The following is a 131,405-nucleotide window of genomic DNA, read 5'->3' as shown; positions in this document are numbered from 1 at the left end:
CTGTTTTCTAGGTCAGTGGTTTTTCCAACGAGACATTTCACATTGTCTTCCATTTCTTCATTCCTTTGGTTCTGTTTTATAATATCCTGATTTCTCATAAAGCCACTAGTTTCCACTTGCTCCAATCTCATTTTTAAGGTAGTATTTTCTTCAGTGGTCTTTTAGACCTCCTTTTCCAGCTGACTAATTCTGCCTTTCAAAGCATTCTTCTCCTCATTGGCTTTTTGGAGCTCTTCTGCCATTTGAGTTAGTCTATTTTTTAAGGTGTTATTTTCTTTAGTATTTTTTGGGTCTCCTTTAGCAAGTCATTGGCTTGTTTTTCATGGTTTTCTCACATCACTCTGATTTCTCTTCCCAATTTTTCCTCTACTTCTCTAACTTGCTTTTCCAAATCCTTTTTGAGCTCTTCCATGGCCTGAGACCAGTTCATGTTTTTCTTGGAGGCTTTTGATGTAGGCTCTTTAACTCTGTTGACTTCTTCTAGCTGTATGTTTTGGTCTTCTCTGTCACCAAAGAAAGATTCCAAAGTCTGAGTCTGAATCTGAGAGTGTTTTTGCTGCCTGGTCATGTTCCCAGCCACCTACTTGACCCTTGAGTTCTTTGTCGGGGTATGACTGTTTGTAGAGTAGAGAGTAGTTTGTTCCAAGCTTGAGGGGTTGCGCTGTTGTTTTCAGAGCTATTTCTACACAGCAAGCTCTGCCATACCAGCGCTACTCCTTCCCCAAGAACAGCCTACCCAGACCATGACTCAGATCTTAAGCAGGCTCTACACTCCTGCTCTGATCCGCCACTTAATTCCTCTCGCTAGGTGGGCCTGGGGCCAGAAGCAACTACAGCTGTAGTTCTGTAGCTACACCACCTCCTCTGCCCCTGGGGTGGTGGCTGAACCTAGACCTCCCTTCACTCTGTCCCCACAGTTTTTCCTACTAACCTTCTCTGTTGTCTTTGGTGTTGTGGGTAGAAGTCTGGTAACTGCCACAGCTCACTGATTCAGGGCACCAGGGCCTGTTCTGCCCAGCTCCCAGTCTGGTTCATCTGGGCGGGGCCCATGCTGGACTCTGCTCTGCTTCCAGTTCTGTGCAACAGACCCTACCCAGTGACCATCCAAGCCCTGCTTCACTCTGCTATTCCGTGGGTTCTGCAGTCCTAGAATTTGTTCAGAGCCATTTTTTATCGGTGTTTGGAGCGTCCTGGGGGAGAGCCCTAAGCAAGTCCCTGCTTTCCAGCTGCCATCTTGGCTCTCCCCAGAATATGTCATAGTTTCTAATGTGAAAAGAAAACAAAGTTCAGCCTTCTCTATTTTTTCATTAACTAGATAAAGTTGTGGAATAAACTTTTTTTCTAATTTCTTTTTCTTAATTTTTTGCAAGTCTTAATATTATTACGTACTTTTATATAACATAAGCTCAAGTGGGTATAATACTATTATATTACATAATACTATTTATATAAAACTAATTGAAAGTCTATATTTAGCCATAGGATATCAATTATATCATTTGCACGCACTCCTGCCAAGAAAGTTCCCCTTTGCTAGGGGAGCATTGTACTTAATCCTTTCATTTAGAACAAGGCAATATTTCAGTAGTCCTTCACCTGCATTTTGAGGGGTGGTCTTTTAAGCACCCTACTACATTGTTGGTTGATTGGTTTCCTTTGAGTTTTTTTTGTAATTCCATTTTAGTTCTAAGAGGAAAGCGTTGTGAGTTTTGGTAATAATGATTTGTTGTTCAGTTTTGTCAGACTCTTTGTGACCCCATCTGGGGTTTTCTTTGGCCAAGATTGCTGTTTCCTTCTCCAGCTTCATTTTATAGATGAAGGAACTGAAGCAAACAGGGTTAAGTGACTTGCACACAGTCACACAGTTAGGAAATGTCTGAGGCTGGATTTGAACTCAGGAAGACTCATCTTCCTGACTCCAGGACTGGCACTCTGCCAAAAATGATGACAGTATTTATACAGGGCATTGAAATTTACAAAGACCCTTTTGGATATACTATCTCACTTGTTTCTCAGAACAACCCTGGAAAGTAGCTATCTTTCATTATTCCTATTTTGCAAATTAGAAAACAGGCTGAGAAGCTTAAGTGGTTTGCCCAGGGTCACACAGATAGGAAATGAGGTATGGTAGGCTTTGAACTCTGGTCATCCTGACTCCAAGTTCAGCTCCTCATCCCCTGTGGCACCAAAAGGACATGTATATTTTGGGTGTGCACACAAATCTGTTAGTTGCCCAATTCATAACAAAGAGAGAATTAGAGTTGAGATTTGAAGGAAAAGATCTGATTCTATTCAAATTTGTACTTTATCAAAAAATAGCTATCAAACCCAACTCACAGACCTTGTGGAGGGGCTGGAAGTTATTTTCCTATGAGTATTGAAGTAATTTTGCTAATAATGACCAGAAAGGCAAAAGCCAAAAATGGTATTGGTGGGAGTACGGAAGAGGAAGTCCTGGAAAATTTCTGAGGGCTTGGAACACCCAGTGCAAATAAGAAAGTATTTACTTAAGTAACTCCTCAATACATTTGAAAAGGATTCTAGACTTACAAAACTGGTTTAACCCAGCTTCATTCTACAGACCTTTTAACCTTAAAAGAACATGAAAACTGGAAATAGTCGTCTATGGAAAAGTGTTTGTGGAACCAAACCGCTGGATTGAATCCAATGCCCTTCCTGTTTCTTAAAAAGCTGGGCCTTAATAAAGTGAAAAAAGAAGAATCAATACTGGAAGGAAAACTTTGTTCTGAAATGGTAAGAGACTTTTTGGAAATTTGTTTCAAAGCCTGGCAAACACTTTTTAATTACAAATAATTAAAATGATCTATTTTGGGTGAGAATCTAGCCCCTACCCATAGCTGTAAAAGGTAGTCTGATCTAGTTCTATTCTGATTATTTTATAGTATGACCTTTAATATTGAGGTGAAGGGTCAATTTTGAGTCTATTGTGGTATATGGTATAAGATGTTGCTCTAGAATTATGGTTCTCAAACTGTGGTTTTTGGATCCTTAAGGGTCCCAGAAATCCTTTCAAGGGGTTTGAGAGGTCAAAACTATTTTAAGAATTTGTGGGTCTTGCTAGCTAGCCATTGCATGCAGAACACAAACAGATAGGTACACTGCAATTTATTTATCCAGTCAGGAGTGTGACATAGCCCATCAGTAAATAATGGGTATATGTGTCTCACAGTTCTCCAGATGACAGACATACATAAATATATACATATACATATATATGTAATATATATATATGTAATATATATATATATATGTCTATAGGTGTATGTGCATATACCTGTGTGATGAGGTTTAGACTGTGGGAACCCCCTTGAACCCCAACCTGAATCTTCCCACTTGATGTGGCTGTTCATATGCAAATAGTCTAGCCTAGCTTAGCCTAGCCCTCCATTGTCTGGCTACCTCTGGATTGCCTTCTGGCTGTTTCCCACCATTGATCCTGATCAAAATATCTATACTCTAGCTCTCTTATTGTCTGTCATCTCCAGGTAGCCTTCAGCTATTTCCCATCCTGGAGTCTGACCTCTAGTCACCCTAGTCTCATCAAGATCCTTCTTGGACTCCTCCTCAAGACCCTCCTAAACCCCTCCTCTAGTCACCCCAGACTACTGGACCACCTCTCAATCTCTCCAAAAATCTTTGTGTGTATAAGTCTCATCTTGCCTCCTTAAAGGCACACAGTTTCAATCTAGCTCAGTAGATTGAATCTGGCCTGCCTGTGAAAATAAGTGCTACAAATGGTGAGATTTCTTAAGACAGCCCAATATGGCAAATCCTTAATAAACTTTGTTTTTCCTTGGTTGAGAAGGTTTGAGTTGAATTCATTAGGCAGGACCCAGCTTGCCAGTATTTTGGAGTCTCGAGCACCCCTCAACCCCAAACCTCATCGTGTGTGTGTGTGTGTGTGTGTGTGTGTGTGTGTGTGTGTAGTTGACCTGAAAGGTGGTTAAAGGAAGCAAACAGGCTAGATGATATATATATATATTTTTATATTATTTATTCCTTTAAAGCTAGCAGAATGCATGCATGTATGGAGCAAGATGAAATTTGACTGAACAAAAGAATGAGAAGGCTTAAATACATTTTTGAACAGTCCCAACTCAGCATGTCTGTGCCACTCAAATTTATGATCTCCATGTATGTTTAATCATAGTATGAGAAAGGAATTTTCTTACTTGAATAGGTGGTAAATACAATGAGAGTTGACAAAGTGTCAATTGAAATTACAATCTAGGACATTTGTATTTTCTTTACCATTAACATACCATAAGATAGTGTATGTCCATAAAATATTAAGATAAGAAAAAGTTCCATTATTTAAGTAAGTGCCTCAGGTTAAGGGTCTCATCCTTAATGGCCATGGACAAAGGAAAGAATGCTCTTAAGTCAGCCCCAGTTTTCACAGAGTCCATCTCTTTTAGCCCATTCCTTTGCTAGGGAGGAATAAAATGGATCCTCCCACCCTGGGACATTCATCTCTTCCTCTGAAGTTCTTCTGCTTCTAAATAGAGATCCTATACCCAGTGATCCCATCCACCTCGTCGCCAGATATATCATTAAGGCAGAATTCATGATTTCAAAGATAACCATGGGTTAATATGCCTGAATGGTCCAGAATCACAGGATATAAGGAATTCTCTAAGTAGAAGGCAGAGGAGTTAAAGTATTTATTGAAACTCAAAAGTAGCAGATCCATGGACCAGTGTCCCCAATTCGACATCCTGGCAAGAACCTTCCAAAACCAGTATGCCCATCTCACAATAGTGACCAGAAGGCCACAGAAAAACATTATGGCAGCAAACCAAGTCATACCAGTGCTCCCCCCCAATGCCAGGGCCCTCCAGCAAGAAGACCACCCACTGGCCTCAAGATCCTGCTCAGCACTCTCTGGTCTCCACGAGGGTCAGTCCTGCTTTTTTGTAGTACCTGCTGTCATCGCCCCTGCTTCTGCCACAATCTCCAAGCCATGTTCCAGCTAGTTGACTGCTTCCTCTCTCCTTCAGCTCTTAACTGCTCTTACCAACTGCCTCTTAGCTCTGCTCCAACCTTTCAGCAAGCTCCTCCCACCACAGGCTTCATGTCATCATGTGGACCAGAACTCAGGCACCTACCATTGGCTCCAGTCCTAGCCACTTCGCCCAGGACCCTGAGAGCCCCACCCCCAAATCCACTCACTGATTGCCTTTACAGACATGATGCCTCCCTCGAGAGGTTGTATGCAATAAATTCACTTTGCTTCTCCTAATGATGTCTCTCCTATTATTTGAATTTTCCATCCCATACAACAGGGTCACAAAGAGTCAGATGTCACTACAACAACATTATTCACCTGTTAAAATACTCTTCCCTTTTCTAACCGCATCTGTGTGCAGATAGATTTTCTGCATCTACTTCAAAGAAAGCAATATATTAGAACAGATTGAAAGCAGAAACAGGTAATAAGACTCCAGTTGTTCTCTATTAAGCCAAAAATTAAAGATTTGCAAAAATATGCAAAATAATCCCATACTTCTCACTTATTTTAGAAAAGTTACTTTTTATTAAAATGTTAACATGTGATGAGTTCTATCTTAGATGGATTAATAAACATTGAGATTTTATCCATTTTAATTTCTTATGTAGGTAAACATCTATTGACATATAAACAAAAGTTCTTAATCACTTTAGAGTATTATTGAAAATTATGTTGATTCAGTGACCCATTGTTCCAACCTCTATTTGTCAGATATTCATCATGTAGCCAAGTCACCTCCCCCCCTTCTATATGCTTTGTACCCCTACCTTTGAATTGTCACATTCTTGCTAACCTTGGGAAGGATCTGAGGTGTTAGGGCTGACTTTGACTTATCTGAATTGTCTTAGTTACCTTTAAAAGCTGTCCCTACCTTGAAGCCATTGCCATCAGTGGTCAGCCCACCAACATGAGGCTACCTCAATGTGCTTAAAATAAACTCCTTTTAATTATCTTTGTCCTGAGTTTTGGCTCTTTAATCAGAATGAAGGCCCAAATGAACAATCAGCGGAAAGGGATCCTCAAAATGAAAACTTTGAGTACTTCTGGCTTAGATAGAAGATAAATGTCAAAATACTTGCGCATTTATATATTTATTGTACTAGTCTGTAAGCTCCATGATGGCAAGAATCAGTGTATTCATCCTGTTTTTTTTCTCTAGCACTTACACTGGCACTGAATACATGTTTAATGAGCTGTTGTTTGCTTGGGGATGATAATAAATCAATCAAATTTCAAGAAAAAGAAGTATACGAGGGAGACAGATCCAATTGTGTTCCAGTTAAGAGAATACTTGTGGCTCCACCTGACTTGGAACTTCATCTGTATCTCTTGCCATCGATCTTTGCAAAGGTTTCCCCCTTTGCCTGGAAGCTACTACCTCCTTACTCTGATTCACCTTCCCCCAAGGCTTATCTCCTGTACCATCTCCTATGGTACTGTTGTGGTCTGTGTATCCAGGTTTTTAGGCGTTTAGGGGGTGCTCGGGATCCCAAAATACCAATGCACTGGGTCCTGCCAAATGAATTCAATCCAAGCTTCCTTACAGCCAAAGAAAAACAAAGTTTATTAAAGATTCGCCATACTGGATAGACTCTAAAGAGTCTGAGCACTTGTGAGGCTTGTATTGACCAGCAGGACAGATTGAATCTGAAGTAGACTGAATCTCAGCATCTTCATGGAGGCAAGATGGATCTTAAAAACAGAAAGACTATGGGAGGGATCTAGGAGTGGTTCTGGGGCTATGGGAGGAGCGGTTAAGGGATGGTCTTGAAGAGGAGTCTAAGGCCAATCTTGATGGCACTGGGGTAAGTAGAGGTCAGACTCCAGGAATGGGATTAAGGTGGGAAATAGCTGAAGGCTACCTGGAGATGACCTACAATTGTAGGGCTAGGCTAGTTTAAGGGTAGGGATTTGGGTATAGATACTTTGATAGGATCAAGGGTGGGAAGTAGCCAGACAATGGAGGGCTAGGCCAAGTCAAAGTAACAAGAGATTTGGGCCTAGTGATAATAGAAGGCTTATGGCCTCAGGCAAATGCTTCATCAAGTGGGAAGATTTAAGGAATTCAAGGGGGCTCCCAGAGCCTATACCCCATCATTTGGATACTAGGAACCCTGAAATGCAAGGGTACAGGTCTGCCTCAAAAGAATTTGAACACTCAAGACTTCATTCGGTCCAAGTAACGAGTTTATTGTAACGCCAATATAAGTGGGAGCCAGACCGCTAGTGAGTCTGCGCTATTTGTGGCACCAATACAGACCAGACTCTTAAGAAATCTGCACGTTTCATGAGGATAAGATGGATATTTTTATACAGAAAGACTGTGGGAAGATCTGGATGGGATCTAGGAGTGGCGAGTAGCCTGGGGTGGTTCAGAAGTAACAGAGAAAGGGGTGGCTGGGGTGGGCCAGATGCCTTGAGCAGAGGCATCAGTGATCTGGGCTACTAAAATGTATGGGAAATGTTCAAAGATATGGTGTTTTCTGTTTAGGGGTTCAGATCCCACCCCTACCCATATCTCCTTAGTATTTGCTTTCTCATCTTCCTCAGATCTCTGTCTCTGTCCCTCTTGTATTCTCACCTTAAGGTCAGGAAATGTTTTCAGTTTTGTCTTTGTACCCCAGCACCTAGTACAGTGCCTTGAACTATAGGCACTTAATAAGTGCTTATTAGATTGGATTGAACTGGGTAAAGAAATGGCCAAACCAAGAGATGTTATTGTGAGAACCAGTAATGACTATGTTATTCAAAGGATTTCCTTTGTTAGGAGAAGCAATGAAATCTCTTCATTTCCATGTGAACTGCAACTGACCAGCAATAAAGGTGGGCCTACTGCTGCCAAAGCAGAAACATAATAATGGACTTCATAATACTCAAAATTTTATTGGTGTGATTTGGGCAGATGGGGGACTGGCCAATGAGCCCAGTCCTTATAAGCATGTGAGACAAGCTCAACTGATGTCATCCTCATATGGAAGAGGTGAGGATGCTTATTTCTAGAAAGGCACGATGACATGGAGTCCACGTGCTCTATTCCTCAATTTCGAGCACACGTATTCCGATTCCCTTCTGGCCATGATGTGATGCATAGACAGATTGGCTGTGTAACCAGAACTGGGATTATTCAAAAGATACTTACCAGACAAAGTGAGGGTGGTCCTCTGAATGTGTTCCCACGAAAAGGCAGAAAAGGGTGAAAGACCTCAGTGGGGAGAGAAGCCTCAGTCCTTTAGCTTCCCAAAAGGACCACTGCAACATGGTCTGTTGAGTGCATGGCACAGCGTTTGCTTCTATCTCTGTTGTGTCTATTCGTTGTTTTTAGATGAAGGAGATTGGAGATGCTATGACCTTGTAATTTTTCAAAGGTTGGGAGAGATGGAGCCACCAAAATCATAGAAGCTGGAGCTTTTGCTAGGACTTGCTGGAAGCCAGAAGGTGATAAAAGTTCTGAGCATGCTGTTTGACCCAGCCCAACAACAGAAGAGATTCAAACTTGGCTATCCATTAGCCATTGCTGTTTTTGGAAATGAAGCTGGTGAGGTCATTACTATCTAGAAACCACACTAAGTCGGAGTCTGCTCTCCTCTGGGACTGAGGTGGTATAGCAGAGTATGCTTCCAAGGATTGGGAGGTGGGGAAAATATTTATATTTCTTGCTGTATCTTCTTGGTAAAAGCTAATTGACGTTAACTGGTCCAATGGAAGTGAGGCACTAATCACTTGTTGACTAACAGTAGGAGGAATGTATCAGAATGGGGGTTCAAGCCAACAGCATCAGAGAAGAATGACCTCCTCCTTCTCCTCCTCCCACATATACATTTCTTCAAGGTTACCCTTAGAATAAATCAGAGTATCACTACATTGGCCAATTCCAAATTGTTCATAGTGTCACTCCCTGGGAAACTCTGGGACCTCTACCCTGTTCTGACTACTCATTCCCTGTCCCCAAAGTAAACTCCTAGGAATCTCTGCTATGGACACTAATTTTTAACCACTCCTGTTCCTGGACAGAGATAGCTCCAAGGACACTTCTGCAACCACTCCCTTCCTACAGTCTGGCTATTCTGATAACCCTACAAGTGATCCCAGCTTGGGGAATGGTCAGCAGCCTGCCTCTGTTGGCTAGAAGTGGTTTAAACCAATTTTGTGGTTCTTCTAAGAAAGTGCTAACATGCTGCAATAAATAACTTGGGAACAACTGTTCCATGTATCTTCCTAGCCACCTTCCCTCCCCCACTTCTGAGTGTATATAACCTGCATTTATAACTCCCTTCACTGAACTTCCTGTCTGAGTAAGACGTGGCTGCATTATTCGGCGTTGCAATTCTTTGACCCTGAATAATGCCTTCCTTGCTTTCACATGCTTCCATCCTGTGCCCCAAAGGCTTCTAACCACACTCTTGCCACACTCTTGCTAACACGTGGGGTGACTTCCTGGATCACTCCTGTACTTTGAACCTTAATGAGCCCATAGTACATTGAGTAACTTGTTCTAGTTTTTTGTTTTTTTTTTTTTGGAGTGGGGAAGGCAGGGCAGTTGGGGTTAAGTGACTTGCCCGAGGGCACACAGCTAGTAAGTGGTCAAGTGTCTGAGGCTGGATTTGAACTCAGGTCCTCCTGACTCCAGGGCCAGTGCTCTACTCACTGCACCACTTAGCTGCCCCAAGTAACTTGTTCTAACGCTCCCTCTGGAGTTCAGTTTCTTTTTCTCCCATCATCATTTTTCTCTTGAGAGGCAGAATGCCATACTGCAGGCCATACTAGCTTTGGAGCTTATGTAAATCCTGCTTCTAAAATAGACTAGCTGTGTGACCCTGGGCAAGTCATTGAATCTCTATTTGGTTCCATTTCCTCACATGTAAAATGAGGATAATAACAGTACCTACCTCCCAAGGCTGTTAGGAGGATCAAGCGAGATATCTGTAAAAAGCCTTTAGCACAGGTGCTGGTACATAACAGGTATTTAATATTTATTCTTTACTCCTATCACTTTGTCTCAAGGCTCACTGCTCCTCCTATCTCCAGACCAGTCTCCTCATTTCCCTAGTCTCCCTCTCTTCTTCCTCCATTTTGACCACCAGGGTAGAGGTCTTTTGTAGCCTGCAGTCACCAGTTTAAACTGCGCTTAACTTTCACATTTTTCATACAACTTCCCTTTCCTTTAACCAGTCTGACCCCTCCGTGCATCTCAGCAGCATGGTGGTGGTGTTATTTGTCCTTTGTTTTCAAAGGGGCCCAATGACATCATGGGGTGATGTCTTGACTTGTGGGGGACTGGATTTAAGTGAGGCAAAGATGGACAAAGTCATCAGCCTCACTCTCTCTTCCAGAGTTATCTTAGTCCAGTGGCAAGACAAAAGTCAAGACGACCAGCGATGGCCTGGGATGCAATGGAAGACTTTGGTGTCTTCTATGTTTCACCAAGCTCTAAGCACTCAAACTGAGACTTATTAAAAATTAGCTTGAAAAGGCCAAGGTCTCCCACTGCTTCCTGGGCCATCTCCAGTTGTCCTGATCTACATCTGGCTACTGGACCCAGACAGCTCCAGGACAGAATGTGAGGCTGGAGACTTTGCACAGCCCTCCCTCACTTAAATTCAATTCACTTGCAAGTCATAGCATCATCTTCCTGATGTCATAGTCCTCTTTGAGAAGCAAAGGACAAACCACAAATACTCCACAACACCTATTTCAGTTGCCTTCATCCACTCATTCCACTGGGGGAAGTCTTTGCATGCTTCGGGTAGACACTCCCCTAACTCACCAAGGGGTTGAGGCCCATCAGTTACCCTCAACCTTAGTTGCTGAGATGGTTTACTGGGGTATGGCCACTGGGCATATTACAGCTTCTTGGAGCCACAGGTGAGAGTTGGATGACAGATGGACACCAAAGGTGGATGAGAAGTCCTGAAAAGGGCTTGGAGGGCCCTTACACCAAAGGTGCTAGTCCTCCCTAAGTACCCATACCCTCCAGGAGCATGGTACCTTTTCCTGCTCTTACCATAGGGGAAAGTTCAGGGGATGAAGATCTGGGCCTGGAGAGTTTTCAGTGATGATCTTAACTTCCAGTTTATTTACAAGTTGCCCATAATTGTGCCGACAGAAGATAGTCCAGAGACACGGCTTCTCACCTGTTTTCTGCTGTGACATGGTTTAGCAGCAGTTTTGAAAGTATAAACAAAGGAATCGATCAGGCCACCAAAGCCTGATTAGCTAATCTTGACTAAGTTCTGAATTGTGAACTCCTTGTTCATTTACCTTAACAGTGTGTTGACACTCCGTTGTTTTTCTTAGATATGAACATGGGAAACAGGCTAGTATATACCATCCCCAGAGGTCATCACTTACTTATTTCATGCTTAGAATGTTCTGTCCTACAGATAAGGAGACTCTCCTAGTAAACAAACAAAGTTTGGCAGACTTCCTAAAGCTTAATATTCAGTTTAGGGTACTTGGCCTATATGTCAAGCCAACAGTTCAACTAAATTCAGTTAAGTATGTGCTCTCATCATGCAAGATCTGAAGAGGCAGAGGTGAGGAGAGAGAACATTCCAGGATGATGTCAAACAGATATGAAATAAACATAAGCAGAGATGAGGTAGCTCTTCACTGAGGGAATGGATTTTCGGGGGTGCTGTGGGAGGCTTGAGAAGAGAGAGGAGGTTTAGAACAGTCGGTGGGGTGGATGCTATAGAGAATCATCGAGAGAGGAGAAGAACACCCTGCTGTTATGAGGTTCTAGTTGAGGTTAGATAACATAAATTCGTAGTGGATACAATCAGCATGGTTTCAGGACTGGTTTGCCAAGGAGTTGAGCTTGGGAAGGGAGGAGAGACCAGCCAGATAGGAGTAATGGCCTGGTAAAGGACTGAAGATTAGAGAAACTAGTATCTGTGGGGACAACAAAGAATAGGATTATGGGTCAAAAAACATAAGGAAAGATGGAATAATAAAAAATTACAATCAGTTAAAGGAATTCTGACATTCATGAACAAGGAATATTTGTGGGTGGTAGCAAGATAAAGGGCATATACCTCTCTGTGTGCGGTTGAGCTAAAGTGGAGGAATAGGTCAAGGGAACTGAGTGGATTGAAGAACTGGGAAGTTAGAATACTTGAAGGAACCTCAACATGTAAGGTGACATTCCCTAGTATGAGAGCAGACGACTGACACCTGAAGATAGCAGAGTGAGCAGAAATGCTCAGTTCTCCTGCAAATACTCCAGGAAAGATTAAAAAGTGCACCACACTAAGAAATGATTAAGAAATTTAAGGAGAAAATATAGGAAGTATTTGGCCAGCCAAAGTTGAGGGGGGTGGGGTGGGGGGAAGAGGCAAAAGCCTACCAGCACTAGGAAAGGAATCCAGTGCAGTGGACACAGCAGCCTCACGGCTGGAGCAAAGGGGGCAGTTTCTAGTCAGGAATTCCTGGATCCAAAAACTGTGTCGCTCTGACCCCTTACTGGGGCTGAGGAGAGGTTACTGAGTGATGGTGGTAGAGGGAGATACTGGAAGAAGCAGGGAGTAAGGAGTAGTGAGTAGGAGGATGAGAAGGAAAGTGTAGACAGTGTTGGGAAGGGCTGACAGGGAAGTGGTGTTGTCACGAGGGAGCCAGGTCTCAGTGAATGCCAGATATTGAAAGAATGAGAAAAGATAAGTTTTAAGATGAAAGGAAGTTTGTTGACTATGCCACAAGCATTACAGTGGGCATGAGAGAAGGGTCAAGCAGAGATGAGATGATGGTAGAGCCATCAAAGAAAGGAAGAAGGAAGGTGTGGAATCAAAAGAACAAGAAGAGGTGGTTTTAGTCAGAAGGGCCACCTTTCATTAGATCCTGGAACAAAGAAGGAGTTGCCAAGTTCATGTGAGGCTACTGGTCACAAACATAGGCTTATAATGTTAAAACAAAAATATTGTAAACAAAGAATAGGCAGCTTCTTCCAGCAAATGCTAAAAAGTAAACTAAATTCCTAAATCTTCTCCTAGATCTTTAAGAACCCCAAACTACCTCTCTTAACAGATCATTTTGCCTCCTTATACTAAAAAAAAATTCCCATATATTATGAATTCTCTCCTCTCTTGTTATCCCATATATTGTGAATTTTCTCCTCTCTTCTATTCCGTATCTCAAAACCTCTTTACTCCTCAACTTTCTTCCTTTTAGAGGATGAAGTATGTGGTCCACTCTCCTGTTTGGGACACCATTCTCAACTGGTTCTCCTTCTTTCTATCTGATGGTGCTTTCTCTGCCTCCTTTGCTGGATCCTCTTCCAGATAATTCCAACTGTAAGTGTCCCACTGGGTTCTGTCTTGGGCCCTTTTCTCTTCTCTCTCTGCTACTGCACTTAGTGATCTCATCAGCTCCTATGAATTTAATTACCATCTCTATGTTGATTCTCAAATCTACCTATCCTGCCCCAAACTTTCATGCTCATTCAGTTGCGTTTGCCTCTTCATGACCCCATGGATCACACGGTTCATGAGACTTTCTTTTTTCTTTTTTTTTAAATATTTTAAATTTTTTTCATTTATTTAGTTTTCAGCATTGATTTTCACAAGAGTTTGAATTACAAATTTTCTCCCCATTTCTACCCTCCCCCCCACTCCAAGATGGCATATATTCTGGTTGCCCCGTTCCCCAGTCAGCCCTCCCTTCTGTCACCCCACTCCCCTCCTATCCCCTTTTCCCTTCCTCTCTTGTAGGGCAAGATAAATTTCTACATCCCATTGCCTGTGTATCTTATTTTTTAGTTACATGCAAAAACTTTTTTTTTTGTTTTTGAACATCTGTTTTTAAAACTTTGAGTTCCAAATTCTCTCCCCTCTTCCCTTCCCACTCACCCTCCCTAAGAAGTCAAGCAATTCAACATGGGCCACATGTGTATCATTATGCATAACCCTTCCACAATACTCATGTTGTGAAAGACTAACTATATTTTGCTTCTTCCTAACCTATCCCCCTTTATTGAATTTTCTCCCTTGACCCTGTCCCTTTTCGAAAGTGTTTGTTTTTGATTACCTCCACCCCCATCTGCCCTCCCTTCTATCATCCCCCCTTTTTTTATCTTCTTCCTCCTTCTTTCCTGTGGGGCAAGATACCCAATTGAGTATGTGTGGTATTCCCTCCTCAGGTCAAATCTGATGAGAGCAAGATTCACCCATTCCCCCTCACTTGCCTTCTCTTCTCTTCCTACAGAACTGCTTTTTCTTGCCACTTTTATGCGAGATAATTTACCCCATTCTATCTCTCCCTATCTCCCTCTCTCAATATATTCCTCACCCTGTGCCCTCTCTCTCTGTGTATATATATATATATATATATATATATATATGCACATACATGTATACATACATACACACTCACATATACACATATATACATACACACACACACACACACATATATGCATATTCCCTTCAGCTACCCTAATACTGAGGTCTCATGAATCATACACATCATCTTTCCATGTAGGAATGTAAACCAAACAGTTTAACTTTAGTAAGTCCCTTGCAATTTCTTTTTCTTGTTCTTTTTCTTGATTACCTTTTCATGCTTCTCTTGATTCTTGTGTTTGAAAGTCAAATTTTCTATTCAGCTCTGGTCTTTTCATTGAGAAAGCTTGAAAGTCCTCTATTTTACTGAAAGTCCATATTTTGCCTTGGAGTATGATACTCAGTTTTTCTGGGTTGGTGATTCTTGGTTTTAATCCTAGCTCCACTGACCTCCGGAATATCGTATTCCAAGCCTTTCGATATCTTAATGTAGAAGCTGCTAGATCTTGGATTATTCTGATTGTGTTTCCACAATACTCAAATGGTTTCTTTCTGGCTGCTTGCAGTATTTTCTCCTTGACCTGGGAGCTCTGGAATTTGGCGACAATATTCCTAGGAGATTTTTTGGGGGGATCTATTTGAGGAGGCGATCGGTGGATTCTTTCAATTTCTATTTTGCCCTGTGGCTGTAGAATATAAGGGCAGTTCTCCTTGATAATTTCTTGAAAGATGATATCTAGGCTCTTTTTTTGATCATGGCTTTCAGGTAGTCCAATAATTTTTAAATTATCTCTCCTGGATCTATTTTCCAGGTCAGTGGTTTTTCCAATGAGATATTTCACATTGTCTTCCATTTTTTCACTCCTTTGGTTCTGTTTTATAATATCTTGATTTCTCATCAAGTCACTAGCTTCCACTTGCTCCAATCTCATTTTTAAGGTAGTATTTTCTTCAGTGGTCTTTTAGACCTCCTTTTCCATTTGGCTAATTCTGCCTTTCAAGGCATTCTTCTCCTCATTGGCTTTTTGGAGCTCTTTTGCCATTTGAGTTGGTCTATTTTTTAAGGTGTTGTTTTCTTCAGTATATTTTTCAGTATTTTTGTGGGTCTCCTTTAGCAAGTCCTTGACTTGTTTTTCATGGTTTTCTCGCATCCTTCTCATTTCTCTTCCCAATTTTTCCTCTACTTCTCTAACTTGCTTTTCCAAATCCTTTTTGAGCTCTTCCATGGCCTGAGACCAGTTCATGTTTTTCTTGGAGGCTTTTGTTGTAGGCTCTTTGACTTTGTTGACTTCTTCTGGCTGTATGTTTTGTCTTCTTTGTCACTAAACAAAGATTCCAGAGTCTGAAACTGAATCTGGGTGTGTTTTCGCTGCCTGGCCACGTTCCCAGCCAACTTACTTGACCCTTGAGTTTTTCAGCGGGGTATGACTACTTGTAGAGCAAAGAGTTCTATGTTCCAAGCTTGGGGGGATGTGCCAGCTCTGCCACACCAGCACTCCTCCTTCCCCAAGAACCCCCAACCCAGACTGGACTTAGATCTTCAGCAGGCTCTTCACTCCTGCTCTGATCTACCACTTAATCCCTCCCACCAGGTGCGCCTGGGGCCAGAAGCAACTGCAGCTGTACTTCTGTAGCTGCCCCACCTCTGCTGCCCCTGGGGCAGTGACCCAACCTCGAACTCCCTCTTTCACTCTGTCCCCAGCAGCTTTTCCCACTAACCTTCTCTGTTGTCTTTGGTGTTTGTGGGTTGAGAAGTCTGTCAACTGTTGCAGCTCACTGATTCAGGGCGCTAGGGCCCACTCCGCCTGGCTCCTGGTCTGGTTGGTCCACGCGGCTCACGCTGGGCTCTGCTCCGCTCCGCTCCACTCTGCTCCCAGCTCCGTACGTGAAAGACCTTACCCAGAGACTAACCAGGCTGTCCTGGGCTGGAGCCCTGCTTCCCTCTGCTATTTTGTGGGTTCTGCAGTTCTAGAATTGGTTCAGAGCCATCTTTTATAGGTTTTTGGAGGGACTTGGCGGGGAGCTCATGCTGGTCCCTCCTTTCCAGCCACCATCTTCATGAGACTTTCTTCGTAAAGATACTGGACTGGTTTGCCACTTCTTCTTCAGTGGATTTTAGGCAAATGGAGGTTAAGTGACTTGCCCAGGGTCACACAGCTAGTAAGTGTCTGAGGCGTAATTTGAACTCAGGCCTTTCTGACTCCAGGCCCAACACTATCCACTGAACCACCTAGCTTACTCTCTGCTGACCTCCAAGCTTGCATCTCCAGCTGCCTTTCAGATATCTCAACTAGTAGACAGTCTAGTAGATAGCTTTAAACATGTCCAAAAAGTCACTCATTATCTTTTTCCCTTAACCTTCCTTCCCCTTTACTATTACTGCAGAGGGCAATGCTATCCTTCCAGTCTTCCAGGCACATTAGCAAGGAGTCATCCTCTATTCACTCTCTCACACTCCATATCCAATCTATTGCCAAGGCTTAACAATTTCACCTTTGCAACCTCTCTCAAATACACCCCCTCCTCTCCTCTGACACTTCCACCCCTCTATATAATAGGTCCTTATCGCCTCATTCCTGGATTACTGCTATAGCCTGAAAGCGGTTCTTCCCACCTCAAGTCTCTCCCCAATCCAATCCATCCTTCAGTCAACCACCAAAGTGGTTTTCCTAAAGCTCAGGTCCAACCATATCTCCTCCCTACTCAATAAACTTCAGTGGCCCCCTAACATCTTAAGGATAAAATGAAAAGAACCCCTCCCGGCATTCAAAGTCCTTCATAATCTAGTTCCTTCCTACCTTTCCAGTGTTCTTACACCTTACTCCCTGCCCTGTGCTTTTTGACCCAGTGACACCAGCCTCCTTGCTGTTCCATCCTTTGCTTCTCAGCATTTTCTCTGGTTGTCTCTAATGCCTGGAATGCTCTTCTTCAACTCTACTAACTTCCCTGGCTTCCTTTAAACTTCCTTCCCAACTAAAATCTCTTCCTCTAGAAGAAGCCTTTCCCAACCCCTCTTAATTCTAGTGACTTCTCTGTTATTTCCTATTTATCTTTTATAGGGCTTATTTGTAGATATTTGCTCACTGTTTTCCCCATTAGATTGTGAGCTCCTTGAGGGCATGAATTGTCTTTTTCCTCTTTTTTTTAACCTTAGCACTTTGCACAGTGCCTAGAACACAGTAGGTGTTTAATGTTTGATTCACTGATTCTCTGCCCAGGTTAACTCCTCTACTTGTACCCTTGATCCCAATTCCCATCTCCTCCAAGAACTTGCCCTATCAATTACTCTTTCTCTCATCTCAAATATCTCCCTATACGCTAGTTTCCTTCCACTTAAATATCTCCCTTTTGGTTACCACCTTCCCACAATCAGGTTCATGCTTCTCCCACCCTTAAAAATCCTGTACTTGACCGTGCCATCTCCTTGAGCTACCACCCAATGTTTCTTTTCTCTTCCACAAACTCTAGTTTCCTCTACTGCCTCACCACTTTCTCACTCCTCACCCCTTCTAATCTGGTCTTCTGACTTCTCCTCTCTGAGTGTACTGATTGTCTCAACTGCTAAGTCTGAGGACTTTAACATTTCTGCAACTTTGGACTAGTAGGTCCCTTCTCCATACTCTCTCCTCTCTTGGTTTCCATGACACCACTGGTTCTCTTCCTATATGTCTGACCACCAATTCTCAGTCTCCTTTCCCCCAAGGCTATACTCTCCCTTTTCTCCCTATAGGTTCTTCCTCTCTCATTATTCTCTCTTCATGATCTTATAACCTTTGTGGCTTAAATGATCACCTCAATGCAGATGAATCCCAAAGGTACACACCAGGGGTGGGGAACCTGTGGCCTTGAGGTCACATGTGACCCTCTAGGTCCTCAAATGCAGCCCTCTGACTGAATCAAAATTTCACAGAACAAATCGGATTTGTTCCCCACCCCTGGTATAACACACACACACACACACACACACACACACACACACGGATACACACACACACACATATATATACACAAATATATTATACACACACCTCTAATCTTTCTTCTGAATAACACTCCCGTATCTCCCACTACCTGCAGGACAGTGGAGAGGACTGGATTTAGTTGGATGATCTGGGTTCAAATTCTTCCTGTGATACTCAGGACCTGTATGATCTTAGACAAGTCCCTTAATTTTTCCGTTTTCAATGTCTTCACCTGTAAGATGAGGGAGATGACTTGGGTGCTCTTTAAGGTGCCTTCTAGCTACAAATCTATGACCCTACTAATGCTTCTAACTCAGCATGTTCCAAACCCAACTCACCATCTTCCCAGCTGGATGCACCTTTCCATCCAAACTTCCCTCCTTCTATTGAGATCACCATCTTTCCAGTCTCCCTGATTAGTAATTCTCAAGTCATCTTCCCTTTCTCTTCCTCCTTGTCCCTCTATATCCAAATGATTGCCAAATGCGATCAGTTCCAACTTTCATACCCATCCTCTTCTACTCACAGTTACTATCTAAGTTTAAGTCCTCATTTCCTCACACCTCTATTGCAATAGTCTGCCTGCCCCCCACATAGCAGCCAATAATTTACCAAAACTAAGCAGAGTTATGACAGTGGAAGGGGTTTTTTTTGGGGGGGGTGTCCTGGAAATATGATATTGTAGGTATAAAGAACTCCCTGTAAGAAAGCTTCCCTCTACCAATGTAGATCAGCAATTGTTCCACAACTTAGCATCTATGATAGTAGCTTTGGGCACTGGGCTGTTATGTGGATTTGCCATTCACGTGGCCAGTGTGTGTCAGATATGGATCAGAATTTAGATCTTCAAGGTCTACTCTTTCCACTACAGCATGCAGCTTCTCTCACCATGTCATTTCTCTGCTCCAAAATATTTGGTTGTTCTCTATTGCCTCTAGGATAAAATATAGACTGCTCTAACCTGACACTGACACACCACAGTCTTCCTCCAACCTACTTCCCACGCACCAGCCAAACTGCACCACTAGCTAGCCTCCCAACTTGATATCTCATCTCTCATTTCTTTGCTTTAATGCAAACTGTTCCTTACAGCTAGAATGCACTCTGCTCATTTCTACCTCCTTGTACTTTTTTTTTTCAAAGCACAACATAAGTATAACTTCCTTATTAGTCCTTTTTCCTTCTTGGAATTTTCCCAAGGGCAAAGTCTGATCTTTCCTTTACAACTTTCATTATCCACTTGGTATTATATTTCTTCCATTCTAACCCTTCCAGGTATAAAGACCACGCTTCTACAATGCTAAATTCTGTGCTTTGCTTTCTAAGAAAAATTACCTTAGCCCTGACTCTGGGGAGAAGTTTGTATTTGCTCATGTCTGGTTTTGCAACAACAGCAAAAATAAAAACAGAAAAACAAAAAGCCCAACAACTGTGTTAGTTATTGTGGTACTCAGAGGGAATATCACAATTTCACATCTGGATTCCTTTGATACCACCACCTTCTCTCACTTTGTCTGCTGCTGTTCAGCATACATAGATGCTTCAGGGGGCACAACTAAACTTTACTATGAGGAGTTTTTGAGTTATAAGAACTATCATATTTGACAAGTACAAGTACACTTCATGCTATTAATTTTGTTTTGCACTGACTTAAAGCACTAAAGAATTACTCCCAGGCATTCCTAGCCAGCCCTCTTTTTTGAACCAATTCAGCTCAGTTCTACACAATTAAACACCTCCCCAAACAAGACACCCAGTAGGTACTTTATTAGATACAAAGATAAAACACAATGTTTAAAAGAGAACTAAGTAACCTTCAGACCTATTATCTGATAGGCATCACCAGAAAGCCAGGTGGGTCCAATAAATATACAAAGAGGTGATGAGACACCAGAGTAAATGGTTATCATATTCACTATATAGAGAATGAGATGGGGAGCAATGTGGTCTGAACTATGATGCAAACAAGGATCAATGAAGGGCTGTCCCATGTTTACCACTTGTATCTAAAATAAATGTCAGAACAACTTTGAAAGACTTAGAGCTCTGATCAATGAAATGACCCACAGGGATTCCCATGGTCTCATGACAGAATGGGCTGTCCACCTCCTGACAGAGAAATGAAATTCAGACTGAGGCACTTTTTAAAAATATGACCAATGGGGAATTTGTTTTTCTTGATATACAAGTTTATAACAAGTTTTTTTTGTTTTTTTTTTTACTTGGGGAAAGGAGGATAGAATGGAGAGAAAGCAGATTTTCATTAACTGAAAAATTTAAAAATAAAATAAAGGTCAGCAGCACAAAAACACAGTTCATCTCAACCTGTAAACAACCAAGGTAAAATAACAGAGTATAGCAAATTAAATTTGTTTTTTTAAAAAAGTTTATTTGTTACAAAATGTTAAATACTAAAGCTAAAAACATATAAATCCAAGCCAGGCTATATTAAAAGACAAACATACCCTTCTGTTTGTGAAATTATTAAAAGTTTAAATTCAATGCATGCCTTAATGAAATAAAAATAACTCTTTTAAAACATTTTAACCTAATATACTATGAGTTCAGTGTGTATGTATTTAGCTACAACTGAAATGTTAAATCTGACCCGGAAGGTAAAACTACTGCATTCTTCAAACATCTTCCAATTCCAATACAAAGTCACCCTGCTGGTTAGGATCAAGTATCTTATGCTGATGTATTCAGATGCTGTTACTAAAAATTCTGTATTTCAAGTCTAATCTCCTCACTGTATGGACACAACGTAGTTAGGAGTGCACAAAGAATTAAACAGAATAGGTCTGGACCAGAAAGAAAAGACCTCAGTCTTACTGTATACAGTATTATCTTCTCTAATTAAAATGGTTGTTAAATATATCCTAAGAGAAGCAGAGATTAGCTCAAAGCACCTATTTAACTAGATAATTCTGTCATACACACAAACACATGCATACATGTACACAAGCACACAAGCTAGAACTTACTTTGAATAACCCTCATTTCCTCCAAGATACTTTACAGGCATTTTCAAATACATTTTCTTGTGCTTTATTCCCAACCTTTTAAGAACTTCCAAAATTTTCATCTGAAACAGTCCCAAAGGGATTTGAAGCTTATATGCAGACTAATTAAAAACTGAATTGGTTACTGATATCACATCTGCATTTCTGAATCATAGCCAAATAAGGTGATGGTAAAGTATTTGCATAACAAAACCCATGCTCAACACCAACAATCCACTTCCAAGTCCAACTTTCTGCTTTGGATCAAATACTAATTACCCAGATGTTTCTGTTCAATTTAAATAGTAAGATTTTCCAACAACAATTTTATTTTGTCTGTTAACCTACATACACAATTTTTATTTTCTTAAGTTTAAAGTCATTGACTTAGAATTTAAAATGATGACATTTCTATGATGGAGAAGAAAATGCTTATGAAGAATGAAATGCTGTTCTTACCTAAAAAGAATTATAATCTACATTTCTAAATAAATCCTTGCAAAACCTAATTTATCAATGGCTGATTAACTTGCAGGATTTCAATGAAAAAATGACCCCAAAAGGTGTCCCCCATCATTTCCCCAGGCATTGCCCAGCTGAGATCAAGTTTCTGGCTAGATGTCTGCTGGGAGACTGTACATCCTGTGCATCCGAGGGATGGATTTTTGCCATTTTGCTAAATTTTATACTCAAACTTTCCTTGACAGGGGTTCAAAGGTCTCTTCTTGATTTGTAGACAAAGAAGCTAAAAGAAAGATTGTAGGAGATAGAAAAGAAATGTGCCCACCAATATAAAGCAATCTGGATCCTTTCAAACTTGTGGGCTTTATCAATATACTTCCATTATTACATTTAATATAGAAGTGAAACAGTACATCTTCCTTCCTTCCTACCACTAGTTTCAGTGGATATGGGTCCCAAGTCTTCCCTGTAACTTGCATCCCTTTCTTGGAACTATTTGGTTTTTCTGCATACTCTTGTGAAAAGGTCTTAACAATACTCTTCACATAGTCATTTAAAGTCAGCCACACAATGTTGCTTAGGTTCTTTTTAAAGAAAGATGCTAGTCACCAGAGCCCTGGTGCTGAGCTACAGATAGATAAGGGCCCAGTCATATCTCAAACTCAGAAGATTATTTACAATTTTAAAAAATCCCTTGAGTGTTTATTAGTGAAAACGTTAGGAAGTACCTTTGCCTGTAAATGTCTTTACCTTTACCTTTACCTTCCCAGTATTAGTTGTTTTGATCAACATCACACATGTGGCCATATATCATATGGTCATTTGCACACACAAGAAAATGAAATTGTAAAACTTTGACAGGTCACTGTACTCCCATACTTACCTGCCAAAGGTGGGCGTGGACTGCTCTGGCAGAGCAGGACCCTGGAAGGTGGCACCTTACCAAAAGTCAAGTAATTCTCCTATCATGCAAACTTCCCTCCAGCATGCCCCCTTCCTTTCCTTTAATATCACTGGAATGATTCTTCTGACAAAGAGAATATTTGAGCAAAAGATAGTGCTACATTCCCTGCTCCATCAGGAATCTAGTTGGAAGCACCAGAGGCCCAAAGAATTGGTGAAGGGGTTAGAGAAAAGTTGGGTAGATGAGAAGAAAAACCTAGAAGGAGATCCCTTCAAGATGGCTCACTTGACACAAATGTGAATACAAGTGGCATTTCACTTTCAAAATCTTAGGTATATGTTTACACCACTGGGGCAGCTCTTAAGGCAGCCCCACATCTGGAAGGTGGCAGAGGTTGATGAAATTTACCATTATAGAAATAGCCACAAAGAGTTTTTCGGTGTCCCCTATTTTAACATGACCACTAGAAATAATGGAATTTATGTTTACTAATACTATGCCATTGGTTTTACAAAAACTAAATTAATTTAAACATTTCTTACCAGAAGTTCACAATATTATGGAAGCAACAGAGCATTTTAAAAGAAGGGGCTGCACAGCAGCTTTCTAGGCTGAGATAAAACCTTATTCTAGCCTACAGTGTATCTGGATCCCTTTTAAGACCCCAGGAGTAGTTATCTCAAAGAGAACTAACAAGCACACACTGTACCATATGGTTGTTTGTTGAACATATGAGTATCAGTTTCAGTCCTCACTAGAATTTTACTGGTGCCCACAGATCTTCCAGTCTTCACAATCAAACAGAAATACAATCTTCGAGTTACATTACTATGCAACGACATTTCCGGGAGTGAACATACTTCCTGTATTCTGCAAGTTGCTTCAAATATATGTTGGATGGCCATCTGTGCATCTCAACAAAACTGCGTTCCTCTGCTAAAATTTTTTGGGGAGGAAAAAGTATTAGATATAAAATATTTTAACAAAAAAATATAATGTAACCAAAGGTTCTAAAAGTTCATTTCAAACATGTTTTAAATATTATTCCTTCAAGTCTGCCTTAGTTTGTACAAGTTCTAAGTCTACTGAAATCTCTTTTTAGTGCTGCTAACAGGCCTAGGATAAATAACAACAACTCTGCCACGCAATGCTTTTCAGTTTACAAAACTTTTTTTTACAGCAAGTCTATGAGTTATGCAGTGTCAATATTATTGTACCATTTTATAAGTGGAGAAATCATGAGGCTCTAAGACATTAAATGGCTTGGCCAGTACTACACAGGCCATAAGCGGTACAGCCAAGACTCAAACCCAGCTCTTTGGATTGCAAGTCAAGCCCTCTAGCACATAAACATATTATATAATAAATACTCTGGCCATAAAGAATTCCCTTCTTGGAAACTACCTTCCAGATATAAAGAAGAAGGAATGGAGAAATTCTAGAACACCATGGAGATAATATAAAGTGGGAATGAAAAACTTGTTCCTTGGCTAACTTTGCACCAAATAACTTTCACACTAACAAGAAACTTCAAAAGTAAGAAATAAAATAGTGCTTGCTATGGGAATTTAATCTTGGCTTTGGTTCTTTCTGCTCTTCTGTGGGCTTTTGGTGAAATTTAAGGTTGCTAGCCAGCCCTTAGGAAGAGAAGAAAAGGGGAGATAATGGTAGATGGGCCTCTCACTACAGAAAAGCCACTTGGTAAGGGCTAGGGAAGCAGGAAGCAGGAAGAAGGAAGAGGGGAAAAGGCAAATGGTAAAATACAAAAGCCATTTGGGCAGAGCATAAAGACAGTTCAACAATGTAATTATAGTCCAAGTGAATTACCAAGGAGTGCTGAGGGCTTCTTGTATGTAATTATATTTCAAAGGACAATACTTTACCCTCAAGAATTGAATCTGTGTAAGTTTCTATCAGAAATGGAGATCCAGGGAGAGTTTTAAAAGACTTTACTTTCTCTTACCTAACCTACTAAAACTGAAAATCCGGGTAAGAGAAGACTGTCTTCATTTGGCCCCACAAATTCACCACGAGTTGAAACCTATTTAGTAGCAGCAAGTAAGATAAAGGAAGGAGGGAGTATACAAAAACAATCTGGGCAAGACCCAACAGCAGTTACACCCTCCACAAGGACCACCTCTGCAAAGCCCCAGTGACCAGACCAAAAAGGAGTAGGTGACCAGGCTGAACTTAAGAGAGTTAGTTCACAGGCAACTTTCTGGGACATTTCCTCACCCTCCACACCCACTTCCTGTGTGGGACTTGGCAGAGCTAGGATTTACAATTGAGGTCTCTTGATTTCTAGAACCCTTTATACTAAAGGCAAATAAATGGTAGGGGACAAGGAAGTCAACAAGCACTTATTAAGTGCCTGCTACGTGCTGAGCAGTGTGCTAAGGAAGAAGTAAAGAAACTGGTGGAAAAATGTCAGAGAAAAGAACATAGAAGAGGGAACAAAAGGGAGGGGAGAGAGTAAATGGACTGCACTTCAGCTGTACATTTAGAATTCTACTTAATCAGAATTTTAAAAGATGAATTTCATAAGCTCAAAGCTGTAGTGCCTTAGGGATCCAGAGGCCATCTAATCCAAGCCCCTCTTTGCCTCATTTATGGGCAGTTAGGTGGCTCTGCCAGTGGCTAGAGCGCTGGAGACAGGAAGGCCTGAGTTAACACCACCTCAGACACTCACTTCTTGGAGGACTCTGGGCAGGCTACCTAACCTCTGTTTGCCCAAGTTTCCTCATCTGCAAAAAATGGGCATGATAACAATAGCACCTATCTCTTGGGCTTGTTGTATGAATCAAATGAGTTATTTGTAAAGCACTCGGCAAACCTAAAAGGGCCATTCGAATTCTAATCATTATTTGACATGACGAAAGTAAGGCCTAGGAAAATGTGGTAATGTGCCCAAAGCCACACAGTCAAAAAGCAGAAAGAATGTGAACTCTGGCTCCAGAGCCAGTGCTCTTTCCACCACGCCAGACCGTTTGAGGGGCAAAGATGAGGGGAGAGAAATGAAAATGGGGGCAGGTGGATGACAGGAGAAGGGGAAATTCAGGTAGGCTCAAGGGGCCTTGGAGAGAGGACATGGAAAGGTACCTGAGCCAAACCTTTTCTGCTTTTCAATTTGCCCCTGATAATTAAAACCAAACGCTGCCATTTCTTAAAACAAAGCTATGCAGAGGCGATCCCAAGGACCTGTGATGAAGGACTTCACCATAGTCTAGGTTCCAATATGACTAATAGGTAAGAATTAATACTGACTTAGGTTTAAGGGGGGGGGGATTCAATCCCTAGGTGCATACCTGGCTTAGAGGTACAGAGCAACAACCAAACTCAAGGTCATTGTACATGTGCACCAGGGGTGGAGCTCAACTTTTGTGTTTCAAATCTTGAAGCAACAGGAAAGGATCATAGCATCTTCAGAGTTATAACAGATCTTAGCCATCACCTAAGGCCAACCTCCCATACATAGTAGTCCCTGAGGGGTCATTCAACTTCTGCTTTAAGATACAAAACTCAAAAATTTATGCTGAAAATCATTCTTCATGTCACTATTCCACAAAGCATATATTCTATGCCCAAACTTCTCTGTTCCAGCAAGGAGTACTTCTTCAGTTCAAGGAGGTTTCTTTTAGAAAGGTCAAAGTTTAATTTGCAACTTACGACCTTAAGTATGCATAATTTAGGGGCTTAAAGTTTCATTCATAACAAATATTTAAATTTACACCGCTAATTTCCAAAATGAGTTAATTTTTACACCAACATTCCATCCAAATTTATGATGAGCATATATAAATTGCTTTAAGGTTTGGAAGGAACTTCGCATATTTTCTCATTTGAGCCCCACAACTCTGTGGAGTGCTCTTATTATCCCCATTTTACAGATGGAGAAACTGAGAGAGATTAAGTGACTTGCTCAGGGTCATACAGCTATCAAGTGTCTGAGGCAGGATTCCACTCGAACTCAGGACTTCCTGACTCCAAGTCCAGAGCTGTATCCCATACTTGCACTTTCAAGAGATAACTTGGTAATCTGCAGATACATATAAATTGTAGATACATACTAACTACTTGCTCCTTTTTCCTTATCTAGATCACAATAGAAATTAGAGAGTTACGTAAGCTAAAAATCAAGCTATTTACCCAGAAGCCAAATCCAACACAATTTTCCTCTGCTTGGGCACCGATAACAATACAGTAAATACGACAACAGTAAGGACTTTCATGTGTGATAGATGATTAGCTAGACCCCTATTTTATTCCAATCAGTATGAATCAGTGTGATATGATTTCACAGGGGCAGTGAGTCTAAGTTCTGTATATTAGGTCCCAGAGCTATGACCTACTAATTATAAAGCTCTCTTGCCTAACCACAGGAATGCTGATGACCCAACCCAGTGTGGACGGGATGTCCTAATGTGATATGGAAAGTCCCCTAACTTATTTTTGTGCCTCTGGACCACCCTCTCTTGCCCAACATGAACAGGGGACCGTCTTATGACCGCTTCGTAAGAGGAGATGACCACTGCCTTGCCCATCCTGTGACCACCCATGCTGATGTATCATTTCTGGCCTTCCTGGAGGATCAAAAGCAGGGTCTACCAACCAATGAGATCGCATATTTTACCATGCCTCTTTTGCAAGTTTGGGTATTAAACCTCATAAAAGTAAGGCCCTGGGGAAAGGAGGCATCTCAGATTGTAAGGCAGATCTGAAGTCCGCTTCGTTAGAAGGGGCCACAGACCCTTTAATAAAATGCTACTGGCTTGGAGCTCTGCTTCAGTGGGGTTTTTTTTGGTTTTTTGGGTTTTTTTTGCAGAATGGACAATTTTGGACCCCACACATTTCACTGGGGTAGGAATGTTCATCAATAATCCATGGTCTTAGAAGAGAAGGCCACAAATTCAGAGGTAAGAGAGATTCTAAAGGCCATCTAGACCATATCCCTTCATTTTACAGATAGGAAAACAGATGGTCAGAGAGATCTGTCCAAGGTAAGTAACAGAGGCGGCCAAGCTGGGATTTGAATCTGGACCCTTGCTCCAAAGGCTCTTTCTTCTGTACCGTGACCCCTACCTGAAAGGTTATATGACTTCCCCTTGATCATAGAACTAGTAAGTGCCAGTGGTCAGGTCTGAATCTGGGTCTTCTTGATTTATGTACTTTATTTTTATTTATGTTGGAGATGCATCAATTACTGAAAGTGTTAAAAAATATTTTTTAACAAGCTGTGTTTTTCACATGCCCCAAGAAAATAACACTATTTTGCATCTGTTTATTTTCCTTACTCCTGTTTTTCACATTGATTCAGTGATTCCCTATTCTCTAGGATCTCTTTCTTGCCAACCTCCTTGCTGTCTTAGAGAAACTTCTGCCCTAGGTACCCCCTGCACCTCCACCTCCTGATCTGAGGAGGCCAATTTGTATCCTTAGAAGTTAGAACAGTACTTGGCACATAGTAAGTATGCCATACGTAGTTTTTTTTCATACATTAAATTCACTAATTCCTAATAACCTGTCTTGTTTCTGTGAGAAACATGGTCTAAGTCAAAGGTGTCAAATGCCCAGCCTGTTGGCCCAGACCAGATTAAAGTTGAGAAATGTTTAACAAAATAAATAAAAATACAACACAACATAGATAAATGTTAATTTGCAGTTTTCTAATGTACTGCCCATAAGTATGTTTCTATTTGAGTTTGACACCACTGGTCTAATAACAGATCTATGAGAATTGTGTTTTCAATTAAGCCTGAAGGAGGTCTATTTTGTGTCCCCTCCAAGACAGCTGAAATCATAAAAGTATCTTGGGCTGGCCCTAAGGTGATTTCATTTGTAAGGCATGTGGAGTACAGTGGTAAGAGCATGTGACAGGGAAACAGAACACCTAGGTTCAAATCATAGCTCACATAGCTATAGGAGAATGGGGCAATCACATCACTGCTCTGTGATGACTCAGTTTCCTCATTTGTAAAAGGATAAGGTTGGAGTAGATGTCCCTCCAGTCTTAAATCCTATGGTCTGGGTTCAAATTCCAGCCTGGTCATTGACATGTTTACGGATATGTATGTGCATGGACCCCAAGGCCACCATTAAATAAGATCCTGGTGTAGAACTCAGGGAGGACAGTGATGGAGGGCCACCTATAGGCATATGGGTCATCAGATCCCATATTGCTCAGCGCCTCCTCTTCTGCTATATTTGGTCATGCTTCTTACTAGGGACATATTCATACTCATACATTTATATATATTCAAATATATTAATATATCAGCCACTATTGTCTTAGAGCTTTGCTAGTGAGCAGTTTTACAGTCACCAAGGAAATTCTTGGCTGAGGGCTCAGGGTGAACAAAAGAATGACTGATTCAACATAAAAATTCATAGAGCAAAGAGAGAGACTCTATCCGGGCTCTTTCTTGGCAAATGAGTTAGCATCTTTGGTTGGGGAGGTTGGGACAAGCTGAAGTTGGCATGGGAGTTTGGGCCTAGGCCATTTCCCCTTCCTAATGGTTTTTTAAATTTTTTTCGCCAGGCTGCTTTGAAAGGAAAAAAAAAATAGTTTTTCAGAGTAGAGGAGCTGAGAGAAGGAGAAATTCAATCTATGCAAGGACAAATAGGGAGATGATCTGACCCGCCACCATGACCATCATTAGCCTAGCACCAGGAGCAAACTGCAGCTTTAGCCCTTTAATAAATAATTTAAGTACTATATAAAGGGATCAATTTTTCCTTCTGAATATTTTGAACAGAGGATTATAAGGCAGCCAGGTGGTGCAGTGGATAGAGCGTCAGGCCTCAAGTCAGGAAGACCTGAGTTCAAATCTCGCTTCAGACACTTACTAGCTACGTGACCCTGGGCAAGTCACTTAACCCTGTTTGCCTCAGTTTCCTCATCTGTAAAATGAGCTGGAGAAGGAAATGGTAAACCACTCCAGTTATCTTTGCCCAGAAGACCCCAAATGGAGTCACAAAGGGTCAGACACGACTAATTGACCCAACAACAACAATAAGTGGAGGACTGAAGTGGGATTTACACGTGGATGTGGCTTTTCTTTTTTTGGCAGAGTTATTGAATATTATCTACATGTCAAGCTTTATTGTTCTCACCACAAGGACTGACAATGTGTGTTGGCAAGAAGAATATTCCACGGCTTTGAGAACGAATATTCTGTGACTTGGCAACTGTGTGGAATAAATAAAGACAGGAGACCCCCGTGTGTGAGCATAGCAAATAGACTGGATGATGAGAATCATATTACTGTTTGACTGTATTTTTCAACTGACTCTTTCAATTCTGCGTCACATGCTCTTTCCACTGAGCTCCACCTGCTGTACAAATAAAATCACCTTAGGGCCAGCCCATGATACTTTTATGATTTCAGTCATCTTGGAGGGGACACAAAACAGAACTATCTGTGCCACATCCCACTTTCTCATGAATAGTGTTGAAACACATCTGTCTGCACTTAAACCCGTATCTCACAGAAACAAAACATGTTATTATAAATTAGTGAACTGAATGAGCGAAAAAGCATTTACTGCACACTTACTTTGTGCCAAGTATTATGCTAATCACTGAGGATATAAACTGGCAGCCTCAGATCAGGAGGGGGAGGGGAGCCAGGGCAGAAGTTTCTCCAAGGCAGTAGGGAGGTTGGCAAGGAAGAGACTGGAGAGTAGGGAGTCAATGAATCAGTGTGGAAAAATAGGAGTAAGGAAACACACACACACACACACACACACACACACAAAATAGTGTCATTTTCTTGGGGTAAGTTCTAAAAATACAGCATTTACAATGAATATTCAATGTTTTCAGTGCTCAATGTTGTTTTTTCAAAATAATGTTTTGCAAAAAAGGAAACACAGGATTATGGAAAATGAAAAATAAAAGTTAAGTAGAAGGAGCTCATGGTAGCATAACTACAGCGATCCTTTCATACCTTTAAACAAACATTAAAATCTCAATTAGCAAAACCTCATTAAGGGAAATGGAATTTGAGTTTTCTCCTTTCTTCTGAGAAAAGACAAAATTGTTCCTAATTTCCTATGATGAGGGTACAAACCCTCTTACAGAGTTAGGGAAAACGCAAATATTCTGTGTTTGTATTTGGTCAAATTATAAGACAGCATATGAATAAAATTATAAAAGGGAAGAATTCCTCAAAGGTAGAGGCAGCTAGGTAACACACTGGATAGAATCCAGGGCTTGGAAAACCTGAGTTCAAATCCAGCCTCTGACACTTCCTAGCTATTTGTCCTGGGGTGAGTCACTTAACTTCAGCTTGCCTCAGTTTCCCCAAAGGGGGATAATAATAGTGCCTGCCTTACAGGTTTGTTGTGAGGATCAAATGAGATAATATTTGTAAAGTGCTTCGAGCAGTGCCTGGCTCATAGTAAGCCCTGTATTATTACTGCACCTTCCAGAGATTGCAAAACCCTATGTAAATCATCTGTGTAATGTCTTTATTTCTATTTTACAAATGAAGGATTGAAGACACCAAGGGATCCATGGTGGCCCGGTCAGTGGAGCGCAAGCTAAAATAAGGGTGCTCTCTATCCTGCTTAAGTGCTTTCTCTATTTGCCTCCCGAAGACAGGCCACTTCCTTTTCACTCAGAACAGCCAATGGAAGCACTCCTTACCTTGGCGGGGGATGGGGGCAGGTTATATTTAAGTAGTCTTTTTTTTTTCCTGCTCAGAAAAGATTTTCAATAAACATTTACTGATTTGATTAAAAAACATTTTCTTTTCTCAAGAAAATAATACATTGTGTTGAGAATTAATAACCACTTAACACACATTAAACACCCGCCATGTTGCAGGGTGTTAGGGATAAAAATACCCCCCTCCCCCCAATGAAATAAGCACTACTCTCCAGAAACATACATTCTATTGGCAGAGACAACATGTGTTCATATGAGAACATAGCAAAAAAAATAACAAAATGAGTACAAGGTAGTTAAATAAAAACTAAGGAAGAAAGTGCTAGAAGGCTTCATGTAGAAGGTGGTGCTTGAGCTGTGTCTTGAAGAAAGGCAGAGCATGTAGGGCTGAGGGGAGAAGGGGGTGCATTCCAAGCATGGAGGATGGCCAGGGCAAAGGGATGGGCACAGGAAATGGAAGGCCGGTTGGTGGCTAGACTCTAGAGTTCAGGAAGGAGAGTAATATATAACGAGGCTGTGTAAAGGTAGGTTGAGGTTAGGTTGCAAAGATTTTAAAAGCCAAGCAGAGTTTATATTTTATCCTAGGGAGCTACTGGAGTTTACTGAGTGGTTGTGAGCCAGTCAGATCTGAGCTTTAGCAGCTGTGTGGGGAATGGACCGGGAGGGGGGCAGAACTGAGGCAGGAAGACCAATGAGAAGAAGACCATGGCAACCGTCTTAAAGTCAGGGTGGTGAGAGCCTCCACTAAGGTGTGAGTGGACATGAGGAGTTGGTTTCCAGAGATGTCATTCGGGTAGGCAGGGCAAGATTTGGCAGCTGATTAGGTATGTGGGGTGATGGAGGGTGTAAGAGCCAAAGTTACGAATCTGAAGGACTAGCAGACTGGTGGTGCTTTCTATAGCAACAGAGAGCTTTGGGAGAGGTGTAGGTGTGGACAGAAAGATAGTGAGTGTTGAGTCATATGACCTATATATGTAAGAACAAGAACTAATATATATGAATGGTCCACTCTGATAGTTATTCTATTTGCTTTCTGGGTTGTTCAGTCATTTCAGTCATGTCCAGTCTTTGTGACCCCATTTGAAGTTTTCTTGGCAAAGCTACTGAAGTGATTTGCCATTCCTTCTGCCGCTCATTTTACAGATGAGGAAACCGAGGCAAACAGGGTTAAGTGACTTGCCCAGAGTCATACAGCTAGTAAATGTCTGAGGCTGAATTTGAACTCAGGTCTTCTGACTCTAGCCCCTCCCAGGCACTCTATCCACTGAGCCACCTAGCTTCCCTAGGCAGTTACCTATTTTTATTTTTTATACTCAAACTCATGCTTTGTTTTGTTTTGATAGATCTCACGTACATAATTTTTGCTCTATACATCTTACAACAGCTTTTGGCTCAAAGCGGTAAAAGTCTAATATATTTTTTTCTAAACTATTTGCTTTCTATTTAATCACTTAAGTCTCTGCTTTTACACACACACACACACACACACACACACACACACACACGTATGTGTATATGTTTACCTCATAAGAATTTTTCAGCATAGCCCAAAATCCAAATTTTCTTTTTCCTGAGAATATGTCAAAACCAGTGAGGTGATAAAAACACACACACACAAAACAAGATATCTCTACCCTAAGGGGAAACATTTCTCCTTCCTCTTCACAAAAAAAGGCTAAGATATTTTAATGAAATCACAATGGAAAATGCTACCTGTCTCAAATGCTTTGAGGATGTTTGAAGCCTGTTTACCTAGCACAGGTTGAACTGTTTACCTCAATGCAACATGTTTAATCCACATTATAAAAGGAATTTTCACTGTTACTCTCACAAGAACAATCGCAAATTTCGGATAATTACACCTCAAATCTGAGTACCATGATTCTGTTACAAACTTTTCTTTTTAAAACAGGAATTGGCAAACTACCTGAAAGATCCTGAAAATCTGGCTTTTGGCTGAAGATGAGGTAGTTAGTGGCAATAAAATGAAGGAGCCAGGTTGAAAGGCAATCAGAGTTGTGAAACTGCAAGAAAAAAGGGAATTAGAACAACACTGTATGAGATGATCACCAATGTTATTAGGATGAGGGAAAGACACAGGAGAAAATAATGCTGTGTCCTACAAACAAATTAAACATGACTCAGGACATGGCATTCTGGATGAGCAGTCAAAGCGTGTTAGGAATCAGATTCAACTCAGTCTTAACATAGATGATGCTTTCATGAGTCCATGCGTCAACCAACAGAAAACAGAACTGCCATAACAGCAAGTGTTGTTGCTGTTGGTTTTTTTCTGAAGCGCTCCCTACATTAATACCAAAACAATAACATCGCATGGACACAGGGTCTTCAGCACCGTTAGCAGGAAGCGACAGATCCTGAAGTCAAAAAACTATTTCTACAAAATAGATAAAATAATTCTTTACAAATGGAAATATATACACCACTCTTCTGCATTCTAATATGAGAATCTGGATGTTGTCTCCAAGGACATTCAAGCAGACTTAAATTAAAAGTTGTAAATGTCAAAAACCAAAAGGGAATATGAAAAACTAAGAAATATAAAAAAAAAGTTTCTTTGAATAAAAAATACTCTGCTTACAACTTATCTGTTCTATAGCCTACATTTATAAAATCCAATGCCTTATGAAACAATAAAAATATTCTGCCTCATTTCCTGCTAGGATTTTTTTTTAAATTGACAATGATATGACTATTATGGAAGTGTTTTGTATAACAACACATGTATAGCCTATGTTGAATTGCTTGCCTTCTCAATGAGGGTGGTAGGGGAGGGAAGAAAGGAGAGAATTTGGAACTCGAAGTTTAAAAAAAATGTTAAAAATTATTTTTACATACAACTGGGAAATAAGACATACAGGTGATGGGATATAGAAATCTATCTTAGCCTACATGAAAGTAAGGGGGAAGGAGATGGGGGGGTGATAGAAGGGAGGGCAGATTGGGGAAAGGGGTAATCAGAATGCATGCCATCTTGGGGTGGGGGGAGGGGAGAGATGGGGAGAAAATTTGTAACTCAAAATCTTGTGGAAATGAATGTTGAAAACTAAAAATAAATAAATTAATCTAAAAAATAATTGACAATGATAGATGGTTTAGGCTAGTAGAGTATCAGCAAAATGGAGGCAAAAGCAGGGTAGCAAGAGATGATAATAACAAAATACCTTTTTTTTTCACGGCAAGCAAACAAAAGCAAAGAAGACATACACAACTAGAATGCGGCAGCTGTGGCAAGAGCTTAAAAAGGCAACTGCAGGTAGAGCTCTGGGATGAGACTCACAAACATTCCCTGTGACAGCAGGGTGTTGTAGCAGCTTACTTAGGCCTTTAATTTAAACCTTTGAGCCTAAGTCCAGGGAAATTATCAGGCATACCAACACCTGTTCAGCAGAGACAAAAGTGTCCAGAGGAAAGTGAAAAAAAAAAAAAAACCAACCCTGGAGGAACCTGGAGACAAGTACAGGATTCCTACGAAAAATTAAAGAAGAATATGAAAATAGAGAACCAGGGAGTGAGGAAGCAATGTGGTCATGTCTCTGGAACAGCCACAAAATATCACAGGGAGGAATTAGCTACAGGCTTTGATTTTGAGAAATGTCACACCAACACACCTGCTCCTAAGTTAGAAGTGTGTTCTGTGATTTGAAAGTAGATTTCCAGAACAAACTCAATTCAAATGGGTTCTGACTGGAGGGAAGACAACAGCACTTGGGATAACATGACAGAAATCATCATGGTGCTGCCAACATAGTGACCTCAACAGTCTTTTCTTTCCCAATTCATCCTAATCAATCAAATCAATTCAGAACACAACAGTCTATTGGAGGACAGGAATTATTCTTTACATATTCCAGGATCATAGGCACTCAATAAATAATAAATTGTCAATGCCAAAGCGTGAGACTAAATTAGGTCTTAAGATCTCAAATCTTGAAGGAAAACTCAAAAGACCTTTTGGAAAAAAAAAGGTATAATTTGGAAGTACCTTAATATCAAATAATGGTCACATTTCCTTCTTTGTTTTTGTCTTATGTAGCATCATAAAATGTTAAGAGTTTGTTTAATGTCCTCATTCCACATTTTATCCCAAGTCACTTATTAAATTTATGTGACAATTTATGACAAGTAGAATCTGGCGAAACAGAAAGAGTTCATGACCCCTATTCTAATGAACCCAAAGAACATGGCCAATCAACAATAGCATTAACTGCTTATGTGAAGGACAGAACACCTAGCCTAAGACTTGACTGGTAAGTAAGCAAAATGAAGGACAGTGCTGAGGGGTCACATATACAGAATCAACATAGCTTCAAACTTTCTATTCTGTGAAAATATTATTAAGACCTATGTGCCAAAGAAGAGATCAGCATTGCAATCTACTAGAAAAGATTCTACTTTGTAAGGAATACTTAATCTCTAGAAAGAGGATATACAAATGGAGATGTTTTTAATGCATGAGTGTATAAGCTAGACATAACAAAGCAAAAACACAATGACCACAAAACAATATTGCAATAAAAGTTACTTCCAAAGTTACACCAAATATTAGCCTCACCTTTACCAAGGCTGATTATAATTACCTTCCTAGAGAAAAGAAGTTATCAACAAAATAAAAGGATTGTGATTATCTGTATACTCAACTGACAAGTTAGAAAAACACGGGTGATTATTAAATTACCTTAGCTTTTTTAAGGAGGCCCACAACACTGAGGCTTGTCGTCGCCAATTCCCTACTGGGCATACTCTGTAGTTGCGTAATGATGTAAAGCTCACAGATGTGCTGAAGTCGAGATACTTGGTACATCTCAGCACAAATCAAGAGAGACATAGCTTGCAGAATGCTGGCTGAAAAAAAAGAGGGGAAAATCAGAAAAAAGAAACCAATAATATATATGTGCTTTTTAAAAACGTAAAAGTATTTATTTTTTCCAATTATAGGTAAAACAATTTTCAACATTCAATTTTTTGAAAGATCTTGAGTTCTAAAATTTTCTCCCTCCCTCCCCAAGATGGCAAGCAATCTGATACAGGTTATACATGTGCAATCACTTACATGAGCTTTTCAAAATCGTGCTGACCAAATCATAAAGTCAGAAATTGGGAAGAACCTTCTCAAATCCCTTTCCCTACCTTTAGGCAAGAGCAAGCTTAAAATAAAGGGGAGAATCTGTTTTTAAAGATATCCTGAGAAGATCCCTTCTCTGCTCGTCCTAACCTCCTGCAAGGTTATTTTAATACAGCTTCTTGTCAAATAACTCTTCCTGCTAACTGATCTCAGCCCCTTACTGTATGGAAACCTTTTTTGTCCTCAGCTGAAATGGAAACATTATGGTCACCATTCTGTGGGTACGAGGTCTTCTTACGTTGAAAATGATCAACAATTCATACATCAGCATCTTCTTTTCCTGAATTTTCTCTCCAGTTTTTTTTAATAAATTATTTTTTGTTTTAAACTTTAAAAATCCTCATAGGATTTTCCAGTTTTCTAGTCATCTTTGTGGTTCTCATCTTAATCCTCATTTAAGTTCTTCACATTCCTCTAACTATGTGGGCTACGACATAAGTGGCAAGAGTACGCTGAAAAGCATCTGACTAATGTGGAGCATAATGGGAAAATCATTTCAGGCACTGCATGCAATATTTGTAATGTCTGCATCCCAGCATTAAGCATGACTTGGTTATTTTCTCTGACTCATAGCTTTTCCCCGCCCTACTGGTAAAAAAATGTTGGTATTTGTATATGGCTTTAAAATTTGTAAGGCATTTTGCAAACATTACCTCATTTGAGTCTCACAGCACTCGAAATAGGTATTATTGTGCAAGGTCACATAACTAGCAAGTGTCACAGGTGGGATCTGAACTCATATCTTCCTGAATTCAGGTCCAGTACTCTACCGACTACGCCACATTGGTCGCTCCATGGACTTGTACCAATCTTTAGTGAGCTTCATTCTGTTGTTTTTTTTTTTTCTGACAATTTCTGTCACTTGCTAGCTGAGGCTTAGTTACCGAGAAATCAAACTTCTCTATCACTTCAAATATCTGAACAAGTCTTAAGTCTAAAGATTTGAATGGCCCTGCCCAAAATAACAAGATAGACTGAAACATGTAGGATGGCAAATGTAGGTGTGCCATAGATCATCCGTTGGTAAATAATGCCTTTGCTTTTCATCCACTTAAGCTCATGTGATCAAAGATCTAGAGTGGGAGGGGCCATGGGGCCAGCTAGTTCCACCTTTCATTTCGCAGATGAGGAAAATAGGGCCCACAGGAATTAAGTAGCAGAGTCTGGTTTAAACTCAGCTTTTCTGGCTCCAATTTTGGCCTACTTTCTCCTCTTTGTTAGTAGAGACACATAAACAAAAGAAACTTGATTAACTGACCCTTACTTAACTAGCTCCTTAATTAACTGATCCAATAATAATAACCTGTAAGACAGGAAATTATGATTTTACAAGTTCTAAAACTTTCCACTAGATGGACTCATTACATGAATTTCAAATGGGAAGTAAGCTTATTTTTCTATTTCAGTGAATTACAATTCCAAAGGAAGGAAAAGATAGTTCAAAAATATAATAAAAAAGAAGTAAATCCCAAAAAGGCATTCTGACTGATAAATGGCATGCTGCTGCTCTCATTAATGGGCACCTCATGTTCTACCTAGCACATGTCACAACAGGCTTGTCAATTGGGCTCTGGCTTTATGCCTATACTGCCATGTCCCTCGGGATTGGGGGAGGGGGCCTCACAACATCCCCAGGGCACAAGTCTGGGCCAGAGGGACCAGAACTAGAGACGCCTCCAATCTGTTGCCAACTCGTGGTTTTGGATCCTAGCCCAGGAATGTCCTGGAGAGATCAGGACTAGGAAATTCTAGCACTCCCCTGGGCATCCTGAATGACTCTGGAAGTATCTTATGAAGATTGAGTTTAAACTTGGCCTTTCAGGACCAATTTCTCCTTAGAACAATACAGAAGCCCAAGGGAACAGAAGGTGTTGGGTAGGACAGAATAATTTCAGATCTTTTAGGGATCTTCCTATAAAAAATCAGCCCTAAATCAGAGGTTCTCTTTCCCCTCACTCTGGATAGCTGAAGCTTCCCCAAGATCAGTACCTACAAATCTGGAGGAGTCATAAACTTCCACAAGCCAGTCTCAGATCCTGAGGCCTTGGCCACTCCATCTCCACAGTGATTTTAAAGCTTCATAGGGGTTTTAAATCCTCCCCAGAGGGGATGCCCAGTTATTGGTCTTCCAACTCAGACCATGCAAAGTGATTACACAAATTCGATATAGCCCAAAACTTCTTACAGTTGTACAGAAACTTCTGTAAATTCAACTTCTGACACACCTTGAAAGAAAATGAATTTTATTGAAAATGAATTTTTGATCAAAATAGGTGCAAAGGAGAAAAGTAAGTAAAATCATGATCCAGCAATCCATAGACTGTAGACTCCATGAAGGCAGGGATTGTTAATCCTTTATCTTGAGATCCTGAGTGCCTAATACTATACCGGGGATACATAGAAGATGCTTAGTAAAACTTGCTAGACTGACCTAAATTGAACATCAGCATTGCTTACCTGGGCAGCAGGAATCTGTATATAGGTACTCTAGAAAGGAAAGAAAAGTCTCTTTGGAAACACCATAAACTGGAACCAGCACACTATTGGCTTCAAGGTAATTGCCATTAAACATAGCAGCCATCACCTTACAACGAGCCACCAGGACAGCTCTGTGGGCTGGCACAGTAGATCCTAAGAAATTCAGAGAACAGGGTTTATAGTCAGACAAGTAAAGTATAAATTAAATCTTAAGATGGCCTGTCAGTAGACCAATATGTATTCTAGATCAAGTATCTCATTCAGCAGTTTGGGCTTGTTCTTAGAAGATGATTTTATGAGTCATGTCCAATATAATTCATAAGGACTTTCTCATATTTCCTTCAGTTGGCAAATAAATTAAACTTTAGACTGCACTTTGAATACAATAATTTGTAAGTCAGCTAACTGCTTAATACTTAATTTATAAATGCCGAGAAATAGAAACACTAAACTTACATATGATATTTGACATTATTTCAACATTTAGAAAACGGGCCTTCCTAATTAACCTGAACTGACAATAATAACCAACCAACCACCAACACCACGTACCTCCCCAGGAAATGATATTACTCATGCCTGGTTCTTCCACCCACATATTCCCAGCTAAATTTGGCTAATCTGAAGAAGTACTGGTGAGTGGCAATGAGAAAAGGGTGAAAGATGAAAAAAGATGAAAGATACGTCTAGTCTCTGACATAGGCCATAAATGGGCCAGCAGCTTTTCCTGTGGCACCCATGGTTAATAGTCTTGACCCCACTGATAAAGTTCAGGGTTGTCACCGAGGGCAGTTGGTGGCACAATGGATAGAGTCCTGGTCCTGGAGTTAGGAAGACCTGAGTTCAAATTCAACTTCAAATGCTGACTGGCTATTTGACCCATCCCTTAATGTCTATTTGTCTCAGTGTCTTCAACTGTGAAATAAGAATAGCAGCACCCTCCACCCCAGGGGTTTTTTAAGGATCAAATGAGATATCTGTAAAGTGCTTAGCACAGTGCGGGACACGTAGTAGGTGATATGTAAAAGCTTACTCCTTCCCTTCTCCTTTTGGGGGGTCAGCGCTCCAGAAGGGCTGCCATTTTCTCAGTTTGTTTGTTATCTGATGCACTATGGCTACTCTTGGGGAGAAACGGCTGCTTTAAAAACTCAGCCCCTTTACACTTTGAAAGATGACAGCCCAGTCCCACCCTGAGCCCATTTAAAATACAGGGTATTCCAATGGGCATCATATTGCCTGCCTTCTCAACAGGTAAGAGAGTGGCTCCTGGGAGGAAGAGAACTCAAACTCAAAATAAAAAAAATGAATGTTAAAAAAATAAACAATTTTAAAATAAAGTAAAATGAAGTAAATAAGCTTTAGCAGCTTAAACCTGCACTGAGACTTTTGGAATATCCCATATAAAAGGATCTGAGAAACTAATAAAGCCTTGTCATCTCTCTGTAGGAGCCACCTGTAAGCTACAAAGTCAGGAAAAGCAAAGGGCACCAGCCTCCAGGCTCCAGAACTGGGATGGAGGGTGGGAAATGTTCACTGCTCCTTCCATTACAGGAAATGAAGAACCAAGCTATCAACCTTGAGGATGACGGGAAAGCCAGTGCTGGGCTGGGGAAAAGAGCTACCAATAATGTCTCCAGCATCAAAGAGATGAAAGAACTCCACTAGCTGCTCCTAGTGCAGAATATTTACGTACACTGTACTCTTTCCTGTGCAAATGTCTGAGGCAGCATTCATGGCATAATGGGTAGAGTACCATACTTAAGTCAGGAAGACTGGGTTCAAATCCTGCCTTTGACACTTACTGCCTATATGACCCTGGGCAAGTCACTAAAACTCTCTATACCCTAGATTCCTTATTTGTAAAATGGGATTAATAATAGCAAGGATCAAATGAGATAATTTATGTACACCACTCTGCAAATTTAAAGCACTTTCTAAATATGACTCAACGTCATCATCGACATCGACATCATCACCACCACCACCACATTTTCCTAGAGAGCTTTGAATAACAACTTCATGCCCAGGTCAAGCAGTACAAATAGGCCAGGGGAACTATGTATGAAACACATCTTCAGATGCTGTCAGGGAGGCTGCCACACCGTGGATAGGGCAGTTTGGAGCACAGAACACCTGGGGTATGACCATGAGTGGAGACATCTGGTAGCTCTCCATTTTAATAAATTATCCTAGCTGCCAAAGAGCTACAAGTGCTCTCAGTCTCTTCTAAATTTTGGTATCCTGGGACAAATGCCCGGTCACCCAGTCTCGTTATAGTTCTACACTCTCAGGCCTAAAAGGGAGCCCCAGCTCCACCTCCATGGTTATCTTTTCAGCAAGTATAACTGTCCAGAAACTACCAGCCACCAGATGAATATGCAAGTTCTATACGAGCTCTTAAACTTTAAATATGAACTCTTTCTCAGGGTAAGTCTTAATCCCTGTTGTGATTTAATCATCATACCCGTACCCAATTAGCACTATTCTTCCCTTTCTTTTCCTTACCCTCTTTAGGACTGTGCGGCTGAGTTCAAGTAAGTTCTACCATAACATAAGGAAAGAGTTTTTCTAGAAAAGCATGCTTGTTGTCTCAGTTTGCATGTCTGTATCATCTGTACACAGAGATCAACAGTGTGGTCAAACATAAAATGGCATTAGATACACAATCTTAGGACTTAAGGATTTAACTGGAATGCAGCCAAAAAAAATTAAATATATCCTTCTAAACAAATCCAAAGGCCTACTGTTGTGGTATAAATAGTAAGAGTCCTATTGCACAAAGATATGGAGTGGGGCTGTGGGTGAGCTGGGAATTCAGTAAGCTACCAGAGAAGGTTTAAACAGAGCTTTCAAGATTAACTGTTTTTACCAAGGCTTTTAAAAGTAGCAACAACACTTCAATAACCCAAACCATTAATTTTATTGAGAAATGAGTTTTGAAACAATTATCCTTCTATCTTTGAAAAGTGAAACCCTGGGTGAAGGAAGGGCCTGGTAGTATTGTTTGAAAATAAAATGGGATCAAAAAATTTGGAGTTTTTTTTAAATGTCTATAAAAGTAATTCTTTCTCAGCCAAGATTAGACACCATGCCTCAACTCCCAATGCAATGAATAATTTTCCCACTACACCACATGGTCTTCTTTCCACCGGGTCTCTCCCGACATGGTGGGTGGCTGAGGCTGCCAGCTCCTACAAGTGAGAGAAAAATCAAGCTGCTGGTTCCTGCTCTCACCTCAGTTACTAGCTTCAAGATGCTACAACGGAAAGAGGACTGAACTAGAGGAGATCTAGGTGTGCGTGTGTGCACCTCACTAATTAGCTGTCTAACCCCTGCAGCCTTCAGTGTCTTCATTAATAAAATCAGCAAAGGAGATTCAGTAACTCCAAGATCCTACAGACAGGAATAAAACCAGGATTTGTTTTCTACCTAATGCAAGGTCACCTGAGTGCACTTCAAATGGTAGGTTCATAGATTTAGAGGCAGAAGCAACCTCAGAAGTATGATGTATGAAAAGTTCAAGAGACATAATTTCTGGGTAAATAATCATTGTATTAATTATGCCTAGCAAATTATTAATGAGAATGGTCATTTGGCTGCCTCTCGCAAACCAAAAAATGGATCATAGCAGTCCCTTTCAAAAGGAGACCTCTACTGTTATTTATGGAGAAAAGAGAAGCCATCCATCAAAAGTTCCTTCTTCTTTCCAATTCTACATCTTCGACCCTCAATCATCTTTCATTCCCCTTTGCTCCAGATTCAGGGAATGAAGAGAATTTTCTCCTTGCAAAGCCCCTCCTTCTTGTGATTTTGAGGCCATCCCTTTCCACTTATCTTCTCTGGGGGCTTTCCCTCGGAATCATTTAATTCTGTTTTTTTTACCTTCAATCTACCTTTTGGCTCTTCCTCTGATGACTACAATCATTCCCAGATCTCCTCTATCTTGAAAAACAAACAAACAAAAAACCTTAAGCTGACTTGGCTGTCTCTGGAACATCGTCAAACAACCCTGAAAGATTTAAGAACTCTGATCAAAACCAACCAACCATGATTCCACAGGATGATGGAACATGTCACCCACCTCTTGACAGAGTAGTGATGGCCTCAGGATGCAGTCTGAGACATCTGTAATATTTTTGGACAGGCAATATACAAAGATTAGTTTTGAGTGACTGTACATGTTTGTTATAAGGGTTTTATTTTCATTCCCCCCCCCCAAGGTGGGGGAAAGAAAGTAGGAGGGAGAAAAAAGTTCTGTTAATTGGGAGAAAAAGATGTATCATCCTCTTTACCACCTAGATTTCAAAGCCAAGCTCCTAGAAACGTTAAACTAATTGCCTCCATTTCCTCAATTTTCATTCATTTCTCAGACTCTTACATTCTGGCTTCCTACTCCAGCACTTGACTAAAACTTATTTCTTTGAGGTTATCCATGATGTCTTACTTGCTAAATCAAAATGGCCTTTTCACAAGTCCTTTTTCTTCTTCATTCTGTAGTGTTTAATATTGCTAATTGTTCCCTCCTGCAGAATACTTTCTTTCCCCTGGACTTAATGAGAGTGCTCTCTCAGGAAGAAAAAATGACAAAATTCACCTGAAGGAAGTAAAGCTCAAGAAGCTAAAGAGAGTGGATGAAAAACAAGTGGAAAGGAGGAGGACCTAATAGTATCAGATCTCCACCTATACTACACAGATAAATGATAAAATGATATCAAGAGGCAGTTTTCAGAGAAAGAAATCCAAACTATCAATAACTATATGAAAAACGCTGTAAACCACTAGGAATTAGAGAAATGCAAACTAAAACAACTATGAGGTTCCACTTCACACATCTCAGATTGGCAAAGTTGACAAAAAAAAGGAAAATGACGAATGCTAGAAGCAAAGCAGGGGGACAGGTATATTACTACATTGCTGGTAGGGTTGTGAACTGGTTCATTAATAGGGAACAATGTACAAAAAGCTATTACACTATTCATGCCCTTTGACCCAACAATACCATTGCTATGTCTGTACTAGAAGACAAAAAAGGAAAGGACCTACATGTACAAAAATACTTATATCTGTTCTTTTTGTGGTCACAAATAACTGGAAAATGTGAGGAAACCATCAATTGGAGAATGGCTAAAACAATTATAACATATGAATGTGATGGAATTTGTTGTTGTTGTTTAGTCACTTCTGACTCTTTGTGACCCCATTTGGGGTTTTCTTGGCCAAGATGCTGGTGTGGTTTGCCATTTCCTTCTCCAGTTCATTTTACAGATGAGGAAACTGAGGCAAACAGGATCAAGTAACTTGCCAGGGGTCACATAGCTAGTAAGTGCCACACAGCATAATAAGTAACATATAAATACCTCGGAAAGGTAGATTAGAACCCGATTGTGAAAGGCTTTAAATGACAAAGAGAAGAGTTTGGCAATAGGGAGCTACTGGCACTTCACAGGTCATATCTGAACTCAGCAAGAGGAGTCTTCTTGTCTCCAGGCCAAGCCAAGTACTCTGTCCATTCTGCCACCTACCTGCCCAACCTAGCACACAGTCGGGGCTTACTAATTTACAGAATCAAACTGAACTGAATATTATGTTTTAGCTTCATGCATAGTGTTGCACTTTAAGGCTTCTTAAGCAAGACTTAAAAATAAGGATACATAAGATACTTGCCCACCAGGACTTTTCCTAACTTAATCCCTTCCCTCTTCAAAATGTTTTAACCTCACAATAATGACTTACATAATTTGTGGAGAGGAGAAAAGATGAAATTATATTCAAATTAATTAATTTCAGAAAATAGCATAAATGTACACATCAGGACAATAAGAGGAAAAAAGCTTTTAGAAAAAAAGGACCCTTATTCTTCACTAACTGCAAAATAAACAGATCACTACCAGAGAGAAGTCTGTTCATAGCACAAGCTGCATTATTACATTATTTTCTGGAATATAAACTTTCTAAAAATAACATGGAAAAGTTTTGCTCTCATTACATGGATATGTATTGAATATAACTGATAATTTAAGGAAAAATCTTGAATAAACACAAGATACTGACTTAATCCCCAGAACAGCATTTGCATTGATTGTTGTAGCTATAAGTAAGACTATTCCCCCTCCCCCACTACACACACACACACACACACACACACACACACACACACACACACACACACACACACCCTCTCAAAGCTCTGAGTGCTTAAATATCATCAAGCCCCTGGGTTATCAGGATGAGACAAGCTAGAGATTCAGTCTTCATATTTATAATAAACTGTAAGTTATTCATTGTACAGGAGAGGTCTTTGTAAATTATTTAGTCATTGATAATCAGAGTAATTCCCATTAAACACCAAATCAATGCCTTACATTTAGGGAGAGCCAACTAAAAGCTTCTCTGAGGAAGGGGCTGCTAGAAGTTAGTGGTCCATTTCTTGTTTCTCTGAGGAGTTATTACTTCAATGATGTTCTTACTGAATTATTTTTTCTTTTTTTTTAATTACTGAATTATTTTTGGTATCATTGGCCCATGTTATATAGAGTGGTTACAGCAGCTTGGCAAGCTGCATTCTGGAAAGTTACCAAATCTCTCTTTATCTTGGCAAATGACAAAGCTTAAAGGTAAAATTAAAGTCTCTAGAGAGTGGTTCCCAGAATTAAAGTCTTATATTAATTACAATATATGCACTTTTACAAAAAATTTACATTGTGGTCTTTCAATCTTCATAAAAACACATTTGATCTGATCAGAATTTCAAAACTGAACTTAGGCATATAGTAATGAATACTTTTAACCTTTTTAACTGAATTTATCTGTTTTCTCAGTCTTTCAATTTAATTTTAATGATTATATTTCAATTCATGCAAAGTTTCAAAGATACACACACACGCATAATAGACTAAAGAGTTACAGTTGTAAAAATTTATTAGATAAAGGAGGTGTTACTCTTCCATAGGAATAAGAAAAAACGCTTTATTGTGTGGTGGTTGTTAGCATACAAATAATCTAGTCATGGATGTTTACTTTCAAGGAAAAAGAAAAGAGTTGATTAAAAATAAGCATCAAAGTGAAGTAAGTGAAATTTCAAATGGGAAAAAAAATTTTAATAAACAAATGAACAAGAAAAGCCATATAATAAAACCTGAACTCAGTATCTTTTCCCTCAAACTTGCTCCTCTTCCAAACTTCTCTACTAATGCTGAGGGCACACCTCCTCCTAGTCATCCAGGTTCACAACCTTGGAGTCTTCTACTACTCCTCCCTCTCCCTCACCCCATAAAGCCAAGCAGTTGCTAAGTGTCAGTGACTTCTACCTCTACATCTCCCATATCTGTCCCCTTCTCTCCACTCACATGGTGACCGTCTAGTTCAGTGTCTTATCATCTCTTCAGGACTATTGCAAATAGCTTCTTAATTTGTCTCTCTATCTATAATCACTCCCCTCCCCCATTCATCCTCTGCACAGCTTCCAAAGTGATATTCTTAAAGCACAGACCCAATCAGATTACTCACTCAGTTGTCTAATTAATGAATACTTAAAAACTTGATATATAGTAGGCATTTGGGAATATTAAGACAAAATGAGAGTGTTCCTACCTCAAGGAGCTTGAATTCTATCAGGAAAGAAAATATGTACACATATAAATGTACAAAATTGATATACACATATTCAAAGATGGAGTGCATTTTCTGCTTAATTAACTTGAATGACTCAACATGACCTACAGAATCAAATACAAACTCTTTTGTTCAGCATTTAAAGTCCTTCACAATCTAGCTCCAGCCATATTATACATTACTGTGCTTCAAACATTCTACAGTATATCAAATAGCCCTTTTTGCTGCTTCCTACATGTGACACTCCACCTCCAATCTCTAAAACTTTGCTTGGAATGGTGCCCCAGGCTTGGAATTCACTCTTTTCACTTTTGTCTCTAAGAATCCTCAGTTATTGTTGCCAGTTGTTTCAGTTGTGTCCAACTCTTTATCACCCCATTTAGGGTCTTCTTGGTGCAGATACTGGAGTGCTTACCACTTCCTTCTCCAGCTCATTTTACTGATGAAGAAACTGAGGCAAACAGAATTAAGTGACTGGCCCAGGGTCGTATAGCTAGTAAGTGTCTGGGGCCAGATTTGAACTCAGGTCTTCCTAATTCCAGACCTGGCACTCTTATCTGCTGTGCTCCCTAGCTGCCCTGAGAATCCTTAGTTTCCTTCAAAGGTCAGATCAAAAGCCATTTCCCACATGAGGCCTTTTCTGATCCCCAGCCCCTCCAGCTGCTAATGTCTCTCCCATTGCTCCCAAATAACTTTTATTTATTTCACATACATTTGTAAATGTTGTCTCCACCAAGAAGTGGTAAAGCTCCTTGAGGGCAAGGATTTTTTAAAAAATTTTTTGTCTTTGTATACCTAGCATCTCTCACAGTATCTGGCACATGGTGAGTGCTTAACAAATGTTTATTGATTGGTGAAACAGAGCAAACAAATCCTACTTGATTCCTAAGTTTTAAGAAAAGTGGTAGTAAGGAAAGTATTATTTGCTTTTATTATTTTAGTAAAATACATGTTTTCCTGCAAGACTTTGTCACCTTTGATCATTATCATTCTTCTCCCCTAAAAATGTCTAAAGCTATAAATGAGGAACAAGAAATAAAAACACTCATTTAGACAGCTGGAAAACATACTGTACCTTGGATTTTGAAGATAACATCAGCAAGCATGGGTGTATTAAAGAAAAACCTGAGAGACGTATTATAAAGCCATAGGGGTCTTTTGGCCTGATAGGATCTGCAATTCTTCAGGCAATTCACCTATAAGGCATTAAAAAAAAAGACACAAGAAAAATAATGTTGAACAATAGGCTTGATTATTTTGAACCAGATGCATAATCACTATAAACAGTCCATTCCTCTTAAGAGCAGAGCCTTTCAGAACCGGACAGGAATTAGGATTATCTGATCCCAGTGTTTTACAAACTGAGCTGCAAGGAGTCCTTAAACAACCCAAGTCTATTTTTAAAAAACCAAACAAACCATACATTTGTTAAAAGCCATAACAAATGGTAATTTTCAAGGATATTACAACAAGGGATTAGTTCTACCATGTGGAAAAGTTTGAGAACTACTAATTTAATTCATCTTCCCCATCTAAGAACCCATGTCATGATTTAGTATAATTTTTACGGTAATTACAGCATCAACAAAGATAATATTATAAACCTACATATGTCAATGAGCCAACACTGCAAAACTCAATAAGCTTAGCAGTGACCTATGTCAGAGGAACCAAGTTGCTTAATCTTGAAATTAATTTATTGTAGTAATATGCCTGTTTCTCAATTTTCAAGGCAAGCTAATACTGGCTTATCTCACAAGAATAACTAATAAAATATGTCTCAAAAAGTACTCTAAAAATGTGAATTCTTATTTAAAGAGCAGTCACTGAATCTACAACTTATCAAGAAAAGATTAAAACAATGTGATCTTGAGATCTTCCTTTCCCCATCACAGCACCCCCTACTACTGCTGCTTTTCAATGCAAAACTTTTCTTTTCAGTGGCATAACCATTAGAGGTTTTTGAATATCATGCAGTCGCAAACTAAAAAAAATTATCTATTTTACATATGTGTGCGTATACACACATATATTTCCTTAGCAAGTGTAATAATTAACAATCAAGTAATAATAGTTCACATTCATATAATTCCTTCATGTGTACAAAGTGCTTTTTCACAGTAATCCTATAAGGTGGGGAGGGCAAATATTGTTTTCCTCATTTTACAGATGAAGAGCTAATATGAATAGGCTATCTCCCCAAAGAGGAAACATAAGCACCAAATAAACACTTGGGGAGAAGTTCAACCAAAGAATTAAAATAATGCAAATTAAAAAAACTATAAAGTATCAACTTACTCTAATAAAATTAGCAAAAACAAATGAAACAATAAAGATCCAAACACGCAAAGCTGAGTAAAAACAAGGACAGGCATATGATGCCAGTGGCCATGCAAACTAACATAATCTTCATGGAAAGCAGCAACATAGTGAGATACAACTGGAGATCTAGAGCAATGCAACTGACCATCCCTTTTGACCTATTACTTCCACTAGTGGGAATACAGCCCAAGGAAATAATTAGAAAGGAGCAAAAAGGAGCCATTTTGAACAAAGATGCTTATGATAATTGTATCATTTATAATAATGAAAAACTGGAAACATGCCAAATGCTTAATGGAATAGCTAACTAGGCTGGAGGACATTAAGGTACCAAAGTATTACATTTGTTTGACAACTATGAAAGTTACGAACACATCTATGAAAAACATGAAAAATAGAAAAACTGGAATTAGAAACATAGCCACATAAGCTACAAGTATGTTAAAATACATTAATTTTTATATAATAGGGAGTAGATGAAGTCAGTCATAAAATATTAGATATATGTGTAACTAATGTTATCTATTTACAAGTTGCTGCTAATGGTCACATTTGTGTTTATTATGTTTTTATAGTAAGGCTGACTAAACAAAAAAAAGGAGAAAAAAAAGGATTCAAAATGAAATCCACTGTCCATCAAAGTGAAGGGAAAAGCAGTGAGCATAAAGGGTGGAGCAATATGAATAAAACCAAACTGGGTGGCCCAATGTAAATTATAAGACAGAGTAAAAGGTATAATTGCTTTTGAGGGCAGAGTGGTGCTGATCAGGCCCCACCCTGCCATATAGAACTGGTAGAAACATCCCAGAAAGGGAACTAGAGTTAAGGCAGAGTCGAGTTAGAGAGTTAAGGTTAGAGAATCCAGGCTATGCCTGTATTCTGTAAGGCATATCCCCAACTTCCTACACCCAGGATCATCATACATACTAATATAAGTGCACCTGGGATCAGGGGGATGAGGGAGACAGGTAGAGAGTGGAAAGAAGACTTTTCAGCTGATTGTCTCATAGAGGACAGAGAGTCTAGCTACTGGTGACTGCTTGCTAATTTGCCCCTTAACCCAGGTCAATGCAGGAAGAGGGGTGGAAAGTGTTTTTCTTCCTTCCACATGGGAAGAAAGTAAATCCCCTACCACAGGAGGAAGAAAAGAACCTAGTATTTTGTAACATATAGTACTTTCCATCAAGAGGCCTCCAAGGACTATAAGTAATTTTGCTGTAGTACCATGCTGTGAAGCTAACACCAGACTCCCTGAACAGTCATTTCAGTAACAGTATTCATTCATTCAGTAGATCAGTTGAATGCTCAAAATAAAAAGTACTACCTTCCTTCCTCATCGCACATATAAGGATTATGTTTCAATGTAACCAGTCAGCCTCCTGACACACATACTTCAGGTCAAACAACTGGGGTGGGAGTGGGGTGAAGGAGAGAACACAGATAAATATCCATGAAATAACTTGTTCTCAAGCAGGAATTCTTAAGCTGGGGTCTGTTAATATTTTAAAAATTAATAACCATTTTTAATATGATTGGTTTCCTTTGCAATCCCATGTATTTTATTTGATGCATTGAAAAACATTCTGAGAAGGCATCACAAGGTTACATCGACCTGCTGCAGGGGTCCATGACACAAAAAAGGTATGAACCTTGGACGCTGAGAAATAGAAAATAATCTACTTGAACCTTGCTACAAACTGCTTATCTAAACTGGACTGTGGCTAATAGCTGCAGCTGTACCACAGACCTATGCCCTGGACTGTTAGCCATTATCTGTAGCCAACAAAACAGGAGGGAAAAGGACTTTTCTTCTATCCCATATTTCTTTGTTGGAGAAAGAGACAAATGCCCTTTTCTTCACTTGGAAAACCTAATACGTAAAATCTTAATTAAGTACTCCTGCTGTTTCTAAATCTGCAAACTAACAACTTTGAAGGCTAAATAACAGGCTACAATCATAATAGAAACAATATATAAAATGTAATTAAAGGCAAAAGCATATATATTCTCCAGCAACTATGGGACAGTAGAAAAAGCTCTAGCTTAAGAGCCAGAGAACCTGGGACAGAATCCTGCCTTAGATGCTACATACATGTATGATCTTGGGTAGTTTCCTCTTCTATAAAAATGTGGGGTGCTGGACTCTGACCTCTGAGGTCCTTTCCAGTTCTCGATTTGTAAGTTTATGACCTCTGCATACCATAGAGCTCCATCTATCTTCTGGCCTATTCTACCTATTATTTTTTTGTTGCAGAAACTAACGACTACACTAAGCACATCATCAAAAAATTTAATAGATTTGCCCTTCAATGTTGTTTATAGAATGTTTCTCTAACTAGGACCAAAGTTATTAAAATTTAAAATACACAAGAATTTTATGATGATCTGTACAAATATGAATTATTCTTAACCACATTTATAGCTATATTAACTCCCTTAAACTCAGAACAAAGACAAAGAGACTGAAAAAAAGTGAAAGAAAGTATAAACTACCCACTATCTGTGGCATTTAAAAAGTTTGAGAGACACAGTTTCTGGGTAATTTAATCATTTTATTAATAATGCCAGCATTTTAATAAAAGGATGGTCATTTGGCCATCTCTCTCTTAGACCAAAGACCCTAATGGCAGTGGGTTCATAGCTTATAAGCCCTTGGAAGAGGAGGTGTTCCTGAGGGTGGCAATCAACTCTGATTGGTTAACAAATAGTGAAAAAACAAATATTACAATGAGTCTGGGCTATATTACAATAAGGGTCTTGGAGTACAGGGCTTGGATCACCCAAACCTTGGTCAGAAACTTTTCAATTTCCACATCACCTGTCTGACAAAAGGGAGAATCAACATTTTCCCAGACCTTTCTGAGTAAACACAATGAACAGGAATGCACCCACTAGCCCAAACTTAGAACTTCTTTTACTGTCTTTGACTAGATCTCAGCCATCCTGGCTGGGTGTTTTAGAAAGATTTTCCACACTGGTTGATTTCTGGACGAGGAAGTAGGAAAGGGGAAAAAACCTTGGTTCTGATTCAATAATTAGCTATTAATACAAGAGAGAAATAATCATTTCTTACATATCGAAAGCAAAGGAACTAGGGAAAAGATCAAGGGAAAATAATTTAATAATAATCATATTCCTTAAAAACCATGACTAAACCCCTTGATGCCACATTTCATGAAATCATTAACCACAGGATAAAGTGAAAACAGAAGAAACCTCAAAATTAAAACTTGCGTAAGTGTCAAAGCCAAAATCCTGACCTTACAAAGGATAAAGACAGAAAAAATTTCAAGTTCCAGGGAAATAAAATCTGAATCACACAAGATTCTGAAGCTACAACTATCTAAAGGAGAGACAGTCCTGGGATATGACATTTCAAAAGGTAAACAATGTGAGAATTAGTATAATAGTACAGGACAAAAAAAAATGGATCTTTAATGGAAAGAAAGATTTTTAATTTAAACACTCTTGATGAGAAGGCCCCGTATTAAGTAGAAACTTTGAAATGCAGACAATAGGAGTAAAGAGAAAAATAGAAAAGTAAATACACTCAAGCAACTGGAACTAAATAATGATGAAGTTTTACATTCTAATAAGAGGAGAGTTAAGGGTTCCTTCAGAATCCTAAAGAATTCAAATATCACAGAGGAAATTAAATAAGAATAACCTGTGATTGGGTGTAGTTTTCTTCCATATTGATGGTCTCAAGAGAGGAAAGAAAACAGAATGGAAAATTAATACACCAGGAAAGAATTGAGGGGAAAAGGTATGGAACTCAGGATATACAAAGGTATACAAAGTATAGAAAAAATGAAGAAATGAGTGGAGGAAACAGGCAGAGTCTCACTCTCATCTGTGCTGGACAAAGGAGGGTTGAATCACAGATGTATACACATAGACACAAAAAGTCTGATGTAGTGATATTAAACTCAACAAGGAAACAGGAAAAGATAGGGAAAGGGAGCTGGGGAGAAAATAAACTTCAACTTCATAGGGTGAAACATAAAGGAAGAATTAAAGAGAAAGAATTTGTAAGAAACAGTGACCAGGGTACAGGTGAAGAGAAGAAAGAACAGACAGTAAGAAGTGGAAGCAAATCTATTCAATTAAAGATCACTAATATTGAACACATTCCTTCTCTTTCACCACTTTCTTCTCTGGAAAAAGGGTTGGGCAAACAGAGGAAAAAGTATAAGAGGATATGAAAGAAGGAAATACACAACTGTCAAGAGTCAATCAACAAATATTTATTAAGGAAGGACTTATTACGTATCAGTCACTGTGTAGAGAGCTAGCATTTACACATGGTATCCCAAAAGTCTTGGTGAAGTTTTAAGCTATAAATTCTTCAAGCTGCTTGCACAAATGGATGTTAGTATGGGAGCAAGAACTACAGAAGAGCTTATGTTTGGAACTGACCATATTACAACAGGTATTTCTAGTGACTTTGATAATGCTACTGCAAAGTGAATAGAGATTTGATTTGGAAAGGAGTAGAAAGCTTGGAGGTGGCATCTACTGATACAAGGAAACTGAGCCCAGAAACTCAAACTCCTATTGAACAAGAAATAAGAATATTTCTTTTTTTTTTTTTGAGGGAGGAAGGCAGGGCAATTGGGGTTAAGTGATTTGCCCAAGGTCACACAGCTAGTGTGTCAAGTGTGTGAAGCCACATTTGAACTCATGTCCTCCTGACTCCAGGACCGGTGCTCTACTCACTGTGTCACCTAGCTGCCCCAATAAGAATATTTCTAAGGGACTCATGAATGAGCCAAAAACATCTAGAAGACACATGCAAAATAACTTAAGAATCTAACTGAAGCCTGACTTACAAGACTTTGGATGCCAAAAAAAATTCAAATTGTTTTTGAAGAGTATAAACTGGAAATTAGGTGATAACTCTCTGAAGTAGTCTTAATCAGTTGTATTTGCAAGAATATAAAGCAAGCAGTACAGTAGTCTCCATATGCAAGGGGCTGGAACAGAATTTATTATACTTCTGGTGAACTCAAAAAAGCAGGACATCAAAAGCACTTCAGAAAAAATAGATATGATAGCATTCTGGTGATTACTGAGTGTGAAAAGAAAGGAAAATACTATTTTTCAGTTGTGCTCACCACCTTTACAAAAAATGACCATACAGGAGGGCAGAAAAACTTCATAAACAACTTCAAAAAGCAGAAATATTAAGCACATGCTTTACAGACCACAATGCAATAAAAATTACAATCAATAAAGTGCCTTTGAAGAAAAGATTCAAATTTAAATGAAGACTAAATAATTTAATTGTATAAAATAGGTAGGTCAAAGAAGAAACCATAGGAATATTAGATGATTTCATCAATGAAAATGACAACAAAAAAATTAGCAAAATTTTTATAATGCCTCCAAAGCTGTCCTGAAGGAGAAATGTATATACATGTTAATATTTTCATCACCAAAAGAGAAAAAGCGGATGAATTACTTGATATACAACAAAAAAATTAGAAAAGCAATAAATCATAAAATTCCAACTAAACACAAAGATAGAAATTCTGAAAATAAAAGATTAAGTAAAATAAATAAAACTGAAACCCAAAAGAATGATGAATTGATTAAACCAGAATATTATTTTCTGAAAAAAATTAAACAAATTCTTAATTTGATTAAAAGAGATGAAAACAAAATAAACTACATAAAAAAATCAAAAAAGAGAATTCTCAACAAATGAAAAGGAAACAGGGAAGTCACTGGCAATTATTTTGCCTAACTACCTAACAACAAAATTGATAACTTAAAGGAAATGGACAAATATTTGTAAAAATAGAAAAGAACCAGATTAAAAGTAAAAGAATTTAAAAATATAATCTAAAAACCAGAAATTGAACAAGCCATAAATGAATGCAGGGAAAAACCCTATGACCAAATGGATATATACCAGTGAATCCTATCAAACATTCAAATATTAATTAATTCCAATATTATGAGAAACTATCTGATAAAACAGAAAAAAGAAAGGATCCTACCAAACTCCTTTTATGATGCTAATATGATCTTCATACCTAAATCAGGAAGAGACAAAGTAGAGAGCAAAAACTATAGACCAATATCCCAAATGGACAATGATGAAAAACTGAATAAAATATTAGAAAAGAGATTACAACAATATATTTTTAAAATCTTACACTATAATCAGATTGGATTTATACCAGGAATGCAGATTTGGTTCAATATTTTAAAAACAATAAACATAATAGGCCATATTAAAAATAAAAATAATAAAAACATGCTATCAACAGATGTAGAAAAAAGCATTTTATAAAATGCAACACATATTTGGTTTTTAAAAACTCTTAAGAACACAGGAATAAACTGACTTTTACTTAATATGAAAAACAGAATATATCTAAAATCAACATGTAACAAACATTACATGTAATGGAGAAACACAAAAGAGTACTTTCAATAAAATCAAGGGTGAAACAAGGTTATCTGTTATCACCATTATTAGTATTTGATACAGTTTAAGAAATGTTTACCTCATGGGTAGGCCGAGCTAATAAAAATGACAATTCCACCTAAATTAATTTACTTATTCAGTACCATACCAATCAAACTACCAAAAAGTCATTTTATAGAGCTAGAAACAAATAATAACAAAATTCATCTGGAAGAATAAAAGTTCCAGAATATCAAGGGAATTAATGAAAAGAAATGCAAGGGAAGGTGGCCTAGCTGTACCAGATCTTAAATTGCATTATAAAGCAGCAATCATCAAAACTACTTGGTATTGGCTAAGAAATAGAGTAGGAGATCAGTGGCATAGGTTAGGTACACAAAACACAACAGTCAGTGACTATAATAATCTACCGTCTGATAAATCCAAAGACTCCAGCTTCTGGGATAAGAACTTACTAACAAAAACAATTAAATATAGTAGCACAGTGCTTGATACACTCCAGAACCCCATAGAATAATGGCTCAGCATTTGAGAAAAACTGTTAGGGAAAGTGGAAAACAGTTCAACAGAAATTAGATTTAAAACTAACATCTCACACCATATGTCATAATAAGCTCCAAATAGATATAAGATCTTCATTTTTTTTAAAAAGTCACATAAACAAATTAGAGGGGATTTTGCAACTATGGATAAGAGATGAATTCTTTGACCAAAAAGAAGACAGAGATGACAGGAGACAAAATAGTTTTGATTACCTAAAATTCAAAAGTTTTTCACATGAATCAATGAAGTTAAAATTAAAGGGAAATAGCTGAAAAAAATTTGCAGCAAATTTCTCTGATAAACATCTTATATTCAAGACACAGTGAATTGATTCAAATACATAAAAATGTGAGCCATTCCCCAATAAATAAGTGGCTAAAAGACAGAAACACACAATTTTCAAAAGAAGAAAGTCAAACTATGAATAATTTTATGCATAAATGTTTCAAATCATTAATCAAAGAAATGCAAATTAAAACAATGCTGAGGTTCTATTCACACATACAAGATTTGATCTGATGACAAAAAAATAAAAATGGCAATGGCGATTGTTGGAAGGACTGTGGGAGAACAGGTATACTAACGCCCTGCTGGTAGAATTGTACATTTGTACAGCCACTCCAGTGAAATTTAGAGCAATACCACGAAAGTCATTCATCTCTGAATACTCTGCGCAATACCACAACTAGGACTCAAATGTACAAAAACATTCCTATCAGCACTTTTTGTGGTAGCGAAGAAGCAGAGATGAAGGGTGTGCCCATCAATTGAGGAATGGCTGAACACATGATGATACATTAATGTAAAGGAATATTATTGTGCCAAAAGAAATGAAGGGAGAGATTATGAGAAACCGAGGAAGGCTGACATGAACTAATTCAGATTTAAGTGAGTAGAACCAGGACAAGTTATCAAAAGACTACAAAATTTTCAAGAAAAACAATTCTGAAGTCCTTAAGAGTACCAATCAGGATAATGACCAGCTATGACTGAAAAAGACAGCTGATCGGTACAATGACTCAGAAGGACTGATGAAGGATGCATCCCACCTCTTGACGCAGAGGTGATGGACTAGAGGTGCAGAATGAAACGTACATTTCAGACATGGCCAATGTGTAGTTTTCATGTTGCTGCTGCGGTTTTTTTGCCTGACATGGCTTATTTGTAATAGGGAGGGATTTGTTTTCTTTTTGAGTGAGGGAGCATTGGGGGAAGAGCAGAGGACCAGTAACGGCAATTCAGAAAAAAAAAGATAAGAATGCCAATAAAGCAATTCTTTAAATACCCAGAAGAGAAGAGAAGGAGGTTCAGAGGGAAGCAGAGAGAAGAACAGTTATGGAATTAACATACTAAATTTATCACGTATATAAAAAATAAACTCTACATAATAGAAATAAAATTTTGAAAACAATCCTATTTTATGTTCTATGTGACAATGCTTACATGTTAGTTTTTGTCAAGTTCATACTAACAAAGAAATTTTAAAAATTATTTTTAAAAATAGTACTCCTGTCCGTTCATAGGCATACATGCACACGCAATACACGCACACGTACACATATGCACACACACTGACCCGATGAAGTATTGTTCGTCTGACACCCTAGTAAGAAATCACCTCAAAATAAAACTTAACCAAAAACTGAAGCAACACCTTACTAAAAGTTTAGACTGAAGAAATCCATTCTCTGAGCCCGTGGAAATATTCATCAAAAGGATAGAGCACATAAGTAACCATTTAAAAGTAATTTAGATCTTCACAGACAAACTGAAAAAATAAAGACTAATGATTCTGACTTATTTTTACTAAAATACCAAAAAGACAAAAACATGATTTATGAAAAAGACTGATGTATCATTAGACTGCATCCCTGACTTAATATTATATACCCCTTTCTGAAGACTTTCTACTATTTATCAAGGAGAGATCAGAAAAGAAACTAGAGTTAACTAATTTACCTTCCCTGGTGTTTTCAATATACATTTAACCTTCTCAATTACACCTAAAACATCACTGGGGTCTTTCAACTTCTTCTTTACATCTTCTTCCAACTCTTCCCATTGAAAGGCACCTGTGAATGAATAATAAGCAAAAAATAAAAAATGAGTTCAGATTCAGAAATTGGCCACAGGGGAAGAGGAGATTTAAGGAACCTTGCTGTCAACTATTAAATTGTCACACTTTGTTCAATTACATCCTTCTTGTAAAGTAAAAAAGTTAGCAGCCCACGCTTATTTTTTAAAATTACTTTTCACTCCCCTAGTGAGGGAACAACGATAGGAAAACAAATTCAAGAGATCATGCTTTTTTACTTGGCCTGAAGGCATAGGAAAATGATCCTGTTTCAGGCCCAGCTAGGTCTTACTAGCTGACTTACTGTCAGTCACGGAAAATGCAGTGAGTTAAGAGTGTAGTATATGATGATTTAGGGGAGAACTGAAAATCCAATGGCCAAGTCTACAAAGCCAAAATGAGTCAGGACCTGTTATGGGCTGTTACGAAGTAAGCTCAGGATACACTCAATTCAGATCAAGACCCCAAGTGAAGTCTGAGGGTCAGACTGGTGATGAATAGTATCCAAATTCAATCTTTACTCTGCTTTGACTGTGAAACATGGATATTACGTATACATTACTTAGATTCATGATGAAAGTTTGCATTGTATGTCATTCACCAAATATATAAGCCCAAAATACACTGTTGACTATAAGACAAAGATTTTTCATATACTACAAAAAATGTAATGCAAGAAACATTCATAAAACACCTACTGTGAGCACAGCATCATTATACAGGCACTGAAAGAGGTACTAGATTTAAATAAAATCAAATCTCTGCCCTTAAAAAGCTTGCAGTCTAGTAGAGAGATATATCAGTAAAGATAGCACTCTGGCTCTCACTCTCTTTTTCTGTGTGTGTGTGTGTGTATATGTATATATACACACGTGTATGCACATATATATGTGTACACACACATATATAAGTGCATTGTAGGGTCACAAAACAAAATATAAGGCCAAAGGGGAAAGGTCATTTACCAATTAGGAGATCAAGGAAGGCTTCCTGAGAAAGTAGCATTTGGGGTGAGGCTGAAAGGCCAGAGGGAAGGTATTTTAGACCTAGGTAAAAGGCACAGATCAAGAACAACAGCTTACAAGAAATAACACTTGAAATACAGGCAACCTGGAATTAAAATTAAGGACTGGAGCAGAATTCATGATGTATGAAAGTTTGATGTACGGTCAGCGAGTAGTCCACTTTGACTTGGAACAAAGAGTACCCAGAAAGTAGATAACATGAAATAACATGAGGTAGGATAGTACTAGACTACTGAGGGCACTGTCTCCTAGATAAAAGATTTGGAATTTTACTATGCAGGTGATAAAATTAAAGACTCTCAGAATTTTGAGGGACCTCAAAGCCATCTAATCCAACCCACATCTGAACAAAAATTCCCTCTGTGACATCCTCAACAAATGATAATCCAGAGTGTGCTTGGACACCTAAGACGAAGAAAAGCCAATCTCTCCTACTTTTGTCAGGAAGCCTCCTTCCCTTTCACAAAGCCAAAATCTGCTCTGTGACAGCTTCTACCCATTGCACCTCCTTCTGCCTTCCATAGCCAAACAGAGTAAGTCCAATCCTTCTTCCGTCAAGTAATTGAAAGCCCAACAAGTAATTAAAAACAGCTACCATTCCTTTAAGTCTTTTCTTCCCCAGTTCCTTCAAGTAACTCATAAAACATTAGCTTTATCTAGACACTTACTAGCTTATCAATGTCCTTCTTAAAATGTGGTCCCTAGAACTGAACATGATATTCCAGGTGTGGTCTGATCAAAGCTATCACCTCACCCATTCCAGATACGGTAATCCTTTTTTTTTTAAATGCTACCTTAGACTAATTAGCTTTTTCAACAGCCAGAAATTTTGACTCACATTAAACTTGTAGTTCAGTGAAGCTATAAAACTTTTTCAGATGAATGGCTGTTTTACCACACCACTCCCATCTTGTACTTATCAAATTTACTATTTGAACCCAAGTGTAGGACTCCACACTTTTACAGTTATGGAGAGGATCTGTGATTCCCAGTATGGGCCCTTCCTCCATCATTTCTAATCTCAACTGGTCTATAATTTAGAAAATAATTCCTAGGGAGTTACCTAAGCAGTTGAGAGGCTTAGTCACTTACCAAGGGTTACAAAACTAGTAAATGTTAGAGGTACAACTCAAACCCAGGTCTCTCTGTTTCCAAGGTCAGCACTCTATCTGCTACACCATGCTTCCTTATGTTTTATTTATCCCCGTTAAATTTCATCACACTGTATTTGGCTCAAAGTTCTAGCCTGTTAAGATATTTTTGGATCCTGATCGTCATTCCACTCGCTGGCTTTGTGTTATCTGTCAGTCTGATATGTATGTCATCTCTGTTTTCATTCACAGCACTGATAAAAATTATTAAACAACAGATGGCCAAGAACCAATCCCTGGGGCCCTCCATTTGAGTCCAACCTCCAATTAATACTGACCTTTTAACGACTACTCTTTCATGTCCAGTCATTCAACTAATTCAGAATTGACTTAGCCTTTCTATAGCCCCTACACATCTCTCCATCTTGTGTCATCAAAGTGGCATGAGACACTTTGCCAAATACTTTGCTATAATCTAACTAAACCATAAATGCAATATAGTCTGTTTCTGGTCAAAAAGGGAGATGAAGTTAATTCTGACATAACCGATTCTTGATAAGAGCTGTGCTGGCCCTATGCGATCTTTCCTTCTAGATATTCATTCTCTCTTTACCAGGAATTTTAGTTGTTTGTCCAATTGTTAGCCTATAGTTTGTGGAACCAACTCCATTCTGCTTTTTGAAAATCATGGCATTTGCCCTACTTCAGTATGCTGCCATCTCTTTGGCTATCCATAGTCTATCAAGAACACCAATAGTGGCTTATCAATCACATCTCTTGGTTCTTTTGACTACCTGAGATATAGTTTATCTAGGCCTGGTGATTTGAACTCACCAAATATAGCTAACTGCTCCTTTATTATCTACTTAATTCTCCTGGTTTTGAATTTTCTACTATTTTTTCTCTTTTCCTCTCATCTGAAGATTATTCTTGTCAGGACCACAGAATATCATAACAATAATGATATGAAGGATGGGTTGTAGAAGCAAGAAAGTAAAAACAGAAATAATTCAGAGGCTAATAATACTGGCAAGTATATTACTGGGTGTCCTAGGGTGGTATGAAGGAGAACAAATAAGAAGGGATGGCTAAGAGAAGCGTTTCTGGGTTGGAACTGAAGAAAACAGGTAAAATACTACATATGAGGTGAGGAAGAGACAAGAACCAAAGATAACACCAACTGCGAAGGCCATGGGAGACTGGAAAAAAATGATCATGCCCCAGAAAGAAATAGCAAAGTCCAAAAGAAGTTATCAGAATATTCTACTATATTCTATATCGTTACTGTAAGAGTACATAACTCAAGTACCATCTTCTCTGTGAAATCTTTCCTGATTCTAAAAACAGAGAATAACAATAAAGATAATAGCACCCACATCACAGAGTTGTTAATTAAAAGGATCAAATGAGATAACGCATATAAAGTGCTTTGTAAATCTTAAGGCGGTATTAATATTATTAACCCCTCAGCTGCTAATGTCTTCCTTTCCAAACTACCTTATAGTTAATGACTTTTCATTTGTTTGTATTCTGTGTATGCTTACATATGCACTGTTCTTTCCCATCTGAATGTGTAAGCTCCTTGCCAGTGGGGACTGTGTCATTCTTTGTACTTGGATCCACAGAACCTAGCACAGCTCATGGTAGACTTTCAATAAATGCTTGCTTGCTTATATCAGAAATGCTGGGCAAAGGTCAACAGCTCTACCCCCTACCCTTCCAGTGTTATTAAATGACTCCTTGAAGATAGTATTGACACTTCAAAGTAATTAGGATGACCTGGCTACTGACTGCCAGGCGTATGAGAATTCAAAGGACTTCATTTACCCTAACCCAGCTAGGAGTAAGGACTGGGGTGGGTAAGGTTATGGTAGGATGGATCATTGGGAAGGGGGCACTGGGAGAAGAAATGTTTTAAATGAAAGCTGAAAATGTGCCGATTAGCCCCTGAGAACTACTGGCAGTCTCACAAACTGATAATTCTACCTCTTCTATTTCCTTAGCCCCAAGGAGAAAGAAGCCACAGCAACAAACAGTTCCAGCAGATGGCGGCAGCAGCTCAGCAACGAAGCAGTAAACGGCAGCTTCAGAAGTGGAATGGAGGTACAGGAATGGGAACCCTCCCTCTCCTGGAAGCAGGGGTCCTCTGGGAAATGTCCCCTTTCCCAATAGCATGGAAGTCTGTGGGAGGCTGCCTGTTTTCATTACCAAGAGGTTCAAAGTAATTCTATTGTTTGATTTTCTGGTAACTGAACTTTTGTTCTTTCCAAAGAAACGCTTTGCTATTTGATTTAGGGTTCCTGCCTGGTCTGATTGAAGGCTGACGCTCTACTTCCATAATTATAATCACTGAAAAGGTCCTGGGATGGCCAGGAGTGCCAGAAAGGTATAGGATCCATACCATGTTACCATATCGGTCTGTCACAAAACACAACAGAATGAAAGCACGATGACACTTACTAGATGGGTGGCCCTGTGAGAAAGGCACTCGATCCCTCTAGTATTCCTTTTTCTCATATGCAAAATGCAAATAGTATTAGTAGCACTACCTACCCATTATAAGTGAAGAATTTTCATTGTAAACCTTCAAATGCTGTATCAAGTGTGGTCTGTTATTAGCAGGGATACATTTATCTTCTCTACCCAGTTCCTTGGCACAAACCCACTCCTTAAAACCACAGATTTAAAGCTTGAAGGGATTCTAGAGATTAGTCCTATCCCCTCTTTCCTTTACAGATAAAGAAATTAAAACTCAAATAAATTAAGTCTCTAGGATAAATTGAGCCAGATTAAAACCCAAGACGTGTGACTCTAAACCCTATGCTCTTTCTACTGTGGATCACAGGATTTAGAGTTAGGAGAAACTTCAAAACAATCTTTCTAATGCCATTCTTTTTTCAAATGAGGAAACTAAGGCCCAGAAACTTCTCAAGGTCATTCACATAGGAAGTAGGAGAGCCAACTTTTGACCTCGAGTCTTCTGATCCAATGTTATATATGATATGCTGCTGACTTCCACTCTCTAGTCCTATTGTGAGGAAATTGCCATGTAACATAAAAAATGGCTTTTTTTTCCCAAAACATGCTTAATACAATGTATTTAATGCTTAAATATAAGTATAGTGAAAAGCATATTGAAGTCAAAAGAGTGGAGTTTGAATCCTAGCTCTGCCACTTATGTGCCTACAGGCAAGTCACTTAACTTCTCAAGTAGGTCTCAGCTCCTCATCTGTAAAATGGAGGAGGGGAAAGGGGGAGGTATGGCTCCATGCCCTCTGAGGTCCCTTTTCCACTCTAGGCTTGTGAACCTATAACCTCTTGGCTTCCTGTTCTAGATCTATGGTCCAATGGCCTAATGATCCTAAGTCTATGGCAAGAACCCAGATTTGTTAAGGGGAAAAAAATTCTCTTCTCAATCCTCCTCTACCATCTTTTCCCTTCTCTTTCTGCAAGGGACCTTATTTCATCCACCACTGAAGAAATGGAGGCCATCTTTGTAATTTCACATTTCGTTTCAACATCACAACCCATTCCCTTCCTCTCTCCCTCTCCCTCTCTCTCTTTCTCCTCTTTTCCCCAATTTCAGAAGATGAACCGGACCTTCTTGCTAAAGCCAATCCCTCTATTTGGGGTCTTGATCCCCTCCCCTCCCATGTCCTCCAGCAGCTCATCCCTAATCTCTCCCTAATTTTCAACCTCTACACCCTGGTTCCTCCTTTTTTGCTCTCAGATCTTTCCCATCCATATAAAATACCCCTTCATTTGAGCCCTCAGGCTACATAATTTTATATATGTCGTTCCTTTCAGACAAATGCCTAGAAAAAGTAGTCTACATTTGTTGCTTCTACTTCCTCATCTCCCACTCACTTCTCATCCTGTTGCAATCTGGCTTCTGCCCTCAATACTAAACTGAAACTATTCTTTCCAAGGTCACCAATGAGCAACATTGCTAAACCCAATGACTGTTTCTCATCCAGCGTAGCAAGTGACACTGTTGACCACTCCCCTTCTGAATATTATGTCTCCTTTGGATTTCTGCAATACTCCTCTCTCGTGACTCTCTTACTATGTAACTGACCCATTCTTCTCACTGCCCTTTGCAGAATGATCATCCAAATTCAACCCCCCATGCTTAGGTGTGCTGAAGAACTTTGTCACAGGCCCTCTCCTTCTTTTCTTTCTTTGTTGGGGGGCAGAGGTCTTCACCTTTGTGTGTGTGTGTCATGTACTCTTTTAACAATCTAGTGAGGCCTATGGACCCTTTCTGAAAAAGTGTTTTAAAGGCATAAAATAAAATACAAAAAATCATATAAGAAACCAATTATATTGAAATAGTTATCAAAATATAAAAAAAAGTCCACGGACTCTTGAGTTAAGAACCTTTGGGATACTTTGGATACTCTTTATGTTAGTCATCTCATCAGTTCCCATAGATCTGACTATGCAGCATGCAAATGATTCTCAAATCTACATGTATCTGTTTCTCATCTCTCTCCTCAGAGATCTCCCCACCCCCACTCTGCCTTCTGCGCTCAGCTTGGATATCTCAGAGTTACCTCTAAAACCACTTCTCTTCTTAACTTCTTATTTTGTCAAGGGAACCACAATTCTTCCTGTCATCTGGGTTCACAACCTAGGAGTTACACTCAACTCTTCAGTCTCACTCACCTCCCATTTCTAAGACTTTGCCAAGTCTTGTCAACTCCAATTCTTCAAGGTCCCTGACATCTATCCCCTTCTCTTTCTACTCATGCCACAATCATTCTAATTCAAGCCCTTTATAACCTCTCCCCTGGACTACTGAATTAGCCTCCTAAGTACTCTTTCTATTTTCAGTCTCTCTCATCCAATCCATTTTCCACGCAATGGTGTAACGGGCATTCATAAAATATGGGTCTAATTCTGTCACTCTCCTGCTCAAGAGGTTTCAGAGGATAAAATGGATTTAGGATAAAAATGCAAACCCCTTAATTTGGTGCCTAAAGTCCTTCCAAATCTAGCTGTAGCCTATCTTTCCAGGCTATATTATATATTTCCAGACAACAACCTTCCACCAAATACTCTATACTTCATTCAGCTGGCATCCTTGGCCATTCCCTATGTACAGGGCATTCTGTCTTGCACCCCCATGCCTTGATACAGGTTGTACTGCATCTCTGGAATGCTGTTACTTCTCCCCTCTGCTTCTGAGAATCCCCAACTCCCTCCAAGGCTAAGCCCAAATGCCACCTCCTTGAAGAACCCTGTCCTGATTCTCCCAGTTATTAGTACCACATCATCAATGAAACCATATCCAGTCTAGTTCCTCCCTTTATACGGCACCTGAATTCAAACACCCTTTATCTCAGTATGAGGTTCACATAGCTGTGTTCTGATTGCTAGTGCTATAATTAACTTTTCTACCTGTTACCTGACGTAAGCTGCTGGCAGTGCTCCCTTTGCAGGTTGTACCCATTTCCCAGTCAGTGTAGCCCAAAGAGTTGAACTGGTCTGGCACTGATGCACTGTAGGAGTATCCTGGTGTTTGAACAACTCTGGCTGTGTCGGGGAATGATAAGAGGCAGATCGGCGGAGTAGAAAGTAGGCCTCAAAGTCAAGGAGATGTGGTCAAGGCCCACAATGGGCGTGGCGCTAGGCAAGACACTTAACATCTCAGGGTCCCAGGTAACCCCCTAAGACATTAAGTTCTAACACAGCTGCTGATCTACATCGATACAGGGAGGTTTTCTGACCTAGCATTCTCTAAGCCAACTTCACAGGTCCAGTCCAATTAAAAGAAAAAATCTCCATAATTGGTTCTTTATTAGGAAACGATGCACTTCCTCTACACTATATGTATTAAGACCTGGAAGAATGCTAAGAGCACTACTCCTTTGGCTCAAGAGAAGAATTGTATCTAATGTAGTAAATTATTTAATCAGTCAAATTTCTCCAATATATAAATTACCATCTGGGAGAAAGTGAGGCCCCTCTGGGACTAATGAAGGCTCCACTTAATAAGGGGCTGTTTCAATGTATATGTTGATTGATTATAGAATATCTGATGAGTAACTCACAGCTTTGAGTAAGATGAGGTGTCAGAACATATATAGTGGCTTCAAAGCATGAAGCCACTTTGAGAAGTTTATATCTAACTCCTTATGCAACGAGAACATATGGTTGAATAGTTCATATACTCCAATGAATCTGTGATTTCATCATTGTGGGTACTCTCCAATGGAGCCACAGTCCGTCCATGCCTTCTCATTCTAGGTAACACCCTTTCCCCCATAAATGCCACCAGTGTGCTGGGGGTTTTATTCTAGATATTTTATGTGACTACCAAAGAAGCATGCGAGCTAACCCTAATCCACCTGCTATCCTGTGCTCTTACGACATGACCAGCCCACCTCCTTTTCTGGTTGTATAATTCTTAAACCACCTGTTCTGTGAAGTTTGGATTCAGTCAAAGGGCTACACTTGAGGACCTAGAGGGTCTCTGGGGCCAAAGGTTCCCCACTCTTGTTAAACTATCTTTTACACAACTTGTTCCTTACAATTCATCACTGGTAGTAAGTTTCAGTCTATTTATGCCTAACACACACCTGTCTTGTGACCTTTAGCATCCCAAGCAATTTTGCTTCTTCAGAGGTCATGGTATTCCATGATTTGCAGTCACATGGCATCACCAGAAGAATTCAGTTTTATATGGATTTATGTTGTCCTTATATAAAGGCAGCTGAGTAGACTGCTAGCATTGGACCCAGGAAGACAAGTTCAAATCCAACCTCAGACACTTACTAGTTACATAACCCCAGACAAGTCACTTGATCTCAGTTTGCCTCAGTTTCCTCAACTGTAAAATGGGGATAATAATAGCACCTACCACTCAGGGTTGTTATGAGGATCAAAGGGACTCAATGGTCACTGGACAAGGATCCCATACCTGGAGAACCAACAGTTAGGTTTATATACCGAGTCCTTTTCTACCACTCTGATACTGTATTTGATGAAGGGAAAGAGGGCTGTGCAGGACTAGGGACTATTCCACACTATTCCTCATTTCACACGTTACACCATGACCAAAGAATTCATCGCCTTGTGGGCAATCACCTCCTGGCGATAAGCCTTTCTGCACTCATTTAGAATGACTGTCAGCCAGCAGGCACAGCCAGTCACTGGAACATGCCTTTCCTGCGTGGCAGAGCCTGCCAGAGCTTGTGCTGTGTTAGCAAAGCCTTCAAAAAACCAGGATGACCTACATGCCATAATGAGGCACAGAGGTAGGACCTTAGTGGTGCATAAATAATTCATCCTGTTTCAATTAGTAAATAAAATCCAGCTCTACAGCACTACGGTAAAGGGAGAAAGCTGAGCTTTTCTTCAAAACTTTCTATGAGAAAGTTACACTAACTAAATTCCTCCCCCAAATCTCACCATAGACAGATGACCTTGAGTTCATAGAGACTATTCCAGAGAGTCTGACAAGTCCTACTGAAATGGGAAAGTCTGCAGCACGGGCCCAGGGATGGACTGTATTGTCTCGTACAAGGGCCAGATTAGCTAAGTTTGGAGAAGTTCAATGTCAGATTGGCAGCAAAGTAATGAGTTTTTTGGTCACAGAAACTCTCAAAGACCATCTCCTAATTCATAGAAGGGTTCTGATTTGCATCAGGAAAGGAAATCCCCACAAATCATTAAAATAATGAAGAAATAAAACATTATACACTGTTTTTGATTTCTATTCACAATTTACACTTCCTTTCTTCCCAATTAAAATTTTCTTAAACGAAATTTTGAAGCAAAGTATTCAAAATCTGAAACATAATAATCCAGAATTCTAAGCAAAGTCCTTAAGCAAGATGCTTTAATTCACATTATGTATCACATTATGTATCTTCTAGGGCTGTTTATTCAACAAACCGGTACTAAGCAAGTTATTCACTCTACTAATGGCACTTCTGCTTGTCTAATCCGAATCTATTGAGAGCGCTCCATAGCTCCATCACCCTCCATAACCCATCGTAACCTGGCCCCTTCTAATCCTTCTAGCCTTCTTACGCCTTACCCCCTTCCATTTACTCTATAATTCAGTGACTCTGGCTTCCCTATTGTTCCTTGTACAACACATTCCATCTCTCCCCTCTGCATTTTCACTGGCTACCTCCCATGCCTAGGATTCTCTCCCTCCTCATCTCTGCCTCCTGGCTTCTTTCAAGTCTCAGCTAAAATCTTCCCCTGGTTTACCTTCTTAATGCTAGTGCTTTCCTCCTGACATAAGCTCCAATTTATCCTGTATACATCTTTTTGCACATAGTTTGTATTTTATCTCCCTCCATTAAATTGCGAGCTCCTTGAGGGCAGAACCTGCTTTTGCTTGTCTTTGTATGTTCTTAGCACAGTGCCAGGGCACACAGCAGATGCTTAATAAATGTTAGTTGACTTGAATCCACTCATTTCCATCCCAATAATTCTATAATTTCCTTGTTCCTTATAGACATATGTGCTGCTATTATTCTTTCTTTAACGAACCAATTTCAGTGTTAGATTTTTGTGAATATTCATGCATGTATGTAGGTTATACACAAACAACAGAAGGAGGGAAAGGTGACCTAATTTCTAGCATCAACAGTTTTAGAACTGTTGCATACACATAAACAATGATACTCTTTCCCCTAATGTATCCAAAATAAATTCAACATATGTTCCCAGTTAGAAATTCTCAAGTACAGAACTGGATCAAAAAGGCTTCCCACTGATTGCTCTTAGGAACATGATTAGCTTCAGTCTGAAAGGAGAAAAGCATATTTTAGCTCCATGGGTGAGCAGAAAGTTAAAGATATAAACAGTCTTCCTTGTTTTAGAAAGTTAGTTTTAATATTATTTCAAATCTTAAACTTTCCATTTAAACTAATTTAGATGCGTCATCTTGCCATGCTATACCCTTGCTGGTAAAATAAATTAGGCAAAATTTCTGCTTCTTCGGATGTTAGGTGCATCTAAGAGTTGAAAAGAAAGGGAACCAAGGAAAAGGTGATGGAGTGCTAGTGTTGGTATATGAAATGAACTTGAAAAAGGCAGTATGGAGGAGAGAGTATCAAAAATTAAGAAAATTATTACCAAAATTTAAGGGTATTCCTGTCCAAATGTAAACTAATTTTGGAGGGGAAGCAATTTGGGTTAAGTGACTTGCCCAAGGTCACATAGCTAGTAAGTGTTTGAGGCTGGACTTGAACCCAGGTTCTCCTAAGTCCAGGGTCAGTGCTCTATCCATGGGGCCATCTAGCTGACCCTAGCCTAATCTTTAAAGTATGCTTGAAAATTCCTCAGTTACTTAGTAGAATGACCAGCTAAGTGTTGAGATGGCAAACTAGCAAAATACCTTACATACGCTTGGTAAATTTATATTTCTAAAGTGAAAAATGGAGAAGAGTTCTTTGTGTTCTTTTGTATTTTATAAACATCCCAATACATCAAAGATCTTTGATTTTATTGGTACGGGAATTCCCTCCAACAGAGATCAGAACTCATAATTTATCAAGTGAGGCTTAGGCAATTGCATTAAGCTAAGAGAAATTAATTGACAAAGCTTGTCCCAGAGGTGGAATTGGAACCCAGATATTTCTAACTTCTAACAGAGTGTTCCATCCACCTATTTTTTTTCCCTTTACATCTCCTACTTAAAACCTTGTAGGTCAGGGTTTCGAGGCCCTGCTTTCATGGTCTGCATTCATAGTGAAATAAAAAACAAGTGAACTTTTGCCCTTCTGGCTATGAGCTCACCTTGATCTTTGTTAAATACTGCTGATCATATAATAAGTTCCGCCTATTCAGTAGAAAACAGGATATTTTATTCACTACTACTGTTTCACCACCAGTGTGATTTTACAGGCAAATAAATCTGTTTGGAATCAAGAAGCTTGCTTGAATTGAATGGATTTTTTTTTCCTTTGTGGCACAATGACCTGCTTTCTCTTTATAGAATCCACTTCAAATAATAACCCAGAAGCGGAAGAAAGGGAAGTATATGAACTGTCAAAGTGAACAAGACTACTGGGAAGGGCAACATGCAAGCTTCACATTCAAAAGTTTTAGAAACACTGAGTAGCTGGAGCCATTCTGAGAAGATACCTGAATAAATGAAGTGCAGAATGTCTGATAAGCAAGAACAGAAGAGAGAGTCTTTAACAATGACTCTTACTGGTGGGTTGCACGGTGGGCCTTGGCTAGCAACTGGAAACGTCGTCTCACTGTTCACAGCAAAGAGATCTTGGGCAGTGCGTATCACGGTGGAGTCCTGAATGTCTGCAGGACTCTTCACATTAAACAGCAGCATGAAGACATTGCTTACAGAACAAAGGACGATCTTATGGGCTTCTACAACTTCCTTTAGATCTTCAGTATAAAATACCACATCCACACACTGGCAGCAGAACAACAGGTTGTGTAAGTCAGAGTTATAGTGTGATGCTTCACCCTTTAAGACAGGCATTTTTTCTATTAAAAAAGAGAGAATAGAAAAATAACAACCCTTGTATAGCTCTATCAAAACTTAAGGTTCTTTTAGTGTTTTTTTGTTTGTTTGTTTTTGAGATAAGATTTAGAATAATGAGGGACCTTAGAAACAATCTCATCTAACCTCCTTACTTTATAAGAGGGGAAACTAAGGCTCAGACAAGTCACTGAGTTGCCCAAGAACCCACAGGTAAGAACCAGAGCTGAGTTTCCAACCAAAACATCTGTTTCCAAATCTAGTGCTCTTTCCTTTAGAGATAGGCAACAATTTAATTATATTTTAAAGAATTATAGAATTTTATAACATATACATGAGTGATTTTTTCCTTTTTATATATTCAAAAGTTTTATTTTCACTTATAGAGCAATTGGAAAATATGCACACATATATAGAATAAAACCCACATTATGGTTTTATAAAACATAATTTCTTAAGCTCTTTATTTCAGGAGTTACCAGTCTTTGCTTTGGGGAATACAGTCAGCAAACTCTCCCACTCTTCTCTGAAGCAGTTCTCTTGGGAAGAACTAAAGTTATGCATTCCTATATAAACTTGCAATGGCTTTCCTATCCTTCAAACCATCAGTCAGAGAATTAATTAGGCTCAATCTTATGAAAAGAAAAATAAGATTTTACTTTATTTCTGAAAGGTTGCAGAAACTTTTCCTAACAAAATTACATAATCTGTAAATGGTTAATCTAGGGACTATCAGCAGTATAGAAACATTTATGCCTGAATTTCAAATCAGAGTAAGGATATCTGAAGTTAAAGAACTGTAATTTAGGGTACTCCCACCTGTCATAAACATGAAAACAATTCTGAGCAAATGCTTGTAATAGTTGACGGAACATCTTTAGAACCGAATTATTTACATACTTATTTATTAGCAAGTTTCAAAGCTATTCCATCCAATTTAATAAGTGACAACCATTTTTCGAGCATTATGCTTATATGAGCTATAAAGATCACCTGGTTGTTCAAGCTGAGGTGGCCTAACTCCATGACACTTGCTGCTTTTTTTTCTTTTCTTCATTTTTTCAGATGACTTTTGATTCAAGGTTTGAATCATAAAATACTCCAACTATATATAACATGAAAGCAGTAAGTAAAACACAAAAATCACTAACGTTATGTATTAATTAATGTAATAATTACATATTAATGTAATTAATTAATAATTACATTAGCATTGACAGAATAGCCTATATTTCTATGGATATAGATCTATAGCCATAATAATTTTAATAGTTCAAAATAGCTGGTGAAATATAAGAGGGTCCATCAGGGGAATTCCCTGAGCAATTTAATGAAGTCTCTGGTCAATCTGATGAGGTTACAGAGTGCGAGTCTTTGTCTGGAGTCAAGAAAACACCTCCCCAGACAAGCACAGTGTCACTTTGTTCAGAGAGAAGACAGCTTCTAATTGATTTTCAGTGACTAACGCTGTCTGCAAGATGACTGACTCCATACTCAGGAGTATGGATTCTATGTGGAAGAATCACCACTCTCTGTGGTCTATAAAAATGAAGTTGCAAATCCAGCTAAAACCTTTTCATGATTTCCCTGTTTAGAAGACAGACCAGCCCACAACAGAAAAGACTGGGATACCAGGGAAAGAACAGTTTGTGTACATTCACAGTCTCCTAACTAATAACAGTAGACCTCTGTTACACTGCTTTGGGAAAGGAGTTATATGTGGTTTTCTGAGCACAGGTTAGAGACCTGAGAACGGACCTTTCCCATCCAAGAGATGGTGCCTGGCAGAAGCAGGCATGTGCTCACCCATTTGACCCCAGAGGCATTCCTGAGTAGCATTTTCCTTAAGAGAAAAAGAAAAGAATTGACCACATGATCTCCAGGGCTGGGAAGTGAAGGAGACCTGTCACTTGGGGAAGCAAAGGACCTCAACCTCAATCCTTCCCTGATATTATAAACAAGTTATTCAGACAATGCCACCCTGATGGTATAACGATTACGTATCTAGCAAGCTCAATGTATGCTCCCCTTCTGGGGGTGTCGAAGCTGTCAGTGGGTTAACAGTGGGATTAAAGAGAGACTAACTGGAATGTTAGAACTACTTCTGAGTACTCTATGTTTTTGCAGTACCTACTCCTTGTAGTCTTTTGAGTGCCTTATGAGTTTTATGTATCTGTGAATCCTTTACATCGTTTGAATTTTCTGTGAGTTGAAAAACAGGTTGTCCTACATTTACCTTGAGTGCTTATTTGAGCAATGAGGACCCTGTTGCTAGCAATTTGAGAAATAAACACAAACTATAACTAAACCTGTACAGGGAGATTTACCGGTGTAAACTGAGGGCTGGGGGCAAGGGGTGATGACTCATCATTTTTGGGCAAGCCTTTATTCAGGAGTGCCAGGGCAAAGGGGAGATAGTGGAGGCTGGATATGTAACAGAAGCATATTTGCTTGTCAACCCCTTGATCAACCACCTTTATAACAGTAGTAATTATCTCTGGTCTTCAAGAATTCATTATATATGTAAGTGAGCTTTCTCCCTATTTATTGTATGAGAAAAAAGAAACAATACTTGAAGATATAGTGGAGGGAAACTGACTAAGATAACCCTTATAAACTGATTTTTGCACAGCTCATTTGATCCAATCACAGAAAATAAGGGGAGGGATAGGTAAGAGAGACTACAAAGTATTAACAACCTAAAGTACAAATAAAGATTTTTTTTTTGAAACTTTGTTACCCCTTTACAGAGTGTTAAGAAATACTCATTTATTGAATTAGAAAGCAGTTTGCCATTGGCTAGATGAAGAACCATCCTACTCTTTTTTTTTTTTTGCTTTTTGGTAGGGCAATTGGGGTTAAGTGACTTGCCCAAGGTCACACAGCTAGTACATGTATCAAGTGTCTGAGGTGGACTTGAACCCAGGTCCTCCTGACTCCAGGACCGGTGCTGTGTTCACTGAACCACCTAGCTGCCCTCATCCTACTCTTAATGGTCTTTACAGAACAAGCTTCCTAGTTCTGCAGCAGTTAAGAAAGGAGCTCTGCACAGTGTAATTCCTGAAAGCAGAGGAGAATTAGTTCTAGCAGACAGGAGTCAAGCCAAGAGAGGGGTAGGTCCAGAAGGCCTAGATGAGCAGCACCCTGTCAAAAAGAGATGTATCCACAGTGGAGCAACATGAGAAAACCAGGAAAAAGGAAAAGACATTGGGGCCTTGCAGTGCCAGAGGAGTGAGTTGTCTTAGTTACATGTATTCCTTTTTATGTGTATATCACTACCAGTAAATTCTATATATGTACCTACTCTTCCCATAGACACTACATACATATGCCTTTATCTATACACATATATACATTGGAGAGTGTCCTCTATGTTTAAGGTGGGAATGTTTTATAGCTACTGAACCTTCTTTACCATCTCGGTAAAATGCCTTTGTCTTGAACTAATTATCCCAATAGGCTGACTATTAAAGGGTAGTGTACTGGTGGGGGCTCATGGTTCATAATTTTAACAGTACAGATCCACAGAACACCCTGAACCCAAGATAGTTACTCCATAGAGACCCAATCTGCAACCTGTGAGTGCTAACTTGGAGGGATACCCAAATATTATAAAAAGAAAAAATGTAAGATGGCAATAGAATATGGATATAAGAATTAAGCATAGCAAGTACTTTTCTCTAAAATGTATTTCAAGTATAAATCACACAAAATAGACTATGATTTGTCAAAACATAATTAAACAAATTACTCATACAAGAAAGAATTGTTTATTCTCTTCAATAGCCCATAAAGCTAAAACCTATAATTGTGTGACTAGTAATAATTTTCTCAGTATTCTAGTCACAGGAGGAAGTACTGTGGTAAGTCAGAAACTGATATAATTACCAGATGTCTGAAGATGGTCAAGATAATGATCTATTCCATAATAACTAACCCTTTGCTAAGAATATGGCTTGTTACAATTTTGGAAGAAATTTCCAAAGCCAGTCATATGGCCCTCACTCCTCCTCCTGACACATACCCTTCAATTTCTCAAATACCTTCAAGAGTATCTGTTCCAACTTCTGAATTCTGGATTAGTGCTAAAATGCTTTTATAATATTTATAAATAGCTCTAAATTCTATCCCTTCCCAACCATTAAAATTCCTGTTCATGCTTCTATTATTTCCTATTAACCCGCTATCAAGGATCTCATGATTTCTCACTCTTTTTTAGAGAGAAAGCTAAGATCTGTACCTCTAATCTCATTGATACAAGAAACTGCTGGATGACCCATCTATCGACACAGGCTGGCAACATTTCTGCAATTTATATTCTTAAAGAGCTGCCTAAAATTCGTAGAGGTTAAGAAACTTGCACAAGGTCAAACAACCAGTATGCGTTGAAGGCAGAACTTAAACTTGGGTCTTTGTTGTTCCAAGACTGGCACTTTATTCACTATACCATGCTGCTTCTTGTTCTTTTTTTCTTTTTCTTTTTTGGAGGCAATAGAAGTTAAGTGACTTGCCCAGAGTCACACAGCTAGTAAGTGTCCAAGGCTGGATTTGAACTTGAGTCCTCCTAACTTTAGGGCTAGTGTTCTATCTACTGTGCCATCTAGCTGCCCCTCTTTTTAAAATTTTTTTTAAATTAATTTTTTTTTATTTTCAAAAAAAGATTAGCCTTCTCTTACTCCTCCTTCCTTCCCTCATGAGCTCTTCAAGTTCTTGACCTGGGTTTAGGTCTGAACAAGAATAGACTCCTGCTGGACCCTGCCTCTGTAAGCAAGTGGGAAAAGTTCTGTGGGCTCAGAAAGGCAGAACTGTAGATTCTTTTTTGGTCTGGGATCCCTGCCCTGGTTATTTCTCTGCAGTCTGGGCTAGATGCAGGAAGTGAGGCCCTGCTTTAGGCCTGAGGTCTAAGGTACACCACTGCTGCTACTGGCTTCTGAACTTCCTCTTTCTCCACACGTGGCCTAGGGCCTCCTTACCTGAGAATGCTCCCTTTCTCATTCTGCCCAGGACTGGGTAGTGAGTGACCAAGTTGCCAGTTGGCACCTGTCCCCATCACAGTGCCCTGGTGTTGGTCTCAGACCTCCTCTTGTCCTGGTGCATAGCTTCTTTCTGGGCACTGAAGTGCTCCACAGTGTGCTCCTGGCCTAACCCTATCTCCAGGGTCTGCTGACATCCCTTTCTGTCTTCCTATGCCAAGCTGGGCTGGGCAAAAGACTCATTCTGACTTTTTCCGGATTTGCCCATCAGGATCCATCAGTATGGTGAATTTTCTAGATCTGTTAAAGAGTTCGTGGAGAAGAACTCAGGGTATTGCTTCCTATAACCCTGCCATCTTCTCAATCTCTTTAAAAATATCAAGTTTATTCTAAATGATGCTCTATTGCTTTAACAACACTATATGCAAATCAGCGAAAGTAACAAATGTGATGTAATTCCAAACTTCAAGAAGTTTTTACTTTAGTAGGGTAGACAGATAAGATGTCTACAGAAATAAACATATTGGAGTGTGAAAAGCCATGGGTCCAAAGGTCTACGAGAATTCACAGGAGAGAGGAATCTATCCCTGGAAGTGGGAGGAGCCTGCACAATCACATTTGTTCACTTTTATTTTTAATACTCTTGTCCTAACACTTGAAGGGATCCTCGGTCATAGGTTGCTTTGCATGGTTCTATCATGATTCTACCATGAGCTAATTCTTATCCTACCTACACACCTTCATACCTTTGAAGTGGGTAGAAAAAGAAATTTAGTTTTTAAGTTTCCCATCAAACACAACCATGCCACCCCCTCCCCCGCAACGTCATTAACCTCTATGGAAGCATATTAAAAAAATCTTTTTAGTCTCTCTAAAAATATAGAGAAATAATATTTTTCCAGCTTAAAACCCTTCCCAGATTTTCCCTTTAGGAAAGTGGGAATCAAAGTTAATCAAACTTAACCCTTATCTAGATAAAATCACTGCATCCTCACCAACCTGAAGTGATTGGTGCCATGATCCACCTAAAGAGAGTGCACTCTGGCATTCAAAGTTAAGGTACTGATCACAGGAGTGAACTCTTTTCAATCTTTATGGGGAGAGGACTAGGAAGGAACTGAATGGCAGCTATTCTGGAATGTTACTGTATTTTAACATATTATAATCTTTTCCTTGTTCAAATTATCTTGGCTAGAGAGTTATGTCGGAGAGCATGGGGGATTATGCCAATTTGGACATTTCTCTTCCCAACTAGAAATGTCTCAGATATAGACTGTTATATTAAATTAAATTGTTTCTGGCAAATTTGAGCCTAAATCACGAAGTATAGTATTAGTATTATCTTTTTCTTTAACATACCTAACCTCCTCAAAAGAGAAAAAGCAAAGAGGTAACACAATAAGTTTATAAATCTGACTAGTGAGAGAAGATAAAGGGGGTAGAGGAACAGTGGTAGCTGGTACCAGCTTCAGAAGCTGCTAATTATCAATTAAAGGCACTTGAACAAAGACAAGGCAGGAAGAACATCATGAATAAGCTCCCAATGACTGGGATACCAGAATGAAGAAGAGGTGCGGCAAACACAGAAGTTAAGCCCAAGACAATCAAACAGGAAAAGCAGAAGAATAAGCACATTATTTCTATAAAGTCAAGAGGACCAAAGGCAAAGGGGCATAGTGGACAACAGGCAGGCCTTGGAGTCAGGAAGACCTGGATTCGAGTCTGCCCTCTGACACACAGTAGCTGGAGGATCCTTCAATTCTTTTCACTTCCCAGTACCCCCAGATAACTCTGTAAGTTACAGAAGAGTTTGTCACACTGATCTCTAAATAAAGAACTCAAAGAATCCTCCAAATAAAGGAGGACAAAAGGAATTTTACAATGACCTGTATCAAGTACACTATGTTTGTGTTCCTGCTAGTGCCAGATAACAGCTGTCTATGCACAAAGTGCAGGTTGTTCTTCCTCTCGGGGAAGACGTAAAAGGGCAAGAAGAATCCTTTACTCTGTGGTTTATCAGGGAGAATGAAAGGAGTGTTTCATTGAAAGCACAGAAGCAGAACTTTGAGAAGAAAACAAAGATGAAAAACGATCTGAAGAGACAGAAGGGGATACTAATTTGTGGTAAGAGGCTGGAGGGCAGAAGAATATGACATAGATAAGGAAGGGAAGAAGGACAACCAAATATTTGGAATTAAGTTAATAGGTATGAAGATCTTCCCCTAGAAGGGAGAGCTAGACTATCTTAGGAAGATAAAGCTTCCTGCGTTCCAAGGAGCGTTTTAGAGGGGGAAGCAGAAGAGAGGTCGTACAGTAACAGAAAAGGAAGTAGTATATTATTTGTTCACCTGATGTATACAAAAGAGACCCAGTTTCTTCCCAAGACCTGTCAAACCTGACTACCACGAGGCACTCTGGATGATTCATGTGGGTGTATAGGTTACTGGCAAAAGGAAGCCAAAACACTTTTGTCAGGGATGATGAAATCCTGGACAAGAAACTGAAGATCCTCGGGGCACAGGTGCTGTTTTTTATTGCCCCAGCCTTCTAAAGGCAGGGGTTTCTAGCAGGTAAGGCAGAAATAGGAAGTCAACAACAAGTTAAAAAGGTATCTGAGGAGGAAATTTGGATTCTGGGCCACAATTTAAAACACAAAAATGAGGAACTCTTGGCTAGGAATGGATTATAAGTAACCAGGATTTTTATCAGGACCTGTAAAAACATTTTTGCCTTCAGTCATGACTCTAATCAGGGAGGCTTTTTTTTCTAAAAAGGAAGAAAGGAGGAGAAAACTGACCATATGTACCAAGGTATCATTGAAAGAACAGCCGGAAGAATAGCAGTGGAGAGGACCAGTAATTTATAGGATACAACATCCAAGAAACCGCTGACAAATCTCATGGCTTCAGATGTTTATACAAATGATGTTTATACAAAAATATAGTTTCTGTGGTGGGCAGGTAGCTCAGCTGGGCTCCAGGGTCTGCAGGTCTAGTATCTACTAGTAAGCTTAGCATTCTCTTGAATACCCAGCACTCCCTCTTTGTTACTGCCAGAAGCTGTGTTGCTTTAAAGCTATTTCTGGTCCCAAGTGACTGGCCCTGTATCCCGGTGGTTCTACAATGCGTTTCCTCATCTATGCCTCAAGCTCTCTCAAACTGATTCAATAATTAGAAAGATGGGGTCCTTCCTTCTAGGTGAGTAGCTCCATTATTAGTTGCCATGGCTGATGCGAGGAGAGAGTAGAGAGAAACCACCTCTTTATTCCCCAACCAGGGCTATTCTTTCTCAAGGGCTGGGTTCCCTCTCAAGTACTGGATCCCACCTGAACTCTCTGGAACTCTCAAAATAGATTCTCTGACTTCCAGATGTCTACAGAGCTTATCTATTTAAAGCCTCTAGAGGTATGGCCAATTTTCATTCCACTCAATGGATTTGACCTTTCAATTTGAATAAAGATATTCACACCTTGTCAAAGGATAGCAAGACATTAACACCCGGTTAACACATTAATATCTCGTTGTCTATGATTTCATCCTGTGATTATATGACTGAGCTGGGAGAGGAACCAACTCTCCAACCACCATCCCTCAACCCCTTACACTTGAAGTGGATGGTAAAATGATAATGCATGACAGACAGAAGGAGAAACTATACAACTACTACTTTCTTATTTGCTAAGGAAAAATATAATTTTTATATTGAAAAGGATAGAACAAGACTGGTTAACAAGGAGTTGAAATGTAAGATCAGTGAGGAGACGGTAGGAGAGCAGTACTCTGAATTGTCAAGACTTGAATTCAGGTCATCAGGTCAGAAAGACTACATCCCACAGTACTCAAAGAACTGTTATAATATATTTAAATAACAATAGATTGTAAGGTCCTTGAGGGCCAGAATCTTAGGGTTGGGTTGTTTGGTTTTTTTGTCTCCATTAGCCCAGCACCTAGAACAGTGCCACATAATAATGATAGTTAGCATTTATATAGGCTTTAAGATTAAATGTTACCTCATTTGATCTTCAAAATGAACACTGAATCCAGTGGGAGGTTTTATGACTTGCCCAGGGTCACACAGCCAAAGTCCAAGAAAGGATTTAAACTCAAGTCTTCCTGACTTCAACTCTAATACTCTAACCCCTGTACCACCTAGCTGCCTTTACACATTTACAATGCTTGCACATAATAGGAATTTAATAAGAGCTTTCTGTACTGAAATGAACATGATCACTGATCCACAGTTGATGACCTCTGGAAGATCTTGGAATTTTGGACAGTTGCTGCCTGAGTGGAGAAGAGCAAACATTGTACCGATTTTCAAAAATGGGAAAACGGTAGAGGTTACAAAATTTACAAGTCTGACTTTGACTTGTGACAAAAGTCGAAACATATTATTAAAGAGATGGTTTGTAGGCATTTATGTAGGGAAGTGATGATAAGAGTCCTGGCTTCATCTAAAACAGTCTAGGCCAGACTAATAGTATTTCCTTTTATTTCCTCTAATCACCTGAACAATAAGCAGAATATAATTTCCTTGAGGGCAGGGACCATTTCAAATTTATCTCTGTAGCCTCAGTGCCTAGCACAAGATTTAAAAATGAGTTTTGTATTGAATGTAATTGAATTGAGGCAGGATGGTTTTAGAGGGAAAGAGGAGTTCTGTTTTGGATATTGTTGGCTTGAATGGAGGGTAATATCTTACGGCACACTCCAGAAATCTATTGGTTTTTGGCTTTGTCCACACTTTATGACTGGATGAAGCAGAAATAGCATCCTTATCAAATTTAGAGATCCCACAAAGCTGGAAGGGATTAGAGCAAGGTTTCAAAAAAATCCTCACAGGATAGAATGATAGGCCAAATCAAATGAGATGAAGTATAACAAGAATAAATGAGAAATCCTGAATTTGGCTTAAAAGAAAAATCAAACTCAGAAACAAAATGGAGGAAACATGATTTGACAACAGTTCATGTGAAAAAAGACTCATAGGTTTGAAAACCCCAAATACAGTTGTGAAGAGTTGAACACAACTTAACAACAACAACAACATAAATGCAGAAGATGTGACTAGCCCACTGGATAGATGGACCATCCTACATATCATTTTTTAGTAGAAAACAAATGGAATTTTATTTCAAGTAAGAAAGCATTTTCCCTCAAATTATAGTTCACCAACAGCACATCAGACTCCAGTACAAACTTTTCATGAAGCATTTCATTAACAGTTATGTCTGAGTATTTTCAATAAACATTATCCATTCAACAAATCTTTGCCCAGTACATAATATGCAAGACACTGGGCTATTTTCTTTATTTAATGTTAATGATACCTTTTCATTACTGAGTTAGATTAATATCCATTTCCAACAGATTTTTATCTGGCAAGACACAGGTACCTTGTTGGGGTGCTAAGTATGTTAGTTACTTTCGCAGGGGTGGGGAACCTGTAGCCTCATGGCCTTCTCAGCCCCATATGTGGCCCTCTATGTCCTCAAGTGTGGCCCTTTGACTGAATCCAAACTTCACAGAACAAATCCCCTTAATAAAAGGATTTGTTCTGCAAAACTTGGACTCAGTCAAAAGGCTGCACTCAAGGGCCTAGGAGGCCACATGTGGCCTCAAGGCCACAGGTTCCCCACTCCTGCTGAGCAATGGTGTGAAACTGGAATAGAAATGTGGCCATTAAACATATATAAAGATCCCTAAGGGCTGCATATTGACTTAAAAAACCACATATTAACATTTATTAACATTATCTATGTTCTTCTATATTTTCATTAATTTTGTTAACTATTACCCCATTACATTTTAATCTGGTTTGCGCAGTAAGCTAACAGTATTTGGCACTTCTGCTCTGATGTAAATGAAGAAGCTATAAATATTTTTAGAAAAAATTGGAAAGATTTTATATGCAAAGTAAGCAAATAAGAACCAGGAGGACAGCACACACAATGTCATTGACTATAAGAAAGGAAAAAAATATATTCACAAATTTAGAAATGGAAAAGCAAGCAGAGAATAATAGAAAGGAGATCCGTCAAAGAATTCAAGTAACCAGGTGCCTCATTTATAATTTATTTAAGTAATAAACTATAATGGATGCATTAAAGTTTGAAATTCATTTACAATGTAAATTATCACAAATATACATTTATTTAGTGATAATGTTGTTTAAAGTTACACATTAAATTTTTTAATTGTGGAAACTTCATTAACTAACTATACGTAACCAAAATTAATAAAATATTTATTATGTCTAAATAACACAAAGGATTTGATACATTTGACTATAACTTTCTTTGTGTTCAGTCAGTTTAGCAGACTCTTTTTAGCTTCCCACTGTTGTGAATTGAGGCAGTCAGAATAATAGCTAATTGGATTAGCAGTTAGAATCCTAACTCCCTAATCATCTGATAAAAGTAGTAATCCAAACCGTTGATCTGAATTGTGACAGGGCCACCAGGATAGCGGGGTGGGTATTATGAAAGTATACCTCATTAGGGAAAACTGTTCTTTGAAAGCCAGATAACAGAACTTAGCTCTGGGCCCATCAATAGTATCAACAGTCCGATATCAGATTGACAATAACTCTATTTGTATAAATTTTTTTTTTACATAATCATTAATAATATATCATTTAAATAGTCCCCAAAGTTCTTAGCATCTTGTTTAAATAATGGAAAACAAGTCATGTTAAGAAAAATGAAATTTTGTTCTCATTTTAGTCTAATAAAATGTCTACTTAAATCTTAGTCAAAGTTTTTATTACACACATGTTCATCTCAAAGTAAATATTAAGACTGTAGTTGACATTTAGGAAAATAGCTCATCTACCAGAACTGGTGTACAGCTTTTAAAAAATGATCGTATCAGAAGAACTACTTACCACGCCTCCAAAATATTTCCCAACATAGAAGTCATTGAGGCTGTGCAGCTCAAGGTAGGTGGCTCCTAGTTCTTTAGCAAGTTGGATCCCTTCAGAAGAAGTGACGCAGTTCCCTCTGTCTGAGGTACACAGTGGGCAAGTACAGGGTAATTCTTCTGAAGGAATAAATTTGAATCAGAGGACATTGGAATGAAACAGAAGCATGTGTCTAAATGGCTAAAACCAATGAGTGGGCTTCAGCATCAGCAATTAAACAACATATTATAATTCATACCTGCACCCTAGGGAGTCATTAAACACACTAGATCTGCAATGTGACATTTTAAAAAAGGTAATGAGAGCAGAAAAGATCCTGGGACAAATCAATATATAGAGAAAGAAAAACAATCTGAAGTTAAGAACACTAAAGAATTTTTTTTATCAGGTGAATAGTTATTTCCACTAATAACTGGGCCAACAGCCACAGAGTTATGAATTGTGGAATCTACTTTTAGGAATGATAATCCCTGATATAATCTTCAGCAAGAGAATAACAATTTACACTGGGTAGTTAATAAACAAAAGTAGTTTCACTTATTTCGTCATCAGCATTTTGACTAGGCAGTCCATCGACAAGCATTTATTGATCAGCTAATCAGCTACACTGTATCAGGTGGGGTGCAGGGGGTAGAATGCCAGCAAGACCTGAGTTCACATCCAGCCTCAGACTTACTGGCTGTGTGACCTTGGCCAAGTAACCTTACCCTATTTACTTCAGTTTCTCAACTGTAAAATGAGCTGGAGAAGGAAATGCCAAACCACTCCAGTATCTTTACTAAGAAAACCCTAAGTTGGGTCACAGTGTCTGACATGACTGAAACGACTCAACAAGAACAAGATATGTATAAGGCACTGTGCTAAGTGCTGGGGATACAAAGAAAGGCAAAAGTTCCTTCTTCAAGGAGTTCATAATCCAAGGGAGAGTCATTTAGCTGAAAAAAAGTTTTAGCTTCAATAAATTATTTAAACTGCTTCACAAAGCTTTCACTGCGTTTTGTACCCTTGTATTAACAGAATTCTTAATGTTCAAAATGAACTGAAAAGACCAAAATCGCTAATCCTCAAACATTTCATTCTCCTTATAAATTTTACCCAACCTATGCACTCAATCTAATTATTTTATTCATTACGCTCTACCCAGATTCAAAAGCACAGAGAAAAAAGGTAACCATTTTTTATTTCTCTATTTAAATTTTTTAAAATTATGGGAATATAAATAGATTTTATTCAAAAAAGGAAATTCCCAGATTTATAAATGTACCATATGTGTTTCCTTGGCTACTACTAATTAGAGCACATTTGCTAGTAAGATAAGCATAGTGGATTTGATCCCATTTCAGATAGTTAACTTTATTCTGTTTCACAGATACAAACTATCTCCCTAAACTGACCTAAACTATCTCAGAGACAGGTAATAAAAACCCCAAACAATTCTTGTTACTGGAAAAAAGTCAAAAATTGTCCTACTGATCATCCTCAGCTCTTCACTCTGCCCCAACACACACACACACACACACACACACACACACACACCCCAACACCAACACCACCACTAACAGTGGCCAAGACTTCTCAGTTGGCAATATCCCTCACGTCCATAAGCTTCTCTCCATTCACTCATCCATCACCTTAGTTCAGATCTTCATCACCTTTCTCCTGTCAAAAGTATCATCATGACTGATCTCCCTGCTTGCAGTCTTTCCTTTCTCTAAACCACCATTGCTCCCCACCTCCAAAAAAAATGCTCAATTAGATCTGTGATCTGATTGATCTGGATGTCTCCTCCATCCATGGTAGATAGCAACCCATCCACGCCTGCTCATCCTGTGAGACTCTTGTGCCTGTCCTCCCATTAACTTGCCACAGGGGGTCCACTCAATGTTTTGGGGACCTTTTTAGCTTTTTCCTGACATAGCAAATGCAGCATTTGAATCTATGCATACCTCTCTCGATTGCTATGTGACTAACACATCCTCTCTTTTAATCATCCATGTCACTGATGACATCTTTGCCTTTAGTTCATCACTGAAGCTCCTTATTTGTGATGTTTGAGCATGGCTCCTTGCTGACTCCCAGTCTCTGCATCCCACCTCTTGCTTCCATGCATAGGCTGTCCTCCAAAGCAGGAAGGAGGCTCCTCTTTACCTTTGCCTCTTAGAATACTTAGCTTCCTTCGAAGTTTAACCTAGGTGCCATGTCCTTTGGGAAGGCTTTCTTGTTACTGTTTTCTGCCTCCTCAAATTATCTTGCTTTTACTTAGCTATATAAATGGTATAACCATTTCCCTCCCACAAGGATATAAAGCTGTAAGTTTCTCAAGGACGTGGGCTAGTTTTAATTTTGTCTTTGTATCCCTGGCATCTAGCACAGTTCCTGGGACACAGAAGTCACTTAATAAATACCTGTTAAAGCAAACAATCATCATATATAAAGCAGAATACGCAAAAGTTCAAAAATCCACAATCAATCAATGAACATTTATTAAACACTTTTCATGTCCCACGCACTATGCCAGCCATTGATGATACAAGTACAAACAATGAAATAATTCCTACTCACAAAGGGATTACATTCTAATGGGGGAGACAAGTATATACATACATATGTACATCATAAATATAAAATATTTAAGTACAACAAAGTAGTTTGGTAGCAAGGGCTCTTAGCAGTTGGTGGGGGGAGGGAGGGAATCAGGAAAGGCTTCATGCAAAAGATGGTTTTTCAACTTTACCTTAAAGGAAGAGACTGTGAGGTGGAGGAAAGGGAGGAATACATTCCAGGCATGCAGAATGGCCAATTTGGCTGGGTCCCAGAGTATGTGAGGGGGAGTATGGAAGTAATGTCCAATGAAACCGGAAAGACAGGCTGTAACCAGGTTGTGAAGGGCTTCAAAAGTTAAAGAGAGTTTATACTTTATCCCACAAGCAACAGGAAGCCATTGGAGAGGATTGGGTATGGGAATCACATGGTCAGATAACCAATTAAGGAAAATGACTTTGGCAGCAGCAAGGGTGTACTAGAGTGGTTAGACTTGAGGCATGGAGACCAATTTAGGAGACTATTCCAACAATCTAGGCAAGAGGGGATGAGGGCCTGAATGAAAGTTTATTGTGAATCTGGGAAAGGGGTTGATTGTCAGAGATGTTAGAAAGGCAGCAACAGTAAAAATTCAAGGTAGAGTGAGAAACCCAGGATAACTCTGAGGCTGTGAACCTAGGAGATAAGAAGAATGGTGCCTTTAGCAAAAATAGGGAAGTTTTGAAGAAGGGAGTTTGAGAGGAAAGATAATGAGTCCAATTTTCAATGTTAAGATGAGATTTCTCTTAGAAATTCAGTCTGAAATGTTCAACAGGCAACTGGTTGGTGATACAGGAGTTAACTCTGGAAAGAGGTGAATCGGATCTGTGAGTCATTTCCTTAGAGAAGGGAAAGGGATAGGAAAGGAGGAGGAAAGTAGAGATGGGAAAGGGAGAGGAGAGGCAATAGAGCGGGGAAGTGGGGGCAGGAAAGTAGAGATGGGAAAGGGAGAGGAGAGGCAATAGAAATGGGAAGGGGGGAGGAAAGTAGAGATGGGAAAGGGAGAGGAGAGGCAATAGAAATGGGAAGGGGGGAGGAAAGTAGAGATGGGGAAGGGAGAGGTGAGGCAATGAAAAGGAAGGGGAAAATAAGAATTTATATAGCACCAATTATGTACATGCCAGGCACTGCACTAAATGCTTTGCATATGTTACCTCATTATAAAAACACACCATTATATATATATATATATATATATATACATATATATATATAAAATAAAATATAAACAATAAATACAGCACCAACCTGCAAGGCACATTCTCTTATTATCCCATTTTACAGTTAAGGAAACTGAGAGAAACAAAAGTTAAGTGACTTGCCCAGTGTCATGTGGCTAGCACATATCTGAGGCCACATCTAAATGCAAATCTTCCTGACTCTGGGCCCAGCACTCTATCCACTGTGTCTCCTAGCTGCCTCAGACAGCTAAACCCACCTGAGCGGAAGAGGTTACCAATCCAAAGACATCAATCATCATCAAAACATAAAATCATACCATTTAGATGTAAATCCTTTTACACTTAGGGAAATTGAGGCTGGAGGGATTAAACAACTTGCCCAAGGTCATCCAGTTAAACATGGAGAGACAATAATGAACACAGAAAAAAGTGGTTTGAGCTGCCCAGTAATCAAATATTACTTCAATAAGAAAGACAAACATTTGGCATTCAAAGAAGATTTAAAGATATCAAGGATAAAGACAGCAAACAATGCTTGATTTCTCTGAGTTGTATCATAGGGAAAGCTTGATCTGAGTTTGCTTTTCTATGATCAGATTAGGTTTTGAGTTAAAAGAATAAATTTTCATGAAGAACTTTGCCTATTATGATAAAACACTCTTGGTATTTTACATTCTTCACAAAGTTTCCATAAACAGGGCCTTTGATTTACTGAAGACAGAGGCCCCCTTATGTCTACAAAGCTCTCCTTATGTTGATGGAATGGGGGTGGGCAGATTGCCTTAATATGCCTTGATTCGAGGCAAAATGAATGAAGGTCAGCAATGCTTCCAACGCAGAAGTAAATAAACATCATGAAAAATAATATTAAGTGTTTTTGACAAAAAAATGTATGTTTGAAAAAATTAACTTGGTTAATTTCAGTCCGATGATAATATACACAGTGCATAAAAGGAAGCCTGCTTCAATAGGGGGAAAAGATCTAGATTTGAATTTAGACTCTTGCCTCTTACACTTTATAGTTGTGTAGCTGTGGGCAAATCACTTACACATTTATTAAACATCTACTATATGCCAGATACTGTGCTGGAAATACAAAGTAAAAAAAAAAATTTTTTTTAAGGTTTTTTTTTTTGGAGGGGGGAAGGCAGGGCAATTGGGGTTAAATGACTTGCCCAAGGCCACACACTAGTAAGTGTGTCAAGTGTCTGAGGCCAGATTTGAACTCAGGTCCCTCTGACTCCAGGGCTGGTTCTCTACTCACTGCACCACCTAGCTGTCCAAAGTAAAAAAATGTAAGATTCTTCCCACAAGGAGCTGAGACAATATGTACACAGATACTGGAAGCAGATAGATAAGAAATATGAAATAAACATAAGGTAATTTTGAGAAAGAGATAACTAGCATCCAGAAGATGAGGAAAGGTGTCATATAAAGGGGATGCTTGAGTCAAGTACTAAAGAAATTAAGAGATTCTAAGAGTCAGAGGGACTGCATTCCAGCTACAAAGACCAGCCAATGAAAAGGCCTAGAGACAGGAGTTACACTTGTCACATGTAAGGAATAGCAAGATGTCCAATTTGGCTAGATTCCCACAATGCAGAATATACAATGAATTTGGAAAGGTAAATTGGGACCAGCTTATGGACGGTTTTAAAAGCCAAACAAAGTTTTTTATATTTTATCCTAGAGGCAACAGGAAACCAGTGAAATTTATTGAGTAGAATAACACGCATGGTCAGATCTGTGCTTATGGAAAAACCCCTTCGGCAACTCTGTGGAAGACAGATTGGAATGAGCAGAGATGTGAGATAGGGAGACCAATATGAAGTCTACCGTAAAAGTCCAGGCAAAAGGCGATGAGGTCCTGACCAAAGATGAAGGCTATTTGGTCACCAACTACCATAATATGATAGGCTGTAAAAGGTCCTTCATTAAAGCTCCTTTAACTCCCTTTATGTTAGGTTTTCTGGTAAGTCAGTGGATCTGTGATCCACCTCTTCTCCTCTTGTGTCACTCTTCTTGATGTCCTTCCATAAATCTTCCACAGGATATACACCCAACATGTTAGGGGGTCCTGGATTTCCTTACACTGCATGGACACTAGTGAAGCACACAGGTTGTCTACCAGTTACTTCTCACTCCAAATACTTCCCCAGCCTACCTCTTATGTTGGTCATTTGCCCCCATGCTTTGTACTGCTTCTTCTGTGCAATTCCGCATTGATAATATGTTGTACATCTACTTACTCCATTGCCATTTGGGTGACTTGCAAATGGAACTACATATCCAAAAGTCCAATTTCTTAAAAACTTTCCTCACAGGTTGCTGTTTCTAAATAATTAATCTTCAAGATTCTCAATTATCCACATTCCTAATTTGATCCTAACATTAACCCTATGAAGTAGGTAGTATAAGGATTCTTATTCCCATTTTACAGATGAGAAAAACCAAGGCTCATAAAGATAAAGTGATTTGCAAATGATCATATAATTAGTAAATGTCTGAACTTGAACTTGAAATCAAGTATTTTAACTACCAATCTATTCTTATATCATGGTGATGGTCTCAATAGTAGCAAATCCATAATACCTAACATTTGAACCAGTTATTTCATATATTTAAAAACTGCATTTTTTATATTAAAATAAGAATCTATTTCAGAGTAATACGGTACTTTACATCTAATTACAATGAAAAAAATAACACACTTACCATTTTGTCTGACGCCAACAGCAGAAATTATTACTGGCACTGAACAATGGTTTAATGTTCTTTTTATCACTGGAATATAACTATCCTTTACTTCTTGAAATGAAGACTTGTCATTTACAGAGTATTTGATTACAATGATGTCGGCCCCAACAATAAGATTTCGAGAGGTATACCAATCACTGTCGAAAATGCCCTAAACCAAAATGTAAAGAGCAATCCTTTTACTCAGAACAGTCATAGATTACAAATTATGTGATAGGCTAATTTTAACTCCTGTTTTATTCATTATGGTGCATGGAAAAAGATAATAAAAGCCTTTAAATAATCATTCCATTATGATATTAAAAACTATTTCCTTGTCTGGAAAACTGTTAATAGGCGTAGTAGAGCCAGAAAATTCCTAACAGCAAGAAAACAGAAAACTGAATACTTAGCATTTGTATTTTAAATTAAGCATATAAATATATTTCGTCTTTGTAATTATTGAATGAGTGCAAAAACCTGTGGGAGCAGATGTAGCAGCAGCACCATAGCAAGTACAGGAGATCTGAGGGCTTTTTATGTGATTCTTCTAGTAGACTACTTGGGATTTTTGTTTTTGCGTGTTTCTGTACAGCCATTTTACTATGTACTTTGTGGAACCTCCATTTCCAATATTAGAAAACTGGCATACTTTTCAGAACCACGTAGAGGAAAATGTTCACAAACAATATCTTACATGCAGAGTCAGAAAGATCTGGATTCAAGTTCTGGCTCTGAAATGTAGTTTATAAGTCATTTAATTTCTAAGGGCCCCAGCAACTTGCTAAAATCAACTGTTGCAGGACAGTTACAAATCTACATTAGTAGAGAGAGTTTTCTCATCAGGTGCTGCCAATCCAGATGAAAATACAAGACTGGAACAAAAAAACAATTTTTAAAAATTATCAATAAGGGTTTATTCATAATTCATGTTATTTCTAATTCATGAATGGACCACATAAATGATAAATGCCAAATAATCCCCTTCCCTAGTTCTCAAACCTTTATTTAGGGACTACAGGTAGTATATTTATAATAGATATGGATATGCAAAATTGATACTATATAATGCATATGACCATATATAAACACAAAATGTACATATACATGAATATGTATATTTGTGAGTATACATGTATATATTAAGGATCAGACTCAGAAGTTAAGGAAACCATAAAAAAATTCACTGCCACTTTTGTGATTCCAATTAATTAAAAATTCCTTTCCTTCTGGTATTTGTCAAAAATAATATAAAATATATAAATACTTAAAATTTAATGTGTGAATACCATTACGTAGAAAGTACAGTTTTAAGCATAAAAGTGTTGTGGTCTACGGTACCCATGCCAATAGTTTTATTCCAATAATTTCACTTTCCTTTTAACTGTGCTATAAAAAGCTTACTTGTTTTCCTTTATGGGGCCTTGTGTATGTTTTTCTGATTGGCAGAGTGGCTCAAGAAGGGGATGAATTTAGAATATCAGTCTAAAACTGTTGCATTATGGAAATCTGTGCTTTGAAATGTGAGTAGAGAACAGAGGTATTAGTGTCTTGCATCCATCAATCCAGGGCAATGCTGCAGGCCCCTTTTTCCTGTGTGGTAGAAAGCTGGGGAGGTTTCTTACTTAGCAATGTTTACAGAAATGCTCTCAAAACTGCCAGCACTATTTGGGTACTGCATGCTCCTGCAACTCATGGACTGCCAAAGTACAGGATATGATGTAGTGTTCCCTCTCCCAAAGCACCAAGAAAACCTTCAGAAATACGAGGAATCCAGAATGCTTTTCAGAAATGAGAATAAATTTGCAAAGTGAGATGAGCTATCTGATGAAGTTAAAGGGAGCCAAGGAGAACTATGGAATGAAAACATGAAAAGTCAAGGAGTTTGATGAGGAAGAAAGGAGGAAGAGTGGCAAAGAGAGTTGGACAAAGGGCAGGAGGGAGTTGGGAAAGCTTCCTAGCACAATCTGCCAATACTTCTAATTCCTGCTCAAAACTTCTTCTAATTGCTTCCGTTCTAACTTTGTGCATATATAGACATGAACATGGTACTGGATAGGCAAAGTCAAAGGAACAGAATGGAAAAGGTTATGCAAACGATAAAGAAATATATAAAATGGAGAGAAATGTACATCTAGGTCTCAATTAGTGCAAATGATAACGTGGTCTATGTGATTTCGAATCTGTACTATTCAGTTATTATGATATAGAATACAGTCATTGGTTCCAGTCCAAAGTTAATATGTAGTGGGAATCTGAATAATGTGGAATTCATTATTTGCATTAATGGGGACCCTGCTGTACCTAACAACGCAGGAAATGATTTGGGTATCACTTTTTCATTTTCTATATTTTTTGTTAATAAAGAAATTGATCTCAAATTTTAAAATACAAGTACAATGTGAGAAAATGGGGGCAAAGAGGGAAGTATTCTGTATGAAAAAATAAATTTATGAAACAATGAATTATATCTAACATGAGGTTTCAGAAAAACTAGTGATCTGTAGGAAGTGCTCTATCAAAGTGTAACATTGTATCAATTAGCAGTCTAATTGGCCCATTCCAGTTTTGTGGGCACCACACCATTCAAAAATGGGTAAGGGAAAAAACGGTTTGCTCCTCCCTTGAAGGGAAGAATCCAATATTCCTACTCTTTTGGACACTAACACTTCCAAGGAATTCTCTATAGCAATATATGACCATAACCTCAGAGACAGGGTTTGGAGATCCGGATTCACCACTTTTTAATCAGACTTTATAAAGTGGAATAATCATTGCATTTCCCAATGGTGTTGTGAATAAGACACATTTCAAGTGGCCATGATTTAGCTAATTTTTAAAAAAATTACTATGTTTTTGAAAACAGTGAATGAAAGACAAGAGTAGATACAAATACTCAAATTATTTCAAATAATATATTTATTATACCATTATTAATATGCCAGGTATAAAACTAGTGCCCCCAGGGTATTAATTTTGTCTTTATTATCTCCTAATTTTATTTCATGTGAAATTTAAAATGCTATTACTTTGCCTTCATAATAGGGAGGTCAGACTATTGACTACTGTACAACTGAAGCAGGAGAAACCATTATGGGGCACAGTAAATAAAGTAGGACTAGATCTTAGAGATCCCACAGTCTAATCCCCTCAACCTACAGGTAGGTAAACCAAGACCCAGAAAAATTAAAAGTGACTTGTTCAAGGTGGCATGGATTGTAAATGGCATAATCAATAACTAAAACCAGAGAACTCAGAGCTATAAGGGACCTTAAAGATTATCGAGTGCAATAATCTTATTTCACAGATGAGTAAACTGAGGCCTACAGAGTTTAATTGACTTTCCCAGGAAGGGACATGTGTGTAATAGGTCTTCAGTCTCCTTATAATACTCTTTTATATTACACAGCTTCTCTACAATGTGTCTGCTGCTTCCATGGAAGCATTAAGATTGGCAGCAGACACTACAGAATCATACAACTGTTCTCTTGTACCTTTCTAGACATCTCATAAGTAACTTCAAGCTAGGGTCCATAGGAGTGAAAAAGCCTCAGCGTCAAGGCCAACACGACGCTGCAGGTTCCCCACCCCTGGCATATCTAATCCCAAACAGGTGAATGCACCCTGACACCTTAGTACGATTTTGATCCTCTTTATGATTCACATACCCTAGAAGGAATACTTTTCATAGGATCTTTTATGGGTGTGTGTGTGTTTGTATCTTAAGACATTTAAATTTTTTCTGCTTAAGAAATAGGTTATGATCCATGTGGTATGCCCTATTTAAAGCTGCATAATATAAACTTGGCTTTAAAAAAAAAGGAACTTGAAAGATAATTAGCATTTAATACACCCAGTTACATTTATTTAGAACTATATTTATTTAAAAATATAAACTGAAGGGGGCAGCTAGGTGGCGCAGTGAATAGAGCACCGGCCCTGGAGTCAGGAGAACCTGAGTTCAAATTCGACCTCAGACACTTGACACGTGCTAGCTGTGTGACCTTGGGCAAGTCACTTAACCCCAACTGCCCTGCCAAAAAAACCAAAACAAAACAAAAATATAAACTGAAAACTGCTAGATCATAAAGATCTTAAAATATACCTACCTCACAGGATTGTACCTACCTCACAGCATAGGTTCAGATAACAAAATGAATATAAAGTGCCTGGCAAGTACTTTCCATAAATAATAAAAATTAACAATAAAGACTAGCCATTGTACGAAATGGGAAATTTTAAAGTATACTTTCTTGGTATTACCTACAAATGGGTTCAATATCTATCATATAACATCTGAGGAAAAGAATTGCTGTTAATGTCTATGAAGGGCATTAGTACATAATGTACTTGGAAGAAAAACATTCTAAACAATTCTGTTATTCAGCTAGAACGGGTCATGGTGACCTAAAAATTATAAATGGCAACAAATCTAGGACCAGCCAATATCTATACTAAAATGAACTATTAAACCATAAAAATTTCCAGGTATACTTTTCTCACATGGCAAAACTTCTTTTAAAAATTTTAAGAAGGGATTTCTTTTCCTTTCATAAACAAAATGAAAACTTTTAACCTACTTGGAAGATTCCAATTAGTAGAGCTAATGAATAAACATTGTTTTTAAGTAATATAAAGTAACACAAATGGGAAACATTGAAGGGTCAAAGAAAAAGCAGGGACACAATTCCTACTTCAAATTGTGCTTTATTTTCCTCAAAAATACTTTATTTGCTCAGTTTGTTCAGTCGTTTGAATGTCTTTACTAACCCTGTTTAACCAATTATCTGTGATTCTAAGATTCGATAAGCCAAAGGGCAGATAGGTCGCACAGTAAATAGAGCACCAGCCCTGGAGTCAGGAGGACCTGAGTTCAAATTCACCCTCAAACTTACTAGCTGTGTGACCCTGCCCAAGTCACTTAACTCCAATTGCTTTGGGGGATTCAATGAGGTAATTCTGCTAAAAGGAAAGAAATAGTTTATTTAATTACCTGGCATAATCACCCCTGGCTGAAAAAGAGACACAGTTAAATACTTCACAAATTTTATCATCATCAAGGATGGATCATCACTCCTGAACTGACATATTTTATATTTTAGACACCTAATGACTTTTCTTTAATTTGAAATTAATACCTATAATAATATAATTTCCTGAAATTATTTAGCTAAAATGAAAACATTTCTTTAAATGACTACTAATTTCTTTTTATACTAAGTTTTTGTTTTTGGAGGGGGGAGGCCAGGCAACAGGGGTTAAATGACTTGCCCAAGGTCACACAGCTAGGCAGTGTCAAGTGTCTGAGGCCACATTTGAACTCAGGTCCTCCTGATTCCAGGGCTGGTGCTCTATTCTCTGTGCCATCTAGCTGCCCCACTAATTAAGCTTTTTAAAAATCCTAAGTGTTTGATAAAATTTAAAGTATATCTAAAAATAAAGTATAATCTATACTTTTACAATCCTGACACTGAACTTTTAAGAACCTAAATCCAGTACTAACATCTATGTTATTAAAGGATCAGATTAAGTGGTCTGCCGAATAAAGACAAATTAACAATTTCAAAAGCTAGAGTTCTGGGATACTCAGAAAAAAATGTAGGTGTGCCAGTGAAATTCACTAACACATTGTCAGTAACCTCATAGGAACAATGTTGGAAACTGATTAAAATTATTGCAATTTAATCATTTCTATTACAGAAAAATGTGTTGTATTCATTTAAAAAATCATCATCACTCATTACTCTACCTTAAATCTCTATAAAATCATAAAAGACAACCTATCGGAATTGCCTTCCTTAAAAAAAAATGAGAACTTTTATCATCATGTAAACCTGGCTTTCTAAGCTTAATCTTATGCCAGAAATAGACATATTAAAATCATTTTCAGCCACAATTAAAAAAAATAACCTAGTCCTCTTTCTAAACTGGCTCATTTAAAAAAAGAGTTTTGACTATCAGCTTTCAGAGGGTTTTATTTTTAGAATGTCATTACTCCATTATCAACATGTTAGGTAACTGGGAAAAAACATTACTCTCTCTGGGCACAACAATGTGACCCTGTCGTTTGGTGTGATCCACACTGAGCTGTCTTTGTAGCAAAGGACTTAATAGTATCTGTGAAGCATTTGTAGGAGTAAGTGCTCAACACACAAGAGTTTTAGCTGACTAGCTTTTTTTTTTTTCCTCCAATGAAACAAATGACCAAAGGGGGATAAAAATTAATGGTGCCTAAAATTCCTAAGGAAACTTGAGTTAAAAAAGGGGAAAAAAAGCACTGCTTCCAGAGCTGCTGCTTTCTCTTACCCAGACGGGACAATCATGTACCACCAGTCTGACATTTCCAAACACACAGGCTTGATATTCAGTAAATACAGGATATGCAATCGAGCTGGCATCAGAGTTCAGCAACAAGCTGCTTTCTGTCTCTGAAACGAGAGCACTTCTCCCTAGATACGTCCAGATCAGACCTGACTGACGATTGTCCTCGGGAAAGCCATCTCCTTCATTTCCTAACGCAACAATGTGAATGGACCTACGAAAGGAAGAGAAAGAAAGAAAGAAGGGGTGGGGGGAGGAGAAGAAACATTTTTGAGACCGATTTTCCACTTTTATCAGAACAGGAAGTGAAGGGAAGCAAGGACGAAAATAAGCTGCTTTCAAGTAAGAAAGAAAAAAAAGAATCTATTGAATCCTCCTATTTGAAATTACTCAACCAAAAAAAAAGAGACAAAAACTGGATACATACATGATCTTAAATCCAAAGGCTGGGCAGCGAATGAGAAAAGAGCAGCTCCCCGAGCACTCTCATGATAAATATCCGGCTTGTTTACCCCGCGGATTTTCTCATTTCCATCTGTTTCCACCCAAATGCTCCTTCCTCTACTATCGTTGCGGCAAACGCTAGGCTTTCCCGTGGGCTTCCAGACCAATCAGGAAAAGCTCTGGACCATCCTATTGAAAGCTGCTGCTGCTCCTGCGGCGGCTGGTCCCTGAATGTAAATGGGCGGCCGCATGTGACAGCCCGGGCACTCGCGCACCGAGTTATGCCCTGAGTTAATCTTCAGCTAGGTGAATGTCAGCATATTAAATCACCTCCTCCTCTCCGGCTTCGGCCAGTTAGCCGAGAGGCGGTCGCCTCCTCCCCTGGCCCTGGGAAGGAGGGAAAAAATAACCCTCGCCTACCCTAGCGCACCACACGTGCAACCGCGGAGGGGCGATTCTGCAGAGCCCACGTAATGCGGAGCAGGGCAGCGCCCACCCCCCCTCCTCACTAGACAAGACCCCCTCCCCCTTTCCAAGGCCTAAGCCACGCTGGAGGCTAGAGGAGGGGGCTGGGCTGGTCAGGAAGCTCAGGAAAATGAATTAAGAAAAAATATGTACAAGTTGGGGAGAGCTTGTCGCCCGCCTCTCTGCCCTGCAGCAAGTTTGGTGAATTGTAAAGATCGGATCCAAACCAGCAGGAAGAAAGGGGGAGGTGTAGCAGCTCCCTCAGGGTATAGACTGCTATTGGAAAGAGAGGAAGCTTGAGACCTAGATCCTGGGATTCCAACGGTTTGGCCCCCATCATTTTCTCCCCCGCCTCCCTTTCCTTTTTTCTTTTTTGGTTGGAGTAAAAATGCGTGTGTTTTTAAATCATCTTTGTAGCTGTGTTTCTGTCAATATCTTGTTTAATAAATACACGTACTGGAGCTTTCTTTAAAATTATGCTTCGAAGAAACTAGAAGCAGCATTCATGCTGATATAGTTTGTTCAAAAAAAGAAATAACTGGCTAATGTGGATTTGGAGATGATTGTGCTTTATTATAATTGACATCTTTTAATAATACACAAACTAGTAAATGCAAAAAAAAATCTAAAGCAATAGACTGTAAATGGAATTACTTTGAAAAAAGCAGTAAGTACCAAATGAACAGAATAATACCATAATGCTTCATCCTTTTTATGGTTCTTATAGGATACCACATTGAGATAATGGTTGAGGTACCCAAAAGACCTACATAAGTCTTTGTACAAATATTCAGAGTAATTGATAGCAAGCAACTGTATTGATATCAAGAACTGAGTGTCATAGACTATCACCACCATAAGTGTCCAGAGATTATCCAGTCAAACTCCTCATTTTACAGGTGAGGAAACTGAATCTCAAAAGACGCGAAATGACTTTCCCAAAGTCACACAGCTAAGTTTGAAAGAAGTAACAGTTTACTTTGCTTTTCAATTTTATACAATTATTCATGCACTTACAACAATCTAAGTAAAAATCAATAAACCAAATCATATCATCTGGTTTTTAATAAGACTTTAGTCAGTTTTGTTTGATGCAGTATGCTGAGTGCTGGAGATAAACAAAACAAAACAAAAAACCAGTCCCAGCAGGAGTTCATGCTCTACCAGAAACTCACATTCTAATAAAGGTGATTCTTTCTTGGACACAGACATGTTGAAGATGTGGCTAGTGCCAAGGATATTAAAGATTTGCTGCAAGTCTTTATTGCTTACCTGAAAGCACTTTAATATTTTCCAGGTGCAAGGATAGAGAATAAGATTCAGGTAGGGATGTACTATTTTTATTATTTGGCTTTTATATTATTTTAATATTAAGTTAATCCAGCATAATTCTCTACAAAGTGCTATTCAGATACCTCATTATGATGTGGAGTTGATCTTGGGTTCTCAAAGGCTATGCCAAAAGAATGCATGTTCTCAGAGGCAGCTGGTGACTCAGTAGATAGAGCACTGGGCCTGGAGTCAGGAAGACCTAAATTCAAATTGAGCCTCAGACATTTCCTAGGTGTGTGACCCTGGGCAAGTCACTTAACCTCTGACTGCCTGACAAAATGGACTCACTGGAGAAGGAAATGACAAACCACTCTAATATCTTTGCCAAGAAAACCCAAAATGGGGTCACAAAGGGTCAGACACAACAAAGCATGTTCTACCATGCTGAAAGTATGGTTCAAGCAACAGACTATATCTGTTTTCAGAGCACCAGCCTAGCTGGCTACTTAGTGATGAATTCTTTGGCTGTGGTAACCCATGACATTTAAAAAAAAATACAAACTGGCCTTCAGGCCTGTGCAGGACTTCAGAACCGATGCTAGCTAGTATAGTACCAGAAAGGAGGGCAGAAGATGCTAAGGATAACATAGTTTTTAGACAATAGATATAAACTTTAGCTTTGTGGCTGGTATTCTAAATTTGAGATCTTCATACAGTGGCCAACAAGTGGATATATTATTCCAGGAACTACAGTGTATCTATCTCGTCCTCATTATAAAGGAAGCTGGAAGATAAATGGAATGCGTAGCTAAAATGGAAGGATGGTTCACAGGTTGGAGATAAAAATGAGAGTAGATGGAGTTGTCTTCATTGCATGTCCATAAGCAACATGGAATGTCACCCCATGGCACATTTAGTCATCATATGTTGCAGTGGTGATGAAAAGCATTTGCAAAAATGTGACTATGAAAATGATCATAGCACATGCCTGCATCTATTCTGGAAGTCGGGGAGATAGGGAAATTTTATAAACAATTTGATAAGACATTCCAAATAAAACAAAAACATACTTTACTTTTTGCTGATTTTAATGTATAAGTGGGCACAAGAGAGGATGGTAAAAAAAAATACGTAAGAAAACATAGGACAAGAGGAAGAAACAAAATTATTCAAAGGTTTTTAAACTACACTGAAGAATCATTCCTCTCTATCATGAGCAGTTTTTTTCAAGAAGAAATTCAGAAGTTAACATAAAAAAGCAAATCACAACACAGAAAGGTAAAATTGATTATATTTTAACAGATAGGAAATGACTGGTTAATGATGTTGGATCATTTCTCAACAAGTCAAATCATCAACTTGTAAGAGAAAAGGGCAAAATCAACCCCAAATTAGAAGAAAGATTCCAACCTGACCTTTTTAAAAGAACCTACTGATGCCAAAAAAATAGGAAAAAGAATAGACGTTATTATTACTAAGTATGTTAATGAATGTAAATAAATTGCCAAAAAAATGAGAAAATAAAGACATAAAGAAGCCAGCACAAAAGGGATCTCTTCAAGGCATATTGCTATTGAGCCGAAGGTCAACACTAGTGTAATCTTATGGAATAAGTGTTGGAAGATTATGAAGATTATTTGTGTGTCACAAAACATTAAGAAACAATGGAGAAACAAAATTTAAGGAAAGCTTAGTGAGAAACCCAATTGAGCAAAACTGTCTGAGAATATTTAAGGATGGAACTCAAAGAGGTCAACAAAATGATGAAAAATGGAAAATATAAAGGATTTTATTTTATTTTTAAACTTCTCCATGAATGTCAGTGTAGCAACCACATTTGTACTCTAACCTCATAGTCCTTGGTGTAAGCAAATATAAATGGCATTGAAGAAAACATTTGGGAAGAGCAACTAGACTAGAAAAACTACACAAAGAGTCCTATGCTGGAGGTGACACAATTTTGAGGGTGTTAATATATTGACCACATCTCTATAGTGCCACAGTTGACTTACAGGCATAGAAAATACAAGATCTCACTGTCCTTATTTTTTGCTGACTTTGATTCAATAGAACAAAATGCTCCCTTAAAGGCTCTCTCCAATAAGGGTGTTTTCCATGCTCATTTCAAAATCATACAGGATTCTTTTAAAGATGTAAAAACAGAGGCAACTCTTTAAAGATTCCCTGATTATTAACATCAAGCAAAATATGAAAACAAGATACATTTTTGCAACCTTAATGAAGTATGCTCATCTCAGGGTCCAACTGGAAGAAGGACTCACCATACCTGGAGAGGTCCTTCAGATGCTCCTCTTTATAGATGACATTCTGATTGTATCGATCCCCTGAACAGTGTAAAACCTCCTCAATGAGATATAAAATCACTTCAAATTGCTCAAGAAAACCCACTTAAATGAAGAATACCTGCTGTCCACAGTATGCTATACAATTGGATGGACTATCTTAAGAAATGACCATCAGAATATATATCATTGAAAGACACTTCAGATGAGCTATGTACAGAATTAAATAGGAAGAGGATAGCAGTCTTTGGAAAATTAAACAGTGCTTTTAAAGACCCTAAGCTCTTCTTGGAAACAAAAGTCCACTTTAAAAAAAACCAATGATATTCTTCTGATTATTACTCTGAATTATAGAATACAACAGTCTTCAAAGAATTAAAATTTAGCGTCACCCAAAGGATAATGGAAAAGTACACAGTGACTGTGAATAGGTTACAACACAGCGTTGTTGTTGTTGAGCTGTTTTCAGTCATGGCTGACTCTCTGTGACCCTATTTGGTGTTTTCTTGGCAGAGAGACTAGAAAGATACTGGAGTGGTTTGCTATTTCCTTCTCCAGCTCATTTTACAGATGAGGAAACTGAGGCAAACAGGGTTAAGTGACTTGCTCAGGGTCACACAGCTAGTAAATTTGAAGCCAGATTTGAAGACCAGTCTTTCTGATTTCAGGCCCACCCTCTAAACACTGTACCACCTAGCTGCCCACAACTCATTACCTATGTAGAATTCAGCAAGATAAGCAGAACAGAGCAATAAAAACCCTATAAAGGATCTAATGAGAGAGTGATATTTGACCCCAAGAGACGATTGCTTCTTACGTGATTAGAGCAAGGGACAACCAATGGATTGCTTGAATAGTCCATCGGTAACCATACAGTCACTAGCTGTGTAACCCTGGACAATTCACTTGACCCTGTTTGCCTCAGTTTTCTCATCTGTAAAATGAGCTGGAGAAGGAAATGGCAAACCACTCCACTATCTTTGCCAAGAAAACCTCAAATGAGGTCACAAAGAGACTGACATGACTGAAGTGACTGAACAACAAAAAACTACATAGTGTTAAAACATCCCAAGGCTGGCCATTAACTCAACCTGGAGGGTTTCCTAGAAGATTTGAACAAGAATTATATATGGCTAGATTGTGTTCTGTATCACTACAGGGAGGACCCACCTCAATGAGATTACACAAATCAACTGAAAGATCCTTCTTTGCACTTTCTCCTCCTGACCACTTAAACTTTCATGTTAAGAGGTGCTCCTCTTCTTCAATTAAAAAACATATTTCTTACTTAGTTTCTTCTTGGCTTTCATACATCCCACAATTTAAAAATGGGGGAAAAATCTGAAGTACAAAATCTGAGATTCTATAATGGTTGCCCCTGGCAATATAGGAAGTTTCTTTTTCTGTTCTTGCCATATGAACTAGTTTTTTTTTTTCAAAAGAGAAACATTTAGAAATACAAATGTTTCAAGCCAAGTTAAGATTTTCATAAAGTTCTACAGTTGTCAGGTACTTTATGATCCTAGCTCCTTTCTCTAAACAAGCCTCTACTTGAACAAGAAACTCATTACCTTACAAGGCAGCTGAGTCCCATTTTTCGATAGCTCTAATTGTCAGAAAGTTCTACCTCATGTCCAGCTAAAGATCTGTTTCTTGGAAATTCTGTAACCATTCCTCTTAATTCTGACCTCTGGAACCACATAGGGTACATCTGGTTGTCACCTTCCTCATTAAAACTTTTCAAGTATGTGAACCTAGTTGTAATGTTCTTCCATGTGTCACACCCAAGCTAAATACCCCCAATTTCATTTATTCCTCACATCAAGGACCAAAGACCCTTTGGAGCTTCCTTCACCCTCAGAGACATAACCAACACAACACTGGAGTAAGCTTGGGGACATATCTGGCCTCTTAGAAAGTGAATATCTCAAACAAACATCACCTTCAATAATAGGTAAAGCCCCAGAGCTACACTGACCATCAGGCAGGCCCAGGGACTCTCAACTATGAACCATACAAGACTTTTCTTTCCCTCCGCCTTTTTGATCTCTTGTTCAGGGATTGAAAAACTGACATTATGTGTCACTGCTAATGGAAGGGATGTGACAATCCTATGGCCCCTTTCAGAATTCCTGGGATTCTGAATTCTGAGTCTGAGTTGAAGGCAGGCTTCCTTATCTAGGCATCACTCTCCTCTCCTTAAGTGCATTTTTGTCAGAGTCATCCTTCCCGAATCTCCAGGCCCTACCCTTTGGCCATGCCTCCTGAAGACCTTTGGGCTTCCCCCAGAAATGACTTTGTGTACATTTAGGGGTCAGGTCTTTCATTTTTATCTTTGTACCCTCAGTACCTAACACAGGTCCTGGCACACAATAGAAAATAACTAATGGAGCTTACTAAATTGAATATGATTTAGCTTGAAAATTCCTCACTAGTAATAAGGTAGTCCAATAATTTTTAAATTATCTCTCCTGGATCTATTTTCCAAGTCAGTGGTTTTGCCAATGAGATATTTCACATTGTCTTCCATTTTTTCATTCCTTTGGTTCTGTTTTATAATATCTTGGTTTCTCATAAAGTCACTAGCTTCCACTTGCTCCAATATAATTTTTAAGGTGGTATTTTCTTCAGTGGTCTTTTGGACCTCTTTTGCCATTTGAATTAGTCTATTTTTAAGGTGTTATTTTCTTCAGTATTTTTTGGGTCTCCTTTAGCAAGTCATTGACTTGTTTTTCATAGTTTTCTCACATCACTCTCATTTCCCAATTTTTCCTCTACTTCTCTTACTTGCTTTTCCAAATCCTTTTTGAGTTCTTCCATGGCCTGAGACCAATTCATATTTTTCTTGGAGGCTTTTGATGTAGGCTCTTTGACTTTGTTGACTTCTTCTGGCTATATGTTTAGATCTTCTTTGTCATCAAAAAGGAATCTAGAGTTTGAGTTTGAGTCTGCATTTGAGTCTGAGTTCATTTTTGCTGCCTGTTCATGTTCCCAGCCAACTACTTGATCCTTGAGCTTTTTGTCAGCATATGACTGCATGTAGAGTAGAGAGTACTTTGTCCTAAGCTTAAGGGGCTGTGTTGCTGTTTTCAGAGCTACTCCTACACAGCAAGCTCTGCAACAGCAGTGCTCCTCCTCCCCCAAGAACCACGAACCTTGACCATGACCCAGATCCAAGGAGGCTCTGCACTCCTGCTCTGATCCGCCACTTAATTCCTACCACAGGGTGGGCCTGGGGCCAGAAGCAACCACAGCTGAAGCTCTGGAAGCAGCCCCAGAGCTGCACCACTTCCACGCCCCCAGGGCAAGGGCCCACCACAAACTCCTTTCACTCTAGCAGTTATTCCACTAACCTTCTCTGTTGTCTTTGGCATTTATGGGTTGAGAAGTCTGGTAACTGCCACAGCTCAATGATTCAGGGCCCTACTGCCTCTTCCCGGCACGGTCCTCGCTGGGCTGTGTTCTGTTCCACTCCCAGCTCCATGCAATAGACCCTTCCCAGAGACCATACAGGCTTTCCCTCTGCTATTTTGTGGGTTCTGCAGCACTAGAATTTGTTCAGAGCCATTTTTTACAGGTGTTTGGAGGGACCTGGGGGAGAGCTCAAGCAAGTCCCTGCTTTCTAGCAGCCATCTTAGCTCCACCCTCCCCCCCTCACTAGTAATAATAGAAAGCTAGATGGGATGGAGCACTTGGGTCTGGAGTCAGGAAGACCTGAGTTCAAATATGACAACAGACACTTGTTAGCTGTGTGACCTTGGGTAAGTCACTTAATCTGTTTGCCTCAATTTCCTCATGTGTAAAACAGGGATTATAACAGTACCTCTCTCAAAGGTTGTTGAAAGGACCAAATCAGACAACTGTAAAGCAATTACCACAGTGCCTGACACATATTAAGTGCTATATAAATGTTAGCTATTATTATTATTATTCATTCTGGTTACTGCAATGTGGATTATTCCTCTTCAAATGTGGCACTCACAACTGAGCATGATGCTCTAGGTGCAATCTAAGGAAGGAAGCAGAATACAGTGGAGCTAATCGCCTCCCTGGTTCTGGCTATCATGCTATTAATGCAGCATAAGAACACACTGGCCTTATCCCACTACTGACTCATATTGAGCTTAAAATCACCTAAAACTCATCAGTCGTTTCCCTACAAATTTCTTTTTTTTTATTAATTTTTTTATTAATTTTTTTTATTTTTAGTTTACAACACATGGTTCTACATAATTTTGAGATCCAGATTTTCTCCCTACAAATTTCTTTTAAACCATGTCACTCACAGTCTATTTATGTGATAGATTTTTTTTTTAAGCTAGGTGTCAGGCCTGGAATCAAGAAGAGCTGAGTTCAAATCCAGCCTTGGACACTTGCTAGCTGTGTGACCCTGGGCAAGTCACTTAACACTACTTGCCTCAGTTCCTCATTTATAAAATGAAGTGGAGAAGAAAATGGCAAACGACTCCAGTAATTTTGCCAAGAAAACCCCAAATGGGGTCGTGAAGAGTCAGACATGACTGAACAGCAACAACACTTTATATGGGCTTTTTGTGTGGGTTGGTTTTTGTTTTTATTTCTGGAGCACACCTTTGATCTCTTTGGTATAAGAAGATAATGGTAAGAAAACTTCCCTGAAGAATAGCAAATGCTCTGCAATTTATAGTCCTAGAATCAGTGAGTCAACAAGAATTTAATAAGTATTTACTAAATGGCAGGCACTGTGCTAAGCACTGAAGATGCAAAGAAAGGAAAAATGTCACTGCTCTCAGTGAGTTCACATTCAAATGGATGAGACAATGTGCAAGCAAGATACACACAGAATAGACAGAAAGTCACCTCAAAGAAGAGAACCTAGCAGGGGGGCCAGCAAGGAGTGAGAGGGAACCAGAAGAGGCTTCTTGCAGAAGGTGGGATCTGATTTGAATCCTAAAAGAAGCCAAGAGAGGCAAAGAGACAGAGGAAAAGAGACATAGTATTCCAGGCATGAGGGAGAGTCAGTGAAAAGGCACAGAGTGGGTCATGTGTGCAAGGATAACAAGAAGGTCAGTGGAGCTTGATTGTAGACTACGGGTAAGGAAGTAAAGTGTAATAAGTCTGGAAAAGTAGGAAGGACCCAGGTAATGAAGAGCTTTAAATACTAAACAGAGCATTTAATTTGATCCTGGAGTCAATGAAGTTTATTGAGTAGGAGGCGACAGAGTTAGACCTGTACTTGAGGAAAATCACTTTGGCAACTGGCGGGGGGGGAGACAGAGACAGAGAGAGACACAGAGAGAGACAGACAGACAGAGACAGAGAGAAACAAAAGAGAAACAGAGAGAGAGAGAAAAACAGAGAGAGGGAGAGAGAAACAGCAGAAACAGAGAAAGAAAGAGAAAAACAGAGAGAGAGAGAGAGAGAGAGAGAGCGAGAGAGAGAGAGAGAAACCTGAAGCAGGGAGACTGACCAAAATGCTACTGCAATCGTCCAGGAGTAAAGTGATAAGGGCTACTTCTCTAAGATCTGGAGTGATAGATGGAGACAGCTTCCATACTAAAAAGCATCTGCCCCACTGAGTTCACTACAAAATGGGGCATAATCAGTGGATAAGTCCACGTCCCCTGCTACTTCTGGGCTGAGTCAAGCGGGTCATCCTGTATTTTGGAAGAAGTCTCCAGCAACCAATCTAACATTCTTGGAGGATGATTCCAATCTGACCTAGCTTGTCAGAAAACATCTACTTGAAAGATGAGAGAGTGGGTAGTTTGTGATAGTGCAGAGCCAAGGTGAAATGTAAAATGCCTCTTCAACAGTCCCAGCCAATGCTTTATATTTCCATGGTTTTAACATTCCAATTGAGTATAGCAGTAGAGTTTTTGTGTATCAGAAATAAATGTGTGTCTAATAACTGATTTAGGTAGTAGTACATGCCTTTTAGGGAGACCCTTACACATGACCTAAGCTTTAAGTATTATTGTCCTGGGATACCACTATTGGGGGATAATGAACCAGAGTATGAGAAAAGAAATCTGAGAACCTGAATCTGATGTTTCTTCTAGTCAGTCTCCTCTAGGTTTGAACCTAGTCCGATCACTGCCCACATGGGTACAGACAAATGAACAGAGGGAGACAAAGTGCCCCAGCCTCTTTGGGCCCAGTGGTAGTTCTAATTGTTAGACATGCATACACTATTTTCCCAAAGATTTTATTTATAGAGCTGAAAATGCAAGAATATGGTTTGGTTAGTTGCTTGTGGTTTCTCAGTCAACTTTTTTCAGTTAAAGTACTATCCATGATCTTTGCCATTCTTTTGGAATCTTCCTCTCTTCAAAATATATCAAAGAATTAATTCACAAGTGTCTCTAAAACTATATTGACAAGATAGATTTCTTCTGTACATCCTCGGGCATGTACAGTTATCTGTCCTGACTTCCTCTTCTTCACTTCTATGATCATTTACTGTGTACTGAGATTAAGTCCAAATGCTGTGGTTCTACTATTGTCATCACTGAAAATAGATTAAATAAAAACGCAGCAGTACTGCTCCAGTTTGTATGTTTCCCTCCTACTTTCATCAAATAATCTGGGTTAGCTGAATCTCAAGCCAAACCCTCAGTATGATCTTTTTCTTTTCAATTGCTTTTCTCTATTTTGAGGCAATGCTGTTTATAGTGTTCAGTCATACTACTTAGTAATATTTTTTCCAAATAAGCTTATGCTCCATTAGTATTTCGTTTGGTTGCCATGTCTTTCCACTTGGCTAGGAGATTTAATGTTTGATGGCTAAGATGTTTTCCCTCTTTTTTTTTAACTTCTTCATTGTGGTGACTAGCTAAAAACTTCCACAGGACATGGTAGCAGTCAGAATTAATCTTTCTACTTTTGTCATTTCCCATTTGATTCAAGCAGGATAGTCTAGATCTGCTCCAATCCCATACAGTGTCCTTTTCTCATCTTTATCCTTCTAATTTAGCAATTACTTCAACCTTCATTTAGCTGACTGTACACAGACAGCTGATCCTGAAATAGCTATGTCTACAACCAGCCCTTTCCTGTCTTTTAGGATGCAGCAAATTTTATTTTATTATTATGCTGTTCGATGCTTGCCTATTTCAGCACTTTCCAATTCTCCTCTTGAAGAAAGGATTATTAACGTGCAGGCATGAGAATTCTGAGGAGTCTCACTTTTACACTGATGTCACTAAATAACAAAGCATGGGTTGAATGTACTTTGGAATGAATAAATGATAAAGCCTCTATTAAGCATTTACTGTGTGCCGAGCACCTGAGATACAAAAAAGAAAGCAAAACAGGTCTTGTTCTCAAGAAACCTACATTCTCATGGTGAAAGACAACACTTGGGGGGAACTGGAAGAAGGTGGGGTGGAGGGTAAAGAACAAGGGATGACCTTAGCATCATGATTCGGAAACAGTGGCTATGAAATGTCATGGAGAACTAATTCCAGATGCAGTAAGTCAAAAGCTCACCTATCCCAGTCTGGGTGGTTCCAGGCGTGGAGTCCAAGGATCCAGCAGGAAGGGGATGAGGACAATGGCCAGAGCACCGGCAGCACCATGTGGAAGTCCCTGGGAAGTTTGGAGGATCTCATCTGATTCTTCATAGAAGAGCCTCTGTAAATGGATGGTGGTGCCTAAGCTGCAGTTACCTTCATGATGTTTACCTGTTTATGTGGTGTAGAGGAAACAACACTGGATTTGTGGTAAAACAAAACAAAACAAAACAACCGAGCTGGAGTACTGGCTCTGCCACTTCCTAGCCATATGACTACAGATAAATTGCTAGACTTCTCTGAGCCTTACTTTCCTCCTCTAAAAATAGGGACAATACTTGCCCTCCTCACAGCAGAGCAGTTGTGAGGAAAGTACTACGTAAGTAATGTAAAATGTTATAAAAATTTGAACTATTATTACTACCACACCCCATTATGAGCATTGCGAAGTAAGATGACCCAGCGTCCCCTTAAAAGGATGTTTTTCGTTGCCTTTGGACACACAATGAAACCAAAATCTGCCAGTTCCTTGATTTACCTCTCCAAGGAGAACATGCAAAGCACCTACCCATTTAGCTGCAACTCCTTCATATCTTCTGGTTTAATTTATAGCAAAGAATATCACTATGAATGTCATTTGTTTGCTCCAATTCGTATCAATTAGGTTTTGTTTGTGTTTGGAAAAAAGATTGCATACTAAGACTAAGTAATAAAGCAACAAACATTTATTAAATAATTACCATATGCCAGACACTGTGTTAAGTAGTTGGGAAATGAAGACAAAAATGAAACTGTCCCTGCCTTATGGAGGTTACATATTATTGGGGGGAAACAACATGTGCATCTGTAAGTATATACAAAAAATAGGTTGCTGTTCAGGTATTTTAGTTGTATCTGACTCTTTGTGACTTCATTTAGGGTTTTCTTGGTGAAAATTTTGGAGTGGTTTGCCAATTCCTTCTCCAGTTCATCTCATAAATGAAGAAACTGCAGCAAACAGGTAAAATGACTTGCCCAGGGTCACACAAGTAGTAAATGTCTGAGGCCAGATTTGAATTCATGAAAATGAGTCTTCCTGACTCCAGGCCTGGCACTCTATCTGCTGTGTCACCTAGCTGCCCCCAATATATAAAAATATATACCAGGTATATAATATTCATGGGGAGGCAGGGTGATAGGAATCAGGAAAGACCGTGTAATAGTAATGCTTGAGCTGAGCTTTGAAAGAAAGCGGGAGTTTTAAGAGGCAAAAGTAAAAAGAGGGTATATTCCAAGTACGGGGGACAGTGTGAGAAACATCCAGGTCCTCAGTTTGGCAGGACTATAAAATGCGTGAATACAGAAATTTTGTCATTTTTAGCACCTGCAGTCACTTTCCTGTGACTGCTAAAGTGGAAGAAGGTCACCACAAGACAAAGGGCCATTTTGTATTTTTGGTCCATTCCATGAATTTCCATGACCCTCTAAAATTTTGTTACTGGGAGGCAAATCCTGTGGCACTTCTTTATATTTAGCCAGATGGGTTTATTTCTCAGGCAGCAAACACAGAGTCTATTAAAAGGACCATATTTGAATTCTTTCCAGTTCAGTAGAGCCCATGAGGGTTTGCACTTTAAGAACTCAGGGTCACCTCCATGAGGCATTAGAATACAACTTCAAACAAAGTGATAAAATGTAAAGTTAATCTTGTAAATGTACACAAAAATCGTAAAATGCATTTTATTGCATGATGAATTCATACATATTTCATAGAGAGTAAGCTAAAGAAAGTCATGGATTGTACAAGAATCAACAACCATACGTGATATACAGAGGCAGCTAGGTGGTACAGTGGACAGAATGCCAGGCCTCAAAATGGGAAGACCTGAGTTCAAATCTAGTATCACATGCTTACTAGCTGCGTGACCCTGGGCAAATCACTTAACCTCTGTTTTTTTTAGTTTCCTCATCTGTAACATTGGAATAGTAACAGCACCTGCCTCCCAGGATTGTTATGAGGCTCAAACGAGATAATAATTGTAAAATGCTTAGCACAGTGCCTGGCACATAGTGCTACATAAATGTTACCTATTATTATTATTATTATTATTATTAGACAGAATAAATGATGATTATTTTACTTCTCTTATTATCTATCTATACTTGTAACCCAGAGAAAAAGTGAAATGATTTTTTAAAATGGGAGGGCGGAGGCTAATGGGTTTGTGCTGTGCTGTTTACAAGGTGTTTAGAAATACCATTGAAAAGGCTGAATGTTAATTTACATGTAATTTACAAGTATCACAAACTTTTTCAGGAAAGGTCAATATAGGGAGTTGATTAGGGGAGCTCCTTGATTGAATCGCTAGTTTACAGGGTGGTGAGCCTTTATTTAGGACTTTTGAAAGCCTCTTCCAATGAAGGGTATGGACATGACCAAGGCAACCCCGCTGAGAAAATTCCTCCAAGATGAGCTGTTTGGCTCCCACTACTATGAGTCCTCCTGACCTTGGCCTCTCTTTGTCCATTTCACCTTGCCTTTGAGATTATGAGATTCAGCAAAGCAAAAAGCTGACCTGAGTCACCTGGGTGAGTGGGTTAGTGAGCCATTAAGAACTCCCTTGGAGCAAGGCACATGAGGTCTATGAGCACCTGTCCATGTGACTCTGGAGAATTCCTGTCTGCAGCTCTGGAGTCATAGTTGCACAATCTATCAAAAACAAAATTACCATGTATAGGGAAACCACTTCATCTAAGTGGTGGGAATGCCTGGTCTCCAGCTTTCTTGAAGAGCCCAGCTTTCTTGAAGAGCCTTGAGAGTTCCTGAACCTCAAGACAGAGAAAAAAGGAGTTTCTGGACAATGTCAAGTACCTGAACTCCAGCCTCCTGAACTGGGGGTGGGGGTGGAGAAGAAGAGATTTCCTGGGCAGTGTTATTGGAATCCAGTCTTCATAAAAAGAAGGGGATTCCCTGGTCAGTGCCAACCTCTTCAGTTGCCTTTCTAGCAACCTTCGGTCGGCCATCTCTAGTTGATCTGATCTATATTTCACCACTGAACACAGATGGCTCTGAAGGAGAAAGTGAGACTGGTGACTTTGCACAGCCTCCCTCACTTATATCCAATTTACTTGCAAGCCATGGCATCATCTTCCTGATGTCATGGTCCTCTTCAAGAACGAGGACAAAACCACAGCAACCTTAAGTGTGAGAGTTCTAAAATCTAGATTCTATCAGGAGTTCCCAAGAATTCCCAAACAATCAATAGCCTCTTGAGAAGAAGAGGTTCATGCCCATGATCCCTGAAGCAAAGGAGCAGCAAGGGACTACAGCCACAATATGGAAGATGAATTACCTAAAATTATTTGGACAGCATGAGTCTGAAGACAAGGAAATTTTCTTTTATGTGAAGTTTAGTAAAGTCAGTATTATGAGCCCAGGAGACTATATAGGGTTCTTAGAAAATGAGACTTACTGGGATGTTGGGAGGTTATGTCACTGACAACCTCAAATGTGTTTCCATTCTACAGGGTGGTGCTATGGATGTGAAGAATTTTAATAATCTGAGGAAAGTGGGACTCACTGAAAAGAGGATGGTTTTGATTATTTATGGGCTACTGTGAGTCTTTCATATGTTTTTAGAATTTTCTTTGGGGTAGAATAAAGGCTATCCTGTACCTGAAAAAAGCTTCAGTACTTATATAAGATCTTTAACATCCACATCTGTGGATACCTAGCCACAAGCTATATTCAAACTATATTTCTAGAGTTCCCAATGGGAACTCTGAATGGGGGCTTTATGAGCATAAAAGTTATTGATTTGGGGGGCAGCCCTCAATATCGAACCAGATTTGTGTAAGTCTCGCCATGGGCTACCCCTAAAATTTCATTTTCAATAAATTATCCTTTCTTGATCCATCTTTACTATCTTCTTTACTATAGGTAATAGCACTTTTCAAGCAGCTATACAGCTTTCCAGTTCAGCTGTTACTTGAAAAGTTAAAGGAGCAGATGGATATATCCCTTTGAATTATGTCTGTCTGTCATTAGCAGCATTTTTCAAGAAGTAAAACTTCAAATAAACATGGCTTGCAAGGCTTTGGAATGACTTCTAGGTACATTAGCTCCTGAGTTGCAAGAAGAATGGCTTAAATTTACAAAGCACCTCAGGGAACATGCAAAAATAAATTTAAGTGATCATTATCAAGCACCATTGGCTATGGCATTTATTATGCATAATGGCATATTTTCATGAAGAATTCAATCTCAAATACATTTGGAAATATAGAAAATAAGATTTAAACATAGTACTTGCAGATAAAAATCCTGTCTAGAATTACATCCAATTCAATAAAGGAAATCATTTTGTGGAGTCTTAATATTAAATTTTTTTACACAAAGCTCAGAATTCTCTTTTATTCCCTTAACTTGTTTTTTTTAAAAAAATAATCAGTAGGTATTTTAACACATAGCAGTGTCATGTTATATGTACATTTCAAATGTATGTTTTAGTAATACATGAAATTAGTGATATTTAGATATGTCTGTGAGAAACCATTATTAATAACCAATACCTTGAGGAGATTCAGCACTCCCCACCTTCTTCCAAAGTCCAGTTTTTCTTGAAGGACATCACTGACAATGAGATTGCATAGACTCTCCTTGATCTTGGTCAGACCCCATTCAACCTTACAAAGAACTTGAGGTGGAGAAGCCCATTGTGTTCTGCTCGGGCTTGGGTGGGGTATGTATTCTTTGAAGTGATAACCAAAAGCTATGGGTCAGCTGGTACAGAGATATTTTCCATATCCAAAAGATATTTAGCCCTTCACTTTAATATGCCCACCTCCAAACACATTAACCAATTAGATTTGATTACTGTTTGATGGTCGGTTGTTTGTTCTTCCTTTTTGAAGAGGATCAAAATGACATCACTAAACTACAGTCAAGTTGGAGTGTATCCAACTGTGATTGATCAGACCAATAAGAGCTCGTCATGCTCTATCACAGGTTGGGCACAAATAGTCCATGTGAGCATTTGGGGTGGACTCTCTAAATTTGTGCATCTCACCTTTCTTTTGAGCTACTTCAATTCTACTTGGCTCATAGAGCACAGCACCTTCTCTGTTGTGGGCACGTGATGCCGGGTGGTCCTGTGCCAGTGTCTCCCATGTCATATAATCACTTCCAAAGTTCTTAAGAGAGACCTTGAGAGTGTCCTTGTGTTGCTTCTTCTGACCATGTGACCGCTTGCCCTCTGTGAGTTCTCCATAAAATAGTCTTTTTGGCAAGTGTGTGTTTGGCATTTGAACAATGTGGCCAGCCTACTGGAGTTGTGCACTCTGCAGTTGAGTTTGAATACTTGGCAGTTTAGTTAGAGTTTGAGTTTAGTTTGATGGACCACCTACTGTTTTGAAGGGTATATAAATTATGAGCCCACCCCCCATGATTGTCTTTGGTCTAAGAGAGCTGGCCAAATGACCATCCTTTTATTAATAACCTGCTGGCCTTGTTAATAAAATGGTTAAATTATCCAGAAACTATGTCTCTCAAACCTTTTCAAATGTCACAATTTACATAATATTTATAAAATGAATTTTAACCAAAATATACTTCTCATCAGAATAAATACATTTTAAAACACTCGGGCAAATCTACCAATGCAAAATTAAAATCTTTGATAGATTTCAGTGTAGTGCATAGTCTAGCAAGTCTGCCTTCCCCTTCCTGCTACCAAGCCTGTCTCTCCCCTCCACTGCCAGGCTAAGATTTTTTAAAATTTTTTATTAAGATGTTACTATGTTGACATCTTTCTCATTGTACATCATCTTCAGCCAAGTTCTGAACACTTACAATTCTCTAGATAATTGTTGGTAGTTCAGTAAGAAGCATCTAGCCCAGCAGTGGCAAGAATTTGTTATAAAATTTGCAGCACATGCTGTAGCTGCCTACAAACGGCAAATAGTGTTTGTCAAGTAGTCAAAACTTTTTTATATTCATCTTGTACGAATAATTCCTTGCCACACTGTATCTCTTTAAAGAAGAATTTTACCATCAACATCTCTAATGTCAAACAACTTGGAATACCGAGCTCTCTTTCTAGCAAGATTTTGTTTCTTTCTTCAGACTCAGAGCCTTTTCTTGAAGCTGGAATAGCTTTGTCTCTTAAAGTCAAAGTAAACACAGTTGCTGATGAAAAAAACTTTACCCCAAGAGCCCTACTCCAGCCTACCCTGGCTTTCCTTCTGCTCCTGGTGGAAAAGGCAGTTAGCAGCACCTTCTCCAGTGACCTCCACTCCAAGGCAGTAGGCTTTCTCTTCACTGGCAGGAAAAGTCAGTGAAACAAATATTATTATAATTTAGATTTTCTTCTACTAATTCTACTAACTATTCCCGGGGTATTTCTATGTAAAAGAAAAAAAAAAACAAAGCCTATAGTCAGTTTTTTCTCTGCTGGGTTTCTATTGTTGGCATTTATGTTCTATTCTGGTGTTTATAGAATCATGAGGTTTAGAGCCTGGGCTGCGCTAAGCAACTTCCAACCTAGTTCATTGTTAAATTTTCAATGTAAGCATTTATACCTCAGAAATCAGCAAAAGCTACAAATCAGAGCTTGATTTATTATTTTGTTATCTTAAGAAAGAGATGGAGAAAATTTTATAACGAAGATTAAAGTTTAAAAAGTATGTCCTGCATACACTCTTTTTTCCTGCATACATCTACCAGGCTGTCTAATCCATTCCCCTGCATTTTACAGCAGAGGAAATCGAGGTACAGAAAGGTTAAATTACTTTTCATGGCTCACAGCAGCTACTTAGTGGAAGAACTGGGATTAAACATGAGTCTTTTGACTTCCAGACAGTTGTCTTTCCACTGTATCATTCTGTTTTCCCAATCTTTATATAATCTAAGTTCACCTTTTTGTATTTAGATAACAAGTCCAACATCGGTACAACCAAGGTTTTAACAATGTTTATCTACTTGGATACTGTAAAGTTGTGGGACTACATCTTGAAAGTATAGTACCTTGCTATCGATATCCCTATGAACAAATGCTCTAAATCACTAATAATTAAAGAAATGCAAATTTAAACAATTCTGAGGTACCACCTCACACCCATCAGACTGGCTTGGATGACAAAAGAAAAATGACAAAGCTAGATGGGTTACAGAAAAACAGGTGCACTATTATACAAGGGTACATTGATGGAGTTGTAAACAAGTCCAACCACTCTGGAAAGCAATTTGGACCCATGTCTTCAAAAGCTATTAAACTGTACATACCTTTGTACGGGCAATACTACTACTAGGTCTATATCCCAAAGAGATCAAAGAAAGAGGAAAAGGACCCATATGTACAAAAAAAATTTCATAGTAGTTTTTTTTTTGTGGTAGCAAAGAACTGGGAATTGAGGAGATGCCCATCAACTGAGGACCGGCTAAACAAGTTCTAGTATATGCATGTTATGGAATACTAGTGTGCCATAAGAAATGATGAAGGGGAGGGCTTTAGAAAAGCTTCAGAAAAGTGGTATAAAGTTAAGTGAGCAGAACCATGAGAACAATTTATAGAACAGCAATACCGTAAAGACAATCAATTTTGAAATACTCAGAAGCTGATCAACAGAGTGGCTCACCACAGTTCGGAAGGATTCATGATAAAACATGTGATCCACTTTCAGATGGAGAACAGATAGACTCACAGTACAAATTGAAGCATATTTTCTTATTTTTCTTTCTTGCTTGCTTTTCTGAACATGGCTAATGCAGGAATTTATTTTGCATATTTATTTATATATATTTGTAATGGATCTTGTTTTTCTTGCCTTCCCAATGGGTAGGGGGAGAGGAGAGGGAGAGTGAGAATATTCAGAACTCGAAATTAAATAAAATTGAATTTCAAACAAAGTTAAACCATAAAAGAAAAGAAAGCTTAGTACCTCTTCTTCCCAAGGGAGAGGAGAAGAGCAGGAGAAGGCTCATGAAAGACAACGTTTCAGAAAAAAGCATGTGCACACTGAGGGGTGGTCATGAGGAACTCTGGGATCACATAACTTCAGCATCAGAAAGAGATTTAAGGAGGAACAGCGAAAGCTGAAACTTCCTCACCTAAGCAACTTCAACCATGATGCCACAGCTTCTACACCCAGCAACTTCACCTGGGGGAGCCACTTGAGGGAGAGAAGAGAGGATGGGAGCACCCGGCCACTGATGCTACTGCTCCAATGAGGGATGAGATGAAAAGAAAACACTGTAACCAGGAGCTAATGCAGAATGGTTGGGTAGCTGTCTCTGTTTTCTGAGAACAAGGATAGTGACACTCCTTATCTTCCCTCTCTCTTCTCCTTCCCAGGAGGGCATGTATCCATTTCAAGAATTCTTTCTGTTCTTTATAGTCTATTTTGCTCTTCTGTCTATTTAGTCTCTAAAAGCCTGAATTAAGATAAAACTGTGGTTAACCTAATGTATCACTAATGTTTATTTCATTTATTCAAAAGGCAGCTGAAATAGAGATGCTATAGGCAGGAGATCCTGTTGCCAAATCCTGGGGGTTTCTAACAGCTAGGGGCTCAAGACAAATCAAAGTTGGGTGTGTGTGTGTGTGTGTGTGTGTGTGTGTGTGTGTGTGTGTGTGTGTGTGTGTGTGTGTGTGTGACTGATAGCATGCTATTAAACTCTGCAAAAGCAGGGATCACAATGAATCCAGACTGCGTGGGTTCTCCTGGGTAAAACTGAACCCACAGTATAATGGGAGGAAGAGGTCTGGTAAGTAGAAATAGGGAGGGAATTTACTGTAGAGGCAGTAGCCTTCAGTGTCCTACAAGTTGCTATTTTTAGAAGGTTAAAGAGCCCCATCCTTCTGTTTCCCCTTCAAGTGATGGACTGGAAAGTGGTGACAAAGAAAAGGAAAAGTTGGAGGTGGGAAAGAGTGGTCATGACCACAGGAAGTTGGAGGCTCTTCAATCACACAACTTCATACACACCACCATTGTTAGAATGGAAAGTGTAGGAACCACAGGACTATGAAATTGTGCATTCCCTTTGACCCAATAATATATTGCCATTAGGTCTATAGGCCAAGGAGATCCAAGAAAAAGGAAAAGGACCCATATGTACGAAAATATTCTTGGTAGATCTTTTCATGTAGGCTAAGAATCGGAAACAGGGGATGCCCATCTATTGGAGAATGGCTGAAAAAATTGTGGTAAATGATTGTGATGGAATAATACTATTCTGCTATAAGAAATAGTGAAAAGGTTTCAGAAAAGCCTAGGAAATGCTGTATAAACTGAGGCAAACTGCAGTGAACAGGACCAGAAGAACAATGCACATAATATGAACAATACTGTAAAGGTTGTATTGTAAACTGTGAAAGTCTTAATGACTCTTATTAAAACGATGATCCATGACAATTCCAAAGGACTCATGATGTAAAACGTTATCCACCTCCACATTAAGAACTGATGGACTCAGAGTACAAATTGAAGCATATTTTTCCCCTTTCTTTATATTTCTTGCTCCCCCACCCCAGAACATGGTTAATACAGAAATGAGTTCTGCATGACTTCATAATGGGTATAGCATTTGTTGCCTTCTCTATAGGTGAGGGAGCAGCTTAGAGAGAGGAAAAAAATTTGGAGCTGAATATAAAAAGAAAATTTAAAAATAAAAAAGAGAATAAATGAGAACTAGAGATCATGATGGAACAATGTTCTCAGTTTTGATAGTGAGGAGGTTATTGGTGACCTGCAGAATGGATTGAGTAAAAGCTTTCATGTCATATTTAGAATAGAATAGAAACATTTTGGGGATTTTTTTATGACACCTCTACTGTTGACTTGCAATGTGTCTTGTTCCAGCAGCTGGCACTTATTCAGCAGGCTTTCACATGTACTCTTCTTCTATTCAAAGACCATTTCATCAAGTCTCTCCTTTCTCCCTTCTAATAATGTTTTTGACCCTGTGTCTCCAGGCCTTTTCCTCTTCTTTTTATTAGTATAAGGATGGGGTCAACTGATCAATTAATCAAATTACCCCACCCTACCTAAAGTAAATGGTGTCATGCTACAGTCCAGGTAGTTAACCAGGTGAATCAAACCAATAAAAAGCATCCTAAGTGTGAAAAGGCCTTGGTACATTTAGATGTCTCCGAGACCCAACAGATAACTGCACTTACTCAGGAGGAATGTTAGGATTGGCTGATCTTCTATACAATAGAAAACTAGTGCAAAAATAAGAGATTTGGATTCCAGAAAAGTGCAAATAAAGAGAGTTTTCAAGCTAAGCCTTCTGAGAAGGAATCACTTGGGTGGTAGAGGGTGTCAGGAGCCCCATGCTGAGACCACTCCTCTCTTTTTACTCCTCTTTTTTTGCTATTAGGGGACACCCTGTTTTTCAGAGCTAAGGCCCAGCAAACAAGCTGTGCCCTGAGCTTGGCATAAGAACAATACTTTTTGCTCACCCTCTGGATGAACTCTGCTGCAGCAAAATCCCAGAATTGTTTCACACCAGCCCCAGGTGGTCTCTGAGCTTGGACAAGCACTTGTTTGTCCAGCCCACTTTCCGGTCATGAAGGCCTGCTATGAATCAAACTTGCCTTACTGTTGCTGTTACCCCTCATTGTCACTACTATAGCTCACGTGTAGCTACTGGGATGTGTATCAAGGCTCAGTGGGTCCCCTCAGTATCAGAACAGACCCTGGCACACGTATCTGGTTTCCCTCTTCAAATGGAATAAAAAATGCTTTTTGCTTATAACCATTGTTATCTCTTGGTTTTATTTTAATTTTATTTTTCAGAGTTAACAGTTGGAATAGTACCTCTATGAGCTCTTTGGCATTTTTAGAGTTGACAGCAATTGTACAACCTCTGTGACTCTTTGGTCATTTATTTTCAGGGTTTGACAAGGAGAAGCACTTCAGCTTTGACTTGGTATCCCCCCCTTACCCACTGGCTGGAGGAGAACCATAAAGGGTTCAAAAGATTTTGAGTTTCCCATCTTTCTACTGACATCCTGAGAGAGTCTCCCTCCCCCACCCAGAAGAGCAGTAGGTGGCAACAAGGGCCAAGGACAGATGGGAGAGATACACAGTTCTACCAAGAGCCCAGCAAAGAAGTTGTGCCATGTCTGGGGGGAACTTCTGGAGCACCCCACAAAGGAAAGAAAAGGGCTTTGAGCAGCCAGGAGGTTTGTTGTCTGTTGGCCACTCACTCTCTTTGTACCTTTTAAGCTTCAGACCACTTTCCCCTAGACTCTGTATGTGTTTGTGGGAGAGTGTCACAGACTAGGGAAAATGCTGCAGACCAGCTGTTCTTATGGTTTTTATTGTTCAGTTGTTTTTCAGTAGTGTCTGATCTATCATGACTCCATTTGGGATTTTCTTGGTGGAAATACTGGAGTGGTTTGCTATTTCCTTCTCCAGCTCATTTTATGGATGGGGAAACTGAGGCAAAGAGCGTTAAATGATTTGCCCGGGGTCACACAGCTAGTAAGTGTTTGATGTGGGATCTGAATGTACAAAGATGAGTCTTCCTAGCTCCAGGTCTAGAGCTCTACCCACTGTACCACCTAGCTAAATACTACTTTCTAAAAACTCACTGAGGCTGGATGACTAAATGATATTCACACCACCAGGGGCTCACGAGGTATAGAACTAGAAAAGACAGCCCTCACACTCCTCAGAGCTGCCCCAGGGCCATGAAGGGATGTAGTGGTCACAAATACTCTGGGGGCTATCCTAACTGATCAGTGGGAGTGAGATTTGAGATAGCAGCCTCAATCATGAGCTACATTAGTTTGGGTCTGAGAAGTTGCTTCTTGTTTAGAACTCCTATTTCACAATTAAATATTTTACATTACAATAATAATAGCCAGCATTTATAAAGTGCCTTCTTTATGCCACACATGTACTAAGCACTTTACAAATATCATCTATTTGATACTCAAAACATGTCTGTGAGATAAGTGCTATTTTTATCCCCATTTTACGATTGAGGAAACTGAGGCAAACAGTTGTCAAGTTATTTGCCCAATGTTACACAGCTAATAAGTATCTGAGGCCGGCTCTGCACTTGGGTCTTCCCAGTGCTCAATCCACTGTGTCACCTAGCTGCCAATTACAATATAGCTAGAATATTATAATAATATAATGGCATTATAACATAGTAAGTGAAATAGTATACAGAAACTTTAGGATGCTTAAAGATATCTACATGTAGCGCTGCATTGGCTGCATGTGCTGCTGAGAAGTACATTTAATCTTCATTATTTGCAGATTCCATATCGGTAAATTCACCTACTCAGTAAAATTTATCTGTAACCTCTAAATCAATACTCATGGTGCTTTTGCAGTCATTTGTGGACATGGGAAAAGCAGGGGAAAATCTGAGTTGTGCTTGTTCCCAGCTGTAGTTGAATAAAGGGACCCTGCCTTCTTGTGCAGCTCTCATCTTGCAAAAAAAGTATTCTTTTTGCAATCTATTTAGTGCCACATTTTTTGCATTTTTGTGCTTTTTGTTGGTGATTTCACTGTTTAAAGTGGCACCCATGCACAGTGTTCAAGTGTTGTCTGATGTTCTGAAGCACAAGAAGGCTGTGATATGCCTTATAAAGAAACTATGTGTAAACTTTGTTCAGGCATGAGTTACAGCGCAGTTAGCTGTGAGTTTAGTGTGAATGAATGAACGATATGATACATCCAGAGAAAGGAAGAGGAAATTCTCTGACCTTTGCTTGAGGCCACTCCAGAAAATGCTGAAGTAAATGTTGTAATGAGAGGCCTGAATTTCCTCTAGGAGCAAAGATTCGGTATTTGCCAATTCAGTGTTTTCAGTGACTTTGTAGAACTTAACTATAACAAATGCTGAAAATCAACTGTACGGTTTTCCTAGACTAAAACAAAAAAGCTGAATGATCAGCATAGGCTAGGGGGAGCCTGGCAACACTGAAGCATGTTGTGAAAAGGTAGTGTGAAGTACAGAGCAGTTCACTCAAGTAAGTGGTCAGTAACCTCCAATGGAAGATGTTTTTTACCCCAGACTGACTGTAAGTATTTGCAGCTGGAGCCTTTCTTCCCTCAGTGATCTACTTACGGAATGATGTGCTCATACAGAACTTGCCTGTGTCAATTCAAATGGTACTTCTGGGACCTGGTGGACTCATCTACTCTTTGTTCCCTCACTCCCCAGCCTTATCACTGCCTTACAAATGGCATTACTAACTTCAGGGAGTTTTTCTGTTCTTTTAAGTCCTATTTACTTGCCATTTGAACTCTGAAGATAGGCTTTATCTAGAGATAAAGATAAGCTATTTTTTTTTTATTGAATCATGTTTGTTAAAGAGGGTATGGATAGGGGTGGGGTGGTGAAATTTAGTGACAGGTTTTATAGAGTATATTACAGGGCATAATGCTTAGGGAAAGAAAATAAATTTCTTCCCTAATCTAGGGGCTCTGAGCTTTGCTGACTCTCATTAATAATCAACACCAGCAGGCTCCCTGAAACAGCAGGGGAAAGAGAAAATGTGAACCTGTAGTATCGTTGCCGTAGATATGAGGAAAAATCTGAGTTTATATTGAGGTCACTAGAGATACCTAGTGATTTCACATATTAAAAACATTTGAAAGTTTTCACCTATAATTTTCTCATGCATGTTTTACACAAGAGCGTGTTACACAAAGAGCTATCAGTGGCAAAGAGGACAGAATGCTGGCCTTTGAATCAGGAAAACCTGGGTTCATTTTCTGCCTCTGACACATGGTTGTGTGACCATGGGCAAGACACTTAACCTCTCAGTGACCTGGCAACTCCCTAAATAAATAAGTTGTAGAACCATAACCAATTTTCATTGGTAGAGAAAGTTGCCTCACCAGGAGTTCCCTATATAAATAAAATCACAGGTGGGGGGAAAAAAAGTTTATGCTTTTTTTCATTCTTATCAGCACTGAATACAGAATCATATACTTAGTGCTGGAAGGGATTTTAGAGGCCATCAAGTCCAACCATTATACGGATGAGGAAACTGAGGCATAAATCTTCATGTTCCTCATTCAGAGGCCCATTAATTTTTTTTAATAAGGAGCTCAGTTTCTTCTTTGAAGTACTTTTTTCCTTTCTTCCCTAAAAACTGGACACTGATCTGTGCAGTCGTTATTTCCATTTCTGCTAAATCTATAAACACACATAGTGAGACTACCCACCCTACCCCAAAATTTTATTGTTACTACCTCTACAGGGTCAGGACTATTTCTGCTAATTACTTCAACTGCAACAAATATTTCTTAAGCACCAACTATATGCTAGTTCCAGGACAGATCTAAAGATTCAATAAAACTAGATCCCTGTCTCGATGGAGCTTGCAATCTAGTATGGAATAAACATATACACGAATAACTAATGCCATGTTTTCTCTTCCAATTGCCTTCCCCTCACGATATCTAGTAGCATTTCAAGTTCTTTCTGTTCAGGAAATTAGTACTGAGGGGTTGGTCAAATTACCTTAGGGTATATTTAGATATTTGTCCAGTGACCTGTGAGACAGCACAGACTTTTTCAAAGGGATAAGGATGGATAGCAAAACAGTGGGGTTTTTTTGGCTGACCTCAACTCTGCTGCACTGGGAAAGCTATATGGGACATCACCAGTCTCTGGAAGTTCTATCTCTGAAGTCATGGAAATATATCCAAGGAGGAAAGAGGTGACCCAACCAGGATGAGGAAGAAAGTACTTTTCTTTTGCTTTCTGTTGTCCTTTGTTCTTGAAAAGGACCATGACATCAGGGAGGTGATGCCATGACGTGGGTGTAAGTGAATTGGATTTAAGTGAGGGAGGGCTATGCAAAGTCACCAGCCTCACTCTCTCCTCTGGAGCCATCTGGGTCCAATGGCCAGATAGAGATCAGGACAACTGGAGACGGCCCAGGGTGCAGTGGGGGACCTTGACCTTTTCAAGCTAAAGTCTTTAATAGGTCTCAGTTTGACTGAGATGGCCTCTTTACCGAGTCTTCCGTGGTACCTAATAAAGAGTTACACTTCACATAACTGGCTGGGGAGAAATTTAGCTCCCTAATAACTTTTGATAAGTTAACGGGAATGGTGGATGTATGAATGGATATGTAATGATTGTTATTAGCATGCTTGACACGTTGAGGGAAAACATGTTTCTAACTTATTACTACACCTCATTAGTCTCAAGGTTATAGGTGAAAAACAACAATTCTATCAACAGACAAAATTAATGAGATGACTAGGAATGCAAACAAAAGTACCCCTAGGGTAACATATAAAAAGTACTGAAGTGTAACATAACATAATTCAAATAAAGAACAAAGCGAAGTTTATTTTGTGTTGTTTTTTTTACAAGCATGTTTTAATCACTGTGTGTAACTTTGAAATAGAACAGTTTGTTTCTAGGGAGCATTCCAAAAACAACAGCCATCCACCCAGTGCCTCTCTAAGCAAAACTCCTCTAAACTTAGGAAGAATTTTCAGTCTGTCCATGTTATTATCTTGGTATGATTTCTAATAAACCAAACAATTTTCTTGAGATAATACTTAAACAATTTTAGGGGGAAAGTTCTAGAATATTTTCAAAATTGTTACATGTAGTCAAAGAAAGCTGAATATTAAAGAGGTTTGATGACCTACAAGGGTATCCTCGAGCTATTCTGATTTAGCCTTGATGATGCATCATATACAAAAATCATCATTATCCAAGATATTTATTAAGCAATTGTCAGACAATGCTGTAATGAGAAGTCTTACAAGGGAGCTTACATTGTCCTATTTCTGCTCTCAAGGAGTATCCATACAGAAGACAAGACAAATTCAACTTACTGAACAAACAAATGAATAAGCATTAAAGAAATACTTTAAAGTATTCACAATATGTGTAAATGAGAATATTTATGGTTTTTTGTTTAGACAAGGTTGGTTCTGAAAGAAATTGTGATTCTCTCTTCTATAATCAAGGAGACATTCAAAGAATGTTTAGGATTCCAAGATCTATTTAAATAATGGAAGAGAGATGATCTTAGAAGGTGGTCTGGAAGATAGATCAGATTTTTGAAAGGGACACAGTCAAATATTCCGAAGAAAAGATGAGTAAGATGGCCTTGGGCCCCTGGAGAAGGATTTTATAGTAGGGAATGAAGACTAATTTTTATCTCTGCATTTATAAGGAATAGGAAATTGCTAAGGAGTAAGGTGGCTCCGGTAGGATGGGAGAATGCTTTGATAAGGAGAGTAAGGACTTCCTAAAGTTAACACCCAGAGAAGCAGAGGGAACAGTCCAGGAGAGGAATGACCAGAACCCAGAAAAACTATACAGATTAACAAGGGTTTATAGAGCACTTGATATATGCAAGGGCATGTGCTAGAAAGCAGAGAGAGAGGGATGTAATAAGACTTTTAAAAAGTCTATACCCATATTATGACAAAAAGTTCTGTGCTTCAAGTCGACCCTAACTATAAAGCCAAAAAACTGAAACAATAAAGGAGACGTGACATACCTCTCAACCACCTGAGACAGGAACTAAAGGTCTCTAGGTCAGCAACAAAGGGGAGAAAGAGGAAACCAGATATCAACTTTACCAGAGGGTGTTTCTGACTCCATTGAAGAGGAATGTAAGCATTGATACCTTCCAGAGGTGTAGAGAATTGAAATAAGGTAAACTCTATGCACACAGCCAGGCAAGACTAGACCCCGAAGCAGCCTTTTTCCAGATGAATATTCCATCTGTGGAGGCACTTAAGGAATAGAAGAAATCTACAGAGAGCCTGGAGATTGAAGTGACAGGGTAACAAGGACATGGACCAGACAATCAATCTCTGATTGATTTGGTTCCCTAAATAACAGAAACAATAAGATGTTAAGGTTTCACCCCTTTCAGACTTTGAGAATTTGCATGAGCAGACTGTAAAGAGCATGAAATCTTGAGGGCTTCACCCTCTGAGTGATCTCCTCACAAACCGTAACTACAAAACTGGGAGTGGCCAATTTCCTGCTTATAAAGCACTTATTGAGAAGCATTTATATTTTTTTCACTCCGTTAGGAGATCTGAAGTTCCTCAATCAAACTTTATGGAATTATAAGGGCAATTATCATTGGCTGGCTGAATTATCAGTCACATCCCCTGGTGCCCTTTAAATTGCAAGAGAGCCCGTTCAGAGATATCTCTGGAAATTAGAGGTGAGTCAGTGATGGAGGAAGAATCCAGCTCTTGAGAAGGAAAAAGATCATAAACATAACATAAAAGTGACATATACTTGAATTTGGAAGTTCCTGATTCTCAGATGCACCTTCCTATGACACATTGGTTTTTTGTTTAGACAAGGTTGGTTCTGAAAGAAATTGTGATTCTCTCTTCTATAGTCAAGGAGACATTCAAAGAATGTTTAGGATTCCAAGATCTATTTAAATAATGGAAGAGAGATGATTTTAGAAGGTGGTCTGGAAGATAGATCGGATTTTTGAGTGAAAGGGACACAGTCAAATGGTCTGTATATCACACATTACCCTTTCTATGGGAATCTCCATAGCTTCAAATTCATGTGGCCCAAGGAATAGGGCAACTCCAACCACATTGTATTCTAGGACCCATGGTGAATGCTAACCTTGGAGGTGGTTAGTGCCTTGGACCATACCTGACAGAAAGTGTCCAAGTTAGCACTAAACAAAATGTAATATAGCAACTTATTGAAATTATGTTCTATACATATAGTCTCAGAACTGATTCTCAGTGCTAGCATACTTCAAAACCATAAATATAGATAATGAGTCTCACTGTCATCAAGTCCTTTCCTGGGAAATTCAATTTCTATTGTTCATCAATCTCTTGGTATGCGATGCTCCCAAGACTGATAGCTTGAGTCAGGGTGCAGGACAAATGATCTGCTTTGGTGCACCTGTGCATGGAAGAGGCAGCTAAACAAATCCTTAAAAGTATGTTCACACTTCTTATCCCAACAATTTCTGATGTTCAAGGGGTTTAAATTCTCCCTTTCTTACTCTTTTTCCTTTGCTCTTTTCCTAATCCCATATTCACAAATGAAACCTTTGTGAAGTTTAGCAGTGATAGACAAATCCTAGAAAAGTGTTTAACTCATGTAGATTACTTAGATGTAGACAAATGGTGAGAACTTCTGTCTTCTTTGGATCAATGGTTCTGATCTCACTCATTCCACATGGTAGGTTGTAAAGATTTTTTTGGTAAAAGTCTCTTTATAAAATGACTGGAATACAATAATCACACAAGATCCTCTTCTAGCACAGAAGGGCGTTCTAGACCTTCAATCCTCATAATCACTTCTAGGTGAAGCAGTGACTCCAAATGAAGAGATCCCATGAATAGTTGTTGATGGAGTCAAGTTTAGGGTCTTCAGTCTGCAGTGACCTCTGTTCCTGATTCTTCCATTACTTCCTGACATTTGACCTGGTAGTCAGGAACTTCTATTGAACTCAATCTGTATTCACCTATGAAGTGCATCCGTCATGACATCTATACCACAGCTGTATGAGAAGATAGTTTCACCTCTCTAGCTGTGCTTGGTGTCAGCATTTCTGCATCAAGATGCTTCTACCTCTGGTCTCCCAATTCCCTGTCCTTCATGTAAAAGCAGTCCTGCTCATTGTGCAATTTCTCAGTAAACTTTAACTGAGCTCCTAACTGCAGGTCTGGGCATCCAGAGGTGAACTTTCATCTTGCTTTTATATCTCATATGTGTAAAGATGTAAAGATCCATTTTGTGAGGATCTTCCACTGAGAAGTCAGCTTTTGTCTCAAATAACCATAGTGTGTACAGTAGCTGACTGTATCCCATATGATGTTTTGCCCTTTCAGGTTCAAACAAGTGTTCTCACAGCACCATCTGCCTACTACCTGCCAGTCCATTGCTTACAACCTATACTGTCTATGTTTTTTGGTTTCCCTACTTCCTTGACCACTAACCTTTGAAGCAGTGTCTCCAAGAATTTGGAGAGTCTGCCTTTTCATACTTACACATATGCTGAGGTAGTAAAAAGTAAAAGCTTAGTGTGACCAAAATATCTGTTTCTTTTATAGTAGCAAAAATCTGGGAACAAAGTAGGTGCCCATGGATTGGGGAATGGTTAATAAATTGTGGTATATTAATGTAATGAAGTATCACTATACCATAAGAAACAACAGATATGAAGAACTCAAAGAATCACAAGAAGACCTATACGGATGGATGCAGAGAGATGCAAGCAGAACCAGAAAACATTATACACAATGACTACAGCAACATAAATGGAAAGAATATCAGGAAAAAGTCAATAACCTAGATACTGTGTAATTATAATGACCAAGTCCCAGGGAAGAGTTGAGAAAATGTACTTCGCTCCTTCTTTCCAAGTCAGGACTATGGGTGTGAAATATTGTACATACTGTCAGACAGTCAATGTATTCGTTTTGCTGAACTGCTTTTTTTCTTTCTTATTCAATTTTTTTTTTACAAAGGATAACTTGATGAGTGGGGGAGGAGAGGTATGTTTGGAAATAGATATGACTTGTTATCTTTTGTAAAGCAAAAGATATCAATAATACTAAGATTTTTTTTAAGCTTGCTGTGGAGTCTCTACTATGTCAAATCACTTCTGTAGTCTGCAATGTGTTCTCATACTGTCACACCAGGGTCTTCAGATCTCTGATCACATACTAGATCCAAAGCTGTTCCCTTGAGACAACATTTAATAGCCTCGTCTGTATCTCTACTTCAGTCGCCTGCCACTGCTGCAATGGCTCTGTACAGCATATCCTATTTGGGAATCAAATGGTTTTTCACCAGGTAAATATAGCAACTCTCACCAAAAAGATTGCAATTTGTCATATTGAAAGCCTTGCTCTGCAATCACACATGTCAACTTTTTCTCATACACACAATGGACACTAACTTCAAACAGTCCTTTCCTTTGTAAGATGGTCTAGAATTTTCTCTCTCTCTCTTCTTCAGTGATGTTTAGTCATAGTTACCAGGTATTATCTCTGACTCTTAACTCTTTAGGGCTACCAAAAGGTACCCCTTATTCAGGTAGTTTACAGATGACAAAGAGGGCTCCCCATGTTTACTAAGCTTTTCATCTTCCCAGATCATTCATCAGCCCATTTGAGGATGTAGCTTTGTCTTCAAGCCCATTGGGCATTCCTAGTGTCAAAAAGTTTTGGTAAGCACTTAGTTCAATGGCCTCATAGCAACGCTGTCAAGTTTCAACATTTCTGTAGCTTAAACTGCAAATTAACAAATAATGATACTTAAGAAAACAATAAGAAACTTATGTGGCTGTATTATAAAATAAGAACATTAAATCTAACTCATTAGCGTATCATGCCACTTTATAAATTAAATGGCAAACTTCTATTGTAGCAGACTGAACCGTCAGAATAAATTCCAGGTATATAGTTGTAAAACTAAATAGTAAACAGTGAAGTTGGTCTCATTGATTTAAAATTTATTTTAAAATAATTATAGTATTCCTAAACTATTAATGATTAATGAAAGAGTAAATGATTTATAATTGTAGTAGTAGTATATATAAATTATTTTAACCATTTTGAGAGTATATTTTTACTTTAGAATAACAATATGAAAGAAGGTTAATACCAAATCCAAATTTATAAGGAACTGATTGTACAAGCTGGCTTCATCGACCCAATAACTTATTAAAGAAAGCAGTAATCTGGGCTAATTATAAGTCCTATAGTGCAGACACTTGGGTGAAAAAATTGTAATCTCTCTCCCCTAAATCAAAATATATCATCCAGGAATTATTTGATATTAGTATTTTGATCCCAAGATACTATTTAACATCTCTTTAGATTAGCATCTGATGCAACCATCTGTCTGTCACATGTCTCTATTCAGCCTAAAAATAGAAACAAAACAATACAGTGGATGATTTAGCTAGTAAAAAACAAAAACTAGAAAAGGGGTCACTCAGAGTGTTTGCTATCTTGCATTGATAGGAATTTCATAGGAAACCAGTCTAGATAACAATAAACCACCAGATTCATTACGGATGCTGCTTTAAAGATTTAAAATAAATCAACATTTTTAAACACCTGGCCTGTCTTTGATGGAAATCAGAGAATGACGAGAGAGATTCCTCACAGTTAAAAACCAACAGACTTCTGCCAAACAGTATCAAAGGTCCCAAGTGATTTCTAATAAGTATATGTTAACAGCCTTAAGTGGAGGTAGGGAAATCAGGGAGACATCTGTCATGGAATAATAATAATAATAAAAAAAGATTTATTATGGAAAGGTGGAAACTGAAGAAATGAAGAAAGCATCCGGTCAAGTTAAGTGACTACAATTTTAAAACCTCATTTTAATTTCCTTTACTACAAAGATGGGAGCAAGAGACTGCATGGAATGCTTAAAAGCACAAGAAAGTTGAAATTAATTAAATGACAAGCTCATCTGAATTAGTTAAAAGTTCAAATTGTAGGATAAATTATGAATTAAAAAATAAAAGGAATACAGTATGTATTATAACGAACTGACAAATGGTTCTTCACTAAAGTTTCTATGTCTGCTTCAATAAACACATAAAATTGATTTGTAATAAGCAAGATTTGAGGAGGAACAAATTAATGAATAAACCAACCTCCAACCTTATATTGTGGATTTCATGGACTTTTAAAAAGTTAATTAATTAATTTTTAGTTTTCAACACTCACTTCCATAAGATTTTGAGTTCTAAATTTTCTCTCACTCTCTACCCCTTCTCCAAGACAGTGTGCAATCTGATATAGGTTATACATATACATTCATATTAAACATATTTTCACATTAGTCATGTTGTAAAGAAAAATTAGAACCAATGGGAGAAACCAAGGACAGTTCTTTCTATAAGCAAATATTCTCATTTTAGAAAAGCAGAATTAACCATAGATCTGTCACTGCTATTGAGATAACACTTGCTTTCTTGTCATTCTCTCTGGGTCACTGTTTCACGAGATGCTGTTCTTCAAATAGGCCACTTAGAACTCTGAATTGGCTAATTATACAAATTAGTACTGTCAACATGCTATGCCAGTATATCCCTCATCATTTTGATTCTCTAATCCTAGCCATCCAGTCTCACCAAGTTAGATGCAACCTACTTGCTTCTACTGGGGAGCTAGGTAGTGTACTGGATAGAGCACTGGGCTTGGAATCAGAGAGACTCATATTCATGAGTTCAAATCTGGCCTCAGACACTTATTAGCTGTGTGACCCTGGGCAAGTCACTTAGCCCTGTTTGCCTCAGTTTCCCAGCTACAAAATGAGCTGGTGAAAGAAATGGCAAAACACTCCATTATCTTTGCTGAGAAAACTCCAAAATATGCTCACAAAGAGTCAGACTTGACTGAAATAACTTAACTACAATTGGTTTCTGCCATCTTCTGAACCCTCATCCCTATTTGGATCAGCTCTCTTCCTCCTCAGACCCACTCCAACCTGGTTCATCCCTCTTCTAGTTCATTGCCCATTTTCTTGTGCCACTTTGAATACAACTCTCTCTTCAACAAACCTCCCCTTAACAACCTTAGATTTTTTTCCTCCAACATTCCTTTTATCTCCTTGATTTAACTGAAACATAGCTTTCTCCATAGGATACCACAACCTTCACATTCCTTCCATTCCCCCAAAAGGATATATTTGAGATTCTTCCTTCCCTAATCTGTTTTATTCTTACTCATCCTATAAAGCCCAACTCAAATTCCACCTCCTCCAGGCAGCCTTCCTTTATTCCCCGTTCCCTGCCCTACCCCCCATATCTCCCATAGTGCTTATGTCCCTTGTATTATTTTGGATAATAGTTATCTGTGTGTCATATTTCTCTACCAGACTAAAGGCAGTATTTTCCCAAGGGAAACCGAACTTAATAATCAGGCTTCTGTTGTTCAGTTGTTTTAGTCATGTTTGACTCTTCGTGACCCCATTCGGGATTTTCTTGGCAAAGATACTAAAGCAAACAGAGTTAAGTGACTTGCTCAGAGTCACACAGCTAATAATTGTCTGGGTCCAGATTTGAACCCAGGAAGATGAGTCTTCCTGACTCCAGGCCCTGCATTTTCTATCTGCTGTGCTACCTAGCTGCCTAATAATCAAGGCTACATTATGGTATATTCCATGAGGAAGACATTTTCATTATTTGGTCTCATTCCCGAAAGGCAGATATTAAATGTCCTTAATCTCATTTAAAAAGACTTTCTTTGACACAGTTTGCACTTTTCTCCCGGAACTCTAACATATTCAAATCACTTGTGGAACATGAGCAGCACAGTGAAATTTCTTTAATATAATGAGGGCCAGGTGTGGCAGTGTGTGCCTACCATCTCTGCTAATGCAGAAGGTTGAGGCTAGGGGATCACTTGAGTTTGGGGGTTTTAAGCTACAGTGCGTTAAACCAATCAGGCCTCCACTCTAAATCCAGCATTAATATGGTGAGCCCTCAGAGGAGGGCCACCAGGATGCCTAAGGATGGGTAAAGTGGACCAAATCAGAAATGGAGCAGGTTGAACTTCCAAGCCAATCGGCATTGGGAGCAGGCTGTGAGTAGCCACTGCATCTCTAGCCCAGGATGAGATAGTGAGTCTCAGGCAAAAAAAATCATGAGGCACCATTGCATTTCTAAAGCACTGGCATCATAGGAGCCTTGTCTTGCTGTTTTGGTGTGTTATCTAGCACAGGCAACGTATGAAAAAGGTGAAGCTTCCTAATGCAACAGCAGTACAAAGTCCACATCTCAGAGCCACTTATTGAAGTGGTAAGCACCATAGCAAGATGCACATTCATTTTGTTACTTATTTGACTTTATAAAGACCTTCCACCAACATTTTTTTCAGTGTCCAAACACAGCATTGGATATTCACCATTTTCATACAATGTAGTAAAATCTGTTCTCATAAGCAAAACATACTCTCTTCAATATAGCTTAATTATTTCAAGTCAGCATTATTATATAATAAAGTATGCTTAAATAATATTAATGGGTTCCATAAAAAGATGTTGAAAACTGACTAAAAAAATTAATGCATTTTCCATAGGTGCTTGCTTTACAAGGGCATGAGTGTAGTGACCAGTCATACATAGAATCATAAAATGGTAGAAGTCTAGGGCTAGAACAGACCTCAGCAATCATCTAGTCCAATTCCCTCATTTTTGCAAATGAAGAACCTGGGGTCCCAAGGAGTTGAATGATTTGCCCCAAATCACACAAGCAGGTGATTG

General features: G+C 38.9%; 1 protein-coding gene across 3 annotated transcripts; it reads right to left on the bottom strand.

Annotated features, from left to right (window-relative positions):
• Nucleotides 1-20,634: 20,634 nt before the first annotated feature.
• RHOBTB3 (Rho related BTB domain containing 3) lies at nucleotides 20,635-96,112 on the bottom strand. 3 transcript variants are annotated; one of them, XM_036767617.1, is made up of 13 exons: nucleotides 95,642-95,929; nucleotides 95,200-95,428; nucleotides 88,873-89,065; nucleotides 82,361-82,515; nucleotides 71,496-71,607; nucleotides 70,142-70,507; nucleotides 57,801-57,913; nucleotides 47,613-47,733; nucleotides 38,906-39,079; nucleotides 36,002-36,168; nucleotides 33,230-33,326; nucleotides 30,188-30,306; nucleotides 23,485-23,570 (listed from the first exon to the last, which is right to left on the bottom strand). In XM_036767617.1, coding segments are annotated over exons 1-12 (1,830 nt in total). In that variant the 5' UTR covers nucleotides 95,644-95,929; the 3' UTR covers nucleotides 23,485-23,570; nucleotides 30,188-30,205. The 3 variants fall into 3 exon arrangements, with proteins under 3 accessions (XP_036623495.1, XP_036623504.1, XP_036623512.1); XM_036767600.1 differs by lacking the exon at nucleotides 30,188-30,306 and having other exon boundaries at nucleotides 20,635-23,570; nucleotides 95,642-96,112; XM_036767609.1 differs by lacking the exon at nucleotides 30,188-30,306 and having other exon boundaries at nucleotides 20,635-23,570; nucleotides 82,361-82,512.
• Nucleotides 96,113-131,405: the final 35,293 nt, after the last annotated feature.

The sequence above is a fragment of the Trichosurus vulpecula genome, chromosome 1, assembly GCF_011100635.1.
Source record: "Trichosurus vulpecula isolate mTriVul1 chromosome 1, mTriVul1.pri, whole genome shotgun sequence".
NCBI classification, from domain to species: Eukaryota; Metazoa; Chordata; class Mammalia; order Diprotodontia; family Phalangeridae; genus Trichosurus; species Trichosurus vulpecula.
The sequence above is the reverse complement of the archived record's forward strand: the minus strand, read 5'-3'. Positions and strand labels throughout refer to the sequence as shown.

Coding starts and splice junctions, on each gene's coding strand:
- RHOBTB3 (XM_036767600.1), bottom strand. Junction 47,734..57,800: donor TATTGAAAACACCAGGGAAG/GTAAATTAGTTA, acceptor AATGCCTTATAG/GTGAATTGCCTGAAGAATTG. Junction 39,080..47,612: donor TGTTATCTTCAAAATCCAAG/GTACAGTATGTT, acceptor TGAATTTCTTAG/GATCTACTGTGCCAGCCCAC.